Source organism: Pituophis catenifer, unplaced genomic scaffold, assembly GCF_029215685.1.
Source record: "Pituophis catenifer annectens isolate HBS135680 unplaced genomic scaffold, rPitCat1.0.hap2 SCAF_2, whole genome shotgun sequence".
In the NCBI taxonomy this organism is placed as follows: domain Eukaryota; kingdom Metazoa; phylum Chordata; class Lepidosauria; order Squamata; family Colubridae; genus Pituophis; species Pituophis catenifer.
In genome coordinates, this window is record NW_027256882.1 from 279,823,279 (window position 1) to 279,938,792 (window position 115,514).

Sequence of the window (115,514 nt, forward strand, 5' to 3'; positions counted from 1 at the left end):
CTATAAAGAGCACAAGCAAGATGCAGACCGCACAGAGAAAGAATTCTTTGGTATCTTTGGTATCATCAACACGATTAAAATTACAAATGGAAAAGTCAAGTGAGGTAGCCTCTTTGGTTCTCACTAGAAATAGAAAGTTTTTTTTTTCCTTTTTCCTGTTTTTTTTAAACCTTTTTTGTTTGTTTGTTTGTTTTACATACACACACACACAAAGTTCATTCTTGGAAGCAGCTACTTTAAGGGTTTCTCTCTTTTTAAAATTACCTACTTTTTTTTTTGCTTGTTGTTATTTTATATCTTTTCCCCCCAGCTTAGGTTTTTAAAAAGCCACAAAGTTCAGGCAAAGTGTTGTAGTGTTTTGGGTTTTTTTTTTTTTATAAAAAAAAATCCCCTGTTGTTCCTGAATGTAGAGTTTTAGACAAAATATTCCTTGCTTGTCCAAAAAAAGGAAAGAAGAAGAAATAATAATAATTCTATTGTTCTGACAGCAAATAAATTGTAGTGCTTTAAATTGATTTATTAAAAAAAAATAAAATATAAACTATACAAGGGCACCTTTAGTAGATGCTGAATAAGTTAAATAAATAAGTTATATTATGAAGGCATTTATGTGCCATAATAATAATTAAAAGGTATACCTCACTATTTTTTTCTTTTATCTTTTAAGTGAGATGAAAAGGAGGAATTAATTTAAATAACTTAAGGGTTGATCACTTTATAAAGTATTGAGACTGATTAAAATATATAAAACATACCTCAGTTTGGGGAAAGGGATGTGAGAGATTTTTTTTTCCTTAGTAACTTTACTATTGTTGTTGCTATTATTATTTTGGTAACCTGAAACTGTAACAGAATCTAGAAACTTTACCGATATTCCCTTTTGCCCCCAAATAAAATGTCTGAGCTAACTTTCAATTTGCATCTAGGATGCACTACAATTCTAGGTTCATTAAATAAGCAAAAAAATAATTCTAGCAAATAAAAGGCGGAATCCTGAAAGATGCCGATGAACAGGCCCCATTGAAATTTGGTATTTACGTACACCATCCGTTCATTTCAATGGCACATGCTCAGGAGCAAATCCAGGTGAATTGCAACTACAATAAACAAGAATGTCATCAAAATAATCACCAAAACCAATCAATTATTAGACCCCATCCCTGTAGTTTTAGTTCCAGCTAAACTCCTATTTATAGTAGACGATGGTACATAGACTGAGTTTGCCTCTCATGATCATCTATGGAATGAACGCTTAACTAGAGCTAAAACTTCAGATTTGAATCCCCACCAAATTAGAATAAATCTCAGAACTGATCAACAATACAATGGGTTATATAGCCCAAACATATCAGGACAGAAGTAAAGGCTTTGTAGTCAACCAGCAAAACATTTAAAGGATAACAAAGAAAAAAAATATTCCCATAATAAATATAGACTAGGCCAAGTGTCATCTAGAAAGATCACAAAATATTTAAAATATGCTGACAAGCAAGAAAGAAGCTGCAGAATTTTGGTCCCTCGCCCCCCCCCCCCATTGCTATGTCATTTCTACATCTTGTCTTTTTTGCTTGTTTCTTGGTTTGGTTTTGGGTTTAAAAAGAAAAAAGAAAAGAAAAGGAGGTTGTATTCCCATTGGTCGGTCTGAGCTTTACATTTTGCTGGTTTTGTCCTTCATAGGTCTTTGGGTTTAGCTTTAGTTAAGAGAGATCGAGAATAAAGCTATTCAACCGAAGTAATCAAGCACATTCTTTGTTCCTCCACAGATGATTAAACAATATCCAAGGTTTCTTGAAAGTTGAATTCATCTTGGATGTGCCCATGAAAAATAACTCCAAGTATAAAGATAAAAAGAGATGTTGGGATACTATTACACCGTCATTCCTTTGAGAAAGAGAGCATATAAAATAGGCAGTACTCAAGGCAAGCAGACAGATGCTTAAATCAATACAGACACATAGCATGCTTAAAATACCATCGCCATCTCCTAAAATCTCATTTGTACTTGGCTATTGTTTGAGTTCCTGCCTGGGAAAAAAAAACAGAGTTAGGTAAAACTGAGAAAGAAAGCAGCCTCACCAGACAATAACTGACCAGGACAAGGCAACACAAAATAATTCCAGAGTAGGGACCAGATGATGTAATGGATAGAAATTGTGATGTAATGGATAGAGAGAGGATGAATAACTGGGAAGACTCCATGTGGCTTAAAAAGAGCTGTCTAAATTGGGATTACAACAAGATTTCAAATTTTAATACTTTTCATATAAAATTAAAACCAGAATATGCCTCCGGACTGAATAAACAGATCCCAGCTCTCAAGTTCTAACTAGGACCTGCAATGGTTCATTATATATTTCCTGCAATATTAGTATTGATGGCTCAGATATAACATCACCATTTCTCTAGAGCAGTGTCTCTCAGCTTTAAGCAATAGCACTTAGATTTATGTACCGCTTGATAGCACTTTACAGCACTCTCTGAGCAGTTTACAAAGTCAGCATATTACCCACTCACCCCCAAACAATCTGGGTCCTCATTTTACCGACCTTGGAAGGATGGAAGGCTGAATTGAGTTAACCTCGATTCCTGTCAGGATCAAATTCCAGACTGTGGGCAGAGTTAGCCTGCAATAGTGCTTTCTACCCACTGTGCCACCAGGGCTCCACCAGCAAGCTGGTTGAGGAATTATGGTAATTGAAATCCATATATTTTAAACCTGCTGAGGTTGAGAAACATTGCTCTGTAGTAAGGATTACTGGTAGATCTACAGTTTGTATGTGTGAATATCTATCTATCTATCTATCTATCTATCTATCTATCTATCTATCTATCTATCTATCTATCTATCATCTAGCTATCTGTCTGTCTTCATGCACAATAAATATAAATGCATTTACATAAAAATGTACTTCCCTACATACATACCATCTTCCATACCATTAATCCTAGCTTTAACATAATGCTGAAGTAATGAAGGAAACCAAAGCTGTAGTAGTCTTAAAATCCTATTTGTTTTCACAAATAGGACCTGAATTTGGATAAATTATGAATGCCCTGTGCCTGCCACAAACACTTTAAGAAATCTCAGTCAGACTGGCTTACTCTCTACTGTTTTGAATAACATTAAAACAACACTGAAAAAATATAAAACTTATTATGTACAACAAGGACTCTATTCTATATCGTCCTTTGAAAAAGGTGCTTAAAAACATGGATGAACTCAAAGGATTAATTGATCTGGTCAATTTTGGAATGGGGTTTGTCCCAACTGCTCCTCTAAAGATTGGATAAAGAGTGAATTAATGAGAACAAAATCAGTGGTTAGCTGAGCAAAAGCTTCATTTCCTGCTTAATCGTAAGATTTTTTTATTAGATCTTTTCAATGCTAACACATGTGAGCACTTAGATGAAACCAAATATACCCATCCTTGCTCTCTGTAATATGTTGGCTTCTCAAATAATATTTTTTTTGCAGCAGGAATTCTGTTTATTATAGCTACCTAAAAATCAGTAGATAAGTGAAGAATGTGGATAGCTTTTCTACCTTTTTCCATGAAAAGATTAGATTTGAAATGACTTTCTCTTCCCCTCACAGGTCCAAGCAAATTTATTCAAAACAAATCAACAGCACTGCACACATGAATGGATGGCTCACAGGTCTCACTCTGTAGTCAGTACCCAGATTTAATTAATTTGAGGCTGTAATTCTAATGATGATTGTATTCATTTATATATATATATATATTTGTTGTACTTATATGCAGATAAATATCAGCAAAATGGCTAGATTTCCACTGAAAAAAACTTTCTTAGGGGCAGGTTGCTGAAGTTCTGATTTTTCTTAATTTATTGCTCCAAAACATCACGTATGTGATGCAAAGTCTACCTTTTTGTTCTTAAGCCACTTGTGTCCAGTTTGTTCTATGGGTATGAAGGCTCTAAATTTGTAGAGAGTAAGCAAGAAAGACTTTGACTGAAATAGGCAGGAACTGTTAGGCAAAAGCAGACAATATATATATATATATATATTTAAAAGTCCAGAAGATTGAGATAACATTCAGAAATCGCTCAGGCAGAAGCCTCCTTGATTCACTGGTAAATCAAAAGAAACAGAAGGCGGTGTAGCACCATCAAACTTGCAAGATTTGTGTCAACCCCATTAGGTAGATCAGTTCAGTAGTGGGTTCAATTTCGGCCGCTACTGGTTCGTTTGTGGGCACACGCATGACGCTTCTGCACATGCGCAGAGACGTCCGGGTGGTTGGGCGGAGCGTCCCGCCGCCACCGCTACCAGTTCGCCTGATCCGGGGCGAACCGATAGCAACCCACCACTGGATCAGATCTGAAAATCAACTCCATAGGAAAGGTTAAAACTGTTTTTATGGAGATGGGCTATAATAACAGAAACTTGCAAGTGTGTGCGTGTTTTCTGGATGATGGGGGAAAAAAAATCAGATCCATAATATGAGTTAGAAATAGCAGCCGGGATTCTGGATTTTCAGAACAAGGTTTACAGGCTTATTAGTAACAGCAAAGATGAACATCCTTGACACTTATAGGTTGAGTTCTGGAGGTCAGTGAGATGGGAACTAAATGGAACAGTGCTGAGCTCTTATGATACAGGTATGCTAGGCAAGACGAGAATATGGTAGAATGGGGAAATAGGGTATAAATTGAAGTAAGCTTAAGAAGGGAAGCATGATTTTCTAGGTGGGAAGCACTTATCTAGCAGAAAGGCCTTAGATTGTCCTCATGTCTCAATAGTACATGGATCACATTGAATTACTAAGTCAAACTGTCTGAACAACTACAGGTAGCCTTCAATCGACAACCATTCATTTAGCGACTGTTTGAAATTATAGCAGCACTGAAAAAAAAGTGACTTATGATCGTCACCTTACAACTTTTGCAGCATCCCCATGGTCATGTGATCAGAATCTGGGCACTTGGCCACTGGCATGTACTTATGACAGTTGCGCCGTCCCAGGGTCATGTGATCACCATGGGTGACGTTCCCCAGTTGGCTTCCGACAAGCAAAATCAATGGGGAAAGTTGGCATCTCTTATCGAACACGTGATTAACTTAACAAGTGCAGTGATTCATTTAACAACGGTGGCAAAAAAAAAAGACCATAAAATGGGGCACAACATGCTTAATGACTGTCTTGTTTAGCCACGGAAATTTTGAACTCAATTGTGGCCGTAAATCGAGGGCTACCTATAATTGTTCACTGGCCAGATTGTATGATGTGAGGCTCCTTTCCAACATATTCCTGTATCGACAAATACAAATATAATTTCTTCGATATTGATAATACTTTTTCCTCCAATCCCCCAACCCTTAGACAAACATTTTCAAAAGCATAAAAATCACATAGCCCTCTTGATTCAAAATTAGCATTTGGCTGATGAGGTTTTCCCTCCCTACACCAGGTTTAGTTTAGTATCCCAACATCTTAATACTTGGAGCTCATGGAATCCTGAGAAGATTCCATGTGGGAGCAGAAACTAGGAAAAAAATAAAATAAGAAAAGAACTTTAAAAGTCATCCCTTTTGTGTGTGTTGGTTTGTTGTTGCTCAAAAGAAACAGAAACCATTTACCTTCACACAGATCAATGGTGCTAAAAGCATTATTCGCTGTGCAAGGGGAGAGAGAATGAACTGAACTAAAAGTTGTGAGAAATCCTCATTCTTTGGTATTGTAGCTGTTGAGGTTTCGGTTGCTCTGTTCCTTGTTCTTTTGAAAAAACTGCATAGGCACAAATTAAAGACAATCTTCAACTTTAAGATTACTGAGTTGTCAAATGAAGCAGCAATCCTGTTGGCTTTTCCATTCGTTTCCTTTCTTGTCAACCCTTTCTTTGAACTCTGCTTCCTAAAAATGTCCCAAGATGTCTGTCAAAACACAGTGTGTTATCATTGGTTTATTTATTTTTTTTCCTGACGTGTTTCCTTGTTTGGTTTGGTTTTTTTTTTTTTTAAACTATTATTCATTTCTTTCTTTTCTTTTATTTTTTTTTCCCCCTTAAATGGAACAGTTTGTTGCAGAAGAAATAGGTGCAGAAAAAGTTTCTTTGGTTTCGATTAAGTAGTACATAAAAGAGTCTCAAGTGTCTTTAAAGGATCATTACAGCATTTGGCTTGCTAGTGAACACTCAAGTGGTGTTCGAAGGAAAGGGGCTATTCACTGGTAAATGTGCACATTGCGTGACCAGAGGAATTCTGATGAAGACAATAGTGTTTATGCATCAGTAGGTGAGCACGGTACCCTAGTGCGATTAAAAGTTAGCATTGCTACTTCACTTGAGGAACTAACTCTCTTTCAGCTCCCTGGGAAGGTGAGCTGAAAGAGCCGTAGGTTGACCAACATTGTTGGCTAAATGTATGCAAGATCTGACAAAATCGACAATGACAACAAAATGGCAATGAGATAAACATTATGATGGTCTTTGGTTTGCAGTATCCTGCATCTTTGGTAGTGTTGCATTTTTTTTTTCTGACATGAAGTGATAAATGAAGATGGTTTTTCGTCCATGGGAACAGGCTTGGACCACACTTTTTAAAGGAAGTGCGCCAATGGTGAGAGACAGTTGAAGGCGTTTGTTTCTTTTTCTGCTGAAACACCAACTAATCGAAATATAAAAATTATGTGGTCAAAAAAAAAAAAAAAAAAAGAAGAGGTATCCTTAATCTACTTGGATAATAATGGCATGGTGAAATTAATGGTTTGGTGGTCTTTGTTGCATTTGCTCTTTGTGTGGTAGCATCTAAACGGGCTTCCTGAGTGTGAGTCTGCACTATGTACACATAGAAATTGTGAAAAACCTGCAAAAGTGTGCTTGAAACCAACATGTTCACTAACAACCCCCTCCCGACTCCGAGCACGTCCTAAAAGAACAGGCAAAGAACACACAGCTGTTTACATCTATTGCTTTTGTGCTTGATAAGTTGGCTCCTGGGAACCAAAACTTAGATCCTTGTCCTTAGACACAATTTGTTTTTTTGTTTTTTTAGAAAAAAAGCCCAAACAGGCTTAATTGGATGATACTGAAAAATATTCAGCATAACATTGCCTGAGTCTCTAAAGTACAACCCAGTGTTTTTAGGTCTAGTTAACATTTGTGCTCAGTATTTGCTTATTTCCGTGTTTGTTTGCTTTGGTATACGAGTGTGGAGAATCTAAGCCTTTAGAAAATGGATGGGGTCAGCTGGGTTTGAACCTTCGGTAGTGAGCAATCTGTTCAATTAGGTGCCATTTTGTTGGCTGCTCCCTGTGGCCCCAAAGATAATGAACTTTGCTTGGCTCTATCACACCGTCTGTGAGTTAATTTAAGGCAGGGTTGTTCTAACTTGGCAACTTTAAGACTTGCGGGCCTCAACTCCAAGAATTCCCCAGCCAGCCATGTTGGCTGGGGAATTCTGGGAGTTGAAGTCTACAGCTCTTAAAGTTGCCAAGGTTGGACACCCCTGATCTAAGGCATGAGAGAGCACCTCCTGTTTCTGACATGCTTAGTCTGCCTTGAATATATTTTTGACCTGCACGAGAAAGAAAGAAAGACAGACAGACAGACAGACAGAGAGAACCCCCAAAGCCTAATTCTCATCTGAATTAAATTAAACTGAATGCCCCGTGTTGCAAAGTAGTATTACGGTTTAGGAGAATTGTGCTTTCAAATCACCAGTGAAGGGCCCCGTTAAGAATCCATTCCTTTTAAATAGATATTAGTTGAGTTGTGCCCAATTCAGATTCGGTTCTTTGATCATGCTTTGGTACAAGTGCTGGAGGTTGCCGAGGATCCCCCGGTGCTCAGATCATCCTGCCATTTCTCAAGACTCCGCCTCCTAGCATTCATGAAGAAGTTACTGACCGTAGTAAGTTCCAAGCCCAGCTGTTGTGAGATGGTGATCTGCATTTCTTTCGATGGACGTTTGTTCTCTTTGAAAATGGCAAAAAGTGTTCTGCGTTGGAGATCAGTGAAAACCAGACGAGATTTCTTCTGGGAGTTGTTCCTATCTTTGTTTGGTTCTTGCTCTTTGCGTTTGCATGCTTGGGGAAGGAAAGAGGGAGACAAAAGAAGAAGACAAGGATCAGTGCGTGTATAGGAACCAAGCCACAGAGCAGATGATACGTTAGAATCTCTTCTGATTGAAATGATTAATAATACAGACTGTGGACATTGTTTGCAATATATAAATATATTCCAGTATATACCAAATATGTGATTACAGATAGCAATAGCATTTAGACTTATATACCACTTCACAGTGCTTTAAAGCCCTCTCTAAGCGGTTTGCAGAGTCAGCCTCTTGCCCCCAACAATCTGGCTCCTCATTTTACCAACCTCGGAAGGATGGAAGGCTGAGTCAACCTTGAGCCTGGTGAGATTCGAATTGCCAAATTGCAGGCAGACGGCAGTCAGCAGGCATAGCCTGCAGTACTGCACTCTAACCACTGTGCCACCACATCTCTTAAACCAACCAGATAGTCCTGTAGGATAGTGGTTCTCAACCTTTTCTTTACCACAGACTCTCTTTACATACCTTTTGTGGCCACGAACTCCCAAGACATAACTCAAGATTTGAATCATAACATTCTTCAAGCATTTGCAGACCCCCTGTGATATCGTGCCCCCACCCAGGGTCCACAACCACAGACTGAGAACCACTGCTATAGGAGATGAGGAAGCTGAGGCAGAGGGTGGGGTTAAATCTATATATATATATAAGCCAAATCCACTCACTCATCATGAAATCTCCAGAATGGTAAAGCCTACAAACTTGAAATTTGGCACGTACGTTCCTCTTGGCTTCTAGGTGCTCACTAAGAAAGGATTTTTCAAAATGACCATCAGATCATTAGTATTTCATATACAGTATATTCATATATAGTATATTAACAGGTTCTGATGCTAAGGAGTTAGACGTTCTACTCCGCCTCCCCACCTGAAAAGTTCCAACTGCCATTTGCCTCACATTCCGTTACCTCAGGTCAAACTGGAAGACATTCCACTCCTTCACTCAGGAGCGGTCTGGGGCTCCTTACAGTACTAAACTTCGCTACCTCACCAAAATGTCTACGTCTTCCACCTATGGAACTGCTTCCGGACTCAAGGCGGCAGGAGAGATATTCCCTTATGTGTTTCAATCACTGACCACCACTGAGCCAGCGGATTTTGGACTGAATTTCTCCTGCATAGAGCCCCAACTCACTTCTTACACTGACCTCCTCAGTTCAGATGAATCTGTTCCTTCTACTGTAACACCAGTTAAAGGGAAAAGACTGTCTTTCTTCTGCCCAGAAGTACAACGGATGCTTCAAAATGACGTCTTTTGGAGCCAGAGAGGTGAAGGAGGGAAATTTTATGCCAACATTCAAAGTGCAGGGGCAGGTCTGCCACAGGATAGGGAGTATCATGGCGGGGCTTCAGCAGCAACCTTCATTTCTCCAGATATACTTTGTTGGTGATGATGATATACTTTGATGGAGATGCTACAATGGTCATAAGTGTGAAAAATGGTCATAAGTAGTGAAGCACGGGTATCCAGCTAGTGCATAATAAGTTTAGAGTTGTTGCATTCCCACAAGAGACCCAGGTCTACCCCACCTCCCCGTGAATTCTGTTGACCGTATCTAACTTCAATTTGGTTTGACTGCTAATAGATCAGATTCTTGTATGGACGTAGTAAGATTAAATTTTTAGTCCTTTGAATCTGACTCCTACTCCTGATTACTTGTGCAAGTCCTCAACTTACAATAAATTATTTAGCAATTATTTGAAATTACAATGACTCTGAAAAATGTGACTTGCAGCCGGTCTTCGCCCTTACAAACATTGCAGCATCTCCACAGTCACGTGATCAAAATTTGGGCTTGGCAACTGACATGTATTTATGACGGTTGCAGAGTCCTAAGTTCATGAGATCATCATTTGCCACTTTCCCAGCCAGCTTCTGACAAGCATAATCAATGGGGGAAGCCAGATTTAATTAACAATCACAGGATGCACTTAACAATTGCAGTTATCAACTTAACAACCATAGCAAAAACATAAAATTGGATGTGACTCGCTTGTCTTGCTTAGCAATGAAAATTCTGATCCCAATTGTGGTTGTACGGTAAATTGAGAACTGCCTGTAACATGTGAGAAGTACCATCCAGGTAAACTAGATAGTAACATGGGATCCAGGGGTGGGCTCAATTTAGCTTTACTACCGGTTTGCAACGGGATCACTCATGCACAGATCATCTATGATGACATCCGGGTTAGTGGGCGGAGCTTCCCCCTAGTTTTACTTACCAGTTCACAAGAACCGGACCGAACCGGGGACAACTCACCACTGATGGGATGATACAATCTGTACATGTAGATTCAGGATAAACAGCTGTGTCTCTTTCTCATAGCCACCCCACACTCACTAATATTAAGAATGCCATATTTTTGCACTCTGGAAGTCTTTTTCAGCTTTTGCTGTTCTGAAGGAGGTGCAGGTACTTTAAATTCCTGTAGGCACTTACTGAGTCAGGGGTCTCCAACCACCAGGCTGCAGCCCATTACTGGGCCATGGCCCATTTGGAACTGGGCTGCACAAGTGGCAGGTGAGTGTGCATGCATGCACAACTCAATTTGCATGAACAGCAGATGCTTGCACTCCAGTGGTGGGTTGCCCCCGGTTCGCACCAGTTCTATAGAACCAGTAGTAAAACCGGCGGGAGGCTCCACCCACTGACCCCAATGTCATCAAAATGCTTCTGCGCATGTGCAGAAGCTTCTGCACATGTGCAAAAGAGCACATGTGCGCACGAGTGAAGCAAGCCCGCACACAGTCCCATTGCGAACCAGTAGTAAAGATAAGTAGAACCCACCCCTGCTGCACTCATATGCGAAGCTCCATTTCCTGCCACTCACATGGAACTATCCCTCTCCTCCCCCATCACTCTACCAAACTGGAAAGTTTAGGGATCGGTGTCCTGGGTGTAATGGTGGTATTCAGCCGGTTCGGACCGGTTTGGGTGAACTGGTAGTGGAGATTGTGGGTGGGCTCACCCACCCGCTATTCCATCCTATTTAGCCACGTTTTCAAGGTCGGGTGCATACGCGGAAGGTGTGCAGGTGCACGAAGCGAGCATGCATGTGCGTGGTGAATCGGTGGTAAAATATGTGGAACCCACCTCTGCAGTGGTGGGTTGCTCCCAGTTCTGTCTGGTTCTATAGAACCGTTAATAAAACTGGCGGAAGGCTCCGCCCACCCGACACAACATCATCATGGGTGATCTGCACATGTGCAGAAGCTTCTGCACATGCGCAAAAGCGTGTGCGCACTCCTGTTGCGAACCGGTAGTAAAGGTAAGTAGAACCCATCCCTGCACCTCTGCCTGGGTGATATACGAAATACCAGCCTAGCTGCTCACTTTTTAGAGAGTTGGTAGTGCCATACAGTACATAAATAACAGGGAGTTCATGTACCTATAATCTTGTTTGATACTACAAGAAGAAACAGGGAGGGTTGGGGAAAAGAATAACTGAGACAGAATTGGAGAGGATTCATTTTCCTCTTTTTGCCAGTCATGCACACTTTGGCCTATTGCCCTAAATTAATTTATAATGCAATCCTGTGCACATTGAAAAAAACAATTTGCATTGAGCTTAGTTTAGTAGGGATTTGCTTCTAAGAGAGCATGTAAAGGTTAAGTTCGTTCCCTTAAAAGTGTTGCTGGCCAGCAGCGTGATGAAATAGACCTGATTCAACTGTTAAATGATGCAAAAGGTAAAGCTGAATGAGTCCCTACGGATTTTACTCGGCTAGTCATAGCTGATTTTAGGGGGTGGTGCTCATCTCTGTTTCTTTAAACCATTGAGCTAGTGTTGTCTGAAGACATTTCTATGGTCATGTGGCCAACATGACATCACACCACAATGCAAAGCCCACAGTGAAACATGGAACGCTGTTACCTTCCCAATGAAGTGGGACCTATTTATCTACTTGCATTTACATGCTTTTGAACTGCTAGGTTGGTAGGTGCTGGGGCAAGTGACGTGAGGGTGGGGAAGCGGGTTTTTTTTTAAATCAATTTATCCTTTATTTGCAACTGCCAACACTATCTTTCCCACTGAATCCACCAACCCTGTCGTGACATTGATATAGGTTGATTTGAATTGTCCAGCAATGAGCTGAGATGTCTGAATATCTGTTGATGAACAGAATTGAGTTGGATACTTTATTTGGCTAAGTGTGATTAGACACACAAGGATGTGAGTTAGACTTACTTTTAGCTTCTCTTTCTATTTGGGAAATGCTATGCATGACATAAATGAAACCTTCTTCCAAAAAGAACAATCATTTGGTATCTCATAACATCAACTAAACATGTTCTGTATCATAAGCTAGTTATGATGCTCCTCTCTACTAGTAAGAGAGATGCACAGGTCAAGCATCAACAAGAAAAATGTATCAGTCAATAATATGAAATTTGTAAAGATGGATCATATGAAAAGACGAACCATGTTCCTCATCAAACCCATATTTGATGCTGACCTCACCACGAATCTAGAGAAACCCTTTTGCCAAAGTGGAGGTTCAACAAATTATATAGAATGCCTTCTCAAAAATTCAAAGGCTCTGAAATGCACTGAAAACAGTTATTTCAATATAGCAGCTCAAACTTTCCACTAATATTTTATATCTACTTCTGTGAAGTCAAACATGCTTTGTCTCCTGGTTCTTTTCGCTGTAGGATGCTGAATAAAGGCTTCATTCACATACTCAATTAATGTAAACAAAGTTGGAAACAAAATTGAACTATAGTAATATAATTCTCCCTCCTTTCCCCTTTGTTCTGAGCATCCAAATGCATATTTACAAACCTGAGATATCCTGGATTGTAATAAAAAAAGGCTAGTATGGAGCATCAGTCTTTTACAACCTGGTAGCCTGCACCCAGTTAAAAAACAACAAATTTTAGCCCTGAAAATTCAGGAAATGGCTTGACCACATGTTTGGACTGAACCAAATTGCTTATCAGAATGTTTTCTGATAAGCAAACATTCTTTTTCTACCAAAAGGCTCAGAATTCCTGGAACCTAGCAGTATGATGGGTCTTGAAAATCTTTGCTTGATGACCTCAGTTGTTCCTTGAAACTAAAATTCAATTCACAGATTGGATACAGCCCTTAAGTAGCATCTGAACATTGCTTCTCTAGTGCAATTCAAGAAAAGTTCCAAAAAATCTGTGAAGCATAAGATTCATATAATTGTCCACAGTCTAAAAAGCTACAAGGCTTATGAACTTCCATGGTTGGGTATAGAATTATAAGGGGAGTATATTATATTGTTTGGAAATTCATATATTTTATCTTATTGTAAGTCACTTATAGTCTTTTCAAACTGTGAGATGGGTGGCAAATCATCATCATCATCATCATCATCATCATCATCATCATCATCATCATACCTAGGATGTTGGCAGCAACCTGTATCAACCATCAACGCCAGTCAATGATATTTGTGATACATTTTTAAATGTTCAGTTGATTGAGTTTCATGTTTAATGAATAAAAGAGATAACAACAACAACAACAATAACAACAATCTGTGGGACTTTCGAATACAGACGGATCATCATTTGGAACACAACACGCCAGATATCACAGTTGTCGAAAACCGAAGCGTACAATTTATTGATATCGCTGTACCAGGAGACGCCAGTGTCGAAGAAAAAGTACTGAAAAAAAATGACGAAATATTGCGACCTGGCCATCGAAACTACGTTATTATGGATGAAACATGTAACAGTGATACCCATTGTCATCGGGGCATTTGGTACCATATCCAAGAATTTTACAAAACACATCAAGAAACTGCAGCTTCCTGCAATAACACCAGCAGAACTGCAAAAAACTGCGCTACTCGGAACATCATATATTTTAAGAAGATGCTTGGTTGATACCTAGGATGCTGACAGCAACCCGTATCAACCATTAGCATCAGTCAATGGTATTTATGACACATTTTTAAATGTTCAGTTGACTGAATTTCATGTTTAATGAATAAAAGAGCTAATAATAATAATAATAGACACCTGGGTGCAATCCCAAAACAACCGGAGCACCAATTCAACACCATTGGCATTGACAATCAATTGCAAAACACAGTTTTACTCAGAACAGCTTACACCCTGCAACGATACTTTTAACATCATCAAACATCCACATCTGCCTATCCCAGGTCTTTGGGAAGGATAGGTAGACAAACATGCCAAATCCAGTCTAAACATATGGCTGATTATGCAATGAACCATAATAATGAAGTCATTCCAATTCATTGCTTCTGCAACTCTCCTTATACCAGTGTTTCTTAGTAGCCTTGGCAGCTTTAAGATGTGTGGACTTCAACTTCCAGACATTTTCCAGTTGCTAGCCCCAGTTGAATTTTAAAATTGAGAAACACTGCCTTATACTGACAACTAACCATATGGGCATTCTTAGTCATAACAGCTTCCATCATGACCTATTGGTATCCAGTTGCTAGAACACTGCATGAATAAATTTAGTAATGCGAAAATTAACCAGAAGGCTGGAGGACCAAGGCCAATGCTACCATTCTAATAAGGCTAGCAGGGAATCACAGGACAAGAAATTAAGTATCAATTTTTTTGAAATTCACATTATTCCAAAGTTTGTGGGGCATTCAAACAGAGGCAAGAGTTTACAAAAATATCCTATTCTTGCAAAATGTTATCTACTGCTTGAAAAATGTTATCTACTGCATGATAATGTAATTATGAGGAGAAATGCATTTAAGAATGGAAACAAATTTTCATAAAGACTTTAAAAAAAAAAAGCATTGCAGCAGTTCAGCAGTTCAAAAATCACCGGCTCAAGGTTGACTCAGCCTTCCATCCTTCCGAGGTGGACAAAATGGGGACCCAGATTGTTGGGGTGGTGGTGCAGGGATGGGTTCTAAATTTTTTTACTACTGGTTCTGTGGGCGTGGCTTATTTTGTGGGCGTGGCTTGATGGTCATGTGACAATTATTTAGGATTTAGCAGAGGTACTGGTCTACCAGGCTTTTAACTCCGGACCTCCGGGTATTTCGCTGTGCACTCAAGACCCTGTTGTTCCGCCAGGCCGGGCTATCAACATAATAATTTTAAACTGGGTGTTTTAAATTTCTCGGGTTTTAAATTGAGCCGAATTATTTAATAATTTTAAATTATTTTAATTGATGTTTCTTTTGTGCTTTTAATAGGCTGTACACCGCCCTGAGTCCTTTGGGAGTAGGGTGGTATAGAAATAAAATAATAATAATAATAATAATAATAATAATAATAATAATAATAATAATAATAAACTGCTTGCAGAGCTGTACTGATCTACCCATTTATTTTTTGCAGGCACTGATCTACTCATGTATTTTTGCAGGCACTGATCTACTCGTGTATTTTTGCAGGCACTGGTCTACCCATTTATTTTTGCAGGCACTGGTCTACTCATATGTTTTCTTTTAACACTGATCAGCTGTAGGGCGGCCCTTTCAAGCCCCACGCAAGAGTTTAAACAGTTTTTTTCCCTCTAGCCATCAGCTGGGACTCAGGAGGCAGCAATAGATTGGGGGTGGGACCAAATAAAAGGTAAGAATAATGCGGGGGGTGGGGTGGGGGGTGCGGGGAGTGAGGTGGGGGTGGGGGGGCAGAACCAGTTTAGTGACATTATATCGTCACCGCTACCGGCTCTGGAGAACCGGGCCGAACCGGGAGGAACCCACCACTGGGGTGGTGGTAATATGCTAACTCTGTAAACCGCTTAGAGTGGGCTGTAAAGCACTGTGAAGCGGTATATAAGTCTAAGTGCTGTTGCTATTCCAAAGATTGTCCAGTAGAAATGAACAAGATACAGGCAGTCTTCAACAACACTTCATTTAGTGAGTGTTCGAAGTTACAACGGCACTAAAAAACCTGACTGATTTTCACACTTACAATCATTGTAGCATCCCCAGGGTCACGTGATCAGATTTCAGACGCTTGGCAATTGACTCATATTTATGACGGTTGCAGTGTCCCGGGGTCACATGATCACCCTTTGCGAATTCTGCAAAGTCAATGGGGAAGCCAGATGTATTTATCAACTGTGTTATTAACAACTGCAGTGATTCACCGAACAACCGTGGCAAGAAAAGGTCGTAAAATAGGGGAAATTCACTTAACAACTGCCTCGCTTACCAACAGAAATTTTGGGCTCAATTGTGGTCGTAAATCAAGGACTACCTGTACATAACAGAATAATTGAATTGGCTGTGGGTTAACGATGGAGTTCAAGCTTTGCAAATAAAAAGTCCCAGATTCAATTAATAATATCTCCAGGTAGGGATAGGAGAGGCTGTTGATAGAAATCCTGAAGTCCATCTGAAAGGAAGTGATAGAATACAAGAGCATTCTGTTCTGTTCTGTTCTGTTCTGTTCTGTTCTGTTCTGTTCTGTTCTGTTCTGTTCTGTTCTGTTCTACTCTACTCTACTCTACTCTACTCTACTCTAGTCTACGCTATTCTACGCTATTCTACTCCTCTACTCTACGCTATTCTACGCTATTCTACTCTACTCTATTCTATGCTATTCTACGCTATTCTACTCTACTCTACTTTACTCTACTCTACTCTACTCTAGTCTACGCTAGTCTACACTATTCTACTCTAGTCTACTCTAGTCTACGCTATTCTACGCTATTCTACTTTACTCTACTCTACTCTATTCTACTTTAGTCTAGTCTACTTTAGTCTACTCTAGTCTACTCTAGTCTATGCTATTCTACATTATTCTACTCTACTCTACTCTATTCTTTCTGTTAAAAATTTACAGTCTTCCAGGGCCGCATTACTAACTGTCCAGGGCAGCAGGTTGGACATGCCTGAATCAGATTTTTTAAAACTAACAACCAATTGTCCTACAGCACAAAAATCAAGAGAACAGAATTTTTGGACTATATCTGTGAAAGAGAGAGGCGTAATATTTTCAGGCTGAGGACTGCAACTGCCTTTAGATGGATGTAAACAGAGTCAAGATAAAAAAAAAAGTGGATGGAGTCAACGTGAAAATTAATTTCTTTTGAATTAATTTAAATGAAATCAAATAAATCAAATATTGTTGATATGATTACAACCTAGGTATTTAAAAACAGTGCTCTTTTTTTTTTCATCATTTTGGATTTATAACATGCTTGCAGCTGTTTAGGTGGCTTGGGGAGGCCACAGGCTATGCTGCCTTAGTAAAGAAGTGCAAAAGCAAAAAGGCTATAGAAGGGATAGAAAAGGGGAGGAAGATATTTTTCCCCTTGAAAAACTGAACCGAATGAAGATGGGGGAAGATAGAATGAAGGACAATCAGTGGCAAAGAATAAAGGCTTGCAATTGCTAAATTTCCTGGATTTTCCTATTATATCTGATTTTAAAAATCAAACAGAAGAACTGAGTTGGAAGGGACCTTGGAGCAGGGGTGAAATCTAAAATTTGTTACTACTGGTTCTGTGGGCATGGCTTGGTGTGTGTGGGGGTAATGTGACTGGGTGGGCGTGGCCAATTTTTTTTTTAACTTTTAAAACATTTTTTACATGTAAAACCATGTAAAAAATGCTTTCAAAAGGCTCTGACGATCCCAGCTGAGTTGCCTGATTGTCAGAGGGTTTTTAAAAAACTCTCTGCCGATCAGGCAACTCAGCTGGGATTGTCAGAGCTTGGCTCGTCAGAGGCATTTAAAAGAAAAAAAGCCTCTGATGATCGCGCGGCTCAGATGGGCATGGGGGGGGGGCAGGGATTTTTGCTACCGGTTCTTCGAACTGCCCGCCGCCATCGCTACCTACTCGCCCGAGCCAGTCCGAACCGGGAGCATTTCACCCCTGCCTTGGAAGTCTTCTAGCCCAACCCCCTACTCAAGCAGAAGACCTTTATACCATTTCACAGGAATGGTTGTCTGATATCTTCTTAAAAACCTCCAGTGATGCAGTGCCCACAATTTCTGAAGGCAAGCAATTAATTGTTTTAACTGTCAGGAAATATCTCCTTATTTTTAGGTTGCTTCTCTCTTTGATTAATTCATTGCTTCTTTTTCTGCTTTCTGGTGTTTTGGAGAATAGGTTGAAACACTGTGTAGTATAATTATTACACACTAAGAAACTCAGAGAGGCCATCTATGTCAAAACTGAACAGCCCTCTCTCAACTGGGGGGGGGACGCGAGGGGGGGATACAACACCATCTATCTCCAGTCTACAACACAATCCTTTCAACAGTTCCAAGAAGGCTCCACACCCATTTGTACCACTCAGATGACCCTGATGACACAGACAAACCTCCAAGTGGCCTTAATGACTGTCTAAAAGAATGCAAATGACCAGCTGTCTGCAAGGAGTATAAAATCCTTCCATTTCCCCACCATCCAGTCAGAGCTGAAGAAGCTTCTTGGGTGAGAAGTGAAACATCTTTAAAAGAAAAAAAACAAGAAAGTCCAGTTGCTTCTTGAAAAAACACTTTTGGTACAACCATGACCTGGATGACTGAGAATCTCCATAGACTTCTGTCTTTTGTTCTGAGTCGGTAACCCATTCCCTTAGACCAGGGGTGTCAAACTCAAGGCCTGTGGGCCAGATTAAAGGGGTGTTTAAATCCAGCCTGCAGGGCCGGCCTGGAAATATCAAAGGACTGGCCCGCGGTGCCTCTGTCGGCTAAAATGAAACATGTGCGGGGGCCCCTTGCAGCCTGTTTTTGGCCTCCATGGCCTCCTGCAGCACTCTGCTGGCCTTGGGAGGGCTCCGTGTGGCCCGTTTTTGGCCAGCAGAGTGCTGCAGGAGGCCATGGAGGGCAAAAATGAGGCATTGGGGGGGTGGCGCAGCTGTTCAGGCCAAAAATGGGGCAGAGGGGGCTGTGCAAACCTCACCGCACCCCATTTTGGCCGGTAGGGTGCTGCAGAAGGCATCCGTCCCATCTCCCCCTGCTTCCCACCGCCGCTTTATATTTCTTCATTCCATTCCAGCCAGTAGTATACGAATGCCTGCTGAATGTGGTGTTTATCTGCCATCAGTGAGTGGTGTCAGAAGGGGAAGGAATCTTCTGGCTTTATTCATTTATTATTTAACATTTATTTATTATTTAACAAATCCCCTGCTTTTCCCCTTCTGAAAGCAGAGTTGCTCAAAACTGCTTACAAAATATAAAAAGCACAAAAATCTAACCCCACAGTTTAAGACCCAATCAATAAAATCAAGCAAAAGCCCTAATCTCCTCAAAGGCAAATGCCTTCAATTGTTGATGGAATACAAATTAAGGTGACCTTCAGGTGTGCCCTTTGCAGGTGGAATAGCATCAAAAGATGGCCTCTCTGAAGGCATTTGGCCTGCAAAGAGGAATGTCACTTTGAGTTTAGTGGAGATGGAGGTTCTCTGAAGGAACAGTTTCTTCAAGCCCAATGAACTCAATGAAGATGTTACAGGTGGTCCTTGACCTACAATCATTCGTTTAGTGACTGTTTGAAGTTACAACGGTACTGAAGTAAAATAATTTATGACCGTTTTATATACTTAAAACTGTTGCAGCATCCCAATGCTCACGTGATCTGGTTCATATTTATGACGGTTGCAGTGTCCCGGGGTCATGTGATCACCTTTTGCGACCTTCTGACAAGCAAAATCAATGGGAAAGCTAGATTCACTTAATAACCCATGTTACTAACTTAAGAACTGCAGTGATTCAATGAATGACTGTGGCAAGAAAGGTCATAAAATGGGGCAAGACTCGCTTAACAACTGTCTCACTTAGCAACGTACATTTTGGGCTCACTTGTGGTCATAAGTCAAGGAACACCTATAGATGATCCTTCAGCTTGTTCTGGTCAAAATTCCTGCAGCTGCACTTTGCACCAAGAACAGTTTTAGAGGCAGTTCAGCCTTTTGTCCCGGTACTCATTGTTTGTTTAGTACTCAACCCACAAACTAGAACTTGTCGGTGCCTTGTGACTCACTACATTATTCCTTATGGAAAAGATTTGTTTGGTACTCCTTGTTTTTGGTACTCATCACATCTTCCAGAACCAATTACCGATGAGTACCAAGGTACCATTATAACCCCAAGGTTAAAGATCTTAAGTCAAATTTGAAGAAAATTATTGTATAATATTGTACAAGTAGTACTGTGGAATGAACCTGAACCATAGTGTATTTAGCTTGAATCATTGTGTACAGGTAGCCCTCAATTTATGATCACAATTGGGGCCAGAATTTCTGTTGCTAAGTAAGTTGTTGGTTGTTGAGTAGTTGGTTGTTGAGTTGGAAGCTGGCTGGGAAGGTTGCAAATAGTGATTTTGTAACCTTGGGAGGTTGCAACTGCCAAAAATACATGCCAGTTTTCAAGCACGTAAATTTTTAACCTTGTGACCATGTTGCAACTTAGAACAGTCGCTAAGCAAATGGTTGTAAATGGAGGATTACCAGTATTTAACCTGAATTTTGTACAATAGGTACATTCTTAATTATGAGTTGTCTTTAAATCGGGGCGTTCTTAACTCAGGAAACTTGCTGTAATGTTTGCAAGACCAAGGCCAAGCCTAACTGCCTTAGCACTTTCTACTTAAACGTCCAACTGTCCTCAACATTAGTTGTTGTCTGGTCTGCAAAGTATCTAAAAGAATTTAAATATGTTTTGGTGGGACTAATGTTTCAAATTAAAATTGAATTTTTCTATACACGAACAAGTTTTTCCACAGGACACAAAACTAAGGAGCCATTTTCCTTCAATCATTGAGACATTGGTTACTGGTGCCTTCTAAATGTGATGAACGTTAATTCCTAGGAAGTTGGAAATCCAACACATCTGCAGGGCTTGTTAGGAGACCCACCAAGGTGGATCTGAAGCAGGGATCTCCAAATGTGGCAACTTTAAGCCTTGTGGACTTCATTTCCCAGAATTCCTGAGCCAGGATGGCTGCTGAGGAATTCTGGGAGTTGAAGTTCACAAGTTGTCAAGTTTGACCCCTGAGCTAAACATGGGTGTCCAACCACAGGTGGGCGTCACATACTGTAACAACCAGTTTGCTCAGAACCGAAAATGTGGGTGTGCAAGCAAAAAAATGGCAATTATATAGGACGGGATAGTGCCACGGTGGGTGGGTGGGCCCAGCCGCTGGTTGGAATTACCGGTTTACCCAAACCGGCAGCAGCCCACAAGCAGCTGTCCAACCTTTTGGCTTGCCTGGGCTGCACTGAGTAAAGAGGAAATTGTCTTGCGCCGCGTATAAAATATATAATATCCTTTTACAATATAAAATCACATAACAAGGTTAAATATTTATGATCTTGTGGGGCCGCATTACTAGCTATCCGCAGGCTTCAGGTTGGGCCTGCCTGGTCTAAAGTGAGGATTTGGGTGTCAAAAAAGTCAAGATGGAAGTCATAACCATCCAGCCGACAGCCTGTTCTGTTTGTGTATGTTGCTCATATGATGTATGTAAAAAAAAAGGGAGCAGGAAGCTGTTTGTGTGACCTTGAGTAATGCTTTCAGTTCAGTGGTGGTATTCAGCCGGTTCTATACTGTTCAGGCAAACCGGTAGTGGCGGCGGCAGGAGGCTCCGCCCACCCACCCAGAGGTAATCACATTCCCGCTCTGTGTCTGCATCAGGGGTGGGTTCTAATTTTTTTTACTACTGGTTCTGTGGGCGTGGCTTATTTTATGGGTGTGGCTTGGAGGTCATGTGACTAGGTGGGTGTGGCTAGCTGGTCAGAGTCATTTCTGGAAGGTCCTCGCACTTACGACCAGTCCTCGCACTTACGACTCGACTCATTTGTTTGCTTTTAACACTGATCAGCTGTAGGACGGTCCTTTGAAGCCCCGCGGCAAGAGTTTAAACAGTTTTTTTCCCTCTAGTCATCAGCTGGGACTCAGGAGGCAGCAGTAGATTGGGGTGGGACCAAATAAAAGGTAAGAATAATGTGGGTGGGTGGGTGGGAGGGCAGGGGGGGGAGAACCGGTTCGGTGACGTCATATCGTCACCGCTACCGGTTCTGCCGAACCAGACCGAACCGGGAGGAACCCACCACTGGTATGCATGAAAGGTCCTGTGCGTGCGCACGTGCTCACATTTACGAACCGGTAGCGAAGCTAAGTGAATACCACTCGTTTGAGTTTCTAACAACACCTCTGCCCCCATGAAAGCATCAGCCTGGTTATGTGACATCACACGGTGGGGGCAGTGTGGAATTTTGTTTCCTCGATAAAGGATTGTTGAAATTCTGAGAAATGACCACTTGCTTTTATTTATTCTCACTTTTCCGCTTCAGAGTTGAAGAGTTAGCATTTAGATAGGCCAGGTGCTGGGAAAGGCTCCCTGTTCGTTCCAGGAAATGCTTCAGCCTCTTATCCAGGGGGTCTGAGGGATTATTACAGGTTTAATCAGGTCATATGAAATTCCCCATTTCCCCCCCTTCACCCCCCCCCCCCCCCGGCCTCATTCATCTTGCTTTCAGTTAGGTTATTTATTTATGATACTTATCTCCAATACGGTTCCTTCAGAAGCCAAGAGAAGTTATGGAATATGATCAGGAGCTCTTACCTATTCACAGTAGTTCCTAAAAGGGTTTTGGGGAGCTTATTTTATCACATAACTAATTCATGGCCTGAGGCATCCTGCATTTTATACTTATCAGTTGCTAATAATAAATAATGCAACAGCCACATGCTTTTCAGTGCAATTCGGTAAATACTTTCCTTTAGCTGTTAAGTTTACCCTGGAAAAGAGATCACTGAGCTCTGATTCCGTTGCCCTCCCTCCCTCCCTCCCCTCCCTCCCCTTGGGTGCCACAGATATGTGAGACTCTAAAAGGGAAAAAGAGAAAGCATTTGTCTATGGTGAGATGTTTTATGATGGAGGAAGTGCAGAAGAATTTGTGCTGAGGGCACAGCATATAATATTCTGAGTCACTTTCTGTCACTAGCCGGCTCTTAGCCGTGAATTAAGACTCAGCAGACATTCCCGTTATTTGGGGGGGGGATTAAAGGAATATCGTCATCATTATTACCATCATTATCTCTGAGGATCTGGGGGTGCAGGGAAGCGCACAATTTTTTTTCAAAAAAAAAAAAAAAGAAGAAGAAGAAGAAGAAGAGAGAAATAGACATTCTTATTTCTAAAATACAGGTAGTCCTCGACTTACGACCACAATTGAGCCCTCAAATGACGTTTCAAGCCACAGTTGTTAAGGGATTCACGGCAGTTGTTAAATTAGTATCCTAGTGGTTAAGTGAAACCGGCTTCTCCGTTTACTTTGCTTGTCCGAGGATCGCAAAAGGGGACCACGTGATCCTGGGACATAGCAAAGGTCATAAATATGAACCAGTTGCCAGACATCTGACTTTTTGTCATTTGACCATAGGGATGCTGCAAAGATTGTAACTGTGAACATTGGTTATAAGCAGTGGTGGGATTCAGTCGGTTTGGGCTGGTTTGGGAGAACCGGTAGTTAAATAGCTGGCTGGCCCTGCCCCTCCCCTCCCCACCCCTTTCAGGAGTCCCCATGCGCCCCATTTTGGCTCCTAAGTCACTTTTTTCACTGCTGTTGACAGTTTGAACGGTCACTAAAGAACTGTTGTAAGTCGAGGATTACCTGTACATATAGGCAGTCCTCAACATATGACTACAATTGGGCCCAAAACTTCCATTGCTAAGCAAGGCAGTTGTTAAATACTACCAGTTCGGAAGTGCATGCGCCGTGCACGTGCTCAGTCCGCTCACGTGCATGCGCAGAGGGTAAAAAACAGGTCACTTCTTGGTTAAAACCAGGAAGTAATGACAACCAAGCGGGTGGGCAGAGCCTTGCGCTGCCGTTGCTACCGGTTCTCTGAATCACCCGCCTCCATCGCTACCGGTTCAGCCGAACTGGGCCGAACCGGTAGCATTTCACCCCTGCTTTACAGCCTTTTTGTCCACTGTTGTTAAGTCAAACATTGGAGTTAATAAGTGAATCATGTGATCGTTTAGCAAATCTGGCTTTCCCATTGATTTTGCTCATGAGAAGGTCACAATTCCCAGGACCCCAGGACATTGCAACCATCATAAATAGGAACCAATTGCCAAGCACCTAAATTTTGATCATGTGACCATGGTGATGCTGCAACAGTCATAAATGTGAAACTGATCATAAATCACTTTTTTTTCAGTGCTGTGGTAACTGACACTAAACAAATGATTATAAGTCGAGGGCTGCCTGTACAGTGCTATAAATCTGCAATTTGCCTAAATCCTGGTAGTGCAATTGGAGCCTTGGTAGTACAGTGGTCTAAAGCACCCTATTATTAAGACCAGCTGCCTGCAATTACTGCAGGTTCGAATCTCGCCAGGCTCAAGGTTGACTCAGCCTTACATCGTTTCTAAGGTGGGTAAATTGAGGACCCAGTTGTGGGGGCAATAAGCTGACTTTGTATAAATATACAAAAGGATGAAGGCTGTTGCTTAGCACATTGTAAGCCGCCCTGAGTCTCTGGAGAAAGGCGGCATATAAATAAAAAAAAAATAATAATAATTGTGAAGGAAGGATTTGGAAGACTGTCAAAAAGGACTTGAGGGCATCTCTGATTTTAGAAGTATCAAATTTGGGATGAGATCTCATGACTACAGGCAAGCAAAAGGAATCATGAACACCTGAATATAAATTTCACACATAGGTTATAGATTCCATTCTTAATCTCCCCCCCCCCATTTTGTGCAACCACTGGTAAAATAAGTTCCATGTCTGATAATATTTTGTGTCTTCTTCCTGTTTCATTTTCAATGTAAGTCTATCCATTTCTGCACAATCTAGTATCTTCCTAATTATCTCTTCGTCTCGCGGTGTTTCTTCATTTTTCCAAAATTATGTGAATATAATCCTTGCTGCTGTTAGGGCATGTTATATTACATATACAGTATACTTTGCTTATCACGTTTTTCTGGTATTATGCCTAATAAAAACAGTTCAGGTTTAATAGTTGCCTATTCCTTGTTAGTTGGATGACAATTTCCCAAAGTTGATAATGAACTTGTCAGGGTTCCAAATAACACCCCCAACGAAAGAAAACTCTAAGCCTTGAGTTTCCTCAAAGTTACATTTTATTAGAGATGTCATACTGGCACATTTGGGAAAACCCGAATCTGAAAGCTTCCCACCCAAAGGAAAGTTCAAGTCCCTGCCCAACACCCACATGTCCATCACCTGGTCCAATCAAAGCAGCTCCCAACCGGAGAGGCCTCCTGGCCTCCAGATGCAGGGCAAGATGTCCTTGACTCTCTGAGAAAGGAATGTTATTATGACTATATATCACCCATGATCCATACAATCCCCCCTCCCAATTTCCCACAGTAGTAAACATGGCAAGTCTGAAGATCCAACGAAAAATATGGCTTCCAGGCCTGACAGAACATTTTCACAGCTTCGCTCCTTGATATCTTTGCCATAAAATTCCAGTCTACCCCACTGCCTGGTGAACATCCTCAGAAAACTGTTAAATGATGGAATATAATACTTGTAACACAAAACTGTGCCTATCATTCTCTTCAGAACTAAAGGAGGATGGGAACAAGAGGCTCTGAATAACGTTGCCTGGATGTGGATGCGGCCTGGCAAACTCAGCGCTGAATCTCTTTGGTTCAGAACAGACCCCATATTTATTTATTTACTACAATATTCATAGCCTACCCAATCTTAATGGATGTTGGACAGGATACAAAAAAAAGTCCTAAAATTTCATTAAATATTTATAATAATAGAAATCAACAATAAAGAAACCTTGTACATCAAAGATGCCATAAGGGCTAAATAGTCTAATATGGAATAATATTTAGCGAATAAGGGAACAACTCATCCTCTGAGCCAAATATCTTCATATTTCTGAATTTGGGGCATGTGGTAGCTGTGCCGATTTTTAAACTTTAACATCGAAGAGCCAAAACACTTTGAAAGTAGGATGCATCAGCTCCAGGTTTGTCACACTATTTATCTTGGGGAAAATCATGTCTACATCCATCAAAACTGTCATCTATAGGGCTGGGAAGACTTTCTTGAACAATTTGGGAGCTACAAGGAAATTGGATAGACATCCCTTTACCCAGAAGTAACCCGCCACCCCCTTCCTCTGGGCTACAACCCTTTCCAGATAGCCAATCATCACACAGTTTCTAGCCTGGTTTTTTTTTTTTTTTTACATTTAGCAATAGCAATAGCATTAGCACTTAGCCACATTATTAAATTTCTATACCACCATCTCCTTGATACAGCAGCAAATCCTAAGATACTTCCCTACAACCTATCATATACAGCAGCGGTGGCTAACCTTTTCGGCGTTGAGTGCCGAAAGCACGCGCGCGCGCACACCCATAATGCAATGCGCACGTGACCCCCTGCGTGTGCCCTGCCCCCCACACATACATGCCCCCACGCATGCACGTCAGCAGGGGGGTTCAAATCCTGTTGCTACCGGTTTGCTTGTGGCGCACAATGCTTCTGCGCATGCACAGAGACATCTGGGTGGGTGGGCAGAGCCTCCCGCCACCGCTACCAGTTCGCCCCATCCAGGGCGAACTGGTAGCAACCCACCACTGAAACCATTTTAATGTTTTTGTACCCCAACGCTATTCCTTGCTAGCCAGGAAGCCCAAAGATGCTTTTCTTCAGATTACTGGATAATTTTGACCTGGAATGACCAGTGTGAAAGGTGTTTCTGTTAAGCTGGACTGAGCATCCTCCTTTTTTCCTGGTGGCCTATTCAAGCATGCTAATTACTATTCTGCTGAGTTACATGCATGTGGTACATGTGTGCAGGGACACATGATAAAATAGGTGCCTTGACTGAGGGCCATAATAGCTAGTTTTCTGGATAATAGGAAGTAGGAATAGGAAGGATGCGTCTTTGCAAATTCTCCTTCAACTGTGATTAACTAATTGCACAATCCATTCCTGAGCTGACATGTAATAACATGAGTGATGAATGAATAACTTTTTAAGTATGAACTGGAAGCTGAGTTCAATTACCACAAAGTTTTTAATGAAAGAGGTTCACTGTAGCAGAATGCTAGAAAAATTAACATTTAATGTGCTAAAACTGTTAGCACATTAGTTGATCTTGTGAGATTAATGGACAGCAGGGAAGCCCAGGCTTCATAAACCAATCTTTCTGAGGTATTTGAAGCCTCTGTGCTGGCATATTATTTTATTCCATCCCAGTAAAAAAAAAAAAAAGTCTCTACATGAAATGGGAGCAACACTGAAGGATAACAAAGGCATGGAAGGAAAGTAGAAACCATAGTCATATCGTTCATGTCATGACATCTTCACATAATACTTCTATACAGGTAGTCCTTGTTTAGCAACTGCCTCATTTAATGATTGTGCACAGTTAAAACGGTGATGAAAAAAGTAAGAGCAAATCTGTAAAACAAATGAAAGCTAGTAATCTAGTGGTTAAGACCTCAGGTGAGAAACCAGGAGACTATGAGTTCTAGTTCCATTTCAGGGATGAAAGCTGACTGGGTGATTTGGGAACAGTCATTCTCTCTTAGTCCAGCCCACTTACAGGTTCTTGTTTTATTTTTTATTTTATTTTATTTCCAATTTATATACCGCCCTTCTCCCCGAGGACTCAGGGCGGTGTACAGCCAAAATTAAGAACATGAAATACAAATATTAAAAAAAAAACAATTAAAATATATAAAAATTTGGCCCAAAAATTAAAAATCACAAACCAATTTAAAACTTTTAAAAATTTCTTCTTAAGCCAGCCCGGCTTGCTGGAAAAAGTGGGTTTTAAGGGCACGGTGGAAGGCACTGAGGTCTTGGATTCTCCTTATCTCTGGGGGCAACTGATTCCAGAGGGTAGGTGCCCCCACAGAGAAGGCTCTCCCCCTGGGGGTCACCAGCCTACATTGTTTGGCTGATGGCACCCTGAGGAGGCCCTCTCTGTGGGAGCGCACAGGTCGATGGGAGGTCGTCGGTAGCAGCAGGCAGTCTCGAAGATAGCTAGGCCCTATGCCATGGAGCGCTTTAATGGTGATGACCAACACCTTGTTATTGGGTCACTAAATGAGGACCACCTATATAGCATGTAATCACATCCATTTCATGATAATATGAATGACATCACTTAGTCCCCTTGACCCCACCTGCAAACATCCAGGACATGGAGTTGCTGTCTTCCTTTTCCTTTGTTTCTTTTGTTATTAGTAGTTGCAAAGTTGTGTCCAACCCATCGCGACCCCATGGACAACGTTCCTCCAGGCCTTTCTGTCCTCTACCATCCTCTGGAGTCCATTTAAGCTCAAGCCTATTCTTCAGATACTATAATTCTTATCATGGTTGTAAATAATTAAATGCAGTTACACATAAGCCAAAGGTACACATTTCCTTCCTTCCTTCCTTCCTTCCTTCCTTCCTTCCTTCCTTCCTTCCTTCCTTCCTTCCTTCCTCCCTCCCTCCCTCCCTCCCTCCCTCCCTCCCCACAAATTCTCTAGTTGAATTATGTAATATGTGAAAAATAGTCCACTGGGTATAGTAGAATAGTAGATGATAGAAAAAAAATGAAATTTATATTGTAAACTTAGAGTAAGAGGTCAATTAAACTTATATGTTGAGAAAAAAACTGGAAGTCATTTCTTTATATTTTTTTCTTTCTGCATTTTCAGTTTAGACTTATATACCACTTCACAGTGCTTTACAGCCCTCTCTAAGTGGTTTACAGAGCCAGCATATTGCCCCCCAACAATCTGGGTTCTCCTTTCACTGACCTCGGAAGGATGGAAGGCTGAGTCAACATTGAAACCATCAGGATCAAACTGCTGGCAGTTGGCAGAATTAGGCTGCAATACTGCATTCTAACCACTAGCTCTGCCTATTCTAATGTGTGGTGTCTGGATTTGTGGATTGTTTGGATTGTGATGCCAACTGATTTTTTCCCACATACTCCACAGACACCCCCAGAACAACTTTTTATCTGTCCTACTTCTTCAGTTATTTCACATTGCTTGATGTTCATTGAATTTCTGCATCTTATACACACTTAAACACACTTAAACTTATCACTGCCCCACCTCATTTCCTTGTCTTTTTTATACACTCAGATGTAGCTACTTTTCCTTGAAATATTTGACATTACCCACAAGGGAAGAGCGGATGGTGAATTTAGTGCAGTTTGCTGAGATGGCAAAACTGACAGGTTTGATTAGAAAAAAAGACACTGATTAATTTTAATACTGGTTGGAAACCTTGCTGGACTTTTTGCATGAAACAGAACAAAATGAAATTGTGATACATGGTTTTGATAATTAGAAAGAGTAGTAGATGATAGAAAAAATGAAATTTATATTGTAACCTTAGAGCTGTGATGGTGAACCTATGGCACATGTGCCAGAGGTGGCACGAAGAGCCCTCTCTGATGGCATGTGAGCCGTCGCCCCAGTTCAGCTCCACCACGCATATGTGTGCACCTCCCACCGGCCGGCTGTTCTTGCCGGCCAGCGGGGCGCATGCAAGGGGGCGCACATGCATGTGGGGGGATGGGGTGCATGTGCGGGGGTGGTACGCGCATTGCATTTTGGGGGTTCAGGCACGCATGTGCGCATCCACATGCACACGCACACACTTTGGGCACTTGGTCCAGAAAACATTAGCCATCACTGCCTTAAGAGTAAGAGGTCAATTTAACATGTGTTGAAAAAAAATGGAAATCATATTTTTTTCTTCCTTTTTTTCTGCACTTTCAGCTTAATTCTCTAGTTGCTCTTTACTCTTCCTCTTTTTCTCATTTTAAATTCTTGTTAGTTTCTATAATCCTTGTTTAAATATTTATTTTTTTAATTTAAGAAAAAAAGATTATAATCATCCAGGCTCTGATCAGTTTTCTTCATCTTTAATAAGACCTCCTATATCCATTATTTTTTTAAGCCAAAATGCTATCCTGAAATTTATCCTGAAATTTCTCAAATGTTCCTTTTTTTAACTGCAAAAGCTATCCATTTTATTCTCTTCTTCTTCCCTATCTTATTCTCAGAGGGCTTGAGAATAGCTTGACTCCCTCTTTTTTGTGGCAGCCACTGAGATATTGGAACACTGCTATCATGTCTCCCCCAGTCCTTCTTTTTATTAAACTAGACATACCCAGTTCCTGCAACCGTTCTTCATATGTTGACTCATATAAAGAATGTACATATGTTGACTCACTGGTTACCAAAGTTGCCTTACTTGGAAAAGCACATAAATTAAAATGATATCCAGCTAGCCATCCTAGATCCTAGAACTATTCTAGTTATGATAGTCAAAAGTACTGAATCCAGTCAGAATTACCTGATTGTGTGATGATGATGATGATGATGATGATGATGATACAACTAACAACAGCCCAACTAGCCCCTTACAACAGCCCAACTATTACTTATGACAGCCCATCTGCAAACAACAGAACTGTTGGATACCTCACACTTCAAGATTAAATGGAAAACAGATAGAAAAACCCAACAGGGAAAAAAGTTATTCCATACAAGATGACGCTTGCATAACAATTATGAACAGAAATGGAAGGAGATCAGAAATCATCTCATCTCCACTTAGGTGGACCATTCACTTCCTTTTAAATCATTCGGATTAGCATCAAGGATTAAGAGAGGCCATATCACTATCAATGTGGCACAGTCCTACACATAGCAATTCACTGAATCCAAGAGAACATTAGAGATACTAAATTCAGTAGACATGTATGGGACTGCATAGTTACTCCCTTGGAAGTGTGCTTAAGAAGTGCGGCTTATTCCAGGGTTTAAACGTCTCATTGAACTGCAGCAAATCAATCATTTCAATAGGCCATTCATCCTTAACTCCCGCACTCTACATTTTTGCACAAGAAAAGCTTGCATATTGATTTATCGTGTGTTGTTTTATATGTGTGCTGAATGAATATAGCTCAAATGAGTTATCTGCCTGATGGAACTCAAAGAGAAAACAAACCCCATTTCTCAATTTGATTTCAAACAGACCTCCTCCATGTGAAGGGAAATTCAATTACGTCAGTAATGCTGAGTGCAATGAAACGACTGTCAAAAAAAGGCTTCTAAAGGTTTAAAATGTTTTCCTTTTCCTTGTAATTTAGTTACAGCAAGCTCTTGTATATCTGTGTTAGTACAATCTCTTAAAATGTGGGCCCCAGAAATCAATTTGATTACCTCTCTGAATTAAGTATGCACAAATGAGAGCAATTGAGATCGATATAAATTAGGTTAAGTACTCCGCTGTGTACAAAACCATTATGTAACAAGAAACAATGGGAAGGGAGACACAAATAAACATAGCATGAGGGGGAGGATAGGTTGGTAAACATATCTGCTTATTGCCATCAGCTAGGTGCACATTAAGCACGCGTGTTATTTTTAACTTAATAAATACTCTCCAAAGGCACTTTACATATAGCTGTAAAATGTGCCTTCTACAAGCCCCCTTGGCTGAGATGGAGAGAGGGATGGAGGGAGGGATGGAGGAATGGATAGATGGGTAGCAGTGGTGGGTTCCTCCTGGTTCAGCCCGGTTCTCCCGAGCCGGTAGCGGTGACGATATGATGGCACCGGTTCTGCCCCCCCGCCCCCCACCCCACGTGCCCCCCACCTCCCGTGTTATTCTTACCTTTTATTTGGCCCCACCCCCAATCTATTGTTGCCTCCTGAGTCCCAGCTAATGGCTAGAGGGAACTCTTGCCGCGGGGCTTCAAAGGGCAGCCCTACAGCTGATCAGAGTTAAAAGAAAACAAATGAGTAGATCGGTGCCTGCAAAAATACATGAGTAGATCAGTACCTGCAAAAAATAAATGGGTACAGCTCTGCAAGCAGTTAAAAGCCTGGTAGACCAGTACCTCTGTTAAATCCTAAATAATTGTCACATGACCATCAAGCCACGCCCACAAAACAAGTCACACCCACAGAACTGGTAGTAAAAAATTTTAGGACCCATCCCTGATGGGTAGATGGAAGAGATGGATGGATGAATGGACAGACAGATATATAAGAAGCCATGCATATCTCATTGTACACATGTTGTACTCTGACAATAAAGGCTTGAATTAAATTGCATCATACAGATGGATGTATATTGGATGGATGGATGGATGGATGGGGCCTTATCTCTATGGATGCGTGGATGGATGGATGGACAGTCACAGATATCCTGGCATAATCACTGGATTCTTAAAAAGGTAAAGGTTCCCCTCGCACATATGTGCTAGTCATTCCCGACTCTAGGGGGCGGTGCTCATCTCTGTTTCAAAGCCGAAGAGCCAGAGCTGTCCGAAGATGTCTCCGTGGTCATGTGGCCAGCATGACTAAATGCCAAAGGTGCACAGAACGCTGTTACCTTCCCACCAAAGGTGGTCCCTATTTTCCTACTTGCATTTTTTATGAGCTTACGAACTGCTAGGTTGGCAGAAGCTGGGACAAGTAACGGGAGCTCACCCCGTTAAGCGGCACTAGGGATTCGAACCACTGAACTGCCAACCTTTCGATTGACAAGCTCAGTGCCTTAGCCACTGAGCCACTGCATCACTGGATTCCTAGAGGCACATAAAATAAAAATGTACAATAAAGGATAAAACATAATGCCCTGACACACACATAGGGCATGTGGTGTCTTTCACTTTTTCAGAAAGGTGGACAGTGTTGGAGGTAGATGACCTCCCTCTCCAATGGGAGGTCATTCCAGAGAGCCAGCCCACCTTGGAAAAATAACGTTTCTGGGCTTTGCAGTTTGCACCTCCACAAGCTCCTGAAAAAGAAGATTGTAGTCCAACATCACACACAGACTCCTGGTTGCAGAGGAGGGTGGAAGATTGGTTCCGGAAAAAACCAATCTAGCATGTTTTCTGTTTCAGGATCAGCTCACTAATTATATTGATAACAAAAGCTTCATTTTGGATTACTACTTGCACATTAGTACTTCTTAAAACTGGATTCATACCTCGTGTGGAAGTTGCTTATGAAAACTCTAATCATCCATATTAAAATGTATTCTTCTATGCAGTGGTGAAATCCAAATTGTTTTGCTACTGGTTCTGTGGGTGTGTCTTGGTGGGCGTGGCATGGTGTGTCTTGGTGGGCGTGGCGTGTCATGTCTTGGTGGGTGTGGCTTGGTGGGCGTGGCTTGGTGGGCATAGCAGGGAAAGGATACTTCAAAATCCCCATTCCCTCCCCACTCCTGGGGGAAGGATCTTGCAAAATCTCCATTTCCACCCCACTCTGGGGCCAGCCAGAGGTGGTATTTGCTGGTTCTCCGAACTGCTCAAAATTTCCGCTACCAGTTCTCCAGAACCTGTCAGAATCTGCTGGATTTCAGCCCTGCTTCTATTCTAAGTCAAAGACACTTATTAGAAGCCTAACTAGCATTATGTCTAATATGCAATTCTGGTTCTGAATGTTAATAAAGTTGAAAACGCTTCAATAACTTTTTCGGCAGAAAAGTAGGAGCATATGCATCAAAACGCTTTAAACAAAATAAATATGTGAAGCAGAATGCTGTGCTTTATATAATAATACACATTATCATTAGTATTAACTTCAGTGAAGTGATAAAAATGCACGATCCTTGCAAAAAGTCATTAAGACCGGTCAATATTCATTACTCTTTGTGTTGGAATCAGCTCCAGGCATTTCCTGATTCACAGCTCAGACTAACAGCCACCACATTGTGCAAATTCTACCCACAGCACAGCTTTTAAAAGACATATTCACTATACACAGGTTGCATCCATGTTTTTCTATGTCACTAATTTAGCTATGGTAAATCCCGAAAAACGATGACAGATGCAATCCAGGTAAGAAGCATTTCTGAAACTAGTTGTGGTTGAAAACATTATTTCTTTTAGAAAAAAAATTAAGTAAGATTTGCAGTTTGGGGATATTCCTAATTTTGGAAGAGATGAGCTGGCCATCGTGAAAAATACCTTAATGATATTCAGATTGGATGACCGTAATTCACTCCACAAGGTTATATCTTTTAGGTAATTATGCAAAGTTTAATTCAGCCCCAAGGGCATTTTTCATTCGTGGGTTTGTGTCCCTCTGTGGGCACCTTTGAATAGCTGTGTTCATCCACAAACACAATTCATTACAGGTAGTTCTCAATTTACGATTGCTTAAAGTTAAGACAGACTTTTAAAAAAATATACTTATGACTCATCCTCAAAGTTATGGTTGCTATTTCTGCCCCACAACCACATGATCACATGTTGTGTACTTGGCAATCAGTTCGCATTTGACTACCATTTGCAATTTTTTTGCTCGCTTTCAGGCAAAAAAAAGTCCATTTTTTGAAGAATGGATTCACTTAACTATTCAGGTGGTCCTCGACTTAGGACCACAATTGAGCCCAAAATTTCTATTGTTAAATGAGACATTGGTTAAGTGAGTTTTGCCCCATTTTACAACCTTTCTTGCCACAGTAGTTAAATGAATCACTGTAATTGTTAAGTTATTAACACAGTTGTTAAGTCAATCTGGCTTCCCCATTGACTTTGCTTGTCAGAAGTTTGCAAAAGGGGATCACATGATCCCAGGACACTGCGACCGTCATAAATATGAACCAATTGCCAAGCATCTGAATTTCGATCACACAATCGTGGGGATGATGCAAAAGTGGTCACTCTGAAAAACAGTCACAGGTCACTTTTTTCAGTGCTGTTGTAACTTTGAATGCTCACTAAATGAACGGTTATAAGTCGAGGACTACCTATATATGTTGCCAATGCCTTCTCTTTCTTACCCCCTTCTTTTCCACACTTTTCCCTTCCCGATTTTTCCTACTATTTGCTTTGGTATTTTTTTGTATAACATAAACTAATTTTAAAAAATGTTAATACAAAAAAAAAAGGAAGAACGGATTCACTTAGCAACAATGTGATTCACTTACTGACAGAGTAGTTCACTTTATGGTGACTTGCTCTGTGGCCAATATAAAATGATGGCAAAATCAAGCCTGCGCATGTGGTGCCTCAATGTACAACTACAATGATTTATTACTAAAATTCTGGGCTCCATTTTGGCTGTAAATCAAGGGCTATCTGTACAAATAGAGCAGATGAATTTACTCATGTTAAATTTAACTAGCGTGGGCTTCTTCTTTTGGGGTCCACAGGTCAGTCTTGATTTCTGGTGACTGCCTGGAAGAGCCTCTGCAGTTTTGTTGGCAAGATTTCAGAAGTGGTTTGCCATTGTCTCTTCCCTGGAGCTGAGAGAGAATGACTGGCTCAAAGTCACCCAACCAGCTATTGTGCCCAAGGTGAGACTAGCATCACAATCTCCTGGATTCTATCCTGGTGCCTTAACCATGACACCAAATGGAGTCTCAGTGTGAATTTCATGTAGCTTTTTAATGGTTTAGTGCACGGGTGTCAAACTCAAGGCTGATCCTCTGCCAGCGAAAACGGAGCTCGGGAGGGACTCAGGCAGGAGGCTGTTGCAGCCAAAAACGGAGCTCAGGAGCCCGTTTTCACTGGCAGAATGCTCGGGCCACCACAGGCGCCCCCAACATGAGTGATGTTGAGCTGGCCATGCCCCCCCAGCCCCTCCCCCCGAGGTCAAACACAACCCTGATGCGGCCCTCAATGAAATTGAGTTTGACACACCTGGTTTAGTGTGTATTCTGTGAATCCATCCCATTCATTCATGGCTCCATAGAAGCAACGTTCAGCTAGAAAATGGATTCACTTATTACCAGGGGTGAAATGCTCCTGGATCGGACCGGATCGCCTGAACCGGTAGCGATTTTTCCCTGTGGTTTGGCGATCTGGTAGCGATCGCAGCCCGGGTGTCCCGGTTTTAACCAGGAAGTAATGTTTTTTTACCTTCTGCACATGTGCAGAAGGTTTTGCACAAGCGCAGAAGGTGTGCACACACACATGATGCATGCACGCACACAGAGCATGCGCTTCCGAACTGGTAAGGAAGGTAAGTAGATTTCACCCCTGCTTAGTACCTACATCAAGCATGGTATGTGAATACAGCCAACGTTTAATTCAGTAGGATTCCTACTCTTTGCTCCCTCTCTACAAAATGTGTACATCACAATCAGCCAGATGGGTTGGCTATCCCGTATTTTCACAGCTTAGCAGCTTCAGTCCGTATCTCCTACTCCTTCCCAAATAACCAGCAATCATTCTTTACAGTTGAAATCAATGGACAGCTGGTTGGCTTTTCAATATTTTGCCTTATTACTAGAGCTATTTGAGATAAGAGTGCTGTCCCAGACACACCACTTCACATGCAAATCTCAGCCAGAAATCAATAAGAGAAAAAAAGAAACAGAGGCAGAAAGGAAAGAGCCATTTCTATAGTGTATAGGCCTGTTCCACCCTTATGACTTGCCGAGTTCTCTCTGTTACATCACTCAGTTGCTTCCTAGCAAAGGTGAAATCTGGCCTGAATCTGCAGACTCCTAAGGCATTTATAATAACACTGAGCTCAGCAGGATTTCCTTAACAGGCCGATCTACATATCAGCCTTCCACAATCTGGTGCTCTCCAGATATGTGGACTATAATCCCTAGATGTGTAGGAAGCAGGGCGGTGTTTGGGAATTCTGGGAGTTAGTTGAAGCTCTCTGGAAAAATAACAGGTCGGGGAAGGCTGGTGTAGGTACAGATGCAGATGTTAGACTGGATTAATGCTATAACAAAATAACAGAAGCATCTTGAGGTCTTCAAATCCAATCCCATGCTCAAGCAGGAGATCATATACCATTTCAAATACTACTTATATGAAGCAGTTCTCTTCCCCAAAGAAACCTGAGAACCTGAGAATTCAACTGGTTCAAGATGTAGACAACTGCTATTGCTACTAACATTCCCACCAAGTTGAGTTGGGTTATATTTTCTCAGATTTCCACTCAATTGGAGCTAACTTTGGAATTTGAACATTCTCCAGTAAGGTTGTCTCCCACTCTTAAGCATTTCCCAGTCTTTTCTATGAGTTCTCCCAAGTTGAAATCACATATTAGAAGCTTGGGAAATGTGACCTTTGACCAGCTGGGCTGAGATTTATGAACTGCCTAGGAATTTAGAGCATAAGAAGAAGGTTCCATAAAGCTATCGCAACTATTCCTAGTAAGTCTTCAAATTAGTATTTTTAAATGGCACCTATACCATCACAACCTGCTTATGACAATCCAAACTAAGTTAGGATTTAACAGTTGTATGCAAAGCCTAGGGACGCAGTGGCTCAGTGGCTAAGACACTGAGCTTGTCGGTCGAAAGGTCGGCAGTTCAGCGGTTCGAATCCCTAGTGCCGCATAACAGGGTGAGCTCCCGTTATTTGTCCCAGCTTCTGCCAACCTAGCAGTTCGAAAGCACATAAAAAATGCAAGTAGAAAAATAGGGACCACCTTTGGTGGGAAGGTAACAGTGTTCCATGCGCCTTTGGCGTTTAGTCATGCCGGCCACATGACCACAGAGACGTCTTCGGATAGCGCTGGCTCTTCGGCTTTGAAATGGAGATGAGCACCGTCCCCTAGAGTCGGGAACAACTACACATATGTGCAAGGGGAACCTTTATCTTTATGCAAAGCCCAAAATTTCAGTAATTCATTGAACTGACACAGTTTGAAATGGAATAATTATGAGCTGAAACACAAGAATAAAAGAATTCAGCCAGAGTCCACTGAGAGCGAATACAATCCAGTTTCACCAGACTTTGCACCAGCACTAGCTGAAGTCAAGCTTTCCTCAATCGAAAGTTCTCAGCTTCCAGAAACCCTTATTAAAAGTTGCACATAACATTTGTAATAAGACTGTAGCGATTCTCAGTCATCCAGGTCATGGTTGTCCCAAAGGTGCTTTTTCAGGAGGCAACTGGACTTTCCTGTTTTTTCTTTTGAAGACGTTTCGCTTCTCATCCAAGATTTATATACCTTGCAGACAGCTGGAAATTTGCATCCTTTTAGAGAGTCATTGAAGCACTTGGAACTTTATCTGTGTCCTTAGGGTCACCTGAGTGGTGCTTCTACAGGAACACTACTCAGGTGACCCTCAGGACACAGATAAACCTCCAACTGCTTCAACGACCCTCTGAAAGGATGCAAATTTCCTGTCAGAGCTGAAGCAGCTTCTTGGATGAGAAGTTAAATGTCTTCAAAAGAACAAACAAGAAAGTCCAGTTGCCTCCTAAAAAGAAACCTTTGGATTTGTAATAAGACTTTATATTAGTTGGAATTGACATATATATAAAGCTCATACTAAGGAAACATTGGTGTTAAAAGAAGGCTAAAAGAGAAATAATATGTTTGAGGTTCAAGACTGGGGGGGGGAGAATTGAACCTCCAAGAAACATTTCATGCGAATCCATTATTTTCTAGCCATTTCACAGAAGGCATTATAAAGTCTTAATTTTCTGAACCTCAAATGTCAAATCTTAAATATCCTGCAATGACACTGAACAAAATATCTCACTGAAAATACCTGGCTGTGTTCATAAAAACACACCAAAGCAAGAAAATTAGCCAAAACAATCATTAAAATACAAGAAACTAACATGCAAATATATCATATGACATGACAAGATTCTGACCGGCTCAAGGTTGATTCAGCCTTCCATCCTTTTGAGGTTGGTAAAATGAGGACCCAAATCATTGGGGGCAGTATGCTGATGTTGCAAACCACTCAGAGAGTGCTATAAAGCACTATGGAATGGTATATAAGTCTAAATGCTATTGCTATTGCTATGAAAAGCAAAAATAGATAAACATATGTATCCTCCTTATCTTCCACCAAGCAATATTTTGTTTCATATGAACAGTTTTTGCAAACAGTTTTATCCTTAAAGCAATTGTTTGAATTTTTGCATGGCATTTTCATGAATCAATGCAATTTCACGTAGACTTTATTTTAATAAACTTCTTTTCTTTAATGGTGAATTGAAATATTTGGAAAGGTGCTAATTTTAAATGAAAATTATATGCTGGCTTATGTGTTGGATCAAAAATGCATAACTAGACATGTTCACATTCATATGCAATTTATATCTTTCACACCTTTTGAGCCAATAACATTGTAGTGGTTGTTGGGACATGCACAAATGCATACAGAAGCCCAAGTATATTCTCAAAACAACCCATTTTCCTCCAGTTTAACCTTGAATACCTCCAGGTTCTGGTTTTATGTAAATTCCAACTTAATTTACAAAGAAAGAAAGAAAGAAAGAAAGAAAGAAAGAAAGAAAGAAAGAAAGAAAGAAAGAAAGAAAGAAAGAAAGAAGGAAGGAAGGAAGGAAGGAAGGAAGGAAGGAAGGAAGGAAGGAAGGAGAGGAGGAGAGGAGAGGAGAGGAGAGACAGAGTGAGGAAGAAAGGAAGGAAAGAAGGAAGGAAGGAAGGAAAGGAGGGACAGAGGGGAAGGAAGGGGGTAGGAAGGGAGGGAAAGAGAAAGAAAGAAAGAGGAAAGAAAGAAAGAAAGAAAGACAGACAGACAGACAGAAAGAAAGAAAGAAAGAAAAAGAAAGAAAGAAAGAAAAAGCCCTTTGCTCATAATTTATTCTTAAAATGTAGAATGGTGTCAATAGTTCACACATTTAATCAGCATGATGCATGAATACTTCAAGGCTGATAGGCACCTCTGCAGATTTTCTTCAGATAAAAAAAAACACGATTCTGCCATCAAATGATGTAAATAAGTTATGCAAGCATTTTGCTCATTAACCAGAGCAGAATAAATTCAGAAGATGATGTTTGTAGACTGCAGAACAGGAACTTGCTGTCTTTGGCTGTCCTAATGAACTATCAGTTGTTTGTCTAGATGATCACTCGGTGTTTCATTGTTAACCGGGTGACCTACACTAGCTGGAACCACTAACTGTACAAACAAAACACTTGGCCTATTTCAGAAACACTTTTATTTATCTCAATTTCTTCTCTCCATTCCAATAACTGCTTCGACCTTTCAAAAAAAAAGTAATCCTTGAATACCTTGATACTCAAAGTCAAGCATAACATGAAAAAGTAAGCAAGATGAGGCGGGCTTGCTATGAATGCAATTCATTGTAAATAGAATTCCATGTGATATTGCCCAATAAGGAAATATTTGTTCAATCCTGATTTGGTACAACTCCTTTGGCTTGAATATTTCTTTATGCTTTGGTGGCAACAACACACTGACCTTAGGAAATGGCTTTCTGTGTAATTAACCTGAACCACAAATGAACCCTGGCCTCTGAACTCTTTGCACAAATACCATCAGCACTTTGACCAATGAACAGAGCCACTGTATCTTGTTCATTTTTAGAAGAGCAGAGAAAAGGAAACCAAAATGGAGCAAACAAACCCACATCAAAGAAAGGTGGAGACAGTTTCCCCAGAGAAATGGAAGACGCCTAAGAATATTTCACTGCATTTGGAAAGTAGCATGGATTTGACTTGTCATTTTGGTCTACCATCCTTTGCAAGTTCTTTTTTCAGAAATCTCTTCCCCTTCCACAATAAAATAAAATAAAAACAAAACAAAACCCCAAAACATCCCATTGTTGTCTCAAAGAGGAAAAATAAAAGAAAATAATTAATCTTCAATTTTATAAAAATGCACACCACTTTAAAAATAGTTGAAATCTCAAGAACTTTTGAGGTTCTGGGTGAAATTCTCCACAATTACAGTATCATGCTCTTGGTTAAAAACTCTCAACAAGTTTTTTTTTTTATTTCTTTTTTTCTAACCAATCATAACAATTCGGAATGTTAATTTAACCGGGTTAAAACTAGGAAGTCTAAATTGCTGAACAGTGTCAACCGGATAACGATGGTTTTGTAAATAGATACTAATGTAAAGTACGTAGATGAAAGATTGAATAAGAATAGAGAATACATATCCATGTCGATACAGTAAACTGTAAAATAATATATGATGTAATGTTATGTTTTTTACGTGTTTTTAATGTATTTTTGTTGTATTTTTCTTTGTTTAAAACAAAGTAAAACTCAAAAAACTCTCAACAAGTTTACTCTCTCACATTCAATTGCATGGATATGTCGTGATTTCAGTCAAAAACTCACAGGATTTCTGGTGACGATACTCAAAAGAGTAGGTAGTCTTGCAAAATTTTTGACCGTTAAAATTAATTTAATTTTGTGGGCTCTGTGGAACCATCAGGGAATGTGATGGATACTGAACAACTCCTACATCTTGGGAAATGAGTCACTCAAATTTTCCCATCTCTTGCAAACTATTGCCAGGGCTGCCATCCTGAAATTGACTTTTCTACATAATGCCTTGGAAAGCATTACTTGGTGGCCTTAAAGGTAAAATGTATCTATAGCAAAATACAAAAATCAACCATAAAGAAGGAATGCAAGGACCATTAAGAAGTGAACGTGATTATGTAACCTTGGGAAAGAAGAAATGATAAAGAAACAAAAGATAACCCCACTTTGATTCTCTTTGGAGTAAGAGGAGACAAAGGAAAATCCTGGCAGAGTTTTAAGGTCTGTTATTAGGCCCTTGAAATTGGTTTTTCTTTCAGAACCCTTCCCAATTCTAATTAAATTATGAAGGACCCCAAACGAGTTTTATGTTCATCATAGGGTTATTACAGAAAGGATGAAAGGAGTTCTATCCAGCAAATTCAGAGACAAATTGGGTGCTAGAGGTGAAATTATACAGTTAGATATTGTGAGTTACTATATTTAATGTATCCCATTCTCTCTTTCATTAACTTTGGTTAAAGAAGCACATTTCAGATCAAGGTGGTTTGAATGGACATAGCTGTCAAGAATTTGCTAGCTACCCAAGTATAAAGCATGGCTATTAGGCCCAAAATCCACAATACCTGTATCAATAATACAGAAAAAAAAATCCCTTGTGAAGTATGGATGTCCTATTCTTTTGCTGTTTTTTTAAAATAAAAAGAAATATTTATTCCTTTTGCCTGTTGAATATGTGCTGTTTTTTTAAAGCATGCATAAGATACAATTGGGCTGCACCCCTCAGTTGACTTACGAGAACTAAACATCTACCCAACACAGTCGTGAAATCCTCCGTGGATTGCCACCACTTCAGTGCCTGTGCATGCACGGTGTGCGCCAAATGTGCCCTGAGTGCATACATGCACAGTGCGCGGCAAAAGCACACTGCACACACATGCACAGTGAATGTCAAATGCATGCTGCGCACACGCACCAGCGAAAATGGGATCCTGAGCTCTGTTTTCAGCTGTGGCGGCCTCCTGCAACCCTCTGCCAATGAAAATGGAGCTCGGGAGGGCCCCACACAGCCCTCCTGAGCTCCGTTTTCACGGGCAGTGGCACTGCGGGCCGGCCCTTCACTGTTTCCAGGGCAACCCCATGGGCCATATCTAAGTACCCCTCAGGCCGGATCCAGCCTTGAGTTTGACACCAGAAGTGGTATTCAGCCGGTTCAGACCGGTTCAGGTGAACCGGTAGCAGAAATCACAGGTAGGCCCGCCCACCAGTCCTGGCTCTGTACTGTCCTATTTAGGGACTTTTTTGAGGTTCCGTGCATGTGTGGAAGGTGCGCAAGCGAGTGAGTGAGCAAAGCACATGCACGCTCACATTTTCAGTGCTGGGTGAACTGGTAGGTAAATTATATGAATCCCACCTCTGTTTGACACCCCTGTTCTAGTCCAATCCCCTGTTCAAGCAGGAAACCCTATACCATTCCAGAATGGCTGTCCAATCTCTTCTTAAAATATCCTCCTTCTTTTTCAGAGTAGCTATGTTGAAATATTATCCAGATATTTCCTTTTCAGCATGGGTCGCTTGTTTTAAATACCATTCATTGTTACTAGGATGAATCCACTTAAAAGACTATTGCAGGCATAAAGGCTAAAGCTATTGAACGTAAGGGAGGGGGTGCCTTTTTAACTAGGCTGTTTCCTTAAAGGGAAAGATTGGATCAATAGGATCAATAGAAAAGGTTTCCCTGGGTCTGCATGGAGAGGAAAAAAAAGGAGACCTTCTCGCTCATTTTAACTTCTCTCTCTCTCTCTCTCTCCAACAAATGCAAATCAATGAATGTGTGTTTACAACAGATCCTTCTAAGAGACTCAAACGGGGAGAATGCCATCACTTAAGCCAATGGCTGGAAGAAGAAACGAAAGGAGAAGGGGGGGAGGGAGGGGAGCCAGGAAAAACAATCGTGCTGGACAATTGCCAAAAGCCCTTGGGTCACAGCCAATTTGCATAAAATGGAAAGTGTGGAACGCAGAGGCTCTAGGGAGAAAAAGGGAAAAGCCCCTCTGACCCAACTCCAAAGCATTCAGTAGGCGATGGGTCAATCTGTATTTTCTGAAACAGATACAGTCATAAAACAATTTGCATTCATGCCAGTAAGAAACACACACACACACCCATTTATTCAGAATAAATCTGAAAAGAAATTGAAAGGAAGTATATACTATTAGAATACAGGAGTTGCTCGGATACCAAACAAGGAGAATATTCCACAGCAAAGAAGATAGAAAGGAGAGAGGAGTAGAGGGTAGGAAGAGGAGAGGGAGGGAGAGGAATGGAAGAAAGGGAAAAGGAGAGGAAGGAAGAAAGGGTAGGGAACAGGAGTAGGAGAGAAGGTGAGAAGGGGGAAAAGAAGAGAGGAGTGGGGGAAAGGAAGGGGAAGTAGGATGAGGTAGGAGAGGAGGAAGGAGAAAGTAGGAGAGGAGAGGAGGGAGGGAGAGAAAGGGAAAGAGGAGGAGAAGAAGAAGAAGGGTTGTTGCAAAATGAGGGAAGAAAGAGTAGAAGAGCAACTCCGAATGTAAATTAAAATGCCTTATTTTAATGCTTTCTTTAAGGAGCATGGATAGCTCAGCAGACTAATGCATTGTAATTTATTTATTATTTATTTATTTATTTATTATATTTCTATACCGCCTTTCTCCCGTAGGACTCAAGGCGGTGTACAGTCAAGAAAAATATAGACACACAAACATCATAAAATTGCTAATTAAAATTGTTACTTAGTTTGGTCAATTAAATAAAACCCAGAATTAGATAACATTTAAAAAAAATCATTTGCATGTTTGTATGTTTAGCCCTGCCTGTTGGAACATCAGGGTCTTGAGGGCACGGCGGAAAGCACGGAGATCAGGGATATTCCGTATCTCCGGGGGCAGTTCATTCCAAAGGGTTGGAGCCCCCACAGAGAAGGCCCTCCCCCTGGGAGTCACCAGTCGACATAATTTGACTGACGGTACCCTGAGTAGTCCCTCCCTGTGAGAACGAACTGGTCGGTGGGAGGCTATTGGTGGCAAAAGACGGTCTCGTAGGTACCCAGGTCCTAAGCCATGGAGCGCTTTAAAGGTGATAACTAACACCTTGAATCGCACCCGGAAGACCACCGGGAGCCAGTGCAGCTCGCGTAGGAGAGGTGTTACATGGGCGTAATGAGCTGCGCCCATAATCACCCGCGCGGCTACGTTCTGGACCAGTTGGAGCCTCCGGGTGCTTTTCAAGGGGAGCCCCATGTAGAGAGCATTACAGTAGTCCATACGGGAGGTAACTAGGGCATGAGTGACCGTGCGCAAGGCGTCCCGATCCAGAAAGGGACGCAACTGGCGGATCAGGCGAACCTGATAAAAGGCACCCCTGGCCACGGCCGTCAAATGATCTTCTAAAGATAACCGTGAATCCAGGAGGACACCCAAGTTGCGGGCCCTCTCTGTGGGGAGCAAGATCTCATCCCCTATTGTCAGTGATGGTACCAGCTGACTATACCGGGACGCCGGAAGCCACAGCCACTCGGTCTTGGAGGGGTTGAGTCTGAGCTTGTTTCTCCCCATCCAGATCCGCACGGCCTCCAGGCAACGGGACATCACAGCAAGGGCATCATTGGGGTGGTCTGGGGTGGAGATGTATAGCTGTGTGTCATCAGCATACTGATGAACACTCACCCCAAAACCACGGATGATCTCACCTAGCGGTTTTACATAAATGTTGAACAGAAGGGGTGAGAGGACTGACCCTTGCGGCACCCCACAAATAAGGTGCCTCGAGGTCGACCTCTGCCCCCCTGCCAACACAAACTGCGAACGGTCAGAGAGGAAGGAGGAGAACCACCGAAGAACAGTGCCCCCTATTCCTAACCCCTCCAGCCGGTGCAGTAAGATACCATGGTCGATGGTATCAAAAGCCGCTGAGAGATCTAATAGGACCAGGATAGAGGAGCAACCTCTGTCCCGAGCCCTCCAGAGATCATCCACCAATGCGACCAATGCCGTTTCTGTGCTGTATCGTGACCTGAAGCCCGACTGGAATGGATCCAGATAGACAACTTCATCCAGGTATCGGGGTAGTTGTCGCACCACCACATTCTCAACAACCTTCGCAACAAAGCGAAGATTGGAGACTGGACGATAATTTGATAATATAGCCGGGTCCAGGGAAGGCTTCTTGAGGAGGGGCTTCACAACCGCCTCTTTCAAGGCGGCGGGAAAGACACCCTCACTCAGGGAAGCATTTATAATCCCCTGGAGCCAGCCTCGTGTAACCTCCCGGGAGGCCAGTACCAACCAGGAGGGACACGGGTTCAATAAACATGTGGCAGCGTTAAGCTTGCCCAGAATCCTGTCCACGTCCTCAGGAGCCACAGAGTCAAACTCTTCCCAGATAACGCTCTCAAGACCTGCCCCCGTCTCCCCCCCTGGATCTACCCAATCGGAGTCCAGGCCTTCCCGAATCTGAGCGACTTTATCATGCAGGAATTGTACAAAATCCTCAGCTCGACCCTTTAAGGGATCTTCCCGTACCCCCACCTGAAGTAGGGAGCGGGTCACCCTAAACAGCGCAGCTGGGCGGTTCTCTGCAGATGCAATAAGAGCGGAGAAGTAGCTAGACTTCGCCGCTCTTATCGCCACTAGGTAGATCTTAATATAAGATCTCACCTGTGTTCGGTCAGATTCAGATCGGCTTGTCCTCCAATCACTCTCCAGGCGTCTTTTCCGACACTTCATCTCTCTCAGCTCCTCGGAAAACCAAGGAGCTAGACGAGATCGGCATCGGGTCAGAGGCCGCAAAGGCACGACGCGGTCCAAGGCCCCAGTAGCCGCCCTGTCCCAGGCGACCACCAGGTCCTCAGTCGAGTCGTGAGCCAGAGTCTCAGGAAATGGCCCAAGCTCCATCAGGAACCTTTCGGGGTCCATCAGGCGCCTGGGACGGAACCATTTGGTTGGTTCCGTCTCCCTGCGGTGGGTGGAAGTGACTTGAAAGTCCATGTGAAGGAGAGAATGATCAGACCATGACAAGGGCTTGATGTCTATATCCCCTATTCTTAGATCATTCAGCCACTGATCAGAGATAAAAATCAAGTCCAGAGTGTGATTCCCCAAGTGGGTGGGGCCTTGAACTACCTGGGTCAGGCCCATGGCCGTCATGGAAGCCATGAACTCCCGAGCCGTCTCCGACATCTCACCAGCAGATGGCAGGTTAAAATCCCCCATAACAATAAGTCTGGGGGTTTCCACCGCTTTAACACCAGCTGTCTGCAATTAGTAAATTCGAATCTCGCCAGGCTCAAGGTTGACTCAGCCTTCCATCCTTTCTAAGGTAGGTAAATTGAGGACCCAGTTTGTGGGGGCAATAAGCTGACTTTGTAAAAATATACAAAAGTATGAAGGCTATTGCTTAACGCATTGTAAGCCGCCCTGAGTCTCCGGAGAAGGGCGGCATATAAATCAAATAAAAATAAAATAAATAAATAAATGAAAAGAAAAGAAAAGAAAACATGTATATTTATGATTAATTATGTATAAGAAAATGTACATTTTATGTTATGTGTATAAGAAATAAAACTGAAAAACTTTTCAAACAGAAAAAGAAAAGAAACGGCTCCTCCCCAACAGATCTTTACATGCAAAACACACCTTAGTGCAGAGCTGACCAACCACATGGATTGGGATTCAAAATTGTATGGATATTATATACTGTTAGCTCTTCATCACAGAAAACAATTCACAGCATATTCCTAGAAGCAAATCAGCATGGCTTTGAGAGCGTAAATTGTTGTGTGGTCACAGAATAGCACATAGGTTGGATTATGTTGTAAAACCCTGAAAAATAGGAACTGCTGCAGAATTATTTCAAACCTTCAAGACGTTAAAGCATATTTAGAGAATATGCTTTAAAGTCTTGGTTGTAGAGAAATATTTAGAAGGGAGGAAGAAAATCAAGGGGGCTTCTGATTTTAAAACTGTGTTGATATAGAAGAGGAAACCTGGACATAAATGTATGCTTCTAGGATGAAATCAACTATGACAAAAGTGATGGAATAAGCTCTACCTGCTGAAATAATTATGTTATTTATTTAAATTATTTATTAAAATATTAAATTATGTTAAGAATGGATCCCCAACATGGATGATCATCGTTCTTTGTAGATACTGACACTGAGTGAATTGGTTTGTCTCAAGGGTGAAATCCAGCAGATTCTGACAGGTTCTGGAGAACCGGTAGCAGAAATTTTGAGTAGTTGGCAGAACCGGCAAATACCACCTCTGGCTGGCCCCAGAGTGGGGTGGGAATGGGGATTTTGCAGTTTCCTTCCCCTGGAGTGGGGTGGGAATGGAGAGTTTGCCATGCCCGCCAAGCCACGCCAAGCCACGTCCACAGAACCAGTAGTAAAAAAAATTGGATTTCACCACTGGTTTGTCTTAATATTTTTGGAGGAGGAGCTTATTTCAGGACAAATTTAGTATGTTATTTGTATTACGTTTATGTAACTCCCTTCCCTCATGCAGATCAGTGAGTTTTTCCCCATTATTTTTTCTCTTTACGACAACCCTGGGAGATATCTTAAGATCAGACATGATCAGTGACCCTGAATAAACAGAGATTTGAGCCAGATTTTCTTAACCCTGAAGTTTGGGGAGTTCCTCCCATTCTCTGTTCTCTGGTTCAGGAATGATCTTCTGCTAACTCTAAAATGTTGGGTTTCCCCTCCCACCCTCCATGTCTCCAAAATAGAGGCCAATTGTTTACATTTGTACTAAAAATGGAAAGTATTTTATGCATGGGGAATACCCATATTGATTAGAACGAGCTGGTAGTGAAGTTATAACTGTTTAATTTGGCTCATGGTTTTTGGAAAGCAGCTCCCAACATCTAAACCTGAAGTTCAATCTGAACCTTGATTCAAATGAAAGAATCCTCTTGATTTTGTTGCTAATTTTCCACCAGGTACACCAGCCAGATTATCCTTTAAACATATTGCCTTAGATCTATCCCTTGAATGTAGCCTCATTCTGGATCTCAGTAATCTTCCTACAAAAATGGCTAACTAACTAAACCAGGGGTCTCAAACTCAAGGCCTGCGGCCTGCGGGGTTCTTAGATCAAGCCCACAGGACCACCCTGGAAACAGTGAAGGACTGGCCCATGGTGCCTCTGACAGTGAAAACAGAGCTCAGGAGGGCCACATGCACACACACACAGCTCCATTTTCACTAGCAGAGGGCTGCAGGAGGTTGTCCCGGCCGAAAACGGGGCCTGGGGGCATGCCCCCAGGCTCCATTTTCACTGGCAGAGGGCTAGCAAAATAAACTAAAAGCAAAACAAAACAAAATGAAAGGAGAAATGTTTCCCCTTTTGCATTTGAGCATCCAAGAAGGGACAGGAAAGAAGAAAGGGAAAGAGGAAAAACAAAGAAGGAAAGAGGGGAAGAGAGCAAGGAAGGAAAAAGAAGGAAAGAGGGGAAGGAAGAAGAAAGGAGAATGAAGAGGGAAGGAAAAAGAAGGAACCACAACAGAAGGAAGGGAGGGAGGGAGGGAGGGAGGGAGGGAGGGAGGGAAGGAAGGAAGGAAGGAAGGAAGGAAGGAAGGAAGGAAGGAAGGAAGGAAGGAAGGAAGGAAGGAAGGAAGGAATAAGAGGGTGGGGATCTGAGGGAAGTCCTGCTTTAGTACTTAGCCACCACATGTGCCCCCAACATGAGTGATGTCCAGCTGGCCACACCCCCGGCTATGCCCTCCCCCCCAGGTCAAACACAACCTTGATGTGGCCCTCAATGAAATTGAGTTTGACACCTCTGAACTAAACCTACATGGTAAAAACTTTCAAACTCTATGGTACATTACATTAAAGATTGAGATCACATGTATTAAAAGCACTATTTTCAGTTGAATCCTTATAGCAAATATGTCATGTTCCCTAAGAGTAAAAGCTATTTTTTCAGTTTTAATCTGATTATTCTACTTTTAAGTGCAGGATTTGGTTTAGAGAACCTACTTTAATAGAAGCTAATACCACAGAGTGGTGGCAAACTGTGGTCAGCAGTATGATTGGACCATGACAACATGCCAATCAGTTCTTAATTATTAAACTGATCTATCCAACCCTGTTTGGTCCGACAACATTCCCAGTGACTCAACTAGAGAAAGAAATGAACACTTGTACTTGGTTTGAAAATATGTGTGTTGATTCAAGGTGGGCTGAAAATAAAGATAGACCATTCTGGAAGCTTACTAAGTAATTCATTAATACAGAAATATCTGCTTCAGCAAGACAATTCTAAGAGTTTAGGCTGTATATTGATTTTCTTCTTAGAAGAGCAGGATACCAGCTTCTCAGCAAACAAAGCACTCCTATTCTCACAACATCTAAGCAGTTGAAACAGTACCGTTTCCCCGAAAATAAGACTGGGTCTTATATTAATTTTTGCTCCAAAAAACACATCTTTTCTGATTAGGTCTTATTTCAGGGAAAATACGGTACTAAATGCATCCATCTGGCTGACCATCTTAACTGGGGCTTATTTTGGGGGTAGGGCTTATATTACGAGCATCCTGAAAAATCATGCTAGGACTTACTTTCCAGTTGGGTCTTATTTTTGGGAAAACGGGGTAGTTGTGAATCTATATTCTCACAGATTTGGGTTCCTCCAGATAACTTCAGGTTCGGGTATCACCGGCTCAAAGTTGACTCGGCCTTCCATCCTTCCAAGGGGTAAAATGGGTAAAATGAGGACCCAGATTGTTGGGGGCAATAGGCTGACTCTGTAAACCACTTAGAGAGGACTGTAAAAGCACTATGAAGTGGTATATACAGTAAGTGCTATTGCTAACCGGAGGTGTACTGGCATTTGGTAATTTACAGATGTATCGGCTGAACGTAAGATGTGTTCCACGGCCTCAATCCCTGTGTAAAACATTATGTTTCTCCAACAGTGTTTCGATGAAGGAAAGCAACTCCGGAGCCTTTTTATAGAGGGCAATTCAGTTCACCTCTGTCTCTTCCAGCCTCCCTCCCAGATTGCTGGCGTGTCCTTCAATTTATTGTTTTCCTCACTTCCCACTTCTACCTGGCCTAGTGGGAAAAATAGGGATGAATCATATCCACCAATTATCTTTACTGTCTTGGGCCCACATAGCTCCTACTGAGAGACATCAGGAGACTAATACAGGCTATCAATAGTCCTCTGTCTTTTCATAAGTCAGGGGTGGGCAGCCTTTTGAATGGCCGGGGACTCCATTTTACATGTTAGGGGATGATTGAAGATATAGTGGGCAATGATGCAAGCCATGTTGCACCTATGTGGGTAATGTTAGGAGTCACCGTTTTATTTATTGGAAAGATTTATACACTGCTCCTACCTTTTACATTTTGACAACCTTGCAACAAGGTTGATCAATAAACAACTATTAATTGTTAAAAATGAGAATAAAACAATTAAAACAGCAAGAGTAATATTAAACATTTGGGTAAATAGAAATGATTTCAGCTCTCTTCTAAACAATGTTCAGCTCTAATAGCATGGATGGGCTGCTGGGGGTTCGCAGGGGTTCGGGAGAACCTCTAGCTAAGATTCTGTACAGTTCAGAGAACCCCTAAATCCCACTCCTGGCTGGCACTTCCCACCCCATCCCGCCCCTCCCAGGAGTCCCCATGTGGCCCGTTTTGGATGCAGGTAAGTGCAGGGCACGTGCAGAGGCTCAGGGAGGGCGAAAAACGGGCCTACCAGAAGTTCAGGAAACAGACCCATTTCTGGCTTCCAGAGGGCCTCCAGGGCCTGGGGAGGCCATTTTCGTCCTTCCGGAGGCTCAAGAAAAGCCTCCGGAGCCCGGGGAGGGCAAAAACACCACCCCATTATGGTGCAGGAGGCTGACTAGGCCACGCCCATCATGGCCACGCCCACCCAGCAACCGGGCAGAGAACCCCTTGCTAAAATTTTTGAAGCTTCCCCCTGAATAGTAGCCATGTGGAAACAGCCTAATTGGATGTCAAGTACAAATGGATAGGAAGTTGTAATTTTCAAAACAGGTTAAGACAATATTTTCCCCCTTTACATAGAAAAAGCCTGAGAAGACTTGGCTATCCTAGTTTGCCTTTATGTAGTTCCTCATTTGAAAGTAGAGAACTTGCTAGAATTCTTATGCTGCTCCTTAATCTTCTTTGTAGTAAATGTGATTGATCAGAGCTTTGAAAAGTTTAGATTAACAATTTCCAGTCTCGCTTTATATATTAACAGATTAACAGAATTGGACGGGACCTTGTAGGTCATCTAGTCCAACCCCCCTTCCCCCAAGTAGGAGACTCTACACCATTTCTGACAAATGGTAGTCTAATTTCTTCTTGAATATGAGAAATCTGATAGGTGTAAGGCATTGAAAAGGCACTCTGGCCATTTCATAAAGTGGCTTCTATGGAAAAGATGGTTTTGTAACTTGTTTGGACATAAGCAATATGTGACTTTACATTCAATCATGAATATAGTGAATTGGCTCAACGGGCAACCAGCAGTGAAGCCATTTCAAACTTAGGGTTACTTACAATCTTAAAAAACAGAGAGAAGAGAGAGAGAAGAGAGAGAGAAGACAGAAAACAGAGAAGAGAAGAGAAGAGAAGAGAAGAGAAGAGAAGAGAAGAGAAGAGAAGAGAAGAGAAGAGAAGAGAAGAGAAGAGAAGAGAAGAGAAGAGAAGAGAAGAGAAGAGAAGAGAATTCTTTATTGGTTAAGTATGGTTGGACACACAAGGAATTTGTCTCCAGTGCATAAACTCTCAGTGTACATACAAACAACAAAGTGATAAGTCATAGATCATAAATCCTAAGATACAACAACAGTTGATAAATTATAATATACCAATAGGAGAAGGTAGTAGGAAAGATGAGAAGTGAGAAAGATGAGAAGATGACAAGGATAACAGCAATACAGCCTACTACATGGGTAAATATCTTTGGGCAGAAGGCAGCTCCAATTGTTTGAGTTTAGTGTCATATTATGTCCCACAACCAATTTCTTGAGACATCAGAAAAGAAGTATAACTAAGTAATCAGCATGGTAGTTGTTAGGATATGGTCAGAGCCTAACAAGTTTTCCAGGCAATATATGTGTTCTGTGACTTTAATATGAATATGTATTGTGTGACTTTAAAGTTTTACTGCTGATTCATTGTAATGCTGAGTCATGCTGTAATTAGATAATCACTGGTTGTAAACGTATTTAAGAAAGGTACTGTAAAGTATTCAGTTGATGATAAGCTGCCATAGTGTGAGGAGTTGCTATCATTGTGCTATCATCGTTGGATGGATCTGCTACCATCATGGTTTGTGAACCAGAGTGAGTTTGTTATTCTAACCAACTACTGTTTGTGTGGTAAGAGTTTTTGTATCACTGGACTGATTTAACTGGCAAAGACTTGGATTGATTTAAAGACTATGAGATTGTTTTTTCACTATAAAGTAAACTTTTGATAAACCAGTTTGCACATCTCTTATTCATTGCTCTCAGCAACATTTCTCTGTGCTCTACACTCTGCTGGTTGGTAACACAACAACAATATCCTTAACAGTAGTGATATTTAATGAGAGCAAGTTTGGTGTAGTAGTCAAAGCACCAGATAGAAACTGGGAGACCATGAATTCTGCTTTAGACATGAAGCCAGCTTGGTAACTTCAGCCAGTCCCTCTTTTGGCCCTAGGAAGATGGCAATGACAAGTCACTTCAGAAATCTGTCCAGGGACTAATCCAAGCAGGCAACAGGAATCAGCAGAGACTCAAAGGCATCAACACACACACCAAAACTCCAAACCTGGGAAGGATTTTTCCCAGTGGCTTCATTAGGTGCTAAATAACATGGAAGAAAAGACAAGTTTTCTTTTCCAATATCTCAAGGGCTGTCACAAAGAAGAGGGAGCCAACCTATTCTCTAAAGCATCTGAAGGACAGACAAGAAGCAATGGGTGGAAACTAATCAAGGAAAAAGCAACTTAGAACTAAGGAGAAATTTCCTGACAGTTAGAACAATTAATCAGTGGAACAACTTGCCTCTAGAAGTTGTGAATGCTCCAACACTGGAAGTTTTTAAGAAGATGTTGGATAACTATTTGTTTGAAGTGGTGTAGGGTTTCCTGCCTAAGCAGGGGGTTGGACTAGAAGACCTCCAAACAGTGGTGGGATTCAGCCAGTTCACACCACTTTGGGAGAACCAGTTGTTAACTTTCTGAGTAGTTTGGCAAACTGGTTGTTGGAAGAAATCATTAGGGCAGAGAACCGGTTGTTAAATTACTTGAATTCCACCACTGCCTCCAAGGTCTCTTCCAACTCTGTTATTCTAAACAATTAAAAACTTTCCAGGTGTTTCACATTAAATCATTCCAGGTGAAAAGGAGACATTTGCCGAGCAACATTGGGCATGTTCTACTTAATTCCCAAGAATGATCCCATTTTGCCCCAACACCTTCAGCATAGTCTGCAGTACCAGGAGCTGCCAGATGATATGAGGGCTGTACTCTGTTTTTCTCTTAGTACAGATCAGGGATGTCCAACCTTGGCAACTTTAAGACCCATAGACTTCAACCATGGCTGGTTGTATCATGGCTGGCTAGGGAATTCTGGGAGTTGAAGTCCATCGGTCTTAAAGTTGCCAAGGTTGGATACCTCTGGTATAAATCATCCATCAGGACAACTGAGGTGAAGGTGAGGTCTTAACCTACACTGAAGAGATCAATACAATTGATTTCATCTAAAAATTCCTGGAGTAGCAACAGCACTACTTTCTCCAACCATTTTGCCAAATTCGGAATATTGGCCATAGGCTGAAAGTTGTTAAAACTGATTTTAACATGATTTCTTAAGCAAGGACTCCACTAACCATCTCCTTTAAAGATTCCACACTGAAGAAAGGAGAAATAATTATTTGGGCAATCATTGGGCAGACAATCCTTAGAGATCTTTTAAAGTTAACCTTTAATATATCAGTGGTACGCATAGATCCAAGAACCTTATCTAGTTTATCAGAAAGTAAAGGACAGAGCTGACTCAAGCAGATATTACTCAAGGGACATTTTAAGCATGATGTTGCTCAAAATGTCATCGAGTTCAACTCAAATCTGCATGTGGAGAACTGCCCAAATTGTAGATCTCGCAAGGAATAGTAAATCACAATTTTGGACAACTATGACACGATCACACCTGAATTTGGATTTCTGTATGTTTATTTGAGGATGTACACAGTGCAGCCATTTTGGGGCAATTGAAATTGTATTGTACCTGGAGCTGCAAATAAAGAGGACATGAGTTCTCTGGTTGTCTGTCCCTGTCTTAGAAGCAATGCATCTGGTGCTACCCTGTTTTCCCGAAAATAAGGCATTCCCTGATAATAAGCCCAATCAAGATTTTGAGCGCATGCGCTAAAATAAGCCTCCCCCACAAAAATAAACCCTCCTTGAAAATATTTAAACGCAGAGCTGGAAATCAGGTAAGATGGCAAGAGGAGCCCCATCTTGCTCCACACACCCCAAAATAATAAGACCTCCCCGAAAATAAGGCCAAGCGCTTATTTCGGGGTTCAAAAAAATATAAGACAGGGTCTTATTTTTGGGGAAACACGGTAGCTGAACGTGAAAAAATCTTATGGTCAAATATTGAGCCCAGCTTCTTCCATGCTCCAGGATATATTTTAACTTTATTAAAGGAATGTCTATGGAGATTCTCAGTCATCCAGATCATGGTTGTCCCAAAGATGCTTTTTTTGAAGAGGCAACTGGACTTTCTGGTTTTTCTTTGAAGACGTTTCGCTTGCCATCCAAGCAGCTTCTTCAGCTCTGACTGGATGGTGGGACTGGATGGTCCCTTCCTTTCTCCCACTATCCAGTCAGAGCTGAAGAAGCTTCTTGGATGAGAAGCAAAACGTCTTCAAAAAAACCCCCCAGAAAGTCCAGTTGCCTCTTGAAAAAGCACCTTTGGGACTCAAGGAGTTTTATGCTCTGGGTTGGAAGTTGGAAATGGATTGAACAAAGAGATACAGGTAGTCCTCCACTTACAACAGTTCATTTAGTGATCTTTTGAAGTTACAACGGCACTGAAAAAAGTGACATGACCATTTTTTACACTTATGACTGTTGTGGCATCCCATGGGCATGTGATTTACATTTGGATGCTTTGGATGGTTCGGATCTATGATGGTTGCAGGGTCCCAGAGTCATGTGATCCCTTTTGCGACCTTCTGATGAGCAAAAGTCAATGGGGGAGCCAGATTCACTTAACCTAACAACTTCAGTAATTCACTTAACAAGCGTGGCAAGAAAAGGCATGAAACAGGGCAAAACTCACGTAACAAATTTCTCAGTTAGCAACATGAATTTTGGGCTACCTGTATAACTTTCTTAAAAGGCAGCTTAGCTTCAGGTGTGATTAAAACAACAACAACAACTTTAGAAGCCTTGAAAGTGGGGAATGCCAAAGCTTGCTTGGAGAACACACTTCAAGAAATAATCGCTTCTGTCTTATTAGTAGGGAGAAAATGTACCTCATTTGTCCCCTGCAAAGCATCTTCAGTTATTCCTCTCCTCTTAATAGAATTTTGCTCCTTTCTGATTTCGTATGATTAATACTTGCAACATGCTCCAAAGTCAATACTGGCTGTATATATTTAAATTATTCTCTTCCTGAAGCTGAATGTGTATATATATATTCAATTATTGGAACCAAAGTCCAAATATGATTAAATTATGGTAGAGGTATGCTTATAACCTCAACAAAGTCTGCCTGTTTACATGAGAATAATTCATCTTAAACATGATACAGTGCATCATGACATGAATACTAATATCTCCCTTTAATATCTCCCTTTAATATCTCCTTCTCCTTCCTCTTCCTCTCCTTCTTCCTCTTCCTCTCCTTCTCCTTCCTCTTCCTCTCCTTCTCCTCCTTCCTCTTCCTCTTCCTCTCCTTCTCCTTCTCCTTCCTCTTCCTCTCCTTCTTCCTCTCCTCCTCCTTCTCCTCCTCCTCCTCTTCCTCCTCCTCTAATATTTTGGCCTATTCCTCAAGTACTCAGGAAAAATATTACTATTGCACTCTATATTTTATAAAATCCTTAAAAATGGTTGGATTTCCATTTGCCCTATTATTTAGTAATGATTTCTATACAGTATTTTGTGAAACCCTAAAACATTCATCCTAGAACAGATGAGAGGAAACAAGTTTCAAGAAACCTACAAGTGGATTAGGAAGGCGACAGCTATTTCATGCCTGTTCTTAGCTTCTTAGAGATGCGTTCCAAGAAAACAGATATTTACTTAGCAATCAGATCATGACTGGGTATCATCCTATGGGGTTTTTCTCCTTGGTGAAAACATTCTGAGTTAAGGTTCTCTTGGTGGGATGAAAGGAGAGTGACTTTGGCCAACCCCTGTCTTTCTTTCCTGCCCTCAGGTGCTTTGGAGAATAGATCGACCTCCTCTTCTTTGTAACAGCCTGTCAAGTACTGGAAACTTCCTACCTGAAGCTTCCCATATGGAGACCCCTGTAGAGGTTTTAGGAGGGCTACCAAGAAGAATCTTTTGCATCTTTTGCATAAGTCCCACCCGATTCTACTAATGAACAGATCTCCATCAGACAATTCCCTCCCTGTTCTTTTGGATCAGAACTTTTCACCAGTGGAGGAAAACAAATTACCGTGGACCCTAAAATCATGAGTGTGATAATCAAAACAACTTTTAAGTCATCTTCTTTTACCCAAAGGCTTAAAAATTTGATCTAAAATCTTGTTAATGTTATTTTTTCTTTTTACAACCCTTAATTCCTTTCATTGGGGTGCAGTCAGGGTGACTGAATGGAGCTGTGCCAGGGGTGAAATTCACTTACCTTCACTACCAGTTCACAAATGGGAGGGCGTGTGCCTCCTCCACCCATGCACAGAGCCTTCTGTGCATGCACAGAAAGTCAAAAATGGGATGTGATGATGTCCGGGTGGGTGGGCGAAGCCTCCCTCCGCTAGCGCTACCGGATCGTGCCATCCAGATAGATCCGGCTGAATTTCACCGTGCTTTTACTGGCCGGATGCCCTTCCTGACGCCTATATGGAGTTCACAGCAGGTATTTTCCCTTTGAGCCCTGACAGAGAAACATCTGTTGCCGCATAAGATTGAACTCTCAGCCTCTCGAGTGTGAGGCAAGCATCTCCACCTCTAGGTCGCTCTAAAATCTTCTTACTTAATTTGTCAAAAAGAAATTTTGCTACTAACAGGTCTTTTTAATCTAGACCAGTATTTTTAAAACATGCCACTGCCTTTCTATCACCATAGATACTGATGTAGGAAGGATTGTTTTTCCACTCCAGGGAAGAGATCATAGACCCAAGGTCTGTGACCTTCACTCAATGTATACATGATCTCATTCACCTGTCTCTCATTGAATCTATTTAGTAACTCATGCAACTGGATTAACTTAAAGGACAATAGTGGGAATATTTCAACAATCCAACAAAATGCATTCATGGGTAACAAAGAGAAAAAGGGGCATTTTAAATGGTAATGTAGAGAAGATGCCAAAAGGTAATAATTATTCTGAGGTCTCTTCTCTGACACTACTGTACTGAATAGCTATTGAACTGTATTTAAGAACTAGTCAAGAATACATTTATTCTTACCATGTTTTCCCGAAAATAAGACTAGGTCTTATATTAAATTTTGCTCCAAAAGACACATTAGAGTTTATTTTCTGGCTAGGCCTTATTTTGGGGGAAATACAGTACTAAATGCATTTTTTTTCTACAACCTCTTCAGCCGAAGAGGTTGTCGAAAAAATGCTTTTAAAAGCCTCTGATGATCCCAGCTGAGTCACGCAATCATCAGAGGCTTTTTTAAAAAAAAAAAGCCGAAAAGGTTGTAGAAAAAATGCTTTTAAAATTTTAAAAAACAGCCTCTGATGATCGCGCGACTCAGCTGGGCATGGTGGGGGGACACAGGGATTTTTGCTACCGGTTCTCTGAACCACCTGCCGCCATCACTACCGGATCCAGCGATCCGGTCCAAACTGGGAGCATTTCACCCTTGGATGATACGGAAGGAGACATTCTTCCATGGGTTTTTTTGCTGGCCTTGCAAACCTATTGACTACATTCACACATTCAATCAAGACACTTTTCTTGATTACCGAATCCATTTTTCTAGATTTGCCCTATACTACACCATGAAGTAACCAAATAAGATGAATTCCTGCATCTATCAAGGAAAAAAACAGAACAAAAGAATAAGAGTTAGAAGGGACCTCGGAGGTCATCTAGTCCAACCCCTGCTCAAGCAGGAGACCCTATACCGTTTCATACACACGGCTGTCCAATCTCTTCTTATAAACCTCCAGTGTTTAACCTGTTCAGCATTTAAGCCCACCTACCTCTTCTCCAAGGGGAGTCCAAACAGGAAATCACCCTCTGCTCTTCCCTACATCTCTTAAAGGCAACCACCGTTGCCTGCTTGCATTCATTGTCTCCTTCCAAACCCAGGAAAATGTCCAATTTTTGACATTTTCCTCTGCAGACTTAGAATCAGAATAGAACTGGAAGGGACCTTGGAGGTCTTCTAGTCCAGCCCTCTGTCAAGCAGGAGACCCGATACCATTTCAAAAGAGCCTGGTGGTGTAGCAGACTAATAGCCTGTTATTAACATTCAGCTGCCTGCAATTACTGCAAGTTCGAATCTCCCCAGGCTCAAGGTTGACTCAGCCTTCCATCCTTTCTAAGGTAGGTAAATTGAGGACCCAGTTGTGGGGGCAATAAGCTGACTTTGTATAAATATACAAAAGTATGAAGGCTATTGCTGAGCACATTGTAAGCCGCCCTGAGTCTCCGGAGAAGGGTGGCATATAAATCAAAAATTTAAAAAATTAATTAAATTTCAGCCAAGTGGCTGTCCAGTCTCTTCTTAAAAACCTCCAGTGATGAAGCACCCACGATTTCTGAAGGCAAAGCTGTTCCACTGTTTAATTGGTCTCGCTGTTAGGAAGTTTCTCCTTAATTCCAGATTGTTTCTCTCCTTGATTAGTTTCCATCCATTGTTTCTTGTCTTGCCTTCTGGTGCTTTGGAAAATAAGTTGACCCATTCCACTTTGTGGCAGTCCCTCAAATACTGGAATACTGCTATCATGTCACCCCTAGTCCTTCTTTTCTCTAGATTGACCATACCCAATTCCTACAACCATTCTTCATGTGTTTTTGTCTCCAGGCCTTTAATCATCTTAGTTGCTCTTCTTTGCACTTTTTCCCAAAGTCTCAACATCTTTTTTGTAATGTGGTGACCAAAACTGGATGCAGTATTCCAGGTGTGGTCTTACTAAGGATTAATAAAGTGGTACTAATACTTCACATGATTTTGATTCTATGCCTCTGTTTATACAACCAAGGACTATATTAGCCTTTTGGGGCTACTGCCGCAAACAAGCCAAGGACAAATTCAGTTTAATTGAGATTAAAACCAATAAGATTATGTAGCTAATAGTCTTTTAACTGATTTGGCTAAGCATGTTGTAGCTATCTTCTACAATCTTTTGGCCAACTGACAGCGCTGGGTTCCATAAATTAATTCTATACTGTGAATCGGACCGCTATATTTTGTGAACAAAGTATCATATTTTGCAAATCCCAAATATACTGTTGTATTCAGTTTTCTGTTGGAGGCAATCACTTTTTGATATTATGGGAGAGGAACAAAATATTTTCTCTACATCATTTCTTCCATTCAGAATCTTGCAACTCACTACCTTGTCTTACCTCGGTTCCCCTTTTCTCTCTCCCCAACCAAATTTCCTTTCTCAAAGAGGAAGAATAAACCTGACAACTGTGCAGTAGAGTAGCAATACCATCTTTCTAATCTTGTTACAGAAATAATTTAAAAATAATAGAATAGAATAGAATAGAATAGAATAGAATAGAATAGAATAGAATAGAATGGAGGGGAGGGGAGGGGAGGGGACGGGGACGGGGACGGGGACGGGGATGGGATGGGATGGGATGGGATGGGATGGGATGGGATGGGATGGGATGGGATGGGATGGGAAGGGAAGGGAAGGGAAGGGAAGGGATGGAATGGGATCAAGGCATTATAACACCTTGACTTCAAAAGAGGTAAACAGGTGGTAGATGAGGAGAGAGTTTTCATGAAGAACATCATCTCCAAAAGTGAAAACAAACAAACAAACAAACAAACAAAATGCAATGGGACTTTGCTTTCAGGAAGGATGAAAATCCAAAGAACTAAAACATGGGATGAGATAGGAAACCAATAGGAATGAAACTACTCAGTTTCATTGAACATTTTATTTATGTAATTTACTTAAAGAATAAAGTTCACAGCCTCAGTGGAAGGTTAACTAGTTGGGAGGCTTATAGCAATTTTTTTTTTTTTTGTAATCTAGTAACCCAAACCATGGGTTACTAGATTAGCCACTTTTCTGGATATGCATAACACACGAACTAGCCATGCAGGCTGTGTTCCCAATGGCTTCCCCAAGATCGATCGGTAAGCAATCTATTTAAATGGATTAGGCTATTCAAATAAACAGTTTAAAAGAAAGAGTCTTGAGTCTTACTTTCTAAGTAAGAGGAGACTTAGGAGTCTATCTTTGCATTTATTTAGTGGAATAAATCTAGTGCAAAAGTGGAAGCTTCTAACATGCCCATTAAAAGTGAAAAATGTTGAGTTCAATTTAAAATACATGATACGTATGTGTACACCCACACAATGCTTCAGATATAGAAATGATAAATGGACTTCGCTATATGTGAAAAAGAAGAGCTAATGCATTTTTTTTTTTTTTTGGAAAGTAAGATTTATCATCTTCATCCAATCACAGGTTCAAAAAAATTGACATAGCCCAATATTAAATGAGTTTATTTCTAAAGAAATCTTTATGGGTTGGGATTTGCTCTTTAGTAAATGAGCTTATTGGTTGTTGCTTTTAAACAAAGGATTCAAGTGCATAAGACATTTCTGATCACAATTTTTAAAGAGGTGTACAAAGAGTTAGTACTGCATAGTGTGCTTTATTCGGGATTGGCTTATTGTATCGTGAGAACTCAGCCAGAGTGATTAGGTACTAATACCACTCTATAAAGCTTTAGTAAGACCACACCTAGAGTACTGCATCCAGTTTTGGTCACCACACTATAAAAAAGATGTTGAGGCTCTAGAAAGAGTGCAGAGAAGATCAACCAAGATGATTAGGGGACTGGAGACTAAAACATATGAAGAACAGTTGCAGGAACTGGGCATGGCTAGTCTAGTGAAGAGAAGGACCAGGGGAGACAGGATAGCTGTTAAGGATATTGTTGTGTTAACAACCAGCAGAGCGTAGAGCACATGGAAACGGTGCTGAGAGCAACAATGAATAAAATACATATAAACTGATTTATCAAAGTTTTTACTTTGTAGTGAAAAACAATCTCATAGTCTTTAATCAATCCAAGTCGTAGCCAGTCATAATCAGTCCAGAGATATACAATTCTTCTTTTGTAGTTTGTAGTAAAAGGATCAAACAGGAACAATGTAAATAGTTCTTAAAAACAGAATAAATAAACCATGATCACATTAGACCATGTAAAAGATCAAGTAGAAAATACAAAACAGCAGTAGGTAATAAATAGTAGCAAGTTCACGCTGATAACAGGTCACAATGGTGGCATGTCCACAATGACTATATTCAAGCTCTCCTTAAATACAGTTACTACAGAGCTTATCCAATCAGGATACAATGACTCAGCAGTACTTCTTAAAGTCATAGAATACATATTCATCATGTCAGCTTATATATTGCCTGGACAACCTGTTAGGCATGCACCATATCCTAACAATAGCAGTTCCAATATTTGAGGGGCTGCCACAGAGAGGAAGGGGTCAAGCTATTTTCCAAGGCACCTGAAGGCCAGACAAGGAATAATGGATGGAAACTGAACAAGGAGAGATTCAACCTAGAAATAAGGAGAAATTTTCTGACAGTGAGAACAATCAACTAATGGAACAAGGTTGCCTTCAGAAGTTGTGGGTGCTTCATCACTGGAGGCTTTCAAGAAGAGATTGGACTGCCATTGGACTATCAGAAATGGTGTAGGGTCTCCTGCTTGGGTGGGGGGTTGGACTAGATGACCTACAAGGTCCCTTCCAACTCTGTTAATCTGTATCTGTTATTAATGATAATAATTTAGTACAGTGTAGGAATGGAATTGGTTATGGTTTGTTCAATAAGCAATGCTTTAGCAAACCAAATTTTAACATGATTGTAAACTTGATCAGAGGTTTTTTTTTTTTCCCCAGATGTTTGTTTATCTGGGGATATTTTTCCTACAAGTGTTAATGTAGGGATGATTGAACCCCCAAAATTTCTCCTCCTTTCAGATGTGTTCGTCTTCCAGGCCTGCACTATATTGGCTGGGGATTAAGGGAGTGATAGTCCCATCACATCTGCAAGTCCCCACAATGGAATCTCTTCTAAAGGACTCAACCAAAAAAAGAGGAACCGAAAGCCATCAAAGAAAGTTCAAATAAATTGTCTAAGAAGTTTTTTCAGATTCAATAATCACAGATAGTCCTCAGTTTACAGCCATTCATTTAGCAATCCGTTCATAGTGATGACTTATGACCAGTCCTTGTACTTACAACGGTCACATCCTCACAGCCACACATTTACAACTACAGTGGCAATGACACTGTATTAGGAACATGTTAAGCAAGTACAACAATGAAACAACAGTTGCAATGTCCCAAGGACACGTGATGGCCATTTGCAACCTTTCCAGTCGGCTTCTGATAAGCAAAGCCAGTGAGGAAAGCTTTGATTCGCTTAATGATGTGCTTAACAAACACAGCCAAAAAAGTCATAGTCATCAAATTGGGTGTGACTCACTTAACAACTGCCTCGCTTAGGAACAGAAATTCTGATTCCCAATTTTGTAGTCATAAGTCAAGGACATGAAGTCCAGTCATGGCTGCCAGAATTCAATGTCCTTCCAAAAACTTACACTTATTCTGATCCAGGTGCTTGCTGTCACATCCCTAGGAAAGCTTATATAAAAAAAATCCCCTACAAAGCTCAAAGGTCACAGTTGGAGACTGAGCAACATACCAAGAGATGCACTCATAAAAACAAGCTAGATCAAGATCAAGTAATGTGCTAAATATATATTTTGTCTCCTATAGAGGAAAATGACATTTCTGAATGCTTTTCTACGTACAATATAGCCCAATCAAGTCCACAATGCTAAAGTCTAGACTAGAATTCTAAAGAAACATTCAATAAGATTTATGCCCAAGTCTCATTGGTGCTACCCATGTCATTTGCAAACGAAAAGCAAGTTGAACGCCCCCCCCCCCAAAAAAAAACCTATCGTAATTAATACAGTTACGTATTCCCTATTTTAATTCAATTTCACATTAAAAATTGGGATCAACTTTTGGAGAATTCCAGGGAGATTTTACCTATGGTCTGGGACAGGGGTCTCCAACCTTGGCAACTTTAAGCTTGGTGGACTTCAACTCCCAGAATTCCACCACCAGCAAAGCAAGGTAGGGGCCAGTCTTAACTCTGCAGGGATAATGTTCCACAGGCAGGAAACCACCACAGCGAAGGCCCTTCTTATTGATTCCACTAGATGGATCTCCTTAAGAGAGGGGACCTGTAACCTACCCTGCTTTAGGATGACTTTTGGAGAAAAAAATGCCTTTTCAGTTGAGCATATTTAGAGTTGCTACCCCTGTTTCCCTGAAAATAAGACCCAACTGGAAAATAAGTCCTAGCATGATTTTTCAGGATGCTCGTAATATAAGCCCTACCCCCAAAATAAGCCCCAATTAAGATTGTCAACCAGATTGGTGCATTTAGTACCATATTTCCTCCAAAATAAGACCTAACCAGAAAATAAACCCAAATGCATCTTTTGGAGCAAAAATTAATATAAGACACAGTCTTATTTTCGGGAAAACATAGTACTTAAATTTAGATGAAACCAAATTCAGCTACATACCAGCTTTTGAGTTCTAAAATCAAAGATCATTAGCTTCTGAGTTCTCACCCAACTATATCACACTTCTATAAAATCTACTGTACACATCTCTACTTAGAAGAAACTCCCAAAAGGACTTCAATAAGACTTGCTCTCTGGGTTCTTGCTTGCAAACAGCTAGCTAGTCCAAATAACAATTTCTCCTTTACTGTATATGCTATTATACTTCCTATTTTCAGGAAGTCTTACATAATACAATAGGTTAAAAATGCAATTTCTTCTGTGCAGCCTGAAGTTATCCCACCTACATTTGTTTCCTGGATCTGACTTCTACTGGCCTTTTTAGGTACCAATTGGAAATCAGAGGAACCCTGGCATCTCTTTTCTACATGTTACTCAAAATGTGTGTGTGGGTATGTGTGAGTATGTGTGTGTGATTGTTACGTAGGAATTACTGCCAGGTATTATTTCACTTTCAAACCCCTCAATTTAACTTGGTTGGAGGGAGGAAACTACAGCTGCATGCAATGGGCACAACTGGACTAGGATGCCCCACGTGACACAGAATAATCAATTCTGAAGGGCAGGCAGAAATTTACCAAAGTGCTCTCGCTTTTTCTGCTGCTCTTTTCTAACCTATTTGACCTTCCAGAGGATTGTTACCGTCCTCTTCAAAAGAGCAGCGCACTTACATTCTCAATAGCTGGGAGAGAAAGTGGAAATGTAGCAATAGAGGTAATAATGGTGATAATGATGATGCTCGAGTTATACAGAGACATGTGGTATTTTTTTGATTGGGAAACGTGTATCGTATGCTTTCCTTAACTGCTATTTCTCCCCCCCACCACCATCATGTTTCGTATTTGTTTAACAAATATTGATTTCATTGCTCGAGTTGTCCAAAGCAGAGGCTTTAGTTGATGAAGTACTTAACCTTGATTTGGGAAGCTACATCATCTAATATTTAAGGTGGGAACACAATACTGTATTAAATATTTGAATAAAAATGACCCAAAATAATTTCCTTTTCAGCCCACTTCTTCAGACAGGTGTAAGGTTTTGGTTCCAGGTAAGCATGCAACGAACCATGGAAGATGCCAGCCACCACTGATGGATAGAAATTACAGAGCTGAATCTTGTCTGTGCCCTCCTTTTGAACAGGTGAGAAAGAATAGCGTCTAAAAGGGACAGGACCAAGGTGTTCAAAAACCTTGACTTTTTCCTTAAATCCAACTGCTTGGTGTCACTCTATCAGAAAGAACAACACTTCATGAGGTGTAAGATGTTGAAACTCCAGAAAGAGTGCAGAGAAGAGCAATAAAGATGATTAGGGGACTGGAGGCTAAAACATATGAAGAACGGTTGCAAGAATTGGGTATGTCTAATTTGATGAAAAGAAGGACTAGGGTGAAGGACATGATATCAGTGTTCCAATATCTCAGAGGCTGCCACAAAGAAGAAGAGTCAAGCTATTCTCCGAAGCACCTGAAGGCAGGACAAGAAGCAATGGATGGAAACTAATCAAGGAGAGAAGCAATCTAGAACTAAGGAGAAAATTTCCTGATAGTTAGAACAATTAATCAGTGGAACAACTTGCCTCCAGAAGTTATGAATGCTCCAACACTGGAAGTTTTTAAGAAGCAGTTGGATAACCATTTGTCTGAAGTGGTTTAGGGTTTCCTGCCTAAGCAGGGGGTTGGACTAGAAGACCTCCAAGGTCCCTTCCAACTCTATTTTTCTGTTAACTTCCCCATCCTGCTCCTTTTGGGGGCATTTCAAGTAACTCAGCTTGCTCCCTACAATCCATACATCTTCAGATGCTGGGTGCTACCTTCTGGAGCTCTCAGGACCATGTATCCTCCAGATAGCAGCAAGGCGATGCAGTAAACATGGCTCCTTGGGTACCATCTAGCACAGGGTCTCCAACCTTGGCAACTTTAAGACTTGTGGACTTCAACTTCCAGACTTCAACTTCCAGAACTCTGGGAGTTGAAGTCCACAAGTCTTAAAGTTGCCAAGGTTGGAGACCCCTGATCTAGCAGTCCTTTGGATTTCAGATCTGGCAGCACCAACTGCAATTCTTCCAAAGCAGGAATTCTGGAACCCTAGGCTTCCAATGCATCGGGACGAGGAAGGCTGAACTACATGTGCTCTGAGAAGTATATATTATGCTTGACTGAATGTGTGCCATCAAGCCATTTTTTTTATTCCTAGCAACCATATACAGGTTAGTCTTCACCTTACGACCACAGCCAAGCCCAAAATTTCCATTGCTAAGCAAGACAGTTTTTAAAGTGAATTTTGCCCCATTTTGTGACTTTTCCAGCCAGAGTTGTTCAGTGAATCACTGCAGTTGTTAAGTTAGTAACATCAGTGGTGGGTTGCTCCCGGTTCGGTCCGGTTCTTGCGAACAGAGTAGTAATGGTGGCGGGAGGCTCCGCCCACCCACCCAGACGTCATCATGAATGATCTGCATATGCGCGCACCCCCGTTGCGAACCGGTTGCGGAGGTAAGTAGAACCCACCCCTGAGTAACATGCTTGTGAAGTGAATCTGTCTTCCCTCTTGACTTTGCTCGTCAGAAGGTCACAAAACTTGATTATATGACCCTGGGACATAGCAACTATCATAATTATGAGCCAGTTGCCAAGGGTCTGAATTTTGATCACACATGACCATGGGAATGTTGCAACAGTCGTGTGAAAAACAGTCATAATTCACTTTTTTCAGTGCTGCTGTAAACTTTGAACGGTCTCTAAGTGAACTACTGCAAGTTGAGGACTACCTGTATATTATATTTGATTGAACACATGCCATCAAGTCCTTTTTTTTTACTCCTAGCAACCGCATAGAAGGATTTTCTTTATGACAATCTATCCTTCATATTCACCAAAATATATATAAAGATATACACCGAAGACAAATTCCTTGTGTGTCCAATCACACTTGGTCAATAAAAAATTCTATTCTATTCTATTCTATTCTATTCTATTCTATTCTATTCTATTCTATTCTATTCTATTCTATTCTATTCTATTCCATTCCATTCCATTCCATTCCATTCCATTCTATTCTATTCTATTCTATTCTAGAATATTCTATTCTAGAATATTCTATTCTAAAATATTCTTTTAGGTCCCAGAACAGAACACTCATCACTACTGTAACCCAATCCTTTCATCTTGCTGCTAGTCATCACCTTCTTCTTCTTTCCTTTCTTTTTCACTTTTCCCAGCATCAGCGACTTCTCCAGAGATCTGGATCTTCACATCATGTGACTGAAGAAGGATCATCCGAGCTTGATCCTTTGTGCCTCGACTGAGATCTGTAGGTTGATTTTGTTGGGTGATCCATTGGTTTGTTTTCTTGGCTCTCCTTGATATTCCCAGGAGTTTTCTTCCACATTGAAGTTGGAAAGGGTCAATATGCTTCCTTATCTTGTTGCTTTGGAAGTCCCACTTTTGCTTCCATAGTGTGTCATAGGGAACATGGCATGATTCTGATCTTCGTAGGGTTAGATCCATCTTGGCATTTGAATATCTTTTCCAAGGTTTTCATGACTGGTCTACCAAACGCTATTCTATACCATATTTCTGACTGCTTATTCCTTTACCTTGGAAGGTTTTGTAAAGCACACACAAAGACACAGACACATGTACACACACACACACACACACACACACACACACACACAAAATGTCTTTACCCTTGTGAATTTCACCATTGATTACGGCCCCTTCCTTCCCACCTTATGAACAGGCTTAACTTAGCAATGAACTTTCCCCATGTTTCCATATACACTTGGCTTCACATGCCATAGGTAAAAATAAAGGTTCCCCTCACACATATGTGCTAGTTGTTCCCGACTCTAGGGTGCGGTGCTCATCTCCGTTTCAAAGCCAAAGAGCCAGCGCTGTCCGAAGACATCTCCCTGGTCATGTGGCTGGCATGACTAAATGCCAAAGACGCACGGAATGCTGTTACCTTCCCACCAAAGGTGGTCCCTATTTTTCTACTTGCATTTTTGAACTGCTAGGTTGGCAGAAGCTGGGACAAGTAACGGGAGCTCACCCCGTTACGCAGCACTAGGGATTCGAACAGCTGAACTGCCAACCTTTCGATCGACAAGCTCAGCGTCTTAGCCACTGAGCCACCACGTCACATCCCATAGATGCCTTAAATAACTCTTAAATGCTCCCTTTCCTTGGGCTCACCTGCTGGTCTACAATGATTTCTTCAGAGCCTGGAACTTGCTTTAGAAGAGACCAAACAAGGATCAGCTTGGTTTGGAGGCCAGCTCTGCTGCTGAGCTCCAAGTTCCAGGAAAGTATTCAGCCAGGTCAACTGGTGGAATTGGGCTTAGAAGAGTTTGGGTTACCTTGACCTGTTGGGCAGACCTCGCTGTCATTGCTTGGAACAGAAGCTTATCTTTTGCTGACTCGATAAAATTCTAGTATTAATAAGGCTACCAGGTCGGAGGTTGCAGACCTCCAGAGGACCGTTAGGTGGCAGCAAACGTCTTTTCTCTGCTGCCATCTGGTGCCCGTCCGCTGTTTTGCAACTCACCCTAAGTACCATATTAGAGGACGAGCCACGCATGTCTGCCCGCATCAGAGGCCAGAAGACGATTCCCACGTGCACAGCAAGAATGACCACCCGAATTCTGCGGTCTGTCTAAACATGCAATTGAGATTAGCCATGTGGTTTCGAAGAAAGGAGGCGCCCTCTTTTCTTCTGGCCTTCAGGTCTGCAAGGACTTCAAATTCCAGAATCCCTAGTCGGCTTGATCTTGATCGACCACTGACTAGAACTTCCAAAACCCGTAGTCTGGACTTTTGGTAGACTCCAATTGGGGAAAGAAAGCTCCTTAAGAGTTGAACCGCTCATGTTGCAATGTGCTGCAGAAGAAGGCAATTCACTCCTTCGTCTCTGCCACGTGAATCTGAAAATAAGTGGCATCTAATTCCGGTTTTTGCATATATATATATGCAATATATATATGCTATATATATATGCTATATATATATATATATATATATATATATATATATATGCTATATATATATATATATATATATGCTATATATATATATATATGCTATATATATATATATATATATATGCTATATATATATATATATATATATATATATATATATATATATGCTATATATATATATATATATATATATATACAATGCAATATATATATATCACACACACACACACACACACACACACACATACATTACAAAATCAGTAGTAGGGATCAACGTTGGTCATAAATCTGATTCGCGCATTACAATATACTTTCGAATCAGTACAACTAACGAAGGTAAAACGACTTTAAAAGGACTAGCGGCTTAATGGTTAAGAAGGTAGATTTAGGATTATGAGATTTGGCTATCAGTTAAGTGGAAAGAGAGATGATTTTACGATATCTAACTCTTTCCGCAAAAGCCGGGATTCGCCCACCACATTAAGCTCTAAATCAGGCGTCTCCAACCTTGCCAACTTTAAGCTTGGCGGACTTCAACTCCCAGAATTCTGGGAGTTGCTTTGCTGGCTGGGGAATTCTGGGAGTTGAAGTCCTCCAGGCTTAAAGTTGCAAAGGTTGGAGACCCCTGCTCTAAATAAACCAAAGCCGCAGAGCCTGTCCCGCGCTGCGTGGGGAGGAACTCCAGGTAAGGGAAGGCTCCGCCAAGGGACAGGGCGTTGGCCCAACCAATATTAAATTTTAACTATATTTAAATAACCCAGGGGCTTTAAAAAGATGACAGGTGAATTCAGTGACTTATGGAGAAGAATCGCTTCTCTCCCGAGTTAAAATCAAAACAAAACATTTTTGAACCATTGGGGTGGGGACAATGGTGGCGTTGAGAGGCCCCGGGATAGACAGCTCATTTTGAGCCTCCTCCTGCGTGTCTTTCTGTAACAGTAACAGAGTTGGAAGGGACCTTGGAGGTTATCTAGTCCAACCCCGAGACCTGTACTAGGGCTTCGAACCACTCCCGACCTTTCTGATCTTGTGACAAGCTCAGTGTCCTAGCCACTGAGCCACCTAGTCAGGCTTTCTCGTGGCATCCGAATCACTTTTCCTCCCACGGAGGTCCGAGGCCAGGAAAGGAGAGGGAAGGTGGTCCCTGCTTCCGAGGCGACCCTCTCTGTATATGTCTGGACAGCGGGGTTGTTCTGAAGCTGGGAAACGTGAACAGATTAACCGAGTTGGAAGGGACCTTATAGGTCATCTAGTCCACCCCCACCCCCCGACCCCCGCTCAAGCAGGAGACCCTATACCATTTCCGATCAATAGCAGTCCAATCTTTCCTTGAAAGTCTCAAGTGATGAAGCTCCCACAACTAAAAAGACCCTCCCCAACCCTCCGCGAAAGACTGCCGGGAGGGTCCCGTCCCCCCCCCCGCAGGGAAAGGGTCGGCAGGGCCGGTCGCGCGTGGGAGAGGAGCAGCAGGCCAGCCACGCCGCCGATCCAGACGGGCGATGCTGCAGACCTTTTGATAAGGGTTTTTTTTTTTTTTTTTTTGGCTTGCTGGGAAAGGCGCGCGCGCTCCCGACCCCCCCTTCGCCCCCCTCCCCCGCGCGCTCCCGCTCGCTCTTCCTGGAAAGGCGCCGAGGCTCTCGGGTTCCGTTTTGCCGATCAATGGGAGCGGAGACCCGCGCGCTCCTCTGTTGTTGCCAGCATTAATGCGCTTTTAATCTTCGCAACATTATCAGAATCGATCCGCCTCCTCCATAGAACGCAGATCGGCTGGAGAAAGTGACACAGGCGCAGGGGGCGCGGAGGCGAACGGGAATAAATAGAAACAACCGGGGGGGGGGGAGAGGGGGAAGGGAAGGAAATAAAGGAATTCCCTCCTCCCCCCCCTCTTCCCGGCCTTTCTTTTCTTGGTTTTCCCCCCTCCCCTGCCCCATTTGTTTCTATTTATTCCCCTCCACCCGGGTCACTTTCTCCAGCCAAAAGCTTTGCTTTCTTTTTCCCCCGCTTTCCGACGCAATAAAAGGCAGTCCGATCGGCGGTTTCTCTGCTTAGCCCAGCGCTGCCCCTCCAAGCAGAGGTTTTTTCGCTTCATCCTTTCTGCCTTGGTGGTCCTTATTTTTCTTTCAAATGCCCCCCCCCAAAAAAGAAAGGTTCGGTTCGTACTTAGAACTTGCTGCGGAGAAAGCGGCACCGGCGTCTGGAGGAGGGGTGAAATCCAACAGGTTCTGGCGAACCGGTAGCGGCAGTTCGGAGAACCGGCAAATGCCACCTCTGGCTGGCCCCAGAGTGGGGTGGGAAAGGAGATTTTGCTATATCTTCCCCCAGGAGTGGGGTGGGAATGGAGATTTTGCAGTATCCTTCCCCTGGAATGGGGCCGGAATAGAGATTTTGCAGTATCCTTCCCCTGCCAAGCCACCAAGCCACACCATGCCCACCAAGCCACACTCACAGAACCGGTAGTAAAAAAAATTGGATTTCACCACTGGTCTGGAGCAACCCACTAAAGGGTAGTAGCCTTACACCCCACCCCCACCCCCAACAGTTCAAGGGTGGCAGCAGACAGGGAGCTTAAACCCTGGTTCGTTTGCACTTGGCTAATTGTGCTTCGGTTGGAAGCAGCTTGGGAGAAGCTTGGGAAGAAAGGAAGGAGGTTGCCAGTTCAGTCTTATTTCTCGCTAATTTAGCTTGGAGAGTTTTAAGTCACCAGAGTGGGAGGGGGGGGGAGGAATATCTCCGAGAAAAATCAATCGGGCCTTGCAGGCATGTTTGGTTTTGTTTTATTATTTCATTAATTACATTATTGTTTTTCCCTGGAAGCAGGGGCATCTGCAGGATATGGCCAAAAATAGCAGCTTAAGGATGAAATACAAGGGCTAGTAGAAGCACCCTTGTGGCTGCCATCTCTACTGGGCTCTGTGTGTGTGAGAGAGAGAGGGCGGGGAGGGAGGGAGAGAGAGCGAAGGAGGGAGAAAAAGGGAGGTGAGAGGGAGAGAGAAAAGGGGGAGAGAGAGGGAGGGAAAGAGAAGGGGAGGGGGAGAGAGAGGGAGGGAGGGAGGGAGGGGGAGGAGGAGAGGGAGAGAGAGAGTGTGTGTCAAGGGATCTATTTGCAATACCTAAACCGGCCTCAGGAGCTTTCTAGTCAGTTTACCTATTAATGCATTTATTTATTTATTTTTAATTAGATTTATATGCCGCCCTTCTCCGGAGATTCAGGGCGGCTTACAATGCGCTAAGCAATAGCCTTCATTCTTTTGTATATTTTATACAAAGTCAGCTTATTGCCCCCATAAACTGGGTCCTCATTTCACCTACCTTAGAAAGGATGGAAGGCTGAGTCAACCTTGAGCCTGGTGAGATTCGAACTTGCAATAATTGCAGACAGCTGAATGTTAATAACAGGCTTTTTTAGTCTGTTGAGCTATTCAGGCTCCTAACCTCAGCAACTTAGATGTGTGGACTCTAACTCCCAGAATTCCCCAACCAACGAATTCCCCAAGCTCATTGAAGAAACACTGATTTAGGGCCTGAGAAGATCCCAGGCATGGAATGAAGAGGAGGAGGAGGAGGAGGAGGAGGAGGAGGAGGAGGAGAAACCGCACAGGACAGAAGCTAGTCAAGGTTCACAAGCAGAGCCTCTTATCTCCATGACATGAGAGTTACGCAGATGCCACTGGCATAGATTAAAGCCAGCTATTGCAACTCAGACATGGGCATGTTTGTTCATATTTAATCATTAGCCAATCTCTCTCCCCGCCCTCTCCCGACCCCAAAAAAAAAAAAAATCCAAAAAAACTCAGACCTGTAAAAGGTTACAGTTTCAAAAGTTCCTCACTTTGGCCTTTAGACAGCCACTTCCCTTTCCAAACTCTTCTCAGAAAGAAATCCGAGTTAGTTGAGACAATTGCTAGGACTGGATAAAGAGAGCGTAACAACAGCAGACCTGAGGCAGAGAAACAGACCCTAATTCAAAATAAGACTTAAGAATTTAATCTCCCAGACACCGCCCCCCCACAAATCAGCCTGTGCACCAAATGCACAAACAATATCCCAGCAGTCCTTAAACCTCAATGAAAACTGCCTAGTATTATTTCTATGAACGAGGTTTCCTATTGAGGTAATGGATTTTCACGCACAATGGGTGGAATCCTTAAGAATCATCACCGCCACTCAAATACATCCCAGTGAAGCCGATTTTGACCACTAGACATTCTTGCCCAACACCTAATTCAGTACCTAATTTTGAAGGAAGCAGTGGCCACACTGCGCTGTTTATAGGCCTCCTTTTATACCCGGAGTGTGCACTGGGGAGCATCTGCATATACACGGATGCTCAGCTGTTGACCTCTGGCCCTCATTCAAGCAGCAGCTTTTCTTGGAAGCCTGTATTAAATCATTTTCCAGTTTCCATCTTCCGTATGCCCCTCCCCACCATAATTAGAAGAATTGCTCAGAATCAGAAACAAGCCCCAAGGAGGAAATTGACTTGGAGGAACAGAAATTAAGCCCTGGCTTCCAATTATTTTACCACGTGGAACAGAATCATATACTATTGCAAAGTCGTCTTCCTGCAAGAAGAGGTTTATCGGTGATTACTGTACCGTATTGTAGATGTACATCTTTGAGTGTCAGTTGCTGGGAATTAAAAGCAAGACTGGATAATTATTATTGTTGTTATTGTTATTTTGGGTGGGTTGCTCCATCAGCCAACGTTTAGACTGGATTTAACCTTTTTTTGTCCCTCTATCAATTTCTTTCCAAGGACCTGAGATAAGCAGGTGTTGTTTGATGATTTTAGAAGTATTGTAAGCACACTGAGAGCATATGCACCAAAGACAAATTCCTTGTGTGTCCAATCACACTTGGCCAATAAAGAATTCTATTCTATTCTATTCTATTCTATTCTATTCTATTCTATTCTATTCTATTCTATTCTATTCTATTCTATTCTATTCTATTGCCACAGGATATAAACTATTCCAAGTACAGCTGCCTTTTGCGGTTGACTGCTGGGATTTGTCAATGCCAATGCCATTCAAGTGATGCTCAGATGTTTTGGGATTGCACCCAGGATGTCTATTACTGTTAGCACTACTTTTGCTTTCTTTTGCCACAGTCCTTCTATTCTTATTCGCAGGTCTTTGTATTTTGTGATTTTCTCAAGTTCTTTCTTTTTTATTCTGCTGTCTTTAGGTACTTATTATATCTTATTTCTGATTGGCTACGATGGAGGCTACCTATTGGATAACCATTTGCAATCATTTTTACAAATACAAATTATGAAGGTTAAAGGCTCTCCTGGTGCTATTATTTTATTTTTTTATTAAATCATATTGCTTTTAATCAGTAACAAGCAAAAAAAAATACTAATCAAAGGGCATTATTATTACCTAATTATTATTCATGAATAATGTGGATTTCAAAATACACCCTAAGAAGAAAATACACTATGACTAAGAAAGAAGGCACATTTAACATACCGGTAACTTCACACTGGCATCAGTAAAACAAAATCTGCTATGAAAAAATGGCATCAGATTCATCATTAAATTTATTAACAAAAACAAACAAACAAATCCATCCACCCCCTTAAGAGCCCCAGATATTTAATTGTTAATGGACAATTTTTATGTGTGTGTGACTGGAAATTAAAGATACATCTGTTTATTTCTCCATGCCAGGCTGTTTCTGATACCAGTGAGTTATTGGATCAGGCAATGATAAGGAAAGATTAGACCCTACCATGAACCAAAATGAGCCAATACTTTTGGGAAACAGATCCTGGGCCATGGAGCATATAGCAGGTAAAATGTTTTAGATGTTAGGATGTTTTTATCCTTGTGTCATTTTACATCTAGATGAGGGATGGAAGTTAACACCATCTTGGTCTTCAGCCTAAGCATTAAGATTTCTGGAGCTATAATGTCCCTTTTTATAATAAGTGGTAGCTTTTGTTTCTTACTTCACAGTCTCCCAAGAAATCAAAAATATCGTAATGAGTTTTGGGTAACATACACATTGATTTAATGTATTCAGTCAATCTGTCCAAAGGCAGCTGATGATCTATTAAAACATTTTCTCCCCATTGGACCATGAACAAAAGGTAGTTACAACAAGTATCAATATTAGACTACGCATGGCAATGAATCTTCTGTCATCCATTAGCTTAGATAGTGTGATGGCAAATAATGTTCACAAATATGGCAAACAGTCAGAGAACAAGATGATCTATTTGCTAAGAACCCTTTTTCCAATTCTGGCAGAATCACCAACAATTTCTTGGTTGTTTGTGTCACTACAATTCTATAATATACACGAATACAACACGGTTTCTGTGATGAAAAGAAATGAAGCTTCCATACCTTGACAAAAGGCAAAATATATATTATTGAACAGTATGCTTATCACGACTTTTTGTTGGGGGAGTTAAGAGACTTTTTCTGTGCAGTATTCTAAACATATTAAAGGTAGCATTGTTGTAAAGACATATACAGGTGTTAATATAAGCAGGTAGTTTTCTCTCTCTTTGTACTTGGATTACATTTAAAAATTAAAGAGTCTGAAGAACGATTCGAGACCAATCACCTATGCAGATTGTGCAGTGATTTCTATGAAGTGACCACAGGGAAATGAGTTTGAGAATATAGACACATGTGCACTCTGGAGATCTTCCACATACATAAGCACAGTCAGCTGTTCCTTCACTATGCAGATACAGAATTCTTTACCTTGGACAGTTTAGGGGTGGAGAATTTTTGGTGGGTGAGGGTGTGTCTGGGGATTGCCATGTGTGTTGGGCTTGGTCTCTGGGTGTTATGTGAATTTCGTTGTATGGCTATACTGTGTATACATGTACAATGACAATAAACTATATATATATATATATATATATAATAATATAATATTATAATAATATAATATAATATAATATAATATAATATTATATATATATATATATATAATATTATATTATAATATAATATTATATATATATTATATTATATTATATTATATTATATTATATTATATTATATTATATTATATTATATTATATTATATTATATTATATTATATTATATTATATTATATATATAAAGGTCCCCTTTCCACTCAAGCAATGATTCAGACAAAATCAACTTAGTGTTGCAGTCCCAACAGAGACCGAGTTAAAGGACTTGGTTAGAACTTTGTTTCTAAAGACACTGTCGAATTTACCTAGGTCAGTTTAACATTTTATTGGATTGTGGCCATTTCCGAAACGGCTCAAAGAAATCGGTAGCAAAGAAGCATGCTTTAGCTTTAAACCTTAATTAACAAACACGTTCTGTGACTTTTATTATTATTATTATTAAAGCGTCATTGAACTGCAACTGCGAGATAAACACTAAATCTAGATTCTGGTGGTAGCTTTCAGATTAGCCTTAGCAAAAGGAAGCCTGTTTTGCAGTCATTCTTAAAATGGCATTTTTTTGATAACTGCTTCTGCCAAAACTCCAGGGAAATGAATATGTAAGGGTCCCAGACTGCTTTGCAAATATGGACGGTCAACAAAGGTTCCCACAAGATATCATTTCGCTAATTGATCCCTGTATACAAACAGATCTGTAGGTGTCTTAGGGAGTGTTCACACATGCTATCGCCAGCTGCCCTTTGCGTTCAGTGGCAGACAGCAAAAACAAAACAAAACAAAAAAGGTTTTAGACTCTTATGCCTAACACTACTCTGTATTTATGTCTGAAGGACCCTGGATGAGCTGATGGCGTTAGATTGCAATATGATGCAGATATTATAACACAATTCCACCAAAGAAGCCAATTAGAGGGGATACTACCATCAGGCTGCAAGGAGAAGAAACGCTATAAACAAAGCCAGACACACAGTCCAGTTGTTATTTACTCTCAGGCCCTATTGATTTCAATGGGGAAGACTGAAGTCTGCCTTTCAATCCTGCCGTCACAATCAATGGGACTTAAACGTGCTTAATCGAGACCGTAACTGGGCCATGCATTATTAACTGATCGCATCCGTCTCTGCATACAGATATTTAAGCGTTTGCAGCACCGTACCCTCGGTAACCGGAGACTGCAGTTTAAGAAGCCCATATATGCAACAACAACAACAACAACAACAAAACCCGAGAGCGAAAGAAAATAATAAAAGTGTATAAACATCAAGGTGAGAAGCGTGCGCGAATTTGCAAGCTGGGAGACGCGAGGAGGTTAGCGGCTCGGTTGCGTTTGCAGGCGTCAAATAGGGGCGGGGGGGGTTGGTCTATGTGGTTTAAGCGCCCACCCGACGCCCACGAAATTGCGCCGCGCGGAAGAAGAGAACCTGTCTCCCCGCTTCGCAGCCTCCCTGGAGGGAGAAGGGCGGGAGGTTAATAAGGGGGCGATAACTGAGCCCCCCCCCAGGGTGCTGATCGAATATTGTCTGCTCAAGGGCGCCAATATTGTCCGTCGTTCTTGCAAAGGAGGATGCCACTCTTTGATCACCAGCGTGGGTCCGGCTGTGTGTGTGTGTGTGTGTGTGTGTGGAGGGGAAGACTCGCGTGTCTATGTATTCGAAGTGATGGACTCCTTCTGAAGGGCTCTTCCCGTATTCCTAACTATCCCCCGAAGTTGGGGAGATAAGGGAGAGAGAGGCGTTGCCCTTACCTTTCGACCTGATAGGCCCACCTATACACATAACGTGTAGATACTGTACCTTGCTGGGATTATCCGGCCCTCTTTTACTCTCCCGGCCTTCTCTCCCCGCTTGTGATGTTTCTCCTAATTGAAAATCGTTAAATTTAGGGGGTGGGTAAGGCAGGACCGGGAGGGGAAGGAAACCGGCGAGCTAGTTTTGCATAAGTGTAATTTATCGCAAAGGTGAAAACAATTAACTGGCCTTTTCTCAGAGCGACTGGGAGACTCAAGGGACCTTTCATCACCGCGACCAACCATCACCCTTCCTACAAGGCTGCAGTGCATTTTGTTTTTGTTGTTTTCTTGTTGAAATGACACTTGCCAGACCAGCTCCCATTTTTTTTTCCCTTTAAAAAAAAGAGCCGATTTCTTTCAGGGCTCAGAGCTTAAATCGACATTAAATATGAAAAGAAACCAAGACCGTCTAAGCGACTCTTCTCGCCCTATGGGGCTCGAATATGCATTTTTAATGGCTTCAGGAAAAGCCCGGGGGGGGGGGCAGGCGGGAAGAGCGGAGGAGGAAGAGAAAGCAAAGGCTTCCTTCTTCTTCTTCAACGAGGGGCTCCAACCCGTCAGTGCCGCCACCTTGCCCCACCCCGGCCACCGGGCGAAGCGACGTGGGAAATTGACTAACCCAAAAGTTGTGGGGTTGCCCCCAAAGGTTGGAGATCAACCACTTACCCTTCTTTCGGCTGCCACGGTCCAGCTTGGTGAGCACCCCAAATTTATTTCCCTTCCCCCGCCCCGCCCCCCCCAATTATTCTCTCTTCGGCCCAGCTCGCCAGAATCCCCGCGAACTATTTTAATAATTGATAGAAAGTGGGGGGGGGCTTTTGTTCCTCCTTCCCCTCACAGCTTCTCCTGCCCTGTTTTGCTGGTCTTCGCAGAGACTGTATTCGGACGGCGTTATTTAATTTACTCCTTGTATCAGTTCTGCAAATTTCGGCTACGTGGGGTGGGGGAAATAAAACGGGGTGGAAAAATGGAGCAGATGTGCAGGAAAAGGAACCCACCATCTGGTCCCAAGATCTGAAATCATCAGATGGCAGAGCGCTTTGCACACGAGGTAGAAAATCTCCTCCGTTCAAAGTACTCTCTTAAAGGGTCATTTCAGCAGTCCGACGTTTCCGGGCCACGAGGGGTAAGGGATCTAAATCGTGTATTGACGTAGATAGGAAAGGGGGCGCCAAGGAAGATTATGCCCTTAATCCTGAACTGGACAACACGGGTCCCCCCCCCCACCCCCTTTGAACGGAACCAGGCTGCTTCGCAACAAGTGAGCCGTGGCTAGCGCGCCGAATCTACAAACCGGATGGAGCGTTGGACGTCTTGGCCCTCATCAATCGACTCATTAAGGGTTGCAATGTCAAACAGCACGAGTTGAATTTCAGGGTTAACAACTAAACCGTCTCGGAGCCCGGGTATTTGGCCCTGCAGACAAAAGTGGTGATTAACAGAGAATATTTTTTGCTCAGGGTTTAAAACGATGTGGGTCTTTGGTGGCTTTCCGACTTCGGTGGTTTTCTTGCAGGCGTCTTTCATTACCCAAAGTAGGTAACACCATCAGTGCTAGTGGGAATTCCATGTATTATTTCAGCCTTCCCACTTTCCGTCTAGGAAAGTTGGAGGCGGGAGGTGACAGCCGGCAGAGACGCCGAAAGTGGAGCCCTTCCGCGGCGCTTACTCCAGGGTACCACCACACCTCGCAGCCCCCCACCTCCCCCAAAGTTGCCTTGAAGTATGATCCACTCCTCTCCTCCCCACACCCGCCTTTTCTTCGGCCTATTCTAGAATAAGGCCGTTTGAAGGTCAACTGGTTCCGGGGGAAAAAAAAAAAGCAAAGCCAGAGGAATTCTTCTCAGGTATGGCTCCGGTAATCCCATCCGAAGACTCTGCTTCCAAACAGGAGCGCTTGACGAATCCCCGCCCCCACCCCCCAAAAAAGGAATAGAGGACTGTGTTTTTCACCACCACATTTGACTTACTTTTGTAGCATTTTGAGCAATCAGATAAAAATTTGGTCTCCCTCCTTGTAGGTAAGCATCACAAGGGGAAGACTCAAGAGAGGGAGAAACTGACCATATAAACGGGGGAAAGGATTTGCTTCCTGGTCCTGGCGCATTGGTTTATTAGGCTGGCTGATAACACCGCATAAAAGTCTGGTCGATATGCATTTCAGACGTTTCTCACGTTAATTATCATCGCTAAGAACGAATGAGAAAGCGGAAGGGGGGGGGGAGAGAAAGGAAAGAGGAGGGGGGAAGATAGAGAGAGAGAGAGAGAGAGAGAGAGACGGAGGCTCATCTGTGGACGCGCGGGTGTTTCCAAACTGCCTTGTTAGGAAATGGGTGACAGGCTTACACACACACACACACACACACACACACACACACACACACACACGAACAAAGGACGCCTATCTAGCCACGTCTCTTCTCCTAACGCACCAGCTCACAACACAGCCAAACTCGATGTTTGCATCTCCCCATCATCACCCGCGTGAGTTTCCCACAAGCGAGCGACTGGGCTCGTAATTAAACGAGCAGGAATGCTAATTAATAATAAATCACTGGCAGACGTGCCAGATAAAACTCCCCTCCTTCCCTGCCTCCCTCCCTCCGGGGCAGGCTTTGCAAGTGCCTGGAAAGACAAGCAAGGCAGCCGGGGGATGCAAGCGCCGCTAAATATATACAAGAGATAATTAGGGGGAGGGAGAGGGAGGATGAGGACGGAAGGCGAAAGAAAAAAAAAAAAGATTTAGGAGCTCAGCTCCTTTCAGCGAAAGGCATCGCTGGAAGCCACTCGCTGGCTTTCTCTCCCCTCCCCACCCCCCACTAATCAATACCAGCCAACGATTAATTGCTACAGGCCAGAATCCATCAAACACAGGTGAATGAAGCAATTGTCAGAAATAGGCGGGATTTCCATTCCCCCCCCCTCCGCCCGTATTTTCTTAAATACATTTGTAAACATTCCTGGATGGCCTCGCTATGCAGGAAATCGAGCAGTTTATAAACAAAAGATCTCCTCGGATTAGAAGGCAACGCGGTGCGTTTGACAGCAAATAGCAAAGACAAGGCGCTGGAAGAATGATAAGTTATATCGGCGCGCATTCCCTCCTCCGTTGATTACATTTATTGTTTTTATTTTTAATTTTTTCCCCGCCACAACAAGCGATCGAACGCATCTTTTGCAAGGCTCCTTATTTGAGAAATCAAGCGTTTTGGTGAAACGTCTCAAAAGCTGTAGACCTTTAAACGCTACGCAGCCACAAGCGAGGAAAACTGCCGGTCGCCGAGTCCCCCCGTAAGCCTCGCCAAGTTCAGTCTTTCTCCAAACGGATCCTTTTTCTCTGTCCGGAACGTGTATTTTTCGCGACACGCATAACAGTGTCAAATGATCGAAGCCTCTTGTCGAGTGTTAGAACAATAGAGGGGCGACTTCCCGCCGCGGCCGCTAGAGGGTGCTGGCAAACAACTCGGCACACATCAAAAGAACAATATCAGCGTCCCCACAACACAAGTGATTGTTCTCGCACTCTTCGCTTCGAATCTGTCCAATCTGTTCTGCAGAAAATAGCGCTCGTTTCTTCTTCCTCCCTCCTCCCCCTCCCTCCCTCCCTTCCTCCCCACCCCCCAAAGCCCTTCCTCTGAAGCATTTATTTGGTGGCTTAAACGCTCAACGCCTCATTTTTCACAACCCAATCGTGAATTTTAATTGATTTCACCAACCCTTTTCTCCTCGGTGACTTTGAAACGATACACACAAATAACTGAAACAAAGAGGAAAGGGAGTCCTCGGAGGAAATATAAATTCCCCTGCCTATCTGCCATAAACACGGGCGCCCCCCCCCGTTAATCTCGCAAACGCGGGTCTTTAATGTTTTAGCCAAGGGGGGAAGCCGCACTTCGGCGTTATACCGTGCCTAACGGTACACACATTGCTGAAAAGAGCGCAAAGGCTAGGAAGGCACACCGCGGTGGAAAAACACGCTCCTTTTCAAAGCACAAGCAGACGTACCTTCGCCCTACAAGGAAAGGAATCAAACCCCTCCTTCAAGAAGTTTACAGAGAGAGTATTGGGACAATGCACACATACACACACGCGTACGCCTTTTTGACCCAACGCAACCCTCGCTCCTCCAGAAGAGGTTATAGCCTTCTGACCACGGCTGCTCGAAGGCTGAACCCCCCCCCCCCAGGGATCTGGAGGAAGAGAAGGGGTCGCCCTCCAGAGCAGCAGAAGCACCAGGCTCTTAAGCCCAGGTCGGAGGCAGCTTAAAAGGGAAAGGCGTGTGAAGCGGCGGAGCGACCAAGGCGTTGTCTTGTTAGCATCCCCAGCGGAAACCGCGAGACAAGGGTCATGGGATACCCAGCTGGCATGGGCGCTCTTAGAAGAACTCAAGTCGCCCCTCCGCACGTATAGCCAGTTCGCAGGCACGTGAACACAAGTCTTCCCTCCCCTCCAGAGCCACCTCTGGACATTTGGGGGCTCTTCGGGGCCCCCCCAGGCGAGCCACTTACCCGCAAGTCTTAAGGCTGACATCCTCTGGAACTCGGGTTCCTGCAGCCATTTCCACATTCTTCGGAAGGTCTCCCTGCCCGATTTCAGTTTACTCCAAGGCTTAGGGTTCCTTAGAAGGTCTGAAAGGGTCCCCTGAGAACGGCACAGCACCCGCTGGGCGAAGATGGCCTGGGGGATGCTGTAGCGCTTCAGCTCGGCGGTGATTCTCTGCGCCACTTCTTTGGTGTTGATCTCCTCCAGCTGGCCCGAGTTGCTCACCTGGCCGCCCGAGGAGGAAGGCGGCCTCTCCCGGCTGGAGGCCAAGACGGGCCCGTGGGGCTGCGGGTGGCCGCCGGGGTGATGCATCCCGTTCAGGTGAGCCATCATCGGGGCCGGAGGGGTGGCAAGGCCCCGCGAGAGGTGTTGGTCGCTTCGGGTCAGCATGGCCGGGTGGGCCTCGAAGTTGGGGCTCAGCATCTTCTCGGGGACTGTCGGCCCGTAGTTGTGGAGGCCCTGCTGGGGGTTGTGGAGGGAGCCCAGGCCGTTGCCCAGCGGCGAGAGGCTCTGGCCCATCCCGGTCATCTCTTTGTAGGGTCCGTAGAGGTTGTTCATGGCCGGGAGCCCCCGCTCGTCGCGCATCAGGGTGAAGCTGCCGCTGACGTTGCCGGTGAGGCGCTGGTGCTGGTGGGGATGATGGGCGTGCGGGTGGTGGGCGTGCGGGTGATGGTGATGGTGGTGGGCGTGCGGGTGGTGGAACTTGTCCGAGACGGTGGAGATGGGCGGCAAGGGCTGGAGAGGCGTCAGCGTGGTGTAAGTGCTGGCCATGCCCAGGCCGGGCGGCGAGGAGTCGCAGGGCATGCTCATGGCGTGGTGCAGCGGGATGGAGAGCTCCGGCCGGTAGTCCCCTGCCCCGTCCAGCAAGGAAGCCATGCTGCTCACCATGGCCGAACGCGAGGAGGCGGAGGCCAGCTCCTGATGGGAAGGCGGCGGGCCTGGTGGAGCAGGCGGCGGGTGGACCCGGAGCGGGCCGGCGCTCCTGCCAGGCGGATGGTGGTGAGGGCTTGGGCTGCCCATCAACTCCTGCTCAGGGCCGGCCGGCCCGTGTAAGGGCCCCAGGCTCTCCATTGTCAGCTCTGGGTTCATGGCGCAGCTCTCCAGCTCTTTGGTGAGGCATCGATAGGGGGTGCAGACAGCCTTCATTCAGTCCATGGGGCGAGCCGGCGGTGGTGGTGGTGCGGCGGCGGCGGCGGCCGGGGCTCCAGGGGTGTGCTGGGCGGGGGCGGGGAGAGAGAGAGAGAGAGAGAGAACGAGCGCTCCGGGCGCCCGGTGGCGGCGGCTGCTGCTGCTGCTTGCTGCTGCTGCGGCGGCGGCGGCGGCTCCTTTCCAGCCCTCAGATCGAGGCTCTTGCCGCCTCTTGGCTGACGGCTGAGGCGCGGAGGGAAGGGGGGGGTCGCTCTAAGGCCTCTCAGTTGTACCCGCGGGGGGGAGGGGGAAAGGAAGCCCCCGGCCTTGCCGCGCCTCAGCCTGCCCAGAGCCGCGGCTGCCTCCTCGCCATGTCCGAGCCCTAGCCTGCCCTTCCGTCTTCTGCTGGGCTAGCGGGGAGCTGTCCAGAGTTGCGCTCGCGCCTCAGCCTCCCACCCACCCCATCTAGCCCGGCCCCTCACGCGCGCGAGGGAGGGAGGGAGGGAGGGCGCTCCTCTCCGATTGACCAGCTTCCTGCCCAATCTGCGAAAAGCCTCCGAGCAAACCGGCCGAGGAGTGAGAGGAGAGGGAGGGGGAGGCCCAGCTGCCAAAGCCCAGCCAATGGCGAGCCGCCGAGGGGGCGGAGCCTGGCCGCTGGAGGCTTCAAGCTTTGCCTGAAGATTCTCACTCAGGCGCCGGGGTCTCCAAACGCCGCGGAGAAGCAGCGCGAGAGGGTTGCAAGAGGCTGCGGCCTCCGCGCTCTGAACCGGTGGGCAAAAAAAGTCCCGAGGTTGCCCCGCGTGCCTCGCACAAAGGGTGCGAGTGCGAGGAGAGGACAAGGTGGCCTCGTGGAAGGGCGGCCGAGACACACCCCGAAGCTAAATAATCACAATAATAAAGAGTAGTAACCGTAGTAGTAGTAATTATCGCTTCGCCGGCTCTCCACAGACTCGCCTCGCGTGAGGGGAAGCGGGCGGGAAGAGTCTGTCCTTCCTGCTGCATCTTGGCCGCTGAGGCAAACTGTTTGGTCTTTCCCGCCCTCCGAAGGGCGAGCCTTGTCAATCCTGAGGGCGACGTCCCGAGCGGCCTTTGCGCAGAAGCCCCCCCGCCTTTCCCCCCCACTGCTCAAGCCCCGTCTGGAACGCCGCCTCGCCTTCCCACCGAGCGTCAACCACGGTCGTTTGGGCGGTCGGGCGCGCTCGCTCTCCTCTCAGGGCAGAGGTTGCCGTGGGGGGCGGGGAGGAGGAGGAGTCGGGCAGCCCGGGATCCGCGGAGCCCTGCCAGGACATCTCCCTCGGTTTGCGGCGGCTGAGAAGGGACGGCGGCGCCGAACTTCGCCGAAGTTGGCAGCTCCGCCGGAGCGCCCTACCTGCCTTTCAGGGGCACTCGAGGTTGGCTGGTTGGCCGGCCCTCCAAACCAGCCCGGCGGCAAAAAAAAAACCAAAAAAAAAAAAAAACCCGCGCCGATAAAGCTGCGTGAATGCAGGTGCGCGATCTCTTTTCCGGAAAGGCGCAAACCAAGAGGCGATCCTTGAGTTGCTTTGGATCCCAGCGCATCGCCTCCCCCCCTTCCCCCTCCCCCCCCCCGCCGTTTCCAATGAAATCACCATAGAAACTCCCTTCCAGTAAATCTGCCCCACGGATATTACATTTAATCATGAAGTTCCCGAGTTATTTGAAAAGGGAGAGGGGTCTCCGCCCCGGGGACATTCCTAACCAACGCTTGCTTTGCTACCCGACGGGTAGCAAATCCAACGCATCCCGTCCTAAAACGAGTCGTGCTCGTCGGAACGGCTGCTAAACTGATCCGGCCCATCATTAGCCTCCGCTTGGACGTTTTATTGATTCTGCTTTGGGTGGTGGGCAACACGGGAGAGCTGGAAAGCACCCCCTTCCCCCATTCTGACCCCCTCCCCCTCTTTCCTCTAGGGAACAGGAAAGGAGTCTTAGCCCAGCATAGAAGCACCTTGACTCGGTAATAAACTTGGGCTGGGCTCAACCAGGTTAAGTTACACCCGCCGGATGGGAAAAGCTGGAATATCTCAAAAAAGCTTAGCTTGGTTCGCTTGGTTTCCTCTCCTTAAGGTCTTTCGATTTCGCAGAGAGAAGGTGGGGTCTCAAAGGTTGGCCCGGCATAGATAGATAGATAGATAGATAGATAGATAGATAGATAGATAGATAGATAGATAGATAGATAGATAGATAGATAGATATAGAGTCAGAAGGGCAAAAAAAATGCCTAGAATAATAATAATAATAATAATAATAATAATAATAATAATAATAATAATAATAATAATAATAATAATAATAATAATAATAATAATAAAGACCAATCTGTGTTGTTTGAAACGATCGTGGTGGTTGTTTTAAGTAAATCTTAAGGGCCGGAGAAACTGGATTCGGAAGATTTGTAGTGTAGGAAATGCAATAAGGACTGCATTCCCTTTTCGACTGGATCTCATTGGCTGGGAATTACAAATCGCTTCAAATCTTTCCAGTCCAGGCTGGGCCCAGGAAAGGCGCCTGGGCCTCGAGTCGTTCAGAGAGCGAGAGAGAGACCCATCCGGCACAATAAAGAAAAAGGTGGGGACGATGGTGGAAGAGGCAATGGCAAAATCCGGTAGAAACGGAGGGCTGTAGAATAACTCAGGGGAAGGAGTTCCCAACAGTGATATATTTCCCCTCTTCTAAAGTTGCTGTTTATGCAATATTAACAAATAATATTTGAGGAAGGGGGGGGGGGGAAATCCAAGACTCTAAATACCCCCCCCCAGGGTTATCTGCCGATCCAGTAGCACCGTCCTAAGTCCCTTTACTTAAAAGTAACCTCATTGGCTTTAGTAAGGCTCAGCTTCATTGAGTTTTCAGAAGGAAAACTTCCTATTTTTAGTCTGCAATTCATCCTTCTCAATTTAGTAAACGTCCCTGCAGCTTCACTACCCAGTAGGCAGGCAACCTGGACTGATTTTACATGAAAGTAAAGCTCGCCGTGGTTGGGCCATTTTAGGATTTAACAGCTAGCTTTGGCCCAGCTCTGTCTCTTTTCATTGCTTTGGTGAATTTCTTGAGTAAGAGGAAGGGATCGCCCTTCAAAATCTGCTGGACCCCGCTTGGCTAACCGGCCGGCAGTCCAAAAGTTTCGGCTTCTTCGCGAGGGCGGGGGAAGGCGTGGGGTGCAAGAACAGGTTGCCCCCCGAAGAAGGCTTGAGCCCGGCTGAGGTTGCGCAGATGTTGCCTTTGTTTAAAGAGACAGCAATTAAGGAGAGGGGGGGCGCATAAGTTTGAAAAGCGTGACCTATTTTCTTTTGATCAGCTGTCAACGGAAGAGCGGGGGGTCTTCTCAAAACAGCCCCTTTCCAACTACTTCCAGCTGTTAGAGAAAACCTGGCTTAGAAAACAATTTGGGGCGGGCTGCGGAGAAAGGAGTCCCACTTTGGGATTATAAGGGGGAGGTGGGGGCTGCAAAATCAACGTTGAAAAATACCGGCCAGCCCGAAGCGTTTTGTGTGTAGGGGACGCCCCGAGCCCCCTTCTTCTGAAACACAAAACTTGAAGCCAAGTTTATTCTGAAGTAACCAAAATTGTATAGATTTAATTGGGATTTGCTTCCAAAGTGAGCAAATGGGGAGTGATTACTCGAAGGTAAAGCTAAAGATCTCAGATCATGGAACCGATTGGTCAAAAAGAACAAAAAAAAAAACACCCCCAAATCTCTTTAGTTTAAAATAAAATCCATGCGGGGGATGGAATGTTCTTCCGATTAAATTGGCCTAAAAATGCAATAAAATGGAAATCTTAGGATGTAGTTCTGAATGGGCTTATTCGGAAGTGATTTCTGAGGCCAAATACATAAAACCAGGTTATAAGGATGGTAACTGTAAATTCGTAGTAGGCTTTCCTTGCCCAGCTAAATTATGGTGGAGATTTCCAAGCCTTTCTGGCTTTATGGGGCTGTGAAATCTCTCTCTCCCATGCATATATTGTATAGGTCGGTGTACACACAAAAACACATTCATGTGTACGTACATACATACACACATACACACAACATACATACTAGGGAAAAAAGAAAGAATATAAAAATACTAATCCCTTAATTTTCATTTTTGTAGATCGTTTCAACAAAAACCGTCACATTTGTTTCCCCTAATCGTTTAGGCTCATACCAATGCTTCTTCATTCATTTCTATTGCATTATACTATTATACTATTCAGTGAAATAAAAACGATTCTTATAAGTTAGTTTTTTTAAAAAATAAGCAATGCTATTAATAATCTACTTGTTGGAATCTTGCAGGGAGGGCCTGCTGCCGTCCTTCTTTTTAAAAGCTGGCTAGGATGGATCAAGATCAGTTTGGGATATTAGGACGACCTGAATTTGGGATTTGGGAAGAAAGAATTCAGATCCGAATCCAGGGAGATCGCCGAGTTTTTCCTGACAGCCTGTTAGAATTTCCCTTATTTCATATCGCTGATTGTAAGGATATTTGGGGGGGGGGGCAATCTAAGTTTTTGAGGACCTTTCTAAGCTTCTTTGGGGCAAAATTAAAATATCATCATCATCATCATTACCGTCTCTCTCCCTTGCCAGCTTTCACACTTTCGGAAGAAATGATTCAGGAAAAAAAAAATTGGCCTTCCATTTTTTTTTTCACCCTTTGACGATCCAGTTGGAATCCGGTTTTCCACCAGAAGCCTGATATATTGCCTATTAAAAATTAACCTCCCCCCCCTACTTTCCAAGACTTTCTGGGAAATCCTCGGATTCACCTTTCGTGCCCTGGAAGTCGACTAGCTCTAAGGGATGAAGTGACCACTTCGCCCAGGAAAGGGAGCCTCTGCCTTGCGTCGAAACCATCACGCCAGAGAGCCCTTTTGCGTTGAAAACAGGCCCAGCCGGGCTCGATAGGACTTACTTCCAGAGAAGAGCGCGCGTTCACACACGGGACGCTAGTAGTAGGGCCGGTCGGCTCTGAGGTCAAGCAGGCCGTTCCGCTGGCTTTACCGCGCCTCGCTTTCAAGTCCCCTTGAAAGCGTTTGCGAACCCCTCCGTTGGGCGACGGCTTGGAGGAAATGCGCGCGCAAGGAGGGGGTGCCTTTGGGCTCGACGGCCTGCCTTCGGCTTCTGACACCCCATCCTATTCCCGAAGGGGCGGGGCGCCTTTCTCTTTCTCCGGGGAGGCGGAGAAGCGCGCGCGATCGAGCCGGGGTGGGAGTGGGGGTGGGGGGGGTGGAAAGTGGGGAAGGCTTGGAGAAAGAGCGCAGCCGGGAAAGGGAGCCCCGGGATCACTTGGGGAGAGGGAGTTGAAAGATGACGGGCTGCGCGGCTCCCCACCTCCCCCCTCGATGGGACTTCGTTTCTCCCTCGATCTTGGCCGGGTTTGCCCTGTGCATCCTTCTCCCCGATCTTCAAAACCCAGGCTCGGTTCGAGGGGATTCGTGCCACTTGTACATGCGAGTAACCAAAGCAGGTGAAAATCCGCACTGGAGATGGATCATTTTTTGCCTTGCGCGCTTTCCCCCCCCCCCTCTCTCTCTCTCCCTCCCTCCCTCCCTCTCTCCCTCCCTCCCTCCTTTTCCTACGGTTACTTTTCCTCCCGGGTCATTTTGAAGAAAGTGGGCCCCATCCATTTGGGAAGAACTGCCTCGTCTTCTGTTAATATTGGAGAAGAAAATCCGGACGGAGCCCTTCGGCAGTTGCGCGCCATTCATATGAATGAGAATGAAATAAACCCATTGGCCTTCTATTTTTACGCTCTCTCTCTCTCTCTTAGCTATGTTTTATTCAACGGTAGGACTAAGCGAGGGGGGAAAGTTCAACCGCCTTTACAAATGCGCAATATTGGAAGGGCAGGAACCGACAAGGCCCGGCCAAAGGCCGGATCCTCGAAAGGCTCCGCCCGGCTGAATCTCCGCGAGGCTGGTTGCAGCGGGCCGGTGCCTCGGAGAAATCTTAAACGGGGCTTGGCAAGAGTCCTCCAGGCCCGGACAAATGGCTCTCGGCCGCCATTCCCGACGTGAGGAACGGTGTGTGTGTGTTTGTTGGTCGTGTGCTTGAGGTACTCGCTTAAATAACAACCCCTTCCCCTTAACTTCTTAAGTTAATTCAAAATATTAACCTACCCTACTATGCTCAGAGAAACACATACGAACACTCTCAATATATACCCCCCACTACATGTGTGTATATATATGTCCACATAGACACACATATCATGCAGGTATATATTGCCTATGTTACATATATGTTGTATGTATAAATGGGTGTATACATGTATTGGATACATCATATTTGTGTGTATGTTGATAGATCAGTTAGAACATAAAATACAGCTGTTACACTGTAATTTATCTATCAACACACACAAATATGGATTCAAACACTCATTTGTTATATGCTCAAACACACAATACACTCCCAGACATATGCATATACTACACGCACATTGTATATATAATCTACACGTGCATATATGTACACATGCTGTCTACACACACACTATACACATATTTCACACTATAGCTGAGCTGAACATCTATTCAAAGATTCCTGCATTTATCTACACATGTGGATAGGCTTACTATATATGCCTATACACACATTATTCAAATATATATGCACGCTTATATGTGCAGGCAGTATGCATGTGTGCACACACACAAATGCCTCTATAGTGAAATATTACATATTTCAGCCTTTCCTCCTCTTGACTCTCTTCATCCATCCATCCATCCATCCATCCATCCATCCATCCATCCACCTACCCACCTTCATCCCACCCACCCATCTCTGCCTCCTACAGGTCTTTGTAGAAATGGGGGGGGGGGGAGAGTAGATCCGAACTCTTGAGCTTGTAGTAGGGCCTCTTTCTCATTCTTTCTTTCACCTCCCCTCCACCTCCAGAAGCCATCTGGCATTGGGGGGGGGGAAGCGGTATCGATCCAGTCCTTGTAGCTAGTGACCTCTTGCTTGCCCGGCCGACAGCTTCGCTTCTTGCAGAGGCTGCCGCCTGCCCGGGCCTCGGCGCGCCTGCTCCTCTCTACCTCTCCGGGTAAGCTGCTCTCCTCCCCGTTTTGCTTAAGATCAGCCAAGGCTTTTTGCAGGGCTGCCAACCGGGCCTGGGAAAGGAGCGGCGGGGTTTGGGTATCGCCGAAGGAAGCTGCGGCAGGGCAGAGGCGGCCGCGGGGCCCACCCGGGGCCAGGGAGAGCCTTTCACAAGCTTCGGCGGCACCGGGAAAGGCTGACTATTGCCCCGCCGGCTACCTTCTCCGCCTTTGCAGCTGGAGTCGCTCAGTTTTCCTTGGCGAGGGAAGGGGACCGGCTGACGGCTAGAGAAGGTGGGTATCTCAAGCCCAGCCGGAGCCCGGGAGGTAGAGCCGCGTTGTGGAGGGAGACGGGGCAGATGGAGGAGAAAAGTTACCGGGAAAGGGGGAACTTGTTGCTCTCGTGAAACCGCCTGGGAGGCAGCGCTTTCCGCTGGCTTTCCCGCGTGGGCCCTCCGGCTGCCAGCTGACGGGCGGATCGGGGTGCTAACCGTCTCCCCCTCCTTTCCTTCTCAATCCTGGGGACGGAAGGAAGCAGGAGAAGGGTGTCCCTTAATCCGCTCGCTTTCCACCCCCTCTGCAGGGGCCTAAATCCGAGAAGATCCAGGCGGTCCAAACTTTCTACGACGCCCGAAAATTCCCAAAGGTGCTTTTTTTCAGGAGGCAACTGGACTTTTCTCATTTGTTTGTTTGTTTTTTTCTTTTTGAAGACGTTTCGCTTCTCATCCCCTGAAGCTTCTTCAGCTCTGATTGGATGGTGGGGGAAATGGAAGGATTTATATATTCCTTGCACCCCACGAAAGGTTAGCCACATTTTAAGGCAGAGGAGATTTATTTATTTATTTATTTTGCAGGCAACCAGCTCCCCAATTTCATCCCAGGGCTTCTAGTCCACATGAAATGCGAGCCGTTAGTTAGGGTATTTATGAAAGGGGGAATGACTGGCTGCGGGAGCCCATTTCGGATTTTCCACGTTTCCACCTATCTTTTTTCTTTCTTTTTTTAAAAAAAGTCATTTTGAGGGTCTGTGGTGGATCTCCTCGCCTTTCCTTCTGGGACTTTTGAATCAGTGAAAGAGGCCCGATCGGTTTCCTTTCCTGCACCCTCGGCTCGCTCCGCCGGCCGAGCTTCTCCTTTTGCAACTCAATGGCCCCCTTTTGTTTCGCTTAAAGCTGCCCTCCCATTCTTTTCCATTCATGCGGGTCTTCCCACCCCTTCACCCCCACCCCCACCCCGCCTTTCCCCCTAGCTCGGGGTTTGTGGGTTGCCTCTGCGACAGTTGCTGAGAACCGAGAGATGAAAATGTCACCTTCCCTTAAGGTCAGGAGGGGGGGGAAGTTAATCCCGTTTCTGTTTAAAACCACCAAGGAAGGGGCTTCGGGGACATTGGGGGGGGTTTCCAATCCGGGGCGGGCGGGCGGGCGCAGAAAGAAATCAAGAGCGGGGTGGGGGGTGGGGGGTATCAACGCAAACCCACCGTCGCTGCAGCGAGATAGCTTAATTAGAGGAGGTTGTGTAGGGGAGCGCGAAAAAGACCCGCGCCCTTCTTGCAAAGGGAAAACGCATTAGGGGGTATCGGCCGGCCGAGGAACTAAAGCGGCCCAACCCGAAGCCAAAAGCAGGTGCAGTTTCTGCAATGGACGAAGAAGCGGAATGAGTGGAGACATTTTGCCACTCACCCACCCCGTTAACAGAAGAAGGAAGGAAGGAAGGAAGGATCCCCGCAGGTTTGGCCGCGCTGCCGTCTTGGCCTCCTGCTTGGCCTCGTGCTCAGAATTCTGGCCCACTTCTATTTTCCAGCGACTCGATGAAATTTCAGGTCGCCTAAAAGATTCAGGGATTGTGTCTTATTTAGGCCTGGTCTGTCCACTTGCTGATGGCTGTGTAGGCATTGAATGGGCTCATGAAGGGAAAGGACAGCATCTAAAATCCAGGTGCACAGACAACAGGATGACAGCATATAATATAATATAATATAAAATAAAATAATATAATATAATATAATATAATATAATATAATATAATATAATATAATATAATATAATTAATATAATATAATATAATATAATATAATATAATATAATATAATATAATATAATATAATATAATATAATATAATATAATATATAATAATACAATACAAATACAGTATAAATACGGTATAAATACAATATAAAGTACAGATGAATTTGTATAAATAGACACTCGTAACCTATAGTTTATAATTACCCTGTAATGCAGATCTTTAGAGAAATATTCTTAGCTTTACTATATTCATGCTTTCCCTCTAAGGCTGTGTATATGTGTGTGTGTGTGTATAAAATAATATATATATGCAGCACAGTTATTTTACTTATTTTTGTCTAATATGCGCACCGTTTCATAGCCTTCTGATGTTTCAGATTTATTTGTAGCTTTTTTTAAAAAAAATAGTTTCAGCATTCTGTTTTCTTTTTCTGTTTTTCCTTTCCTTTTCTCATCTGCCACCAGCCCATCTTGAGGCTGAAATTATTTTATTGCATTATTGCATTATTTTACAAATAAAATATTATCTGTATTATGTTACCTATAGAGAGCTTGTACATTTTCTCCCTTGCTGATATCTAGTCCTCCGATGTTTATCACCGCCTAAAAATAGTGTGCATATCATTTAGTTCTCTCCCTTCATTTTAGGGGTGTGTGCGTGTGCGTGTGTGTGCGTGTATGAGTGAGAAGCAAACCCGGGCGTGAGGTCTCATTGTTCTGATCAAGTTGGACGTGAAATCTTTTTGTTGTCTTTTCTAAAGAAAGGCAAAAGTTGCTGCCGATTGTCAATGGGACCAATTTAACTCCCCGAAAGCGGAAGTGTCTCCAAGCTGGCAGCAGAGAGACCCTTCAGGGGTTGCAGTTGGTGGAGGAAATCACTTCCTTTTCCTTTTCCTTTTCCGTTTCCTTCCCTTCCCTTCCATTTCCCCTTTCCTTTCCCTTCCCCTTTTCTTTCCTTTCCTTTCCTCTCCTTTTTCCTTTCCTTTCCTTTCCTTTCCTTCCCTTTTCCTCTCCTCTCCTTTCCCCTTTCCTTTCCCTTTCCCTTTCCTTTCCCTTTCTTTCCCTCTCCTTTTTCCTCTCCTTTCCTCTCCTCTCCTCTCCTTTTTCCTTTCCTTTCCTTTCCTTTCCTTTCCTTTCCTTTCCTTTCCTTTCCTTTCCTTTCCTTTCCTCTCCTCTCCTCTCCTTTCCTCTCCTCTCCTCTCCTTTTTCCTTTCCTTTCCTTTCCTTTCCTTTCCTTTCCTTTCCTCTCCTCTCCTCTCCTCTCCTCTCCTCTCCTCTCCTCTCCTCTCCTCTCCTCTCCTCTCCTTTTTCCTTTCCACTTAAAAAAAAAAACCAATATAATTTTGACAATGATGAAGGTGATAATGATGTTGAAAAAGAAGGAGAAACCAATGCTGACTTTGTGAGAAAGAAATTGCATTTGGAAAAATAAAATCCAGCAAATAAATCTTCCTTCCTTCCTTCCTTCCTTCCTTCCTTCCTTCCTTCCTTCCTTCCTTCCTTCCTTCCTTCCTTCCTTCCTTCCTTCCTCCCTCCCTCCCTCCCTTCCTTCCTTCCTTCCCTCCCTCCCTCCCACCCACCCACCCACCCACCTACTTTCCAGAGGGCCATGTCTAATAATTTTTAGGAAGACATCTGTAAGACTTTGGAACAGCCTTTGATTGTTTCAATGGAAACCTTATGGACACAGCATTAAAATTTCTACATCCAAAATGTTTTGATGGTCTGACTTCATCTCCTTCCCTCCTACAGTCCAAGATCCAAAGATGGAGGTCTATCACTTGGGCTGAAATCCATCATGTTTGAATGAATTAAGAAAACCCAAGAAACTTCCCAGGAGATTGGGAAGAAAGTTTCTTCTTCCTCTGCTTCCCCCTCCCCACCCCACAACCCACCCACCTACTTCTTAAGGGTCTTTCCAACTGGCTCCCATCCTTCTAAATCAAAGTTACTTCAACTGGAATGCTGCCAACTCCGTTTTATTGAGAAAAGAGAGAAAAATAAGGTGTGTGGGTGTGTATGTGACTAAAATTGTGCACGTATAAGAGGAAGCAATGTGGGTCCTTCTTCAAGGAGAATTTAATCCAGATTCCAGGATTTATACCCACAGCTCAGATTAGTAAATTGGACTCTCCCGAGGAAACTGGGAATTGATGCCAGAGTAGGGCGGGACCTTCCAGTGGTGGACTTTGTAAATGAGTCAACGGGTCAATGGGCACTGAAAGAGGAAATGCCAGTCTGCTGTGGACAACGTCCAAAAAACCATTTATGTATCAATGGGCAACCCCCAAGGTCGACACAGCTACAAGTTCTTAATTGTTGCTTTTGGTTTAGCTATTTTTATGGTTAGTATTATTAGTGGAAAAGACCTAGGACTGATTACCCTTATTTTAGGATTTTAGGAGAGTGCTCCTTAAGCCTCAGAGAACAAAGGAGGAGCACAGCAGAGGGTAAAAATGAAAGAAAAGGGGAACAGTAAAAAAAAAAAACCCCAAAAACCATTAGGGTCTTGTGTATGTGGCAGCCCCTCCCTTCTGTCCCAGATGTAGTTTTACAGCCAAATATCTTTGAGAGAGAGAGAGAGAGAGGGAGGGAGGGAGAGAGAGAAAGAGAGAGAGAGAGAGAAACAGAAAGAGACAAAGAGAGAGAGAGACAGAAAAGAGAAAGAGGGAGAGGGAGAAAGAGAGGGAGGGAGAAACTGTTCCCACAGCTGGCTGAACCAAATCAATTTGAGCAGATGCATTCCTCCAACATGTGAACCATTCATCCTGGTCAGTATTTCGGTATTTCAGCTGATATGCAGTTCAGCCGTTTTGACTACCTTATGGATAATGTACACAATGGGAACCCACAAAATGTGTGAGTTCAGCTACCAGGTAAAGTGTGAATGCAGTGTGAATACAATGCCCAGCTAGGAAGGAAGGGAGGTTTTCTCTTCAATCCTCTTGGCCATCCCAAGTCACAATCACAAAGGCCAGGGAAATTTGGGGGAAAGGGATGAGGGTGTAATTTCTGGCTAAATATTGACAAAAAAGGCCACAAGAAACCCTCATGGCCCTAAACAGTGTTTCTCAACCTTAGCAGTTTGAAGATGTGTGGACTTCAACTCCCAGAATTCTCCAGCCAGCATGGGGAATTCTATCTATTCTACCTCTCTCTATTTCTCTCTCTATTTCTCTCTCTATTTATTTCTCTCTCTATTTATTTCTCTATTTCTCGCTATTTCTATTTCTCTCTATTTCTCTTTCTATTTCTCTCTCTATTTATTTCTCTCTCTGTTTATTTCTCTATTTCTCGCTATTTCTATTTCTCTCTCTCTATTTCTCTATTTATTTCTCTCTCTATTTCTCTCTATTTCTATTTCTCTCTCTATTTATTTATCTCTCTTTCTCTCTCTTTCTTTCTCTCTCTCTCTTTCTCTATTTATTTCTCTCTCTATTTTTCTCTCTCTCTCTTTCTCTATTTATTTCTCTCTCTATTTCTTTCTTTCTCTATTTCTCTCTATTTCTATTTCTCTCTCTCTATTTCTCTCTCTATTTCACTCACTCACTCACTCACTCACTCACTCACTCACTCACTCACTCACTCATTTTCATATTTATATGACCACCCTATCTTACAAAATGTATCTCTGGGCAGCATATAATCAAACCATAGATACAATTTTAAAGATTCAGCAAATACAAAATTTAAAATTATTATTGAAGGCTAGAAGGTCACAAATCAGAAATCACGGAACCACCTCACTGGAACACGATCACCATTATATGCTCCTGCTGTTGTTATCAAAACTATTGTTCAGAATAACATGTCTATCTTCTAATATTAAAAATCACCATCCAGATGTGTGTGATTTTGATTTCCATAACTCCTCGGCTGGTATGCACATTGTCATAGTGGCTAAAGACCATGGAAATAGAAATTGTACACATGTGGCTAATCTTGTAAGAAGACTAGTGAAAAAAAACTGAGTAAACATCTGGGAAATTCTTGGGTTAAAACCCTTCCCAGAAGAAATACCTTAAATAAGCTCTGTACAAGCCCCTTTTGTTCTTGGCTTTGATACTCCTCTGCTTGGCAGAATTGCAGTGGGTTTTACTGAGAAGGTATGTTTGAGGTATTTTGGACAAGGAAAAGATGCTGAATAGGCTACTGTCCATCCAAGACTTTTGCTACAATTCTCTTTTCAAACTTCTGCTTTCTTTCCTCTCAGACCGGTCCAGTTTCCCAATCCAACAGGCCTCTGTTTCGTCCTTGCTCATCCTTCTTCCTTCTCCTGTCAGGCACAAGGGAAGTCGTGTGTGTGTGTGTGTGTGTGTGTGTGTGTGTGTGTGTGTGTGTGTGTGTGAGAGAGAGAGAGAGAGAGAGAGAGAGACAGAGACAGAGAGAGAGAGAGACAGAGACAGAATGAGAGAGAAAGAAAGAAGAGAGAGAGAGAAAGAGAGAAAGAGAGAGAAAAGAGAGAGAGAGAAAGAGAGGAAGAGAGAGAGAGAGAGACAGAGAGACACACACACAGAGAGAGACAGAGAGACAGAGACAGAGAGACAGAATGAGAGAAAGAAAGAGAGAGAGAGAAAAGAGAGAGAGAGAGGAAGAGAGAGGGAGAGAGAGAGAGAGAGAGAGAGAGAGAGAACGAACCATTATGCCAGTTGTGATATCCACAAGACCTTGACCAGCAACATATAAACAGGTGATTAGGCCTATCTGCAGCTTGTTTCAAAAGGCTCTCTTCCAGTTCAGGCCCCATGAGGCTTCCCCTTTCTTTCCGCCTCTCCTCCTGGTCATTTGGTGACCTCTCTTGAGGTTGACCTCTTCTATGAGATGGCTCCACTGTCATCGGATACAAATGGCTCCTGCCATGGAGAGACCAGCCTCCGGAAGTCCTCAGATGCATCTTGCTGCGCTTTCAACGGAGCATCTCCGAGGTGATGATCTAATCAGCCGCCTTTATCCATCGATGGCCGAGTCCACTCTAACCTTTGTTTCCTGGGGCAGAGGGAAAAAAACCCAAAGGTCAGCTCCTTTCAGCAGAAGTGGCCAGTCAAGGGCGTTTGTTTTTTCTTTTCCGTGAGCTCCCGGCTTTTATTCTGAACACCAGCAGGTTGAGCAAAAGCCAATGACACACTCTCTCGTTTAAAGTGAATTAAAGGACAACAGCAACAACACACACTCACACAGGGGAGATACCATTCACTTCATTAATCGTTTGAGTGGATGGTTTTAAAAGGTTTTAAAAACCCTCGGAAAACACCCTCATCCACATTTTTTTTAAAAAAAATAAAGTGGTAAAATGTAAGATTTGTAACTTACATCCCATCTGCAAGAGCCTTGGTGGCGCAGCAGACTAAAGCACTGTTAAGTAACACCAGCTGCCTACAATTACTGCAAGTTCAAATCTCACCAGGCTCAAGGTTGACTCAGCCTTCCATCCTTTCGAGGTAGGTAAAATGAGGACCCGGATTGTGGGGGCAATAAACTGACTTGTATAAAAAAGAACACCGCTTAGGGCCTCCCGAAAGCCCTACTAAGCAGGTATATACAAAAGTATGAAGGCTATTGCTTAATGCATTGTAAACTGCCCAGAGTCTCCGGAAAAGGGCAGCATATAAATCGAACCAATAAATAAATAAATAAATATTTGCTCCACAGAAAGTGGTCCTGGGAAAATGATTCAACCCCAGATTGTGCATATTGGGCAAAAATCCCAGCTCCTTTTCTGGGTCAGTTCTGGCTCTTTGGATCCCCTCGCCCCCCGCCCAGATTCCCATGCGTGACTTGAAAGTTTGCTTGTTACCAGTTTGTGTTAATTCTGTTGTGGCTCGCCAGCGGCCAGCAGATCTGGCAGCAGATTCAGACAGTGAGGAGGTTGGGGAGGAACATGGGCCAGTCCTGGAGTCTGGGGAAGGCTCTGATGAGGGCTCTGCGTCGGAGGCAGAGAGGGGGCCAGAGCTGCATGCCAGTTATCAGCTGTCTTTGGAGTCAGACATCAGTGAGGTAGATGAACAGCTGGAGCCTGTTCCCAGTGTGCACATGTGCAGAGTTGCCAGACAAAGGGAACAGCTAAAGAACGAGGGTCAACTTGGGAGTAAGACCACAGGTGGATGATGAATGGCCCCTCCCAGAGGGAATAAAAGAGGAGAGAAAGGGGAGTGGAGTTTGCAGGAGACAATTAGTTCATTCCTGCATTCTTGCCAAGTATTGCGGCAACTGAAGGATATCAGCCTGGCCACTCTCCAAGCCTGATAAAGGTCGGTAATTGTGAACTATCTTGAAAGACTGTGGGAGAGGAAAGACTTTGCTGGAGAGGAATTCACTGTAAATTAAATAAAAGGGGTTTATCGGGACGAGGACTCGGCTTCGTGCTGCTGAGGAAGCCTAGGTCAGAACAAATTCTGATGACAATATTTCCCAGATGTTTTGATATAGAAATGAGTGAGCAGCTGGAAAAGAAAGGAAAAAGGAAGACACAGACAGTGGAGCGAAGTTTCAGAAATCACGAGAGGGTAGAAAATACTCAGGAGACCAAATGATTACCATTTGCAGCTTGTCCTAGCCAGCTTCTGATGAGCAAAGTCAGTGGGGAAGCTGGGTTCACTTAACAACTGTGTGATTCACTTAATGACTATAGGGGGGGAAAAGGTCATAAAATTAGGCATCTTACTTAACCACCTCACAAAGCAATGGACGTTCTGGTCCGGATTGTGGCCATAAATTGAGGACTACAGAAAAAACCCATGGTGGCGCAGTGGTTAGAATGCAGAATTGCAGGCTAAATCTGCTGACTGCCAGCAGTTGGGCAGTTCGATTCTGACTGGCTCAAGGTTGACTCAGCCTTCCATCCTCCCGAGAAGTCAGTAAAATGACCCAGATTGTTGGGGTAATATGCTGAATCTGTAAACTGCTTAGAAAGGGCTGTAAAGCACAGTGAAGCGGTATATAAGTCTACCTGCTATTGCTATTACAGTACACTGTACACACCAGCCTAGTCTTAAAGTTGTCATATCATTTCATCCTTTAGGAAGCACTTACTAGCTTGACGTCTTAAATAAGGTAGGAGTGCAGTCAGGGATGGGCTGCTGGAGGTTCGCAGGGGTTCGGCAGAACCTCTAGCTAAGATTCTGTGTAGTTCGGAGAACCCCCAAATCCCACTCCTGGCTGTCCCTGCCCACCCTGCCCCTCCCAGGAGTCCCAACGTGGCTTGTTTTGGATGCAGGTAAGTGCAGGGTGCGCGTGGAGGCTTGGGAAAGGCAAAAAAACAGACCTACTGGAAGTTCAGGAAGGCCTCCAGCGGGCTTCCAGAGCCTGGGGAGGCCGTTTTTGCCCTCCTGGAGGCTTGAGGAAAGCCTCCAGAGCCTGGGGAGGGCAAAACCCCCCACCCACCGTGGTGCAGGAGGCTGACTAGGCCATGCCCACCATGGCCACACCCACCCAGCAACCGGGCAGAGAACCCCTTGCTAAAATTTTTGAAGCCCACCCCTTAGTGCAGTCCATTTAAAGAAAATATCCTTTGAAGAAATGTCATTGAATTGAAGAAAAGTTTATACATCCAAATCTGGAGTCCATCCTTCACTGGCTTCAGTGGAGCTTGCTGATTAATTTTCATGCCAGGATTTTCAAATGTTGCATGTCTTTCCATGCTGCTCCCCTGAGATACATCCTATTAAATGTACATGTTACTTGGGGGGGGGACTTTCTATCATGGCCATTTAAGTACATATTAAGTACATAAGTACATATGGAAGATTGACGATCAAGGCAAACATTATCTGTTCACTGCTGTTTGCGAAATGAATAAAATACCACTGATAATGGTAAAGTAAGTCTGCTTTTATTTACACAATTTTCCTTTTTTTTTGGATCCTCTGAACTCATTATATTTTTGTTTCTTGTGTCATTTAAGTGGAGTATCTGGAGGGAATGTGAGCATGTGCATTTATGTGCATGTACATTTGTCTATATAACGTATGCCCTGTAAAACTGGATCCATTGACCTATATCTGGATTGGGGTTCTCCAAACTCTTTAACTCATCTATTCTTTTTAAAAAGTTCATACCGTTCCTGGACTCCTTCAAATAATTATAATAGGAAAATAATTTAATAGATTAGTTTAACTCAGGGGTCTGCAACCTTAAACTCTCAAAGAGCCATTTGGACCTGTTTCCCACAGAAAAGAAAACACCGGGAGCCACAAAACCCTTCCTGTGCCTGACTATTTCTTGAGCAGCCACAAAACTAGCATACGTAGTTGAATTAAACATTCTGTTTTCTTCTGAAACTTTTCTTTTCTTGGATTTATCCATGGTTGGCCTTCCGGGGGTTGAAAAGCTCAATAAATTGTGTGCTGGCGGGTATTGCACATTGGCGGTTGTGACGCATATTTTGAGTGACAGGGAGCCGCAGCAGAGAGGTGAAAGAGCCACATGCTGCAGGTTGCTGACCCTGCTTTGACTAATAGCACTCTGAGTAAACCCTTCCATTCCCCACCAAACAGGCAGAGCTGAAGAAACTTCTTGGAATCAGAAGCAAAACATCTTCAAAGAAAAACAAGGAAGTCCAGTTTCCTCTTGAAAAAGCATATCTGGCCTATAAAAGTAAAAGATAAATTATGGTTTTTTAGCTTTTTTTTTTTTTTTTTTTTGAAAAAGTATGCTGAGTTGAGAAGTATTCCTGTTTAGGATTCCTTTTTGGGGTTAGGACTGTTAGATGGAGAGACACCACTGCAAAATAGTTGATAAGGAGGACAGAATGGTGGAAATAGAATACCTTTGCAAAGGAATGTGAAAAGGGGTGTGGGAATTGTTAACCATTGTTCTCCTTCTCTCTGTTCTGAGAATCGAGGGAGCCCTGTATCCCTGCCAAGGGGAGAGGAGAGACAGCAAGGTGTCCAGACCTTCAGCAAATCATCTGGGGTGATTGTCAGGGTTCCAAGTAACTCCCTCAATGAAAGAAAATTCTGAGGCTTGAGTTTCCTCAAAGTTCCATTTTATTAGAGTTGTCATATTGGCACATCTGGGAAAACCCGAATCTTAAAGGTTCTAGGTTTTCCCCACCCAAAGGAAAGTTCAAGTCCCTGCCCAACGCCCACATGTCCATCACATTGTCGAATCAAAGCACCGTCCCAACTGGAGATGCCTCCCAGTTCCAGCTATCCAGGTGCAGGGCAAGATGTCCTTGACTCTCTGAGAAAGGAATGTTATTATGACTATATATCACCCATGCTCCATACAATCCCCCCTCCCAATTTCCCACAGTAGTAAACGTGGCAGGTCTGAAGGCCCAATACAAAATATGGCTTCCAGGCCTGACAGTGATTTTCCCACAGTGAATTGTCCGGGGTGAGTTGACGTGGGAGGGATGACTTGGGAGAGTGTGGAGGCTGGGGCAGTGCACCATGGAGGGGTGGATGGGGCAGTGTGAAGGGGGAGGGGTGACCACAGTAGGTCAACTGGGGGGGACATGATGAAGTGACCAGGGCAAGGCAGCTGTAGCCAATTGTCCTAAACCCCATGGATCTTTCCAGTGGTGAAATGTAAAATTTGTTACTACCGGTTCTGTGGGCATGGCTTGGTGGGGGGCGGGGAGGGTGACTGGATGGGTGTGGCCAACTTTTTAAAAAAACTTTTTAAAAGTATTTTTTTACAACCTAAAAGGTTAAAAAAAGGCCCTGACGATCACAGCTGTGGCACGCGATTATCACAGCCTTTTTATTTACCTTTTAAAAGCAGGAAGTAACGACACGTGGGTGGGTGGAGCCTCGCGCCGCCATCACTACCGGTTCTCCGAACCACCTGCCACAATCGCTACCGGATGGCCTGATCTGGTCTGAACTGGGAGCATTTCACCCCTGGATTTTTCCCGCCAAATTTAGAGATGATGAATGAAAACTGTGATGATAATGAACAGCCCACTGAAGACCCGCACAACATGTAATGATACATGTAGTGTTAATGTTACCTGATGTCATCCCACGTTAATGTTACCTCAATGTCATCCCAATTACATCCCGCCAAGTCAAACAAGGAGGGTATGCTGTGTATCTCATTGGTCAAAGAATTTTGACGGGCGGGATCTAGGAGGAGGGCCTTCTGTGTAGTTGCTACCCATCCTCTTACCATCCATCTTACCTTCAGAGATGAGATCGATGAAAACCATTCTGGTTTTCCAGCTGAGTGTTAAGACTTGGCTCTGCCAATTAGCATGAGGCCTAAGAGTGTGATGTAGTCCTGGGGATGGCTGGTGGCTTGAGGACGTTTCCTCCGCCTTATTGTCTTTTTTTTTTTTAGCCTTCTGAATGTTTAAACTTTGATTTTCACTTCTAACTTGTAAGGTTTAACTTTGTTCTTAATCCTGTTTTTTTTTTTACTCATGGGTTTATATGGTCTGTTGAGGGGTAAAATCTATTTACCTTCCCTGCACGCGCAGAGGGTAAAAAATATGTTTCTTCCTGGTTAAAACCAGGAAGTAACAACGACCGGGCGAGTGGGCGGAGTCTCATGCTGCCATTGCTACCGGTTCTCTGAACCACCCACTGCCATTGTTACCGGTTTGACTGAACCGGTCCAAACTGGTAGCATTTCACCCCTTTTTCTGTTCTGTTGTTGCAAACTGGCCAGAGTCACATACTGTAAGTGAGATGGCCTGTACAGAAATTTAATAAATAAATGAAATATTTCATTTATTTAAGTATTAGAATATGAAGATTGTATACTGTTGCAAAATGATTTAGAAGAAATACTTCCAACCTCATGTAAGAACAGCATTGTTCTGGTAGTTGTTAAATAGCCTGACTTTTTCCAATCGTTTGCACAAGCCTGAAAACACTTTCTGCTTGCAACAGAATCATGTCAGGAAAAAATAAGTAAATCAAGTAACCAAACTTTACTGAATAATAGACAAGTGCCACAAGTGTACAAACCTGAAAAAAAATTCATTCAAACCATTTTCAAGGCTTGAGCTGTCCTGTAAGATATTTTGGCAGCTATTTTCTTGAGGAGTCAATCTTCAAATTCGTACTACTTGAACAGTGCTGTCATCTTAAGATGCATAATACATTTAAAATCTAAGTGATGCAAGGTTGGAAGGTTTTTTCCCCCCCTTGTGATTCCACAATCTGTTATAGTCCAGTATTTAAACTCTTGTTCAATTCCACAATATTTTTGTTTTGGACAAACACAACCAAAATCCAAGAACTGATTTCTGAAGAAAGTCAAAGCAAGCTTGTTTTACTCTGTTTTCACATTTGCTTTATGTACACTAGTTTTTCAAACCAAGAGGCACATAGCAAAATAGATGGTTATAAATCATGTAGATTTCTTTTAAGATGTAATTTTTGCATCAAAACAGAAAATATTAGTTGTTTCAGAAAATCTACTTCGGGCAATGCTGAGCTATTGATCCTGAAGTTGGGTTCCTTAATGAAATTTGCGGCTCTAAAATATTCAAATACTGAAATGTTAGTGATGAATATCACATGTAAATAAATTATTGCCGTATGACCCTTGCTTGTTAATGTTTCTGAATTCCCATTTCTAATGCTTGAATGATTTCTTCCTTCCTTCCTTCCTTCCTTCCTTCCTTCCTTCCTTCCTTCCTTCCTTCCTTCCTTCCTTCCTTCCTCCCTCCCTCCCTCCCTCCCTCCCTCCCTCCCTTCTTTTTTCTTCTCCTCTCCTCTCCTCTCCTCTCCTCTCCTCTCCTCTCCTCTCCTCTCCTCTCCTCTCCTCCTCTTTTTCTGAAACCATTAAATTGAAGTCAACAAGAAACAGCAGGTAAATGTCTTGAAAATGAGAGCCATTGAATTAAATAAAGCAAAGCTGGGGAATCTGATCCTTCAGTTATTGAACTACAGAACCCAACATCCTATACTATTAGCTATGGACTAATCAGGGCTGTTGGTTGTTACATTTCAACAGCTTAGGAAAAGGCAAAAATCCTTACTCCCTTTAGGTCAGGGGTCAGCAACCTGCGGCTCTGGAGCCACATGTGGCTCTTTCATCCCTCTGCTGCGGCTCCCTGTTGCTGGTCAGCTCCACAATTGATAGGGCTTTCGGTCAGGTCAGGTAGAGGAAAATGGATGCTGCGCTAGGAAGAGACTGTATGGTGGGGGAACTGACTTCCAGTTGTCAGAGGAAAAAGGACGCCATGTTAGGAGGAGACTATGATGGGGGAACCGGACTTCTGGTTGGCTCCAGAATTGAATGGTGGCTTCCGGTTAGGACCTTTGTGGCTCTTTGATTGTTTAAGGTTACCGATTCCTGCTCTAGGTGAAAATACTGATACAGAGTGGAGAAAACTGAACCTTTCTTTGTTCTTTTGAAAGAAAGATCTTGCTGATATCAGAGGGAAACAAAGTGTATATATTCCCACTCTGTTCTGTCAGAACAGAGATGCAATCAAAGTTTCCACTGCTGCAAATGATACCATTCCTGAAGATTTTCACTGAAGGAGGTCTGGTGGATCTCTAGCTGTACTCTTACTTTAATGTCTACTTACATCAGGAAAGACCAAATCCCATACTGTCAATATAACAAGCATAGACCCAGCACAGGACGTGAGTATCTCCAAGTTCACATCTTCAAAACCAGTGACTGGTCAGTAGGCTTTCATTAAGATAGAGGTGAGTTATACCTTTGTAGAGGGAAGCCCTTTTCTTAACGAGATCACAGAGGTCTTAAGAATTGCATTCCTAGAGAGGAAGGGGATGGGAGGTAGGCCCATTTTTTTATTTGGAGCATGTGGTGATATTTTTAACGCACCTTTTTATAATTGTTCTCAATACAAGACAAACCGCACTGCTGTTGTTAAAGAGGCAGGAGGTGGGGTTAAGAAAAATTAAGATGGCATCTGTGATGTCATGATGAATGAAGATAAGAAAGGGCAGACTTCCACTTTCCAAGTTAGACCAACCATTCTGATTTTTTTGATTCCCTCGTAGATATCCTTGGTGTTTTGCTGTTAAATTTTGGTAGGGCAACCTCAGAAGCAGCTCCAGAAGCCAGGCTGCAGACCATAACATATTAACATTATTTTGAGGTGCTTTTCTTCTCTTGAAAGTACAGAAAAGCAACTGGTTAGAATATCAAATTATTATTCACTGCCTTCCTTTGTTCCACGAACAACTTAAATGCAGGGGTGAAGATCAAGAAAGGCAAGAGAATAATCACAATTAAACAAGCGTGTCTTTTAACCACAAAGTTCTCTGTCTTTGTACATGTCTTCACACCACACAAATATGAAAGACCAGACTTCAATTGTACTGCTGAGACTGCCATTTTGCCTTTTTTTTTTTTGACAACTATTTTCCAATTATTTGTGTTTAGTTCTATTGAATAGAATAAATAATCTGTTGTGTTGAGAAAGAGCAGGGAAAATTGGACCCTGTTCTCACATCACACCTAACACAAGCACAAATTTAGCCCAACCATTGCTGATTTCTTTGGTGGCACCCAATTACAATAACTGAGTCAAACCCTATAACGCTTTGGGGTTATAGGGTCTCTCACCCACTTTTCCAAGACATTCTTGGCATCCTTATGGGCCTGTGTCATGGGGAAGCACTGGTAAGACTTCATGATATCACTAACCTCTTCTTCATCTGCCTAGAATTCATCAAAGAATATGACTTAAGCCAGGGGTCTCCAACCTTAAATACTCAAACAGCCATTAGGACCCATTTACCACAGAAAAGAAAACACTGGGAGCCACAAAACCTGGGTGGGTGTGGCCAACTCGATGTCACTCACTTCCACCAGTCACATGACCCCCCCATCCACACCTATCCAGCTGGTCATTAGGGCAGAGAACCAGTTGTTAAAAAACTCCGGGAACCACAAAATCCTTTTGACATATCTCTCTCTCCCCTCCCTCCCTCTCTCCCTCCCTCCCTCCCTCCTTCCCTCCCCCTCTCTCTGTAGCTCTCTGTCTCTCTCTCTCCCCCTCTCTCTGTATCTCTCTGTCTGTGCCCTGGCCGCTTCTCCATCCCCCGCCATTGCCCTTACCTTCTCAGGCCAGGCGAGGAGCGACTGGGAGGGGAGGGCCAGCCAGTGGTGGGATTACCTGACAGGGAGCCACAGCAGAGGACCCAAAGAACCGCATGCGGCTCTGGAGCCGCAGGTAACTGACCCCTGACTTAAGCACTGCAACCAAGCGTTTTGTGTGTTCTGTACTGACAGTTCTTGGCAGTGGGTGCTGTAATGGAGAGTCTCATTTTGTAGCTATTCTTTCCCTCCAGCTTGGTTTGTTTGTTTGTTTGTATTTTTGTCTTGGAAGACAAGGAATGCAAACTGATTAATTTTAGGTTCAGGTATTTCCAGAAGATGGCTATGGGGAGGAAGTTAATTTAATGCTAATAATGACTGAGTCTCTTTGGGGTTAAAATCCAGCCCTTGGGATTTAACTAAGTTGGTCAATAAAAAACAAAGTGTGCTTAGAAGTGGGATTTGCCTGGCTCAATCAACCTAGTTAATGGCCATGAAGTTTTAATGAGACGTTTGCAATACTGGGCTCTTTGGTATAATTGATCATTGACTCCCATCTTGGCTAGAGATTATGACAAGTCAACTGTGAAGTTCTGTGGGAATATCTGGAGAGACAGGAGAAGGAAGACCCACAACTGGGGCAATAAGAAAAGAGTTTACAGAAAGAATGGTGTGTGTGGAAAATATCTCAGAAGGGAGTTCCCTGGAAAGCAAAGGCAAGAGGGAAGAGATAGACTTTCAGGCTTAACAAGACTCTGTTACTGTAACCTTAGGAGCTAGCACTCATGGTTTTGGTTTTCTTGTTCCCGACTATCTTGAAGGGCTCACATCAATCTTGAAAGTCTGAAAACCCATCTCTTCCCTTTACTTTCCATCAACACAACTGGGGGGGATATCACACTGAAAGTTGTCTAACCGATCAATACTTCTTAAAAACATGAAGTCTATTGTGAAAAATGAGGGGGTGGGGTGGGGCGTGATGGCTCAGCGGTTAAAAATGCTGAGCTTGTCAACTGGGAAACTGATGGACCAGTTTGAGACCAAAGCACCACACAATGGGGTGAGCTCCCATTACTTGCCTCAGCTCATGAGAACCTAGGAGTTTGAAAGCATGCAAATACGAGTAGATAAATAGGTACCATTTCGGTGGAAAGGTAACAGTGTATAGCCATCCTGTTCACATGACCATGGAAATGTCTTTGGACAACGATGGATCTCTTGGCTAAGAAACAGAGATGATCACCATCCCATAGAGTTGGATACGACTGGGCAGGGGAAACCTTTGAGCCGCGGTGGCGCAGTGGTTAGAGTGTAGTACTGCAGGCTACTTCTGCTGACTGCTGGCTGCCTGCAATTTGGTAGTTTGAATCTCACCAGGCTCAAGGTTGAGCCTGGTGAGCCTGGAAGGATGGAAGGTCAGCTTTCCATCCTTCCAAGGTGAGTAAAATGAGGAGCCAGATTGTTGGGGGCAATATGAGGACTCTGTAAACCACTTAGAGAGGGCTGTAAAAGCACTGTGATGTGGTATCTAAGTCTAAGTGCTATTGCTATTGCTATTACATGTCTATGGAGATTCTCGGTCATCCAGGTTATGGTTGTCCCAAAGGTGCTTTTTGAAGCTGAAGGAGTTTTTTGGATGAGAAGCAAAACGTCTTCAAAGAAAAACCAGAAAGTCCAGTTGCCTCTTGGAAAAACCACCTTTGGGACTTTAACCTTTACCTATTGTGAAAAACATGATAAAGTGCCTGTGATTCAGACTCAACAAGATAATTGAGTTCTTTGAAGTTTATGTAGCACGATTTACATCAACTCCAGCTCAATGGCACTGAAATGACTGTTTCTAAATACAAATGGGCCTCTATTTTTCTGTTAGATTGTGGTTTTTTTAACTGCTGATTTGGAAAATAAAAGATTTAGAAAACAGCTGTACAACTGTTTTTAGAAAATTATACAACTTACTTTAAAAAATTGATTAATTGTATGGGATTTGTAATATTGACTGAGGGAATATTAGTCAAATCTAAATCTTATCTATCTATCTATCTATCTATCTATCTTCCTCTTTTAATGACCTCTTAATCCCTTGCGGGGTAGGGTCTTGGCAACTGAATGGAGCTGAATGTTTATTGGCCAGATGTCCTTCCTGTCACCAATGCGGAGGTTTTTCAGCAGATATATTTTCAGTGTGCCCAGAGAGAGAAATATCTTCCTCTATCTAGGATGGAACTCACAGCCTCCTGACTGTGATGGTAGATTTTCTCCATGAAGGCCTCAGATAGAGCAAAGCAAAAAATGGGAATCAAGAAGTGGAGGTTTGTGTAGTTGAAAAAGCAACTCATGAAACTATGGACTGGAGTTGAAATGGCTACTACCTACCATACTACCTATGGCTACTTGAGGAAAGAAAATGGATCCAGGCAGGGGTGGGCTGCTGGGGGTCCGCAGGGGTTTGGGAGAATCTCTAGCTAAGATTCTGTACAGTTCGGAGAACCCCCAAGTCCCACTCCTGGCTGGCCCCACCCACCCCACCCCTCCCTTCCCAGGTGTCCCCACGTGGCCCGTTTTGGATGCAGGTAAGTGAAGGGCGTGCACGGAGGCTTGGAGAGGGTGAAAAATGGGCCTACCGGAAGTTCAGAAAGGCCAGAAATGGACCAGTTTCCAGCCTCCAGAGGGCCTTCGAAGCCTGGGGAGGCCATTTTCGCCCTCCCGGAGGCTTGAGGAAAGCCTCTGGATCCCGGGGAGGGAAAAAATGCCCCCCTGCCATGGTGCAGGAGGCCGACTAGGCCACGCCCATAATGGCCACGCCCACCCAGCAACTGGACAGAGAACCCCTTGCTAAAATTTTTGAAGCCCACCCCTGGATCCAGGTAAGACCTACTGAGAGCATCATGGCTTACTATGACCGGAACCACTGGCAGTGATCTAAAACCTGAGAGGAGAGTGATCTCTTAGTGATTGAAATTTGCTAACATAGAGGGACCCCTCCTCCCACCACCCAATGGATTACAGGTTAGAATTGCACAGATAAACAATTAATTATTTTAATTAATTGATTCGCATTGATTTTTAGATGGATAAAATATTTCTGAAGCAAGATTACATTATGGTTTTTGGATAAAGCACATATGTCATAGCAGTGATCCTATTTGTAGATACATTCACATTTATTCTTGGATGAGGAGAAGGGACAAGGACCTCCTTCAAGATGGTGCTTTGTTTATTTATTTGGTAAACATGTCTTGCAAAACACATGTTTGTGTGTTCGCACACATGCATCTAACCCAGCCAACTCATGCTGCATCTGCTGTTTGGACGAGCAGGAATACTCTTTAATCGCTGTGATTTTTAAAATCCCAGTTACAAAAAATGTAATCGATCAAATGCTGTATCCTTTTTCCTCATGCTGGGGAATTCTGGGAACTGAAGTCCACACGTCTTGAAGTTGCTGAGTTTGACAAAACACTGTTTTTTAGAGGAATAAATATTAAGAACTGTCCTCCCAGGAAAAGCAGCGATTTACTGTGGAGTAGAGTGTAGATATGGCATGAACTATCCAAAGAAAAATTCTAAAAATCACTCCAGGTTTTGGGGAAAAATCCTTTGAATTATGGAATCCTTGCTTATCTCTGAGCTTAGTTTCATTGCTCAACAAGATAGTCCCAAAGGTGCTTTTTCGAGAGGTAACTGGACTTTCTGGTTTTTTCTTTGAAGGCATTTTGCTTCTCATCCAAAAAGCTTCTTCTCTATCCAGGTCAGAGCTGAAGAAGCTTCTTGGATGAGAAGCAAAATGTCTTCAAAGAAAAAACCAGAAAGTCCAGTTGCCTCTTGAAAAAGCACCTTTGGGACAACCATGACCTGGATGACTGAGAATCTCCATAGACATTTACCCAACTAGGTAACATCTTCAGTGTAGCCTGAACTGTAGCGTCTTTTTCATAGAATGCTAGTAGCACTGAAGATGTAACCTAATTGGGTAATGCAATGTCTGCAAGAAAACAACCAAGCTCAGAGAGCACCAAAGTCTCCATAGTTCAGCCCTAAGATACAAAATATTCTCTTCTTTTAATTCCATCAGAGAAGCCTTTGTAGCATATTCACTGAAGCAGTGATATGACATCTGGATACTTAGGGTTGATGTGATAACCAGGCGATGTCCACCAAATCCTACTAGTTCATTATTTCTTAGAACATTATTCTTCAATAGGAACAATGATGTAATCCAATAAAGGAGCAGAAGGGCTACCAGATATAGGCTGCAGAAAACCAGACAGTCACTAGATGGCAGGAGAGTAATGCAGAACTGCTGCTTCTTTGCTGCCATCTAGTGTCGTCTGAATTTTTTGCTGCTTAAATTCGACAGCCCTATTCAATATCAGCAGTCACTTATCTTAATGGAAAATTGCAGAAATGCCCAACGTCTCACAGTAAAGATTATTGCAAAATTCTAAAATATGGAGAATAATGGGCATCTTGAGACTTCAGGGGCCCCATTCCACTCAGCCAAATGGCTTCATTCACATCCAAGGCCTCATCAGTTGAAGACATGGAAGGGTTTTGTCCCAGGAAGGGGTTTTTGTTTCCTTCTTCTTTGGAAACAGTGTTTGAGAAAAGACCAGACTGACCCCAACTTCTACCTTGCTATCTACAGAGAACCACGGAGATGGTCTTGGATAAAGAATGCAACTGTTAGCAAAGCCCAGGAAAAGAAAAAAAAATGCTTTAGAAAGAACCTTAAAATGATTCTGTCTTGACACTGTTTAGTATAAGAAAGGAAGGAAAATACTGTTAGGCTTTCAAGGATCTTCCAAGCCTTTTGAGGTATGCCAGGTCAGAAAATAGATTCAACAGGAACGACTACTAGAACTGCACATACAGAGAGTTTGGGAGCAAGCAACCACTAATCAACACTACTACTACCACCATCATCATAGCTGACTAACTGTCCTAGAGGTGCTTTTTCAAAAGGCAACTGGACCTTCTTGGTTTTCCTTGAAGACGTTTCGTTTCTCATCCAAGAAGCTTCTTCAGTTCTGAACTTCAGAATTTCAGAACTCAAGAAGCTTCTTGGATGAGAAATGAAACGTCTTCAAGGAAAACCAAGGAAGTCCAGTTGCCTTTTGGAAAAGCAGCTGTGGGACAACCATGACTTGGATGACTGAGAATATCCGTAGACATCTGACTAACTGTGTATCCAACAATAGTAATGTTGCCCCATTGAGAACAACCACAAGGAAGATCAAGGAAGCCCTGGGAATGATAAAGCAGCAAATAGCCAAGAAGGTCAGTAAATATGAAGCTTGAATTGCACATTATAGGCAGAATTTTAGAAACACTTCTATCAATCCATCAATGGAGGGAGAGCAATGAACCAGGGAAGACCTGACAAAGGAGAAACAGTGCAGTTCTGGGTGCAAATATGGCCCCACCCAAAGAAATGCAACAAGAATGCAGCTTCAATAAAGGAGGATAAGAATAAAAAAAGAGAAGGTTATGCCCAGAATCGAAAAAATATTGGAAAAAAATACAAAATTGGTTACAGGAATTAACTGGCGTCCAAATAGAATACACTCCGGAACTGTTTCTTCTGGGGATAACGAAAAAAAAAATGCGACAAAAAAACCCAACGTACATTATTCTACATAAAATAACGGTCCAGTGTTGGAGAAACACAAATATACCCTTGGAAGACTTAATAATTAAAAAAGTCTTGGACTGTGCTGAAATGGATAAGATGACCCTTGAGCTGAAAGGATTGATGGATTTAGAATATTATATAATATGGGAGAAGTGGTATAAATGGATTGAGAATAGAAAAAAAAATGAGATAAAGTAGGATTGAATTTAGTTAGAATGTATAGAGTATAAGTGAAATATAGTAATATGTCACAGTTATGCACAAACTTTCTTCTTTTTGTATTTTAATGGTTGAAAATCAATAAAATATTTATTTAAAAAAAGAATAAAAAAGAAGCTAAAATGAATTAAGTTGTAATTACAACAGAAACAGTGGACCAAAGAACAAGGAAGATCAAGGATTAGTCAGCACCAGATGAAGATGAATAGTATGGTTTTTGGTTGAAACATCTGACTGGTCTACACCTACTCATTAGCAAGAAGTTTAACAACTAACTACACAAAGGTGAAGTTGAAGATTGGTTAACACCTGATAAGATCTAGCAAAAGAGGCAGCACAGGCAATTACAGGCCAATTACCTGCTCACCAACAACTTTCAGATTGCTAACAGATGTGGCAGTGAATGCAATCCAACACCGTTTTAGTGGAAAACCAGTTCTTTCCACCTGAGCAGAAAGGAAACTGTTCAAACAGCAGAGGAACAAAAAGATCAGCTCCTAATTTACAAGAAGATTCTGGAAAATTGCATGAGAAAGAAGACCGATCTGGATGTAGCTTGGATTACAAGAAGGCATTTAGACTCCCTGCCACATGATTCGATAATCAAATGCCTAGAAATAACAAGACACAATAGAAAACATCAGCAGCTTTGGGCAAAGATCAACGGAACCATGGAAGACATCTTTGGCTGGTCAATGATGATAGATTGGAAGAGGTTAATATCAAGAGAGGAATCTTTTAAGGAGGCTCACTCTCACCACTACGGTTTGTCATTTTTATTTGATTGATTCCTCTGTCAACAATACTGAACAAGTCAGGCTATGACTATCAAATATCTGTCAAGCTATTTTACTTCTTTACAGGGATGGTCTGAAGCTGTATGGAAAAATGCCATCTGAAATAGAATCACCGTCTAACATTGCCCAAGCTATACTGTAAATATTGCCCAATAGAGTTTGGACTGGACAAATGTGCCACCCTTACTATCAACAGGGGAAAAAAATAGTGACAGCTGAAGGAGCAAGATACCTTATGGAAATAACATCAAGAGTGAGCTGGCACAATATTGGAAGAAGGAAGAAATACCTACTATTGAAGAATGGACATTAAAAGTAGCCAATTTGGCGGAGATGGCTAAAATTTCTGCATATTTGAAGGACCGTTCGAATGAAAGATATGTACTGGAATGGAGAAGATGGATTGACTATATACAAAACAAATATGGGATTAAAAAGTTGCAAATATCTTATGAATGAAATATTTAGATGATTTTTCTTTTTTACTTTGATATTTTAGTACCTATGGTGGAGTTAAAGAGTAAGGGGAAGTTAAGAGTTTATAGTTAGTTTGCTTATGTTAGATTATGTTTGTTAAATGCAATACCCTGTATTTTGCTCTGGGAAGTCGAAGGAGGGGAAGGGGGGGAATTTGTTTGTAAAATATTTTAAAACTTTTCAATAAAAAAAAAAAGAGTGAGGATGAAGAACAGAAGTGGATTCACATAGCAACCGGTTCGCCCAGCACCGGAAATGTGAGTGCACACATGGGTGCAGCATCACAAAATGGCAATTTGCTCACATGTGCCATCCACATGTGTGGGGCATCAAAAACACAGCAATATAGCACGGGATTGTGCCCGGGTGGGTGGGTGGATGGGCCCACCCCCACCCGCAGGTCGCCACTACCGGTCTGCTCGAACTGGTCCAAACTGGCTGAATACCACGTCTGATGAAGAAGATCACTACAAATACCTGGGCATCCTTCACACTGACAATATATAAATTCAATAAATAAATAAATAAAATAAAATAAAATATCAAGCACACTGAAGTTAAGAAGAAAGTAATGAATCCCCCAGAAGAGTGAAGAAGATCTTAAAGATCAAACTCAGAGGTGGAAATGCTATGAAAGCGATTGATATTTGGGCAATTCCAATCATTAGATACACAACTGGAATAGTGGACTGGATGCAAACTGAGCTAGAAACTTGGGTAGGAAGACCCGAAAAATAATGACAGTGAATCATGCCTTCATCTGCATAAGGAGGACGATACACTCTATTTACCAAGGAGCATAGGTGCGTATGGAATGTTGCAAGATCACAAGATAGTTGAAGAAAATAATAGGGCATTGGAAGAATATACGAAAGTTTGAAAAAGAAGCACTGAAGCTAATATACCATGAAGGCTTACTGAATATCAAAGAAATCAAATTAGCCTATTAAGAAAGACCAAATGAAGAACAGAATAGAAACATGATGAGGCAAATTAATATATGGCCAGTGCATTTAAAAAAAGCCTAATAGGTCAAGCAGATAACAACAAGACCTCGTAATAGCTAAGAACAGGAAAGTTGAAAGAAGAATCAGAGAAGCTACTTCTGGCTGCACAAAACCACATCTTAAGAACGATTGCTTTATAAAACCAGAATTGAAAAGACAGCAACAGACACCAACCCTTCCTCTGCAAAGTTTCTGAAGAAAGAGTGGATTACTTAGTTACTCACTGCAAGTGGATCGAACAGGCAGACTACAAACAACAGCATGACAAGTAGGAACAATGGGGCATTGGGATAGCTGCAAGAGACACCACTTGCCTGCAAGCAAGAACTGTTGGAACCACAAAATAGACAAAATAATAGAAAACAAAGAAGCTCTGGGAAATTGTCTGAAATTCAAGCAGATACACATGCCCCAGATTTAACAATTGTGGATAAGAAAAACAAAAAGAAGTCTGGTTAGTGGACATGGCAGTACCTGGAGACAACAGCAGAATAAGAGAAACAACTGGAGAAAAACACAAACCGCATAGACCTGTAAATAGAAGTAGAACAACTGTGGCAAAAGAAAATAGTAGTACCCATAGTAATAAGCCCCTTGGGTCCAATTCTAAGACATCTGGAGCATCACCTGAACACCATCGGCATTGACAAAATCACCACTAGTCAATTGCAGAGGGCAGCTTTACACCTATATATTTAATTATTAGATGACAACTATCTATCCCAGGTCCTTGGAAAGGACTTATTAGGTAGACAGAAATGCCAAATCCAGT

General features: G+C 43.0%; 1 protein-coding gene across 1 annotated transcript; it reads right to left on the reverse strand.

The window, feature by feature from the left end:
* Positions 1 to 4,404: 4,404 nt before the first annotated feature.
* ONECUT2 (one cut homeobox 2) lies at positions 4,405 to 83,579 on the reverse strand. The gene is made up of 2 exons (XM_070938926.1): positions 82,400 to 83,579; positions 4,405 to 8,048 (listed from the first exon to the last, which is right to left on the reverse strand). Exons 1-2 carry the CDS (start codon positions 83,577 to 83,579, stop codon positions 7,762 to 7,764), a joined length of 1,467 nt encoding a protein of 488 aa, XP_070795027.1. The 3' UTR covers positions 4,405 to 7,761.
* Positions 83,580 to 115,514: the final 31,935 nt, after the last annotated feature.

What these genes read in the sequence shown, in the direction of transcription:
- ONECUT2 (XM_070938926.1), bottom strand. Translation starts at nt 83,579, where the DNA reads ATGAAGGCTGTCTGCACCCCCTATCGATGCCTCACCAAAGAGCTGGAG. An exon ending in GTCAGCCTTAAGACTTGCGG is followed by an intron (nt 8,049 to 82,399) that starts GTAAGTGGCTCG and finishes TCCTTCCCCAAG; the next exon opens with CATGCAAACGCAAAGAGCAA.